The 108968-nt window shown below is 51.6% G+C and overlaps 3 protein-coding genes across 5 annotated transcripts; all 3 read right to left on the bottom strand.

The window, feature by feature from the left end:
* Positions 1 to 11575: 11575 nt before the first annotated feature.
* Positions 11576 to 14287, bottom strand: RPS17 (ribosomal protein S17). Its single transcript, XM_036277955.1, has 5 exons — positions 14188 to 14287; positions 13763 to 13914; positions 13297 to 13402; positions 12707 to 12772; positions 11576 to 11700 (listed from the first exon to the last, which is right to left on the bottom strand). Exons 1-5 carry the CDS (start codon positions 14188 to 14190, stop codon positions 11620 to 11622), a joined length of 408 nt encoding a protein of 135 aa, XP_036133848.1. The 5' UTR covers positions 14191 to 14287; the 3' UTR covers positions 11576 to 11619.
* Positions 14288 to 15948: 1661 nt separating this feature from the next.
* CPEB1 (cytoplasmic polyadenylation element binding protein 1) lies at positions 15949 to 63463 on the bottom strand. 3 transcript variants are annotated; one of them, XM_036277830.1, is made up of 12 exons: positions 63332 to 63463; positions 54403 to 54577; positions 39648 to 39836; positions 29470 to 29696; positions 27055 to 27307; positions 25041 to 25154; positions 24645 to 24734; positions 23609 to 23745; positions 20504 to 20702; positions 19260 to 19354; positions 18635 to 18715; positions 15949 to 17388 (listed from the first exon to the last, which is right to left on the bottom strand). In XM_036277830.1, the coding sequence occupies exons 1-12, from the start codon at positions 63344 to 63346 to the stop codon at positions 17278 to 17280; spliced, it is 1686 nt and encodes a 561-aa protein (XP_036133723.1). In that variant the 5' UTR covers positions 63347 to 63463; the 3' UTR covers positions 15949 to 17277. The 3 variants fall into 3 exon arrangements, with proteins under 3 accessions (XP_036133723.1, XP_036133721.1, XP_036133722.1); XM_036277828.1 differs by having other exon boundaries at positions 16540 to 17388; positions 24630 to 24734; positions 63332 to 63364; XM_036277829.1 differs by having other exon boundaries at positions 16989 to 17388; positions 39648 to 39839; positions 63332 to 63364.
* A 9493-nt stretch (positions 63464 to 72956) lies between these two features.
* On the bottom strand, positions 72957 to 99624 carry AP3B2 (adaptor related protein complex 3 subunit beta 2). The gene is made up of 26 exons (XM_036277899.1): positions 99512 to 99624; positions 93229 to 93304; positions 93015 to 93089; positions 92607 to 92702; positions 88784 to 88944; positions 88441 to 88507; positions 88165 to 88347; positions 87807 to 88090; positions 87525 to 87579; positions 87137 to 87208; positions 85945 to 86007; positions 85468 to 85600; positions 85088 to 85197; positions 84330 to 84506; positions 80418 to 80604; positions 79267 to 79385; positions 78730 to 78838; positions 78239 to 78362; positions 77748 to 77931; positions 77568 to 77628; positions 77163 to 77269; positions 76755 to 76983; positions 76297 to 76381; positions 75961 to 76058; positions 73531 to 73669; positions 72957 to 73340 (listed from the first exon to the last, which is right to left on the bottom strand). The coding sequence occupies exons 1-26, from the start codon at positions 99622 to 99624 to the stop codon at positions 73190 to 73192; spliced, it is 3258 nt and encodes a 1085-aa protein (XP_036133792.1). The 3' UTR covers positions 72957 to 73189.
* Positions 99625 to 108968: the final 9344 nt, after the last annotated feature.

The raw sequence follows: 108968 nt of genomic DNA, 5'->3' as shown, positions 1-108968 counted from the left end.
ATGTTGGACAAAACAGACTTTATGCCAAAACTGTTACCAGAGACAAAAAAAAAGCCACTGTACATTAATAAAAGAGTCAACCCACCAAGAAGATTGAACAATTATATACATATGTACCAAACAACAGAACCCCAAAATGTATGAAGCAAAACTGACAGAATTAAAGGGAGAAACAGACAGTCCTACAATAGCTGTAGACTTCAACACCCTACTTTCAATAATGGATAGAAAATACAGACGGAAGATCTGTAAGAGAGAGAAATTAAACAACAGACATAACCAACATATATACAGAACACCAATAAAAGCAAAATACATTCTTCTCAAGTATACATAGGAACATTCTATTCTCCAGAATAGACTATATATTAGGCTACAAAACAAGTCTCAGTGAACTTAAAAAGACTGAAATCATAGAAAGCATCTGCTCTGACCATAACGGAATGAAGCTAGAGATCAATACTAGAAACAAATCAGGAGAATCCACAAACACGTGGTAATTGAACAATAATTTTTTTTTATCCTCACCTGAGGATATTTTTCTATTTTTTGTTCAAATAGAGTGGGAGGGGGAGAGAGGAAGAGAAAGAGAGAGAGAAACATTGACGTGAAAGGGACACATCGACTAGTTGCCTCCTGCACCACCCTGACCAGGGCTGGGGAAGAACCACAGCCAAGGCATGTGCCCTTGTTTGGAATCAAACCCACGACTCATTGGTCTGAGGGCCGATGCTCTACTGCTGAGCCAAACCAGCCAGGGTTGAACAGTCTAGTCTTAAACAACCAATGAGTTAAAGAAGAAATGAGAAAATACTTAGAGATGAATGCACCTTAAGGAACTAAAAAGAAAAAGCAAACTGCCCGGCCAGTGTGGCTCAGTGGCTGAGCGTCGACCCTGCACCAAGAGGTCGCTGGTTTGATCCTGGTCAGGGCACATGCCCAGGTTGTGAGCCAAATCCTCAGTGGGGGGCATGAAGGAGGTGGCCAATCAATGTTCTCTCTCATTGATGTTTATATCTCTCTCTCCCTTCCTTTTTCTCCAAAATAAGAAAAAAGTCAATAAAAGAAAAAAGAGAGCAAACTAAACTGAAAGCTAAAATAGAAAGGGGAGGAGGGAGAAAGGGAGGGAAGGGAGAATGAAAATAAATACCAAGAATCAACGAAATCAAAAGTTTGTTCTTCACATCATTGCCAATGATATATCAGATAAGGGGTTAATTTCCAATATATATAGAGTACTCATACAACTCAACAAAAGGAAGACAACCCAATTAAAAAATGGGCAGAAGAGCTGAATAGACACCTCTCCAAACAGGACATACAAATGGCCAAGAGACATATGAAGAAACGCTCAACATCACTAATCATCAGAGAGATGCAAATTAAAACAACAATGAGGTATCACCTTACACCTGTCAGAATGGCCGCCATCAACAAATCATCAAACAAGTGTTGGCGAGGGTGTGGAGAAAAGGGGACTCTAGTACAATGCTGGTGGGAATGCAGACTGGTGCAGCCACTATGGAAAACAATATGGTGCTACCTCAAAAAATTAAAAATTGAACTGCCATTTGACCCAGTGATCCCACTGCTGGGAATATACCCTAAGAAGCCTGAAACACCAATCAGGAAGAATATATGTACCCCCATGTTCATAGCAGCACTATTTACAATAGCTAAGATCTCGAAACATCCCAAGTGTCCGCCAGTAGACGAATGGATAAAAAAGCTGTGGTACATATACACAATGGAGTACTATGCAGCGGTAAGAAAGAAAGATCTCTTATCCTTTGAGACGACATGGAGGGACCTGGAAAGTATTATCCTAAGTGAAAGAAGCCAAGCAGAGAAAGACAAATACCACATGATCTCACTTATATACGGAATATAATGAACATAACAGTCTGAGGAATACAGTAGACCCAGACACATGGAAGTAGGGCACAGACTGACATCTGTCAGAAGAGGGGGTGGGGGGTGGGGGGAAGAGATAAACCACAGAAGTTACATGCATGTATGCATGACCAATGGACATGGACAACAAAGCCGGGGACGGGGCGGGTGTGGGGTGGGAAGGGGGGTGCCAATGGGGTAAAAAAGGAGGAGAAACATCTGTAACAAAAAATAAATTAAAAAATTAAAAAAAAAAATCATACTGCCCTAAAACCATTAAAAAAAAAAAAAAAAAAAGTTTGTTCTTCGAAAAGGTCAATGGTTTTTAACCAACCATTTTTTTTTTAAACTAAGCCAAGAAAAGAGAGGATGCAAATAACTAAAATCAAAAATCAGATATTACCACTAAACAGGAATGAAAAGAATAAGAACAATTATATGCCAAAAACTGGATAACATAGGTGAAGTGGACAAATCCTAGAAACAAATTACCTAAATTGACTAAAGAAGAAACAGAAATAATTCACTAGACCTTTAACAGGTAAAAATACTGCCTCAGTATCAAAAGCATGCCAGTAAAGAAAATCTAGGATCACAATGGATTCACTGGTAAATTCTGCCAAACATTTGAAAAATAACAACATTCCTTCTCCAACTCTTCAAAAAAAAAAAAAAAAAAAAAAAAAAAACAGGAGAGGCGCAAACACTTCCTGCCTCATTCAATACCAAAACCATATTAAGACATCACAAAAAACAATTAGACATCAATATCCCTTATAAATATACATGCAAAGATCTTCAACAAAATAAAAGCAAACCAAATTTATCAGCAAATTAAAAGGAATATATACCAGCCCTGGCTGATTTAGCTCAGAGGTTAGAGTGTCGGCCTCAGACCAATGAGTCTCGGGTTCGATTCTGGTCAAGGGCACATACCTCAGTTGCGGTTCGTCCCCGGCCCTGGTTGGGTTGTGAGGGACGCAACCAGTAGCTTTCTCTCTCTCTCTCTCTCTCTCTCTCCCCCCTTCCCGGCTCCCTCCCACTCTATCTGATGATAAACAGAAAAATATCCTCAGGTGAGGATTTAAAAAAAAGGAATATACACCAAAAATACTGAAGAATAAATTTAAACAAGGGAGTGAAAAGACCTGTACTCAGGAAATTATGAGACATCAAAAAAAGACAGTAAAGAAAATACAAATAGCCCTGGCCGGTTTGGCTCAGCGGTTAGAGCATCGGCCTGCGGTCCAGAGAGACCCGGGTTCGGTTCCCGCTAAGGGCATGTGCCTTGGTAGCAGTTTGTCCCCGGCCCTGGTTGGGTTGTGAGGGTGGCAGCCACTTGATGTGTGGCAACCACTCAATGTGTCCCTTTCACGTCCATGTTTCTCTCTCTCTCTCCCCCACTCTAAACAAAATATCAAAAAAAAGAAAATACAAATAAATGGAAGCATATACCATGCTCATGGATAGGAAGAATTAACATTGTTAAAATGGCTTTACTATCCAAAGCAATCTATATTCAATATAATCATTATCAAAATACCAATGGCAATTTTCACAGAACTAGAATAATCCTAAAATTTATATGGAACCACAAAAGAAACCATAGCCATAGCAATCTTAAGAAGGAAGAACAGAGTTGGCGGTTTCATGCTACCTGATATCACACTATACAAGGTTATAGTAATCAAAACAGCATGGTAGTGGCATAAAAACAGACACACACCAATGGAACAAAAAGAGTCCATAAATAAACCCACACCTATATGGTCAGTTAATCTAAGACAAAAAAAAGGCAAGAATATACAATGAGGTTAAAACAGTCTATTCAATAAGTGGTGTTGGAAAAACTGGACAGACACATGCAAAAAAATGAAACTAGACCATTTTCTTATACCACATACAAGAATACACTCAAAATGGATTAAAGACTTAAATATAACTCTGAAACCATAAAACTCCTAGAAGAAAACATAGGCAGTAAATAAACTCTGACATCGCTCTTAGTAATATCTTTTCTGATACACCTCCTCATCCAAGGGGGGTAAAAAAACAATTGGGACTACATAGATCTAAAAAGTTTTTCAGAGCAAAGGAAACCATCAACAAAACAAAAAGACAACCTCTTTAAAGAAAAAAAATATTCACAAATCCAATAAGAGATTAATAATCCAAAATACATAAAGAACTCATACAACTTAACAGAAAAACCAAACAACCCAATTAAAAAATGGGCAAAGAACCTGAATAGACAATTCTCCAAAGAGGACACAGAGGGCCAACAGACATTTTTAAAAATGCTCAGTGTCACTAATCATCAGGGAAATACAAATTCAATCCACAATGAGATATCACCTCATACCTGTCAGTATAGCAATCATCAATAAATCAACAAACAAGTGCTAGCAAAGATGTGGAGAAAAGGGAACCCCTGTGCATTGCTGGGGGGACTGCAAATTGGTACAGTCATTATGGAACACAGTATGGAGGTTTCTCAAAAAATTAAAAATAGCCCTGGCCGGTTCGGCTCAGCGGTTAGAGTGTCAGCCCATGGACCAATGAGTCTTGGGTTCAATTCTGGTCAAGGGTACGTACCTCGGTTGCAGTCCCTCCTGGCCCTGATCGGGGTCATTTGGGAGGCAATCAGTCGATGTGTCCCTTTCACATCAATGTTTCTTTCTCTCTCTCTCTGTCCCTCCCTCCCTCCCACTCTATCTAAAGATAAATAGAAAAATATCCTTGGGTGAGGATTTAAAAAAAATAATTTAAAAAATCAAAATAAATTAAAAGAACTACCATATGACCCAGCAATTCCACTTCTAGGTATTTATCCAGAAAAATCCAAAACACTGACTTGAAAACATTATGCACACCTATGTTCACTGCAGTGTTATTCACAACACCCAAGATATGGGAGCAACTCCAGTGCCCGTCAACAGACAAGTGGATAAAAAAAGGTGGTACATGTATATACAATGGAATATTACTCAATGGTAAAAAAGAATGAAATCTTTTTTTTTTTTTTTTTTTATCCTCACCCGAGGACATTTTTCCATTTTTTGTTCAGGTAGAGTGGGAGGGAGAGAGAGGCAGAGAGAGAGAGAGAAACATCGAAAGGGACACATCGAGTGGCTGCCACCTGCACAACCGACCAGGGCCGGGGACAAACTGCAACCGAGGTACATGCCCTTAGCGGGAACCGAACCCGGGTCTCTCCGGACCGCAGGCCGACGCTCTAACCGCTGAGCCAAACCGGCCAGGGCAAAAGAATGAAATCCTACCATTTCATTTTCAACAACATGGATGGATCAAGAAGGTGTTATGCTAAGTGAAAGACAAATACGATATGATTTCACTTATACATGGAATCTAAAGAGCAAAATAAGTGAATAAAACTGAAACAGACTCATAAATACAGAGAACAAAGTGAGGGTTGCCAAATGGGAAAGGGGTTGGGGGGCTGGGTGAAAAAGGTGGAGAGATTAAGAAGTACATATTAGCAGTTACAACATAGCTATGGGAATGTCAAGTACAGTACAGGAAATATAGTAAATAATATTGTAATAACTGTGTATGGTGCCAGGTAGGTGCTAGACTTATCAAAGGGATCACTTCGTAAATTATATAAATGTCTAACCACCATGCTGTACACCTTATAAAATAATGTCAACTGTAACTGAAAAATAAACTTTTTTTCACTACAAAAGAAGGAACCGAAATCCACCTTCTAAAATATTTTCAAACCACTAAATAATAGACACTATTATAAATATTTCCAGCTATTAAAACGGTCATACAAATATGATTATGCAGCTAGGAATGGTCTGTAAACTAAAGAAATCAAGTATGAGTCTAAAGAAAATCATACAGTAAATTGAAACCCATTTGAAAACAGCACATCATGCTGTTACATCAGTATTTTCTCTTCTTTTAGCCTGAGGCATGATCTCTGTTCACTTGAACACTGTACAAATATTACAATTTCCTTTTGCTCCAAAAAGTATAAAAATAATCATTATATAAGAATCCACTCTTTACTGCAAATCTTTCTAGATCTCTGGAAATGTCTCTAAATGGGGGTTAATGAATAAAAAAGAGAGGGGCTATGGGGCAGTGGGAGGTTGGACCAATCCTCAGGGACTCACCTGCTCAGAATCCTACAGAGACCTCTGTTCCTTCCTGTTAGCACCCCACCATCACCGCCACCTCCAGGTTCTCAGGGCTGAGGGCTGAGGGCCAGGAAGAAGGTGGGCACAGGAGAGGTCCCAGAGGAGCTATAGGGAAGAAGTGAAGAAGGCCAAGGGTGATGCTGGCAAATGCCTAGCTCCACTGGGGGGGGGGGGGGCTGGGGGGGGGGACGGGGCAATGAGGCAGTGGGGTTGGACAAGTCGCCCTATGGGGTGAATTCAAGTCCTGGTTCTGTGACACGGGGTGGCACCTGAACCTGGGTTCAGAGAGGGAACACGGCGGGGGAAGTTTCCAGAAAAGGAAAGGCAAACATGTTGGCTCTACCGTGGAGGGGGCTGAGCCCCTTTCCCCTGCTCCCCAGCACGGCCCAGGTGTCAGAGCAGGAGAGAGAGCTGTGGGCAGAAGTGTGCAATGAGGGCAGGCGGAGGAAGCCAGGAGTCTATGTTTCTCAAGCTGTGTAGGGGCGGGGTGACATTTGGTATTTTTTCAAATGCTAGTTTTATTCAAGAGTCTAAAGCACATTATTACAATCCATAGTGGGAAGGGTTGTGCACTAATTACATTTACTTTTGCAAGAGGAGGAAGAGTGATTTACACTATTTTTTCTACATAAACATCTAGAAAGATCAACTCCACAACACGAAGTTTATTCACTTTTACATACACACACACACACACACCAGTCTATCAGAGTAGGTTGAGTAAGTGGAACATAAGATTTTGAAAGAACACTATTTTATTCATGGCATCAAAAATGCTGATCCTGATGGTCTAGGAATTAATGATTACACCAGAAAGAAAATTGTGTGGAATTCACCCTGCTTTCCCAAAGCTTAAAAATCTGGGCAGCATTATACACCTTGTGCATAAATATAACATTGGACATAAAACTAAGGAGGTGATGCTTGCCAAAAATTTATATAAATGCTTAACTGAACAATAAACTATTGATAACAATCACTTCTTTTCCCCACTCCAAACAGAATGCAGGCTCCTTGAGGGCAGATACTTGGCAGTTCTTAATTAATTGCTCTCTCAGGGACCTAGAAAAGTACCTGGCACATAATAGATACTTAATAAGTATTTCTTAGATAATGTGAACTTCAGAAGTAATCAAGGGGACACTGAACCTCTCCCTGCACATATTTCTGTATCTATTAGGAGGAACAGTGCGACTATCCAACTTCCTCTTCTTAAGATTATCGCTGTCCAGGCCATCACACCCCACTCCCCAGGCAAAAACAAAAACAAAAATTATTTCAGTGTAATCAACATTGTGGGTGGAAAAAAACAAAGTTTTGTGAATTAAAGGGCACTATTAACAGACAGAAAAGGCAACACACAGAATGGGAGAAAATATTTGCAAATCACAGCTGATAAAAAATATACAAAGTACTCCCGTAACACCACCAAAAATACAAACAACCCAATTTGAAAATGGGCAAAGGACTTGAATAGACATTTCTCCAAAGACGACAAATAACTGGCCAATAAACGCATTAAAAGATTCTCAACATCATTAATCATTAAGGTAAAGCAAATCAAAACCACAACATACCACTTCACACCCATGAAGATAGTTATTATTTTAAAAAAACATAAAATAACTGTTGGCAATCATGTGGAGAAATTGGAACTCTTGTGAATTTGTGATGGAGATGTAAAATAGTGCAGCTGCTGTGGAAAATGCATGGCACATCCTCAAAAATGTAAAACAGAATTACCATATGATCTGGCAACCCCACTTCTTGATATAAACGCAAAATAATTGAAAGCAAAGATTAAACAGATAGTTGTACACCCATGTTCATAGTATCATTATTCACAATAACCGAAAGTGGACGCAACCAACCAAAATGTCCACCAACAAATGAATGGATAGATAAAATGTAGTATGTATGTGTGCACATACAGGGTGGGGCGAAAGTAGTTTTACAGTTGTGAGTACAGGAAACAGTTTATCCTTGTATTATTTATTAATTATTGTGTTATTTTCCTACTTTTGCCCCACCTATACACAGATTAGCCATAAAAAGAAATGTAATTTGATATATGCCACAACATAGACCTTGAAAACATGCTTATCGAAATAAGCCATTCACAAAAAGTACCAACACCATATGATTCCTTATACACGGTACCTAAAATAGGCAAATTCTTAGAGGTGGCAGAATAGAGGTTACCAGAGGCTGGGGGGGAAGAGGGAGTTCGGAGTTACTGTTTAATGGGTATAGAGTTCCTGGTGGAATGATGAAAAGTTTTGGATACAGTAAAGATGGTTACCGTAACATTGTAAATGTATTTAGTGCCAATATGTTATTAAATGTTACCACAACTGAAAAAGGAAACCACCATCATTAGTTCCATGCATTTTGGTAAACTCGACAAGAGCGAGTGAGATTCATTCTCAACAGTATCAGTCATAGCTGACAGATTTAGATATTTTCTACAGAACAGCTACTGATGAGTCACGTAATAAAGACCATTGGTTTTAAACACTTCACACTTTTGCAAGGTTCGAAATGTATCCAAATAAGCCTTTTCCTGATCCACACATACTTTTACCACCATCAGCTGTGACATTACCTCAGCCAATTCCCACTTTAAGGAACTAGTGATGGCTCATCTTTAAAAAGAGTCTCACCTGTGGCATTCCAGAAGCCAGTTTCCGGGCCAGTTCTTCAATCTTCAAACCCAACATTGAGCCCTGAATAAACAACCGAGCGGTATAAAGCTAACATTTTTTTTTGACTCAAGTGCCAAGGAAAACTTCCAAAGGCTTTGCCGTTTCTAATGAACTATTCACAGGGCTTCCAATGTCCTCCGCTCTCCAAGCCACCAATCCATCCAAAGGCTAGTTGTCTTAAACAAGCTTATTTTCTCTGGACAGATCTTTTCCCGGAAGATTAACTCCACATCGGTAAATGCTTAGGGAACTGATACCTTAAAAGCACAACATTCAAAGCCCAGTGTTTTTTTTTCTTTCTTTTTGTAACGTTGAGTATATGCACTGATTACTTTTTTAAAGATAAAATGTCACTCGAGACACTTTCTACTTTATTTTTACTTGATTCCAGAGAGAGGAGGAGGGAAGGAACACGGATCCCCCGCAGCCCGCGGGTGTGCCGGGCCGGAACCGAACCCGCGACCCCCTGGGGCGCCGCCCCGAGAAACCGGGCCACGCCGGCCCAGACCAGAAACACCGTATTTTCTTTCGTAGGCGTTTCATGTCGGACACTTCTTTCGAAATGAAAACGTCGCCAAGGGCCAGCGGGACGCCCGCGTCTCTGGCACCCCCTGGCTTCAGCCGTCCCGGCAGGATAGCCCGACAAGCGTGTGTGCGGACACGCGTGGGGACTTCCCGCCCCACAGGCCCGCTCGCCGGCGGCTCTGGAAGCCTTGGGAACGCGAAGCCACCTGGCCCCGGGCGCGCATCCCGGCGGCCGCGGACGGGCCTGCCCGCTCCCCGCGCCCTGGGACCCCGGCCCCCCACTCCTCCGAGCCGCGTTTCTCGGTTCCCTCGTCTGCTGAACGCTCACGGCGTGTTTTCCGCCCGGCCGCGCGCCGCTGCGCCCCGAAAGGCAGCCTGCACGCCGACGAGCAAGGACGGGAAAGAAAACGTACCTCCTCTGGGGCGCGCAGGCGGAAACCCGTCCTCCAGGAGCCCGGAGACGGCCGGGGCGCAGGCAGCCCCGGGCCCAGGTAACCGAGGGCCACCGCGCGGTCTGGCCACTCCCGGGACCGCGGCGCCTTAAGCCCCCGCGCGGCCGCTCCCACAGGTGCGCACGTGCACGCGGACACCTGCGCCGGGCCCGCCCACTCGCCGCACGTGCGCGGCTCCCAGTCCCGGGGGCGGGGCCTGCGCCCTGACAAGCTCCACCGCGGTCAGTGAGCTCGGCCCGCTTCCTCAGGTGAGGGCCGAAGCCTGCGGGCCCCCGACGCCACGCCCACTTTCCCACGCGACGCCGGGCGTGGCCGGTCTCCCCTGCCGCACTCTGCCCCGCCCACCTCCAAGGGGCCTGTGCTCCGGTCCCGACAGGTGAGCCGGCTGTGACCACGCTGCCCCCTGGCGAGGAGTGAGGCAAACGGCCTCGCTACTGGTTTCGGGGTTAATTTCGTTCATCTGGCTCATTTGTCACCTGCACAGCCCGGCCAACCCTTTCGTCACCATTGACACCAAAATGCAAGGGGGAGAGGGAAGGTCTCTTTATGCAAAGCTGTTATTTAGAAGGCAGGAGGATTTCCTAAGAATGCCCGACCCCACACCAACAAATTGGAAACAAGTTTGCTGTAAAAAAGAATGTGCTTCCTTACAAAACTAATAAAGGGAGCAAATGGAGTTAACCTATCGTCCATGAATGGCAAAACCAGTGAGCAAAATGTTGACATTTAGCCTGAAAAAACCTCTTAATGAAATTAAATGGGAACAGTTAACTTCACAGTGGAGACACTTAATACACCATAACCCAACTGCTCAAAGTAAAACATCACTAAAAATGGGACAAGGTGATATTCTGTGCCTCAGTATGATGCCCCAAGAACACAGCATCCTTTCTGTGGTACCCTACAGAAAGCTTTTTTAAAAATCCTCACCCAAGGACATTTTTGCATTTATCTTCAGATAGAGGAGGGAGAAAGAGAAACATGGATGTGAGACACATCGACTGGTCGCCACCCACAACCCAACTGGGGCTGGGGACAAACGGCAACTGAGATGCGTGCCCTTAGGGGAAACTGAACCCAAATCTCTCTGGTCCACGCTCTAACCACTGAGCAAAACCTGCCAGGGCATAGATTGCTACTTTAAATCTGTGAAAAATATCACAGCCAAATTGAAGGACACTCTATAATCAGCCAACACTTCTCAAAAACATCTCTCATGAAAGACAGAAAGGTTAAAGGGACATGAAATCTAGAAGCAGGGATTCTGGGTTGGATCCTGCATCAGGGAGAAAAAAAAACAACTTAAAAAAATAACAAATGTGTATATAAAGAGAGACTGTAAAGCAATTGGGGCAAAATGTGAAGTTGGTGGATCTAGGCAGAATATTTGCAAGTTCCTTTGTACTCTTCTTGCAACTTTTCTCCAATTTGAAATTACAAGATACTGTACTTTTAGAATGTCTTCGAACCTGAAAGAAGCAGATGTACAAGGACCAGTGGACAGCCAGATTGACCTGTGTTTTGCTACTTCCTTGCAGAGACTGACGTGTGTGGCACAAACTCACCATGATCTGCATCAGCAGTAAAAGACAGAGAAGTGTGCAGAACACACAACTGAACAGTTCCTTCTCCCACTACTCAACAAGAGGCACCAGCCCAGCCCAGCCCAGCCCACTCCCCATTCCCCATACACACACAGTTGGACCCACAACCTCAGCAGATCCTAAGCTCAGTCAACTAACCACGTAGGATCCAGCTAGTGAGCTCTTCTTTCCTCGATAAAGAACTGCCCTTAGCTCCACCAGCCCAAACCCACAGATGACACAGGCAAGGTTGTTGATGGTTTATTGATATTATACAGCATAGCAGAAGGATTCAAACGGCTCCACGTGGTGTTTTGAAATTCATCCCAACTGTAGGCTGAGTGACCTGCAGGTTGGACAGGCTGCCAAAGTCCTGGAACAACAAAATGGTTCAGGTATGGCTATACCAGTGAGATCTGTGGTCAGAGCTCCAAGACCACCACCGAGCCTTGCTTGTCAGCCTCCACCAGCTTGGGGTCAAGTGGGCAGGACCCTGAAGAAACCCAACAAAGGGCCTTCTCCTCCCAACCCCAGAGTAATAATCTTACAGGGAGTCTACTCAAGATCTAAATACCCTGCACACTGTAGGATGCTGAGCAGCACCCTTGTCCTCTATCCACTGGTGTCTATTAGGATCCCCCAGCTGTGACAACCAAACAACGTGGTCAGACATTACCAAATGTCCCAGGGTGAGGGTGGGGGTCTCTCTCCCTTTGAGAACCATTGCTCTAGGCCATACACAGTGTCACTTCCTTTCCAGGACCAGCCTCAGGTAGGCTGCCTCACAAATGGCAGGCCCTAGGCAATCAACAAACTGTGTAAAAGTACTAAGATGAGCCACAGAAGAAACACATTACTGCCCAGCTGGTGTGGCTCAGTGGTTGAGCATCAACCCACGCACCAAGAGGTCACAGGTTCAATTCTGGGTCAGAGCACATGCCAAGGTTGTTGGCCAAATCCCCCCGGGGCGGGGGGGGGGGGGTGCAGGAGGTGGTCATTCGATGTTCTCTCTCATTGATGTTTCTGTCTCTCCCTCTCCCTTACTTAATCTCTAAAACCAAGAAAAAAAAACAACACATTAGCAATCTGTAATGATGATAGCTAAACTGTGTAAAGAGTTCCCTGTAATAAACATCTGGAAATGAGACCACAGCTCACTTGAGTGGTTCGTCTGCACTGACAAAGGAAAGAAGTCCCTGAGGGAAACTGCAGAATAGGAAAAATCAGGGCTGGAACCATGGGGGCAAATGTGAGGAACCAGGCATAGAACTGAGGATGAAAGGAAATAACGCATGGAAAACACTGGCAATACTTGGTGTTACTACAGGCAGTAGAAAGCTACTGGGAAGTACTACTTTAGGAATTCGGCAAACACTTACCAAGAGCTTCAGCATTTCCTTTGTGTCAGGATCAACTTCAATGATCTCCTGATCCAGGGCTGAGACCTAGAAGGAACAGGAATGGCCAAAATATCAATCAGTGAGCTATCTTTCACCTTCCCCGCCCTTTCCCCAATACTCTTAAAAAAAAAAAGAGGGGCACTCCCAAAGGAGACAGGATAGGATCCAAAAAGGTGAGCAGTCAAGCTTAAGGATTACAGGTCCCAAAGATCATGTGGTTTTACCTTTGTATGCCCTCATTATTACCTTATCAAGATTCAGAGACCCTTAAGAACCTTAAGACTATTAAAATACTTGTGCTAAGGCAAATACTCAAACCAAAAGACATGGCAGGGCAAACACACATCACAGAGGGCCGTCAAGTGAAAACCAGAAGGGCCTCCAGTGGCCCCGACAGGGCAGACCAGAGACCAGCACCTACAACCGGTTAAGGGTACGTGGATAAGATCCTCCTGCTCCAACTCAGCTGAGGTCCCTTAGAAACCAGGCACCTGGAGGGGTTTCTCAAGCGCCTGCTTTATCCTTCAGGACGAGCCGGGGGGCCCAGAGGACAGACCCAGGGCGTTTACCTCAGGGACATAGTTATCTCTCCGCTCTCTCTCCTCTTCCTGCAGTTTGATGGAGATGCCTCTCACGGGTCCTCGCTGAATCCGCTTCATCAGATGTGTGACGTACCTGCGTGCAGATGCCCGTGAAAACCGGAGAACGCGGCCGTCCCGGGCTGCACGTTGCACCCGGACACACAAGCAGCAGTTACAGTTCACTCCGCAGTGAGCAAGGAGAGCCCCCGCCCCCCCAGGAGCCCCGACTCTGAGAGGTGCACACAGCTCCGCCGCCTAAGCACACCGGCCACAGCCAGCAAATCCTCCCGTGGAACACCACGGCCCCTCCCCGGTCTTCAATCCCAACTCACTGCCCTAACGTCCAGTCCTGCCCACGGCCAAGGGGTCCCTGCCGTGCGGCCCAACGCGGGCGGTCCCCATGAAGACCCTGCAAACGCACGGCGGCAGCATCGACCAGGGCGGCCCCACTCACCCCGCTATCTTGTTCCGGAGCTTCTTACTGGGGATAATGGCGATCTCCTCGCACACGCGCTTGTTGGTGTGGAAGTCGTTGCCCAGGCGCGTGTAGTACTTCTCGATGATGACCCGGGCCGCCTTCTTCACGGTCTTGGTGCGAACGCGCCCCTGCGGGTGGAGAAGACAGGGTCACCGCGAACCAGGACACCCACCTGGCGGCGGCCCGCAGCAGGGTCCGCAGGCTGGGACCGAGCGCGGGGGAGAGGGACGGCGAGGGCCGGCCGGGCGGTGCAGGAGCGCGGGGATCGACTCGGAAGCCAGCGGCCCGCAGAGGCTCCGGCCTGACGCGGCCCGGCGCCCCATCCTGCGGGTTAGAAGCCGCGGAAAGAGGTGGATGGAGGTCGATTGTGGGAAACAACAGCTTCCGAGAAGAACACCTACCATCTTGGCGGGTCCCTGGTGAAAGAGGAAACAGGAAGCACAAGAGAGGCCTATAAAGCGCAGGCTAGAAAGCCGCTTCCGCTTGACCCGGGACGCGCTGAGCCAAGGCGGGAGCGCCGCGGCGACCCCTGGCGGTGCGGGGCGGAAGTGCGGACGGCCAGCCACCCACCGTGAGCGGGTCTCCCGTGTCCAAGCCCCAGCCCGCTTAGCGGTCTTTGGACCAGCTTCTCTACACCGGTGCTTCTGTGACCAGATAGTGCATTTGATTGCTCCAGACCAGGGTGAGGGGAGCAGGCCGAGTCCCTGGGAAGGCCAACTGGGGGCGTGGAAAGGTGGAGTAAGGGATGTCACCCTGCCCAGAACCCCCACCCAGTCCATGGGTCAGAGATTTGTCCTGCTAGCCTGGTGGAAACCCGGGTAAACTGGGAGAAGCTTATCTCATGTTTTCCCCTTGGCTCAAAAACATCACCTTATGGGAGGGGCTTTTCCTCCAACTTACATAGCCATCACTACCCCAAAGCGGCTCTCATTTTTACTACTTGTCACAGTGACGTGCCTTAGTTTTCTCCACTAGGGGGGAGCTCCATGACAACAGGGCCGTTTGGTTTAGCTACTCGGGGTGCCTGGACAGTGCCCAGCCTGAAGCTCTCAAATATGTAAGCCAAGGGCCCCGCTCACCTTGCAGTATTCCCAACAACCGAGACACCTGCAACCACCACTGTCTTCAGGCTGTTTCCGCCATACCCATCCTAAAATCAGGTTCTCTCAAGCCCCCAGCACAGGCCATGCTTGGTGGCCTCATTAGCCCATGGAGTACCCTGCCCCCACCCTTCAACTCTGCAAAAGGAGTCCCTAGGCCCCCACCTGTCGGAAGAAAAGGCTGGGCTGGCCAGGTTGGGTAAGTTAAGGGGCACAGAGTTGTGCCTCATCCCTCAACCTACCTACTCGTCACCTTGGTCAGTCCAGTCTGAACTGAATGGGAATGGAAGGCTGCAGGACAGGAAGCTGCCCTCTGTGGAGAAGGTAAGAGGAGACCAAGAGGGAGGGCAGACTTTCCCGAGTTGCAGGAACTTACTTGACCAGCAAACTTCAAGCCACCGTGCTGCCAGCCAGGCCTCAAACGAAAGGTGGGGTCTCTCTCCTTGGCCGAGGGACTCCCAACCCCCCTGGGTGAGCTCTTGCACCTCTCACAGAAGGGAGAGGGCAGGGTTCCCTGCACCTATTCTCCCAAAGGATCAGCCCAGCAGATGGGCCCAGGTGCAACATACCTGACAAAATCCACAGACCCTCTCACCTCACAAATCCTGGGAATCTGAGAGCATGAGGGCTCTCTGAAGAACAGCCAAAGTACCATGAATGACGCCCTCCCTCTCAGAAATGAACTGGGTCAACACAGGCGAGTCCGAGAGGATGGAAGCTCCTGATGAGACAATGGTGCACAGCGCCTGAGCAGCTGTCCCAGGTCCTCCGAGCTGGCCCTGGGCTAAGAGGAGCCCCTAGAAGCTTAAGTGAGGGCTTTTCACACTTGGACTAGCAGTACCCACCTGCCAGAGAGGCACCTCCAAGGTGCACTTGACCAAGGAAATGACCAAGAAGTACTTACAGGGGCAAGTCTCCCACACGATCCCACCATCCACCTGGGTACAATCTCATCATAGAAAATCCAAGGAAATGTGAGTTTTTACTCTGGAGTCTTACTTATTACCCACCCCTCTGGCCCCAAGCCCCCTCCCCTCAGACACAGAGACAAGAACAGAACTCTGCTGCAACGTGTTTATTATGTGCCAAAAAAAACTACACCACAGCTTACTCCACACATCTGTAGGAGAGTGCAGTCTTGCCTGCATATACTACAATGAGGTAGAGACTTCACACACAGCTTCACAAAACCCACAGAGTAGCTGGGATATGCGACAATGCAACGTCAGCTCAGCGGGGGGTCGGGGGGGATGACACTGGTTCTTTGGCACACAGCTTCCCAAAGAGGGGCAAGTCATTTTTTTTTTTTTTAAATAAAAAGAAAGAGTCAAGTTTTCAAATCCCAGTAGCATTTCCGTCCACTGCAACTGTTGCTCCATACATTTCTCAAATCAAAGAAACAAGGGAAGGGTACTTGTCCCCTCTGAGAGAACGGGCTCCTGTGAGCCTTCGTCTGCCCCCACCAAAAAGCAGCCCTTTTTAGCTCAGTTACAAAAGAAAGAAGTCCTGTAACTTTGTGATTAAAAACTTCTATCAACCCCCCCCCAATAAGTGCAACTTAAGAAGGTGCAATAAACCATTTAAACCTATATACAGCAGCTGCTCAAATACCATTTACCTGGTCCAGTTTGCAATTCAAAAAATTTTTTTTTCTTGGTTGCAAATTTTTTCCCCTTCATTCGCAACTGTAAGAAACAGTGACCAGCAGTCCCCAGACACAAATTTGCTATAATGTTAAAAGCTGCCAGGAAAGAAAAAAAAAATCTCTTGTTCCAAATGACTTAAAAACTATTTTAAGGAGTGTAAAAAGGAACCGGTAAAAACCCTCGAGCATAAAATATGAAATATGATTTTGGTTTAAATGAAGAGCAAAGTCTCCTTGTTGTTTACAGTAAAAAACACCAGCTGAACACTCAGTTTATGCCGTTCAGGTGGGGGTTAAATAAATGGAAAGGCACTGTATGGCAACTGCAAGAATGAAACCAACGAGACCTGCGCATCACCACCATCAGTATTGCAAGGAATGTAAAAAAAGCGCTTTTAATAAATAAACCTAGATGTAGGCATCATGTCAATACCTTCTGGACACGTAGTTCTTTTTTGCTTTTCATAGGCAAAATGAGAAACTAAAATCTGGGAAAACTACAGAGTCGCCTGGAGGGTGAGCCAGAGGGTCCTTGCCCTGGCCCAGCCCCTGAAAACAAACCCGACAAAACTCATTGTGCATTAATTAGTGCAGAAACAAAGACAGACTCAGCAAGTGCAAAGGTGACTAGATCTTCCCTTGTCCTCGGGAAGCCAGCTCCCTGGTCGCCGGTGGCCAGGTGGTGCAGGCTGCTGCCTGACCTGCCAGCCTCGGGCGTTACAGGCCAGCGGGCAAGGCCGGCTCCTCTAGCTGGAATCCCGGCTCTTCTGGTTCCGCATCAGGGGGCTGTGGTGGCGCAGGCCCTCCGTGCTGTGCCGCCAGTGCCAGCAGCTCCGGCAGAAGTACTTGAAGCACACCTGGTGCGGGGGAGAAAAAGGGAGACGGCACCCGTCAGCTCCACTTTCCAGGGAGGGGGGATTCCTGGGGCCTCTGTGGGGCTAGCAGAGAGGGTCTCAGGGAACCCTCTCACCCTGACCAGGCCGGGCTCCCACTGTGTACGGAGACTGCAGCTCTCCTCCCTGGCCCTTCTCCCGCCTACAGAGCCGCTGCATCACTTGCTGCTGATGTGTAAACGTCTGCAGACTGACTCCAGACCCTCACGTAGACGACATGCCTTCCTCTTCACCTACAGGAACAGCACCCCGTCTCTGTTCCACCTCTTGCTCTGAGCTGTGTAACCTCTAAGAAGCCACTGACCTCTGACCAATTACCTGAAAACGAGGGGTCGTCTGTAAAAGATCTGACACCCAAAGCCTGCTATGAAGGCTGATCAGACACATGCTCGTCCTCAGGCTTGACCCAGCAACCCCAACATGCTGCACACCCTCATCTGGGAGCCACCGTTTAACCAGTCTACCCAGGGACTCCAGGCCTGAGTGACAGCGTCACTACACGATGAGGCATGGGGGGACTGCCAGGCCCCAACTCCCCTCCTCACAGTAGTACAGACCAGCAACGCTGGCCCCACTGGACACTTGTCAGATTTTTGGAGTCTCGGGCCCACTCCAAACCCTCTGGATCACAGCCTGCATTTAAACAAGGTCCTCAAGAGATGTGTACGCACTTCAAAGCGTGCAAAGCACTTTTGCCGACAAACGTCCCAGGTCTGTGCGCCACCACCCAGAAACGGCCAAGGGAAGCTGCCATGCTGCTGTCTGCCTGTGTCTGGCAACGGGCACACCAGGGGAGAAGTCAAAGCAGTCCAGAGGTTCAGAAGTGAAAGAGGGGTCCCTGAGCGGGGGAGTCAGCCTCGAGGGCCTAGGAATTCGAACAACCCCGCCTGGCTCACAGGTCCCGCTGAGCATATCCACTCAGGTTCCCGCCATCTTCAGAGCCCACTGATGGGTCAGCAATAAGGCCACACTGTCTGCCAACATCCAGCACAAGGAGAAGGCCAAGTGCCAAGACTCAACTGAGGGAGCTTTCCCAATAGTTTCGGGTCAAACTACCAAAGTGTGCCCCTGGTCTGACGCCAGCACCTCCTCTGTGCTCAGACAACCACAGGGTACCCGAGAACACCCACATTCTGTGACAAGCATGGTGTGACCACTTTTAACTAAGGGTGCGGACATTCTAGACACCTCAAGTGCCCAGGACACTCACCTGATCTCGACAGAAGAAAGGGCCAGGCTGAGAGCTGCAGATATGACACAGAGAATCTTCTAGGTAGGGGTCGATCTGAACCTAAACAAAGCAAAACAGGAGAACCAAGTGGCTCTTCTCGGCAGGAGGCCATGGGCCTGGGGGGAGGGTGCATCACTGTGTCGGCTGTGTGAATGCAGGGTGTCCGGGTCAGAGGGACCTGCGGAGACTACGGGCATTGAGCAGAGACCCTCGAGGACAGGTGAGCACCAGGGCCAGGCTGCCAGCCTCTGCAATTTGGGTGACCACACACATACCTGCTGGTCTTCCCAGCACACTGTACCCCACACTCTACCTCCCAAGCAACAGGGAAGTGTTCAGAGGACACACAAGAGAAGGGAGCCAGGTTCCTAGCTAGGCCACAAATACCACAGCCAGGAAGGCACCCACGAAGCTAGAAGGCTCAACAGTCCCCCTGCCTCCTCCTGAGTCTGCAAGACCAGGCTCAACCCCAGACCCAAACCCCTGTGAGTCCCCAGGGGCTTGGCTCTCTCCCCTGGGCATACCCAGCACAGGTACAGCTCCCGTCTCAGGCCTGTCCTGGGTAGTAACTGGCCCAGAGGAAGGGACAGGCCAGCCTCCTCACCTTCTTGGTGAACTTGGTGGTCTTGATCTCCACGAAAGCAGCACTGACAGCTTTCAGGTAACTGCGTTGGTTATTGAAGGTCACACGGCCAGACCCTTTGCAGAAACACAGCACAAATTGCCCTTTTAGCCGAATTCTCCCAAATGTCGCCTGTCAACGCTCAGGAAACCCTTTGTCTAGACCACTGATGTCCAATACAGATGTAATGTGAGCGACTTATATAATTTTAAGTTTCCTACTAGTCACGTTTAAGTGGGAAATAAAGTGGTGGAATAAATTTTAATAATATATTTCACTTAACCCAATATATCCAAAACCTTATGATTTCAACATGTGGCACTAGCCAGCCACATTACAAGCACTCAGCTGGTGGCTACCATACTGGATGGCATAAACCCAACAGGAATGGGGGAAGGATCTGCTGACCGGCATGGGGAGGGAAGAGAGCCCTTGGGTATAAGCAGATGCACAGGTAAGATTAAAGGGCTCAGAGTAGAAGCCAAGATGCTGATAGAACTTCTCTGAAGGTGGGTCCAGCATCCACACCCTCATCTGAGGTCCTCCAAGGCCTGGCAGGGAGCTGGGACAGCCTCACCCTGCCAGATGCCACCTGAAGTCCCTGCCCTCAGTCTGTGGTGCAGCACCGATGAGCCCCCGGCTCCTTCCTGACCAGACTCAGTGTGGGGAGGCATACCAAGTGTGTGGGGAGGTGGGTTAGCCACGTCTCGCTTAGAAAGTTCAGGCTCGGCTCCACCAAACCCATCACTGAGCTGATTCTGTCATGTCTGGGGAAGTGACCTCCTGTCTGAGGGGCTGGCCGAGACGCCCTGAGCTAGGACAGCAGAGCCCATGACTGCTGTCTGGTTGCCCCGAGTGCTCCTTCAGTCTGACCTGGTCTTTGACCCGACACAAAGGCCACTTTTCAAGAACATTTAATAAAGGAAACCAGGCAAGTTCAGAAAAGTACTGGCCTTTGAGTGAAGTACGACCTGTTGTCTGTCCCAGGAGGTTTGGCGCTGAGCTTCCCACCCAGGTTTCCTGTCTCACTTTCAGCTCCCAGGGCCCCTATCACTGTTTCCCCTTCGTGGGAGACGGGGGGAGGGTGGGTGCAGACAATGCCACTACGCTCTGGTGTGCGTCCACCTGCAGCCCTGGGTCAGGCCTCTCCACTCCCACGGGGAAGTGTCACGATCCTGGCTACCGCCCGGGACCCCAGCTCTTCCACACAGAAGCAGGACGCTCACCGATGGGATACTTGTGCTTGTCCGTGTCGATCCCGGCGTATACCACTCCACCAAACAGGTCGTTCAGGATGGCAGCCAGGGCCTCGGCATTGAGCATCCCATGCAGAGCGCCCACAAACACCGTCCTGCTGGGGTCGAGTCTCTGAGACGGGCTTCGGACAAAGTTGCTGTCAGCCAAGACCCAGGGGATCACTTGCACCTGAAAACCACCCACAGGTGTGTCACTCGGCAGGGAGCCAGGCAGGCTCTTGTCGGGAGAGAAACCAGCTGGGCTGCCGAGGCTAGGGCACGGGTGAGAAGGTGCTATGGCCCAGCACACAGGCCTCCCTCGCCCCAACCCAACTAGAGTTGACTTTTACTGAGTCCAGGTGACGAAATGGTCACAGCAAGTGGTCGAACAGCAGTCACTGATCCTGGAGAGCAAGTGAAATAGTACCAGACTGCCACACCCAGGAACCCAGCACCGTGTCAGAACCGTCAGCTGTGGTTCCAACAAAGGACCGTGGACACTGATGAGCAGAGGCATGGTCCACAGTCCCCTGGCCCGAAAGGGTTCACAGGGACCTCAAGGATAGGAGCTGGAAGGCAGAGGGCGGGACGCGTACGGTATCTGTGAGACAGTCACTGGCCCAGCGCAGGGGCAGTGGGAGTGGCTGGTCACTGAGGGCTCACAGGGCAGGGAAACAGCAGGGCAGGAGCTGACCCTGCCTCTGATTCCCAAGCCTGGAACAAAACCTGGCTGAGCAGGCAGAAGATTCCGCAATGAAGTGCACCAACAGATGACCAGAAAGTGTTCTGGAAGGTCAGTGTGCAAAGATCTAAAGTAAAATGTCTCGGAGCAAGAAGAGTGAGGGAAAACCAGCACAGAGGCAGAAACAGTCGTTCTGAGGCCAGGAGAGGAAGCCCTGAAGAAAGCCAGGGCTCTGGGCACGGAGCAGCCAAGGCACGGCGACGCAAGGGAAGAGTGGGCAGAGCTCCGGCCCCTGGGCCTGCTGGGACAGCCAGGAAGATCAGGACTGGCGGCTGCAGGCCTAGATGCCTGGGGCTGAGAGCCTGCAGAAGTTACTACGGGAGCCTATTCCACCAGGACATGAAAAACCCATTTTGCTTTTTCCATTCCCACAGGGACGCAGCACCATCTGGTCCACATTCAAGGGCCACCAGGCTCTCTGAGCTTTTTCTTACACTAAACAGAAGAGTTTAGGACTGCAGGGCACACCAGAGAAAGGCCCATGGGAGGTGGGGCTCAAGCAGGACATGGGGCTGGAGAGGTGAGTCTGGGTCTTAAGGCAGGAGCAGAGCCACACAGTGAATAATAGACCTGCTCTGGGAAGGAAGAGGGAAGGGAGCCAGACACTGACAACATGGTGGTGGAAAGGGACACGAAGGAAGACAAGGCAGAGAGATGGGACAGCCTACAGTCAGCGCACCAGAGAGATGCTACTCACTACAGGGTGACGAGAGGAAGAAGGGACAGGACGGTGTCGGCAGGGACTGAGGAGGGGGTCTGGGCTGGGCCCACTGTGGGGGCAGGGCAGGGATGGAGGAGCATGCTCACAGGGGTGTGGGCACGAGCTCGGGGGGGGGGGGGGGGGCTATGGTCGTCATGGGCAGCCAGAGGATGAACCTGCCCTGTTACTGAGGCAAAACATAAACTGAAACCAGGAAACATCTAAAAAACAAAGCCAGCCTCGTTCCATGCATTATTTATTTTAATTCTGATGTGAGCATCTCAACAGAATAGACATTTCCCCACTCATCCTACAGACTTGAACAGACTTTACTTTCTAGAGCAGTTTTAGGTTCGCAGCAAAACTAAGCTCCAGCCCCTCATACCTCTGCCCCTCCCCATGCACAGCCACCCCACCATCAACATCCTGCTCCAGAGGGTGCATCTGTTACAATCAACCTCCACGGACACATCATTGTCACCCCAAGTCCACAGATCACAGCAGGGCTCACTCAGCGCATGCCATGGGTTTAGACACACGTGGAAGGACATATATTTGCCATTTTAGGGTCACAGAGTCGTCTCACTGTCCTAAAGACCCTCCAGGCCAAACCGATTCATCCGCCTCTTCCCCCATGACCCCTGGCAACTGCTCATCTTCTTACTAAAATAGGCATTTCAATTCCATTTTACAGGCAAGGAAATGACATTTCAGAGATATTAACTATCTAGTTCAATGTCACAAAGTGACATGCTCTGGGACCAGAATTAAAAAAAAAAAAAACACTGGTCCTAAGTTCAACTACTCCCTGTAAGAGATGTGTGGTGATGATGGTTCCTCATGACCTAAAGGGAGTTCTGGGCTCAGGAGCCAGCACTAGTTCCAAAAATCTTCTCAAACATCATCCGCTAGAACCACGTGGGGAGCTTGGCTGAAGAGGGGGTTCTTAAGCTCTACCCAACCGGGTGCAGTGAGTCTGAAAAGCGGCCCAAACATCCGCAATGAGATGCCAGGTAGGGAACCTGGGCTAGAGACCCAAGGTGCGAAGGGCACCCAAGGCTGACACCAGAGAAGGTGTCAGGAGAGACCACATGTGGAGAGCTACATGTCCAGGACGGGAGGGAAGCAATGACCACAGGTGGCCTGCAGAGTTTACCCGCCAGACTGGAAAGTAGCCGGCAGACAGCGTGATCTCCATGGGCAGGAGCACACACATAGGGCCAACAGGTTTTTTTTTAAATGTGATTGAGCCCTGGCCAGTTTGGCTCAGTGGTTAGAGTGTCGGCCCGCAGACCAGAGAGACCCGGGTTCGGTTCCCACTAAGGGCATGTACCTCGGCTGCAGTTTGTCCCTGCCCCAGTTGGGGTTGTGGGGGTGGCAGCCAGTCGATGTGTCTCTCTCACATAGATGTTTCTCTTTCTCCCTCCCACTATCTGAAGATGAATGTAAAAATGTCCTCAGGTGAGGATAAAAAATATAAATACATTAAATAAAAATGTGATTGAGAGTATTTTGTGTATTTGCTGTGAGGCAGGAGCAGCCGTCTTGCCTCAGTAGGAACTCTCGCCTGCAGCCTGAGTGTCCACCCACCCCAAGAAAATGTGGCCTCACAGGTCAGCCGCCCAGACCTGGAGAGGACATGGCGCTAACTCACCTCTTTGCAGCGCATCCTTCGGCTGGACATCTTGAAGTAATGCTCACTCAGGCCGTCGGGGCTCAGCGCAGCATGAGAACAAGCCTGCAGCAAGGCCCGGACAGACTTCTCCAGTTCGAAGACCAGATACACATACCCTATTCCCAGTGAAAGAAGACACTGCATCAATATCCCTCAAGGCTACTCCTCAGCCTTGGTTTTGCAGCTGGGAGTGTCTTCCAGGAGAGATGACTTCATGTGTAAGACACAATCTCGTCCTACTCCTGAGGTCTTGGTGAATGGAGCACCTGCTCTGCCCGATGCCCAGGCCAAGGCAGGGAGACGTGTCCATGTCCCACCAGAGTAGGGAAGGGACTGGCAAGGCAGGACACAGACCTGTCATACCACACAGCTCTCCACCCAGGACACAGAGCGTGTGCGGGTCAGCTGAGCCGGCTTTCCTGGCTGGAAGGATGGCGGGTCTGCGGCCTACCTGCGGGGGTGGGGTGCTGCTCTACAAGCCTAGTTACCACTGGTCCAGTTCACCGGAACATTTCCAGTGAGATGGGGCAGAGTGAAAATAGCACCTGCTCCTTTCTACAGGGAAGGGATCTCATTTCAGACCAGTGAGGAATCAGATGCTTGGTCCTCATTCCTGCCAACTCCAAAGGGATCTCAGAATTAGGTCAGACAACAACGTAACTGGGGAGGGGAGGCAGGCAAAGGACAGTTTTTCAAACGCCTTGTTTTGAGAGGAAGAAAGCTGCTGGGCCCAGGTCTGGGGGAGTACACAGAAGTTTCACACGGGGGTTTCAGAGGCAGCTCCGACCGCAGGTAAGTTTGGACGGATGGACTGTTAGCGCAGAAGAAACAGAAGGGTGTGCTAGCTGGAGAGCAAGGCCCGGAGAGCAGTGCTGACGACTGAAAGCTGTGTGCTCCCAGTGCCCGAAACCACGGCACCAGCATGCAGCGGTGACATCCCAGCACCCCTCAGTGCAATTATGTGTAGGGAGGAAAAAAGCTCCTACCATGTCTTTATTACCTTTAGGCATATTACCTTTGGGAGGACACCGGGGGTGCTTGCCATCCTTACCAGGCCACTCCACACTCAAAGAGCCAAAAACACGGAAGGTGTTAACCAATCCAGCTGCAAAGAGACGGGAAAGAACGGCGGAGCTGAGGCGCACCCTCCCCAGGGAGGCACGGCACAGGCTCACCAGGACTCTCCCAGGCTCACCGTCCCTGACAACTCAGAATGGACCCTGGTCTCAGGGGCCAATGTAAGCACCAGATACAGAGCACGATGGGCAGCTACGATGTGCACCCTCCCTCCAGGGCTCCTGGAACACCCTTTGCTCAGGCAGAGGTCAGCCTCAGCCTCCAGTCCAAGCTTCGTGCTCCTAAAAGGCCCCACTTTCAACGACTGAGGCAGGAGGTCCCGGAGGCAGCTCACCTTCCGTGATATCCCAAGGAACGCCTCCGAGGAACACTTTGCAAGAGTAGACGGGGTTCTTGTAGCTCCGGGGAGGAAGCTGGCCACTCCAGGTACAGGTAGCTTCATTCACAGCTTTGGTGGAAGAGAAAGAGAGAAACAGGTCAGAGAATCAACAAACTCACCGCCCTTCTCTGGGGTGAAGCTGCCCAGGAGGAACTGGACAGGCCACAGTCGCAGCCGCACTGCCTGGCAGAATGTCCATGACTCTTCTGGAAGGCTGGAGCCTGACTCCTCACCAGTCCTGTCAGCCCAGTAGGGTAACCCTAATTTATTAGTTCTGCCTCTATTAAAACTAATAAACATGTAGGGTGAAAATGGTCAGAACCTAAGCTATTTTCAAACATGTAACGGGTGATTTAACCACAAACCAGTTTTAATCTAATCACTGCTTACAATACTAACTTCATTAAAATTACAATTTTGTATATGGTATCCCGAAGGCTGACTGGTCCAAACGGGCCCTCATCCCCCAACATCCACACAAGAAATGTTCGACTCTGCTTTCCCTGTCTTCGCTCTGAACTCATGAATCAGAGAAGTCAGGACACTGCCAAGAAAACCCACCACCAGCAACCCAGCAAGAGTGTCACACTGTTCCCAAGCCAGAGCCAGGCCCACCGCCAGAGCTGTCCGTCCAGTGCCCGAACAAACACCGGCCTTCTGTAAAAGGATGGATTTCCCACCAACCTCTCAGCATCCGATGTAGACCAAAGACAAGTCTGTCCAAACCCACTGTGAGGTTCCTCTGACTCCAACTCAGAACACCTCATTAAGAAACCCTTGTGGATGTGTAGAGGAGACCACTCTACTGTTCGGCCCTGACAGTTTCTAGAGGACTCTCTGTTCTTGGTGACCAATTCAGCCTTCTGTCCCTCTTTCATCCTGTGCCCACCCAGTCTGTGCCATTCCAGATGAGAGACGGACCTCGTGGCCATGGCCAGGCCTTGCCCACTGCAGTCCCCTCCTCCAGTACTGGGTCAGAGGCCATGAAACCAACCCTCATTTTCACTCAGCACGATGGCATGGAAGCCATTCCCTAAAGGCACAGGCCCAGTGTGTTGCTGCAGCAAGAAATCGGGCACCATCAGCAATATTTTGTGAACAAAAACAGAAGTGGATATAATAATGGCTTCGTCCAAAAGCGTGGTAACGTCGTTTCACAGGAAAACAGTGCACTGGAGAAAGGACAAGGTGGGCTGCCAAAGCCATGATGTGAACAGGCCAGCGGCACTACCAGGGCAGAATGAGATCAGGTCCAGCTCGGTGAGCAGAAAGACAAACACGCTGAAGCCTCTGCAAACATGGAACCGAGACACTGAACGCTGGCCTGGCCATCACTCCAGCACCTCAGACCGTGGTTGGTGGGCGCCTCCCTGAAGCCTTAGTAAACAAACACTTCTGGAACTCGTTTACTTCCAAGTACACGTAGAAGATGAAAAACAGATGTCATACGTGTTTAAGGTCATGTGAATGGCAGAGGGTCTGTGGGAGACCAGGACACTGGGGACATCCCTTACCTTGGAGGCTGCCCACCCCAGTGCACCCGAGGTTACCAGTCAGAGAGCCTCGGGGAAGAAAGCTCCAGCAGGGGTTGTGTCCGACATGTCTCTGAATTAGAAAGGGGAGGGAGACAAAACTCTGAGCATCACGTTCAGGGTTTCCCATGAGAGAATAAAACTGGACAGCTGAGCACGGCCAACCTCCAGGGAAGAGCACAGGTGAGAGGACCCAACCCTCCAGGAACAGCCCTGTGCTCCAGGTCACCGCCTCCTTCCTCTCTGCGAGCCTCAGAGAATCCCGACGTTACCCCCATTAGCACTTACTCCACAGAACAGACCACGCTCTGCAGATCCAGAGACTTCACCATGCAACCAAGTCCTCTTCCAGACAGCGCACCATCCACAACCCACGGCTGCGTACTCCGCTCCCGGGACGAGCCTCGGGCCCCAGTCCTGCACACAGCCGCACTCACCTGCCGCCTGCCGGTGCAGCCTGGCCTCTCTCTCTATGCTGAAGGGGTCTTTGGGAGCTTCCAGGAGGTCCCAGGATGGCCACACAGAGGCCCCGGGCCATCTCTTCGATGCACTGGTTGGGGAGGGAGTGACTGCAGCGAGAGCAGCTTGCTCTTGGTCCATCCGGGACCCAACCCCCATCTTTAAAGAATCTCTGGGGCCACCCCCAGTCAGAGACAGGAAGGGCAGAGGGGGGGAGATGCGAAGGCTTGACTGGGGGAGGAAAAGGGAGATACAGGTTTTTAAAGGATAGTTTTGTAACAAGAGTAATCATCACACTGTAGAAATTATGAAAAATACCATTAAGCATTTGATGTATTTTTTTCTCAGCATTTTTAAGATGTTGTCCTACTATAATTTAAACACATTCTCTTCTCCCAAAGTCAACTTTTTTTCCCCCATATTGCCAGACAGTCTTCAGAAACATTTTTAATTAATTTATGATATTCTATTTAGGGAATAAGCTACATTTCCCTGACCTACTGTTCTACTGGGAAACATTTAGATACTCTGAGTTTTCAGGATTACAAATAAATACTTTAAGATGTAGCTTCATATTTTGTGTTCCCTTTGGTCAGATTCCTAGGTCTAGAACAGTGGTTCTCCACCTTCCTGACGCCACAACCCTTTGATACAGCTCCTCGTGTTGTGGTGACCTCCAACCATAAAATTATTTTCATTGCTACTTCATAACTGTAATTTTGCTACTGTTATGAATCACCATCAGAAATATGCGTTTTCCAATGGTCTCAGGTGACCCCTTTGAAAGAGTCGTTCAACATCCAAAGGGGTCATGACCCACAGGTTGAGAACCGCTAGTCTAGAATCAAAATGTTTCCTATGCAGGGGCGGAGGGCTTTCTATCAGAAATGTGTGAGAACGCGAGTTTCACTCCAGGATTGTACCAAGGCTTTCAATTCTACTGATGTAAGTGGGTACAATGGTATCACATTATCAAACAAACAAACTGGCCCTGGCCTGTTTGGCTCAGTGGTTGAGCGTCGGTCCGCAGACCAAAGAATCTCGAGTTTGATTCCGGTCAAGGGCATATACCTGGGTTGTGGTTCGGTCCCCGGCCCTGGTCGGGGTTGTGTGGGAAGCAACCAGTCGATGTGTCTCTCTCACATCAATGTTTCTCTCTTGCTCTCCCTCCCTCCCACTCTATCTGAAGATAAGAGGAAAAATACCCTCAGGTGAGGATTAAAAAAAAAACTAACTAAAATAATTCCTCAACAGAGTATTTCCCCAAAGTTCAAATACTACCTCTAGTCCCTCTTCTCTGAGTTGTCTGTCCAAATCCCTTCGTCAATTAACCTTTGGGGTGAGGTACCTGAGAAAGTTCAACAAAATCCCAAAATATTAAAGGTACATTTCCAAGACTGAGCCCCATCTAAAGTTACATAACCAGAAGCACCTCATCTCAACCCATTTATAGGGGAGGAAACTATGGCCCAGAGAAGCAAAGGACCCTGCTTGTGGGGACCCCATTGGAAGCCTCAGCCAGGGCGAGGGCTGACCGGAGACAAGGGGGGTGCTCACAGTCGTGCTGTGAATGGGGAACTGTAACCACAACCAGGTCTCCAGTCCTGGATACAGAGGAGAAGAGGGTAGAGAATTAAGGCCTTCCATTCACTGAACAGTCAGCTCAGGGGACTCCACTTTAGGATGATTTCTCACTGCCGTTCCCACACACTTCCTTCTGGTAGCCCCTTTCCTCGTCTAATCCACTTGCCGACTCTGCGTAGCTATAGGTAAGGGGCACAGATACAAAATGAACTTGGAGGCAGTATTTCATTCATAGCAGCCTCGAACTGAGAGTTGGCGTGAATCAGAGAAAAGAATTTGGGAGCCAGAGTCACTCAGGTCTAGATTAAAATCCTGGCCCTGCTAACAACTGGCACACCTCAGAGATTCTGCAGGACTGGTTCCAGACCACCCCAAGAGAGAGAGTCTCACAAGAAGGCAAGTCGTAATCTTTTTGCTGGTGGAGGGTCTTGTCTTAGTTTGTAGAAAATGCAACACCCGGGCACCACAATAAAACAAGGTATGCCTGTAATTTTTTTATATAATCACTTACAAATTTTGAGGCCTCACACAAAGATACATAAATGATACTGTGTAAAGGCTAAAGAAAACCCAGGAAGCAGAACTCTGCTGGGATCCCCCACATTTGCTTGTGAAATAACTGTTACCCAACAGCTCTTAGAGTAACTCACAAAGAGAGTCCTAGGCTCAGGTCCTGAAATGCGTCGCTCAATGGGTGCACAAAGCATCCTCTATTCTGTTCTGTTGAGGTCGACGGCCTCCACCCCTCCCAGCATTCTAGTGGACATGCCAGCACACTGCCCTCCCACCTGTTCCGACGAGCTACATACGATCAAGTCTGAGAGGTGGTCTGATCCGGAGCTGAAGCCACTGGTATCCGAGTCGGAGGGGCTGCTGGAGCGGGAGTCCAGGATGGGCCGCGTGTCCAGGCGGGACCCTCTCACTGAGGGTGCTGGGAACTTGTCCACCACGTCAGATCCAAGGGGGTCCAGCGGCAGGAAGCTCAAGGGAGGCTTCCCCAAGACAGTGCCCAGTGGGTTGTGGAGCATGTTCAGTACTAGGGGAAAAAAGGGGAGTCTTGTGACCTCTTAGTTTTCTTTCCAGCCAACAGCCCTCGCTCTTCTCCCAAAGCCACCCAACGAGATACGCTGAGGACAACCGCTGAAAACACGACAGAACCACAACTCGCATGTAACAAGCTGACACACCTCTGGTACTGATACCGGCCACCCAAGGCCCACAAGAGGCAGTTACAGGACGGCCTTCCAAAGACCACCGACCCTGCTGCAGCAGAAGCAACAAAACTTCAGCTTTCAGACACCTGAGCTGAGGAGGCAGTGCTGGCACTTGGAGAACTGTGCCACCAGGGACCCCGATCATAGCTGCTATTAATGTCTGGGTACACACGCCCACGTTGCCACAGGAGACACCTTCAGCACGAACCATGATCCTTCCTTACTGCCTGCCAAAGCGCTCATTAGAATCCCCACCTTCTAACACTACGCAGCTAAAATAGAGAACTTCGTGCCACACCCTGGAGCCCTGGTGCAGCGTGAGCAAGCTTCTCCTCTGAGAGCCCCTCTATGCAAGGGTCTAGCATATGTGGGCTCTCTTCTACGCACCCCGAATGACACTCATTTGGAATGGAAGCAGAATGATGTTCTGCTTAAGCCCGCTCTGGCTTGAGACAAACCTGGAATGAAGCCTAGGTCTGACCCTCCTCCATGTGGCCGTGTGCTCTGGGGAGCTCGGAGTGTCTCCACTTGGTGGTGGCACCTTGGGTGGAATACAGGCTATTTCACGACACTGTCAGGAAAGCGCTCCACACACAGACAATATTTAAATGTGAAATGTCAAAGTGTGTGAAGTCGAGCCCAGGAGAGACAAAGGAGCATCCACCAGAGAGCAAGGAGATCAAGGGTGGTTTGCACACCTTAGAAAAGGCAGCGGAGTGGGCTCTGGGAGTCACCAAGGGAAGCCCAGCACAAAGCACCAGCCCAAATGGCTCGTGCACAGTCAGCAAGGGCTACAGTTATGTCTTCACCCAAGGTTTAAAAACAAGTGTATCTCAAAGAGTCAAAAAGCAACATGGGTGCCACTTTTCTCATGTATCAATCTGTGTTCACTATGGTCTTGGTACATCTGTTCTACCAGCCTCAAGTCCTTCAACTAACCTGCAAGTTTTTAATTTTTTTGCCATGTCCACAAAGAAATCTTGAGGCTTTGTCAGATTCCTGTGTCAGAGATAAGAATGATCTCTACTGCATCCCCTAATCTGACAAGCCTATCTTAAAACAAAAAGGCAGGACAACCCTGGCCAGTTTGCTCAGCAGTTAGAGCGTTGGCCTGTGGTTCAGAGAGACCTGGGTTCGGTTCCCACCAAGGGCATGTACCTTGGCTGCAGTTTGTCCCCGGCCCTGGTTGGGTCATGCAGGAGGCAGCTACTCGATGTGTCCCTTTCACGTCAATGTTTCTCTCTCTCTCTCCAACTCTATCTGAACAAAATATGGAAAAATGGCCCTGGCCGGTTTGGCTCAGCGGTTAGAGCGTCGGCCTGCGGTCCTGAGAGACCCGGGTTCGGTTCCCGCTAAGGGCATGTACCTCGGTTGCAGTTTGTCCCTGGCCCTGGTTGGGTCGTGTGGGTGGCAACCACTCGATGTGTCCCTTTCACGTCGATGTTTCTCTCTCTCTCTCTTCCTCCCACTCTATCTAAACATAAAATGGAAGAAATGTCCTCGGGTGAGGATAAAAAAAATAAAAAAAAGGACAGCCCACACTGGCCACTAATAAATTCCACGTCCCGAAGTGCTCACAGTTCAGTCACCTGCTCTCCTCTGGACCAGGCTCGATCATGCTCCTACCATCAGAACAGCCACCTCCACTGCTGCACACCTAGACTGCTAGACACCGCTGGAAGCACCTTCGGTAAACAGTCTCCACTAAATCTTAAGAAGTGGGCACTGTTACCCCATCCTAACAAAAGGAAACCAAGGCTCGAGAGGCAAGCATCTAAGTAACAGCTAGTGAGGGACAGAATGGGATCCGACCTTCGGATTCCGAGCTCTAACTTCTGGAATGCACCTTCACTAGTGGCTTTTTTCTTTTTTTAATACCCAGAATTTTACATCTTCTTGTCTTCATGTTGTCGACACCTCTCTTGTTCACATTCTTCTACAACCACACCTACCAGAGGGCAGGACCTTGGGACCTACCTCATCCGGGTCCTGAAACTTCTCCAGGACCCGGCCACGGAGGAACTCATTAAAAATGCATCCTGGGCCCCACTCCAGACCTTCTGGATCAGAACCTGCATTTTAACGAGATCCCCAGGAGATTCGTGCACATTAAAGTCTGAGGAGCATTAATCGAGAAGAACCTGAGGTGTGTGACTTCAAGCCTCTACTCAGTTCCCTTTACCACACCCCAAAAAGCTTTCCTGTCTAATTATTTCCCTTGACTTTAAAACTGTAGGTTATTTAAATACAGCTCTCACAGCACGATGACAACTCATACCCAAGAGAAAAAAGGGAACCCGTGTGGCTGCGTGGGACTTTTCCCAAGGAGTGTGATCTCTGAAAACACGGGGCAGGGCTGTGGGGGGAGAAGAGACAGAGAGAGAGAGACAGTCACCAGGAATAAAGAAAGAATATAAAAAAAAGAGGCATAACTTGTGATAATGATTTCAGGAAAGTGATAGCCAGGACAAGCCGAACATTGCAGAGAACATTCAAGGCAATTGAAAAAAAAAAAACCCTGCCCTGGCCGGTTTGGCTCTGCGGTTAGAGCATTGGACTGCAGTCCAGAGAGGCCCGGGTTCGGTTCCCGCTAAGGGCATGTGCCTCGGTTGCAGTTTGTCCCCAGCCCTGGTTGGGTCGTGCGGGTGGCAGCCACTCGATGTGTCCCTTTCGCATCGATGTTTCTCTCTCTCTCCCTCCCACTCTATCTGAACAAAAAATGGAAAAAAAAAATGTCCTCGGGTGAGGATTTAAAAAAGAAAGAAAGAAAGAAAGAAAAAAAAAACCTGTAAATTTGCAGCGAGCAAAAACCAAGGGAGCTGGGGCCCAGAGCAGGGTCAGACACCTGTACGGAGAAGAGGAAGAGAAACACACTGAGAGGCACTGCTGGTTCCCCAGACAAAACGGGAATGCGAACATCAGTTGAACGAGAGTGTTGTATTCCTTTTACATGGACTAAAGTTGATAACTGTTTTTTGTTGTTGTTACGTATGAATGTAAGAATATCTTTATTCTTAACGTTCAGAAATTACATATACACACAGAGAATGTGTGAGCAATAACGCAAAGGAAGTAAATGTCAGCAACAGGAGAATCTGGGATGAAGGGAAAGACAAGGATCCTCTGCATAAGTTTTGTTTTCTATTTGTAACTTTTGTAAATTTGAAATTATTTCCAAACAAAAAGTTTTTTAAATGACAGGAAGGAAAACTAGTAGATTCTCATTTGACTTTCTTTGCCTTTTTCAAGGCAATTGATCTAACCAGAACGTGAGAGGGACTAGAATCTCCTCTGCCTAGGAGAAATAATCTCCTTTTAAACAAGCTCTTAAACCTTAGCTTATCCCTACCCAGCTCATCACCAAAACAGAGGCTGAGAGAAGTATAGTTACTTGCCACATCAAATTTGTGACAATACTCCTTCCACTAGTTTCAAGTACTTCCTTCAAAGAGGACTAAATACACAGAAAGGCCGGCTGGAGTCCCTGTCCCCTGCCCGACCCTCCCATCTGTCGGGACCCTCACAGCCCCTGCTATGGCTGCTGCGTTCAAGTGCAAGGGGCAGGCTGAGCGCCTTGCTGCACTCCACCCACCACCGAGGGAAACGGGAAATGGCTTCGACTGAGGGCCTAGAAATGGGCAGTGCAGCCTGGCTGGTTTGGCTCAGTGGTTAGAGTTGGCCCTCGGACAGAAGAGTCACAGGTTTGACTCCCAGTCAAGGGCACAGGCCTTGGTTGCAGGTTTGATCCCTGGCTGAGGTCATGCAGAAGGCAATCAGTTGATGTGTCTCTCACCCACTGATGTCTCTCTCTCCCTTCCCTCCTCCTACTCTATCTAAAAAGCAATGGAAAAATATCCTTGGGTGAGGATTGGGAAAGAAAGAAGAAAGAAGAAAGGAGAAGAGAAAAAGAAAAAGAAAGAAGAAAAAGGAAAAGGAAAGAAAAGAAGCAATGCCACTTGGCCAACATGTAAGATTGGTGTGCCCCAGAATTAACACACCTGGGTCATGTTAGCACCTCCGTGCATCAGTTTCCTGCAAATGTTAAACTGGACAGGGCCAAGTTTATAGCAGGGGTGTGACAAGGAAACCTAGGATCAAGATGCCCAAGATTTCCATGTGGTCTGATACTTCCTTCAACCACAGAAGAAGCTGAGTTTTAAGACACTGTCACCCATGGTCAAATGCCCCAGAGTGACCTGACTGTCCCTCTACAAGCCAACAGCACCGGGCATGGCCAGGTGGTCCCTTGAGGAGCTACAAGTCAAAGGGAAAGCAGTAGAGACAGTGGGGTCCCAGGGAGGGACCCTATTTCAAGAGACAGGCCCTGCCTTATCCTCGTGCCTCCCCTCTGTAAGTCTGCTGAGGGGGCAGCACTGATTTCTACCCACTGGGAATCAAGGGGAGAAGCAACGCAGCTGGTGATGGGCGGTTTCCTTTGCCTAAGCTGAAAGAGGGACCACCCGATGCACACGCACTCTCGTTAAAGCCACATAACCTACAGTCCTGTGGAAACACAGGTCCGTACGCTGCAGACCAGTGACCACCTCAAACTCCACTCCCCAGCACAGGGCGCAGAGCTTTGTCAAGGCGAGATGTCAAGCATGAACCTAGACAGCTTGGGGTGGGGGGCAGGGAATGTGGGAGAGAAGTCCCACAGTCACTCTCTGCTCGGCTCCTGTCCCAAAAGTCTGAAGTTTACCAAGTGCCTCCAGCCCTGGTGGCCAAGGGTACAGCGAATCCACATCTTAGGAAAGTGACTGAGAACAGTGTGCTCTTCCTGGGGGCAGAGGCACCCATCCCCCCTCAGGTGCTGGCAAGAAGCAGCATCAGCTACAGAGAGCTCTCGGGGAGTCACCGGGAGGAGAGGACCGGGTAAAAGGTTCAGCTCATTAGTGCTACCTCAGAGGGTACAAGAGACCAAATCAGCAGTAATATTTTTAGACCAATTGCTAACTTTCTCCACTCTCACCCTTCTCTGCCAGCCTTGTGGTTTCACCGCTGAGTCACTGCTGGAATTTTCTGAAACCTTGCCCAAGAGGACAAAGGCACCCCGAGTCTGATGGTGGCAGCAACGATGGCAGCGAGCACCTCGTGCCAACGGAGGCCCGCGTGGAAGACACTGTCTGTGCGTGAGCTCAGCTCAGGAGATGAGGCCCCAGACGCACAGTCCGATGCCTGTTATGTAACAAGAGAAGTCACAGGAGAAACGCAGATGGGAGCTAGCATTCCCACCCTGAGAAAGAAGGCCGCATCCCTGGAACCCTTCCTCCCTCTCCCAGCCCTTGGTTCTAGGCTGTTAGTCCAAAATCGATCAGAAGGCACAGAGGTCGAAGGGGAGGGCAGACTCCCTCCAGGACCCCGCCTGCAACTCCACACCCTCCACTGACGCTGGACCCCACAGGCCCGGGGCGGTGCCTGGCACCGCCATCACCTCAGTCCCTGGAGTGGCTCCACTGACTGCCCCTGCAGCACCCTCACCTAGGAGGGGCCCCCCTGTCATACCACTTCCCAGCAGCCCCTCCTCTCTCTGCCATGAAAGCTGACTCCTCAATAGACTACCTGTCCCCCAGCTGATCAATGTAAGTAGGAGGCAGGAGAATGGGAGAGACTTTCTCTCAACACTGCAGTTCAAAACTAACCAGGATTAGCACAGGGGCTCGGCACTCATCACTCACTCAGTAAGTACTTGTCAAAAAGCCAGGACTGGGCACTGTGCTGTGTGCTGGGAATACAGTGGTGGAGAGCCGGACAGCTGGGGCCCATCTCCAGGAGACATTGGGCCCGAACGTCCACGACGCACAGAGGAGGAGCCCAACCCCACTCTGGATGCTGCCGCAGAGAAGCTGTTTGGAGGCACCGCAGCAGCAGAGCGCAGAGGACGCCCCTCCCAGCCCGGGCCGGCCGGCCTGCACACCAGTGGGGACGGCACAGGGGCCAGCATTCCCCGGTCAGCAGTCAGGGAAGAGAGCAGAGACTGAACAGGCTAGTCCCCCGGGATGTGTACAGGGAGGAAAGGAAACAGGACACGTCCCCTGGCATCACAGCCTGGGCCTGGTCTGCTCCTGGGCTCCTGTACAAGGCATCACCAGGAGTCCTTGTTTCCAAAGTAGACGCTCAGTCACCCCACTTCCTGCTGAGTGATGCTGCATGTGAGAGTCACCTGGGGGAAGGCAGGAAGACAATCCCTCAGGTGACACAGTGGATGAGCTGAGGCCTTGAAGGGCCTGGGCAAGCAACACGCTGCCTCAGGCTCAGCAGCCCCAGAGTCGTATGCAGAGATACCCCAACGTACATGTTCTCGCCAACATGTGAGGGTTCTGCTCGTGGGAACGCAGGTGTGACAGAAAGCAGGAGAGGCTTGGAGCCACAAGCCTGGGCTGGAATTCTGGCAGTTGTGTGGCCCTTGGCACCTGGCAACCTCTGTGCGCCTCCTTCCTCGTCTTCGTGACAGGACGTTGTCAGGGCCATTCCCCAGGGCTGGGAGGCATCATGATCTCATGACGTACTCAGCACAGGAAGCAGACAATGATGCTGGTTATCCGCCCCTGCACCCCACCCCGGACACTGAGGGCGGCTTCCACAGGGCAGCAGTGTCAGGACCCCACGAAGGGCCACACCTTGCGGGCACAAATCTCAGCAGCAGATCCCACCTCAGGGTCCTCCTGTGGGCCTTCCAGCCAATGAAATCCATGCAGCAGAAGGACCCGCCCTAAAGAAAGGCCCCATGTACCCATGTCATGCTGAGAACCCAAGGAGAGGTTGTCCCAAAGCAAAAACAAAAAGCCCTGCACGGCAGTGACCACGCTGTGTTTGGTACACTTGATGGGCGTGGGGATTTTTAAGGGCAACGATTTTATTCACTGAGGCTATCTCAGTGCCCAACACAGTGCGTGGCACACAGCACGCGCTCCGTGTTTGGTGAATGAATTTAGCCAAGATTTCCCAGTCAAGAGCCCTGCCATCCCCAACCCTGCTGCCCCTCACGCTGCTGAACCCTGAAATGGTAGGTGCTCAGAGGCGAAGCCCTGGCTGCCTGGGGCAGCACATCACCACCAGAGCCCGGGAGGGAGACGAGGCAGGGGCAGCAGGTGCCGGCGGCCTGCGAGGACGGCCGGGCCTGCCCAGGGCTGCTGCGAACAGCCCCGAAGGCGCAGAGCTGGCTGGTCTTCGGGCAGAAGGCAGTGTGGGCTGCGTGTTCCAGGCTGCTGGCAAGGCCGCCGCTGCAGCTGGGGTGCGAGGCTGCCTCCCACTTCAGGGGCGGCACCCTCCTGTGGGCTTCCGAAAAGGCCCAGAACACAGGAAAAGAAGACAAGGCCATCTCCAGAGCACTCCAAAACCCAAGGACAACATGGGGTCAGGGACGGGTGTCTTCAACCCTCGGAGAGAAACACATATGCACACTAACCGGCCCACAGCCAGACCAGACCACTGGGGCCACCCCCTGGGCCTGTCTGTGAACGCAAGGGTCACACTGCTGCCCCCCTGATCCACAGAACCATGCAATCTTCATCACTAAAGTGCTGGAGATGGGAGGTGGAGACATAATCCCGTGAGCCCATCCCCACTTCAGAGACAGCGACGGCACAGACCGCTCAAGGGGCTGGGAAAGCTGGGAGTAAGGGCTGGACCCACGCTATTTTCATTTGAGCACAGCTGACACACACGGGTGTGCAGCGCAGCAACCCGACATGTACAGGCCTCACAAAGTGATCACCTTGGTTAGTCTAACCCACCTGTCTCCATCCAGTTACTGCACTACTGCTGACTGTATTCCATGTGCTGTGAATTACATTCCTGTGACTTATTTTGTAACTTCATCTTTTTCACCCACTTCCCAACCCCCACTCCTGCAGCCATCAGTGTGGTCTCTGTATCTAGGAGTCTGTTTGTTTTGTTTTGCGTTTTAGATTCCACATACAAGAGGGATCATACGGTGTTTGTCTTTCTCTGTCTGACTTATTTCACTGAGCCTAATTCTGAGTCCATCCATGTGGTTGCAAATGGCAGGATTTCCCTCTTTTTGTTATTGCTGACTAATATCCCAAGCTATTTTTTACAGCCTAATTTCACAGTAACTTTTAGGCCAAGCTCTCGCAGCCCCAGATGGGCCCCCCTGCACATCTCTGTGCTGTGACTGCGTATCAGGAGAACCCTTGTAGCAAAGACAAACCAGAGCCAAAGAAGGGCCACACCCCAACCTGACACCAGTGAATGACAAGGGCCCTGGTCAGACACGGGCCACCCCAGACAGGTGCCCATTTCCTGGGAGCTCGTCTGTGTTTTGCTCAGATACAGTGGGACAGAGCACAAGGTCAGCTTCACAGGCCACCCAGGGTAGCTTCCGAGTACCATAAACAAGCAGCTACCACAGCCTCCAAGCCAAGATCCACACCAAACAGCCTGCAAGCACAGAACACCAAACAGACATCACACTTCCTTGCCCAGGGCAAGAGGGACTTTACCTACCTTTTGGGAAAACCTGAGTCAGCTGAAGGCCAGTATTTCAAGAAATTCTACCTTGACCCAGAGGTTGTTACTTAAGGCAAAGCTCTTCCCCTCCCACAACCAAAAAACCAAACCAAACCAAACCAAAAAACACCCAAACCTCAATCCTGAACCCAAAAGGATTTTACTAAAATAATGGGCATTATAATGTCAGCAGACACAACAGTCCCAGGTCCTGCAAAGTATTCTAAAAAAACAGCTGCGCCAAACAGGGTGGAGGCCAGAGAGACCCACAAGACATACCTGGCTGCCATGGCGGCCAGTGTCGGGGTGGGGGTGGGGGGGAGGCAGGGAGCACAGCAGCCCAGTGACATCCTCAGCACCAACAGCAAATGGCTGCACCCCCCCCCCCATCCTCCCAAAGTAGCTGCTGCTGGTATTCTTGTTATTAAGGCATAATTCACATAAATCAAAACACATAGATTCTAAGTATACCTACAGTGTTTCTTAAGTTCACCTTTCTTTCTCAACACTCCAAAACCTGCGTCTGGCCAACCCTCCCCGCTCGTACCACAAGAGAAAAATAAATGGGCAACAGGGAAGGTCTGAGCCGAAGCTGTTCCAGGGGTAACCAAAAAGCCCCTTCAAAATCTGTCCCCATCAAATCCCTCCAAGTGACAGGGGACTCTAAGAGGAGTGGCTCTTCCTTCATCCACTTGATTACCCCTAACACAAAGAAAGGAAAAAAAGCCTCCGTAGCTGAGAGTTGCTCTACCCTGCTTACCCTGCCTACCCCCTCCCAGGATCAATGCTCTTAACCTTTGCTAAGCCCACTTCCAACATCCCAGTATCACCCGCCTCACTTGCTCTGACTCAGGGACCACCCATCCTGCAGAGAGCTCCCTGGTCTTCAAAGCCACTGAGAAACAGAATCTGGACATCTAGCAATCAGCCCTGAAGTCCCCTCCCCCACCCAAAGTGTTTTGCTTCATCATCTCTACGACAGGCCTGGGCACTAGGGGGTTCATCTGGATCTTCTCTGCATGAGGCTGTCACCTTGGGGACCTCTCTTAGGGCCACCCCAGGTGCAGACTTAACAACTCCAGGGGATTTGTCAGGGTAAGTGGAGAAGCCGTGCCTGCCTTTACGAGCAACCATCTGTCCTGCACACGCACAGCCAGCATTTCCATCTCTTGCAAAACAGCTCCATGTTTGTGTGTGTGGTGGGGGGAGATGCAAGGGGAATAGAACAACTGTTGCTGTGGGTTTCTCTGCTGGCCACCCACATGCCCCTCCCCTCCCCCAGCCAACTCATGTCTGGCACTCACCCGAGTGTGTGCTGCTCTGGGCTGAGGAATCTGCATCCTGGGTGCTCCAGGGTCGGTCCCAGCCTGTGAGGCTGAGGGACTGCAGGCCAAGGCACAAGTCATTTGCATCTGGGAGGCCCTGGGGAGAATCTTGCGTAGAGGTGGGGAAAAGCATCCTGCTTGTGATTGTTTCTTCAGAGTCCGGGAAGTCTGCTTCGGACAGGAGGACAGCAAAACCCCAGAGTTAAGGGCTGTTCGCCCTGGTATTATCGACAATAAATATTATTAGTAAGAGTTTCCCCAAGCTTAAGGACCAGACATCCAAGCTGTAGCCGCTGCCTCTGTACTTTTGGGGGCGTCAGAGCAAGAGCAGTGGCCATACAGCCCCCTCCCCACACACACCCCTATCCCGTCTGCATTACAGACTGGGCCAGCATGTGATCAGGCTGCTGATGCTTCCCGCTGCCAGTGACATCAGCCGGCGGAGCCGCGCAGTAGAGAGCGGCATCATCCCTCACAGAACAGGGAGGAGCAGGAGGGACGACTGGGAGGAGACTTGCCTCCCAGGGAAAAGGCAGCACAACAGCTACTGGAACAGCCCGGGTGTGGTGCCGGTAAGCCAGGGTTGAGGCAGCGCCCTCCGTCTCCAGCGATGGTGGCCCAGTGGCCCTCAGGCAGGGCTGAGGTCCTCGCTGCTGCTGACAGCAGAGCCAAAGCTGCGACTGCTGGCTTGTGTAGTGCTGCCCTCCTGCCCCTCCCACTCCCTCCCTCTGCTCTCCACCCCCAAACCCAAAAACACTCTAGTCCTGGACTCTTTCCAGCTGCTTGCTCAAGCCCTGGTTTTGCAGCCGAATGCAAAGCTCCGCGATCCTGCTGGCAAAAATCTATGCGCTGCAAGTGGCCCCGGGCAGTGCCCTGACACAGCAGTGCTTCCACTGAGGAATGGGGTAACCTTCAGAAGACACTGCACGTGTGCACCCCGGGCAGCACCTCCTGGAGCTCCTGATGTCTGGAGCAGCTGATCACAGAGAAAGGGGTCAGCGTGGGCAGCAGGAGGGGGAGTCGCCGTGCTGCTGGAGGTATGACCCACAACCCACACGCCACTCCAAGTGAGATCTGACCTGACTAGGATAATTGGTGCCCGGGTCCCCTCGCCGCAAAAGCAGCACATATATCAGGTCCAGTGCCTCCCTCCCTCTGGTAACTGTAGGCCTAGATGGACTAAACACTCCCTAGTGTCTGACAGACCAGAGCATAAGAACAGGCTCAGAAGTGGTCTAATGCCCCACAAGGCCCCATCAGGACCTCGCATCGCCCACGCTGCCCTTCCAGGGGCCTCAGCGCCGCCCTGCCAGCTATGAGCATCACTGAGGCCATCAGCTGCCTGCATCCTCGCGCATCCCCGCGCATCCCCTCATCGGTGCTGCCAGGACCAGGGTCCTATTTCTACGACCACTCACAGCTCCAGCAACAAAGGCCGGCTCTGCCCAGTTTCTGGAACCTGCGCCATCTCGTCCTTGCCGGCTTCCTCTGCATCGGTCTTTTTCCAACGTGCCCCACAGAAAGGAGGGAGGCAGGCAAGCTGCACACCCAAGCTGGCAGTACCCACCCTGCTGGGACCACCTTCCAGGGCAGGGTCTGAGGTGGGCAGAGGGAGGGACAATGCTGTCAGCCACAGGAAAGCTGGCCGTCGCGGCCTGCAACCCTGCCAGCGTGTGTCCGCAGGCAGCAGCCTCAGCCTCAAGGGGAATGGCCGGTCTGTTGAGGGACCCCTCCCTCGGAAGGTTTTTTTTTAGAGCTTTGCTGTGTCATCCGCCCCGTCAGTCCTGCCTGGCTCTCTCTCTGAGTCTGTCAAAACCTCGGTTTACCACTGCACAAGCTGGTGCTGCCCCCACCCCAACATGCTTGCTACATCCACTCTGCCTCGAAGCAAAGGATATACTTTAAAAATAATCTGTATGTATTCATTACAAAACACAATGGTCCCTTTTTTTTTTTTAATCCTCACCTGAGGACATTTTTCCATTTTTTGTTCAGATAGAGTGGGAGGGAGGGAGAGGAAGAGAGAGAGAGAGAGAAACATCAACGTGAAAGGGACACATGGAGTGGCTGCCACCCACACGACCAACCAGGGCTGGGGACAAACTGCAACCGAGGTACACGCCCTCAGTGGGAACCGAACCAGGGTCTCTCTGGACCGCAGGCTGATGCTCTAACCACTGAGCCAAATCGGCCAGGACCACAATGGCCCTTTTAAAAACATCCACATTTAAGTGCCCATTCCCCCCTAAACCAGCAATCGGTATGGTCCCTTCCTTCCACCCCAATGTGAGGTCATCTATGTGCAGAAGGCACCGTTCTCATCTCCCCTCGACCACCAGGGCATCTGTGTACATGGTGACGCCGCACCAGGAAGAGAGAGCCTGCTCAGTGACACCATCCTGCTGCCCAAAGTCCAGTGTGGCAGACCAGCAGTACCAGCATCACTTGGAGCTTTGTAAATACAGAACCTCAGATCCCACCTGACACCTATGGGATGTATCTACATTCCAGCAGATTCCCACTTGACATGTGTGCACATAAAGTGTAAGCAGTACTGACCTACACAACCAACACCACCTTCCCACCCCAACCAGAAAGCCCCCAGGCCAGAGCAGCAGGTCTGCTGAAGGACATTTAGGAACAAATGGCTGCAAGCACCTCGGAGCTTGTGGATCTAAGTACAGCACCCCTCTGCCTTCACTGCAGCACCCCCACTGCAGACGTCACCTTTATGGGTGTCCATTCTCCCTCGCACTATTTCTTTGGGGCTATTTTAGTCTTGACAGCTTTTAATAATCTCCAAATGAGTTCTGTTAATTATTGCAAAGTGATTTCTACGACATTTTTTTTTTAATCCTCACCTGAGGCTATTTTTCCATTGATTTTCAGATATAGGGGAGGGAGGGAGGAAGAGTTTAGAAAAACATTGATGTGAGAGAGACACATTGACTGGCTGTCTCCCACACGACCTCAACCAGGGCCTGGGATTGAATTGCAATCACAGTATGTACCCTTGACTAGAATCGAACCCATGACTCTTGGGTCCACGGGCCCACGCTCTAACCGCTGAGCCAAACCAGTCACTATAATATGTCTCATAATAAATATTACAAATGTTTAGATTTTACAATGTCACATACCATGTTCACATATTGGAAGATTCAATATTGTTGAAAAGCTAATTCTGCCTGGCTGGTGTGGCTCAGTGGTTGGGCGCTGACCCATGCACCAAGAGGTCACCGGTTCAATTCCCAGTCAGGGCACATGCCCAGGTTGTGGGCCAAATCCCCAGTGGGGGACATGCAGGAGGCGGCCAATTGATGTTCTCTCTCATCAATGTTTCTATCTCTCTCCCTCTCCCTTCCTCTCTCTCTAAAATCGATAAACAAAAAAAATTATTTTAAAAAATCTTATTAAAAAAAGCTAATTCCCACCAAATCGATCTATACAGTCAATGCAACCCCAATAAGATACCTGCCTTCAAGCAAGTCAGTGGGGAAGGACCTTCTAGCAGATGGTGCAGGAATAGCCAAACCACCAGAGGGGGAAATGAACCCTGACTCCCTACCTCACACCATATACTAATACTGATTTGGCTGGATCAGAGAGAGACCTGTAAGTAAAAGTTAAAATTATAAAGCTTCTCTAGGAAAACAGAGTATCTTTGTGACCTGGGGTGCAGGGACACAGCAAGCAATGATCACTAAGAAAGAATTGTGATAAACTTGATTATTAGAATTAAAAACTTCTGCTCATCAAGACACCATTAAGAAGATAATGAGCAAGTGGGAGGAAATACCTGTGACCACATCTGACAAGTAACTAGTATCTACAGTACATAGGCAGTCTTAACAGAAGTAAAAGGAAAAAAAAAAAAACACAATTTTTAAAAGGGCACAAAATCTTGAAAAGGCATTTCACAAAGATATATAAATGGCCAAGAAGCACTTGAAAAAGTGCTCAACATCATTAGTCATCAAAGAAAAGCAAAGTAAACCACAATGAGAACCACTACACACTCAGCAGATGCTACAGTTGAAAACACTGTTTGGTGTTGTGAATGAGAACATCACACCAGTGTTAGGGAAAATGAAGTCACTTTTTTTTTCTTCTGATAAAAAGCAAGCCTGACAGAACTAATTGGTTTGACAGTAAGAACTGACTTCATTAAATTAGACTGTATGGCTGACTCTACCACAAGCAGATTAAGTTAAAATCTATAGATCCAAGGTTTTGACAAAACAAAACTTCAAGCAATAGGATAAAGAGCACTTAAAAAATTTTTTATTGATTGATTTGAGAGAGGAAGGGAGAGGGAGAGAGAGATGGAAACAGCGATGAGAGAGAACACCAACTGACCACCTCCTGCTGCCCCACGCAGGATTTGACCCACAACCTGGGCATGTGCCCTGACCGGGAATCGAACTGGTGACCTCTTGGTGTATAGGTCGATGCTCAACCACTGAGCCACACCAGCCAGGCACAAAGGTGTATTTTTAAGTTAACAATACCTCAATTTTCTCAATTCTTCAGGTAAGCTGAGTTCAACAAGGTCTCCAAGTGAAAGAACAGCAGACGCAGGTAGCAGTCACCTACAATCTGTTCTTGGCGGACCTCCCCAAAACTGACAAATTCAATGACAGCTGACTTAGGTAACACAGTGGATGTTTCTAATTCTTCTCAACAAATACGAATGAGAAAAGCGAACTGTCAGCACGTGAATCACTAAAAATAATGATTGATGACTGCTTTTTTTGCACAAAACTCAAGTTCAAACAACTGACATTGCTCTGATGACGCCTTCACGTCCCATGTACTTATTTATGTGAACAAGTTTACTCAGAGCCCAGATCTACAAAGAATAGGAACATATCTGGTGTTGACAATTCTGACTCATTCCAGAAATAAGTGAGTCATCTGATATTAGATGAGTTTTTTTAAATGCCTCATTTATTTCATTAAGAAGCATTTCCAATAAACAATAATTAAATAAAGACTATAACTGTATCAAAACCTGTAGTGTTTAGATTGTCTTAATCAATTGACCTAGCAATCAACGGCCACAACTCAGAACACGTACAGCCTCTAGCCACAAAAGATCATTTAAAATTTCTATTTATGTGCTATTTTTGTTGTAGAGAAGAGTAATGTGATCAACAGAAGACTCAAGTGTAAAATGTTACATTAGGATAAAATTATAATTTATGGGAGCAGACTAGAAATACGAGTGAAAAAAGACAAGGGATAGTAAGAATGTCCTCACTATTAAAGGGCTGGCTCACAATTTTAAGTAGATGACAGGCACCAATCTCTCCACTATTTTGATTCCACCGGATACACTGTCACTTATGAGGAAAATCGGGTATCAGGTTAAATATGCCGGAGTACTTTATACGTTTCAGTGGTTTTTTATTGTGGTAAACACACGTAACAAAGGTTTACCGCTTCCCGTGCACAATTCAGAGGCGCTGAGTTCATGCACATTTCTGTCTCCACTACCCAGTGCCAGAACTTTTTCATCTCAAGTGAAGCCCTGCGCCCATTAAACATAAACGCCCACTACCCTCCAATAATTGCTGTCTCTACAAATCAATTCCAGGTACCTCATTTAAGTGGACTCCTACAATATTCATCCTTTGTGACTGGCTTAGTTCACTGAGCTTAATGGCTTCAAGGTTCATCCAGATTGTGCCATGTGTCAGAATCTCTTTCCCTTTTAAGGCTGAATAATATTCCATTGTTTGGACGGACCACATTCTGTTTATCCATTCACCTGTCCATGGATGTTTGGGTTATTTGTACCTTTTGGCTATGACGACTGGTATGGCTATGACTACTGGTGTACAAATAAGTCTTCTCATCCCTGCATTCAGTTCTTGTCACCTATACCTAGAAGTGGAATTGCTGGATCATAATACTAATCTTATGTTTGACTTTTTTTTAGGAACCACCATGCGCCTACCACTGTGGCTGCTCCACTTACATTCCACAGTGCCCAAGTGTTGCAATTTCCCCACATCCTACCAACACTATTTTGTTTTTGTTTTGTTGGGTCAATGACCATCCTAATGGGTATAAATTGGTATCTGATTGGGGGGTGCACTGTTTTTTAAAAAAACAAGACGTATACAAACAATTGTTTGAAGATGCTGCTGCCTAATTTATGAATCCCCAAGACCATGTTTTTAAAAATCTCCCCACACCAGGTTTTCGATGAACTGTTTCTTCCTATGCCATCCAAGTGGTCCTGAAGGCAAAGGCCATCTTCTTGCAAGATTCTGCTTCAGTGATCACTGTAAAGGTCTGTAGGTCTGACCCAACCTGGACCAGAATAACCATGACTGTGACTGCAGAGACCTGTCCAGCTACGCTCACAATGCAAGCCAAGCTCTCTGGGAGCCCTTCCTTGGGATCTTTCAAATTGGGCTTAGTGGAGGAAGGTCCGTTTCCTGGCTTCATGGCACCAGAGGACGTGTGCACGGTCCAGTCCCTTCCTTAGATAAAAGGAAACTGTGCAAATGACGAACGTGAAACCCACTCTGGGAAAGAGGCAGCAAAGAGGCAGAGTCTTGACAACACTTGAGACCCCAGATTCAGTGGCCTGTTTTTCAGAGTTCCTCCAATCCTGTGACCTATATTTATACACTGAGAGTCCTCCAACACGTCACATTTTGCTAAAGTCAGGTCTGATTAGGTGTTTGATCATTTTCAAGTAAGTGTCTTGTGTGATTTAGGCCCTTCGACAAGGATGGACCAAATGAGGTACAGACAGAACGAGACTCTCAGGGACAGAAGCCCTTGCTGCCCGAGCACTACAGGAGAGAGTCAGCCACAGAGGAAAAGCAGGAAAGGAGCTAAAACGCCAGCTGGTTAAATCTTCTCTTCTTGACTAGAGATCAAACTGACAAAGCTACTAAATGGCAGAGTGGGATCCAAATCCAGGGACCAACCTGGTCTCCTGCCTCCCTCCTGCTCTGGGGTACTTTCTCAGCCCAGGTCTACACTCACATCATCCCAACTCAGACTTGTTTTAATAATTTTATAAGGTTATTGTGTTAATGAATCCTTTCTCCCTTCTCCACTTAGGTGCCCATGGAGCTTTAAACTAAATCCACCCCATCCCACCAGGAATTAATTCACTTTTTAAACCAGCTCCTCCCCAACTCTATTACCTCCACCCCCTGCTTATTTAACAGGATATTCACTTCACATTCTAGTGTTTCCAAGATTCCGCAGCCATGTGCATATACCACTTTGAAAGTGACAATTCAACTTCTTCCCCATGGAGAACAGAGAAGAAGGCTGCTGACCCAAGTGCGGCTCCATCTAATCCATGGCCTCCAGTATGGGAGCTTCTGAAACAGAATGTCTTAAGACTCTGGTTCCAGAATACAGCATGCTGTCCAGGTGGTGTCCCAAAGTTGCATGTAAAACTAGTGTAATCCAAACACGATGAAATGGTACTTTACCTGATGCTAGTATTCAAACGTCAGGTTTGCAGAAGTTCCTTGAACATGACACCAAAATGGAGATCCCTGACAGTGCCAAATCACAATAGGTCTACAGAATATAAAAAGCTAGTGATTTTTAGAAGCACTGGGTTCCTTCATAGACTACAGAAAGAAACTGAATTAGTACATAATTCCTGGAGGGTAATTTAACATGTGCATGAAAAGCTTTAAAAGATAAATCAGCCCTGGCTGGTTTGGCTCAGCGGTTGGAGCGTCGGCCTGCGGACCAGAGAGTCCCGGGTTCGGTTCCCACTAGGAGCTACCAAAAAAGAAAAAAAAAAAAAAAAAAAAGATAAATCAACAAACAACGAGTTCTGGCAAGGGTGTAAAGAAATGGGAACCCTAGTACACTACTGATGGGAATGGAGACTGGTGTAGCCACTGTGGAACACAGTATGGAGTTTCCTCAAAAAATTAAAAATGGAACTGCTATTTGACACAGTAATCCCACTTCTGGGAATATATCATAGAAATCCCAAACACCAATAAGAAAGAATATATGCACCCCTATGTTCATAGCATTATTTATAGTAGCCAAAACCTGGAATCAGCCCAAGTGCCCCTCAATAGATGAGTGGATTAAAACACTGTGGTGTATTTACACACTGGAATACTATGCAGCCATAAAAAAGGAGCTCTTACCCTTTTCAACAGCATGGATGGACCTGGAGATTATTATGCTAAGTGAAATAAGCCAGTTAGAGAAAAACAAGTATCACATGATCCAACATGTGGAATCTAATGAAAGAAATAAACAGACCAATAAAATAGGTCTAGAGACATGGATGCATGTAACAGAATAACAAAGATCTCAGAGGAGAGGAGGGTGGAGGGGATGGAAGAGATTAACCAAAAATATATATATGGATTTATGCAAACCCCATGGACACGGAGAATAGTGTGAGGAAGACCTGGAGTGGGATGGGGGCTGAATGGAGGGGGCAAAGGGAAGAAAGATGGGGGACATCTGGAATACTGTCAAGAATTTAAAAAAAAAAAAGAGCCCTGGCCAATTTGGCTCAACAGTTAGAGTGTCTGCCCACAGACCAAAGGGTTGCAGGTTCAATTTCCTGTCAAGGGAAATTGCCTGGGTTGCAGGTTCAATCACTGGCCCCTGTTGGGGTAATGCAGAAGGCAACCAAGCTCAATGTTTCTCTCTCTCTCCCTCCCCCTCCCTTCCACTCTATCCAAAAAAAACAACAACAATGGAAAAACATCCTCGGGTGAAGATGAACAACAACAAAAAAGATACTTTTTATAATTTTTTAAAAATTGACCTAGAGAGGAAGGGAGGGAGAGGGAGGGAGAAAGAGAGGTAAAGGGAAAGAGAGAGAGAAAGAAACATTGATTTGTTGTTTCACTTATGTATGCATTCTCTAGTTAATTCTTGTATGTGCCCTGACCAGAGATCAAACCTGAAACCTTGACATATCCCTACGATACTCTAACCAACTGAGCTACCTGCCCAGGGCAAAAGATACTTATTTGATGAAACAGTTTTACTTTTAGAGTTTTGTACTATGTCCAAGTAATCACAGCTGCAGCCAAAAGTTTTAACTTCAGGTACTTCTAAGCACTGTTCAATAGACACCTGTCTAACCTATCTCCAATAGTGTGGAATTCTTAACTTCTGGGACATAAGTCTTTCTGGCAGTCCGCTAAAGCCTGTGGATACCTTCTAAGAATAATGTTGCCAAATATGTAAAACAGTAATCATAATTTTGAAGTAGTGATGAGCATAAACATTTCAAGATATATGTGTAATGACTGTAAAGGAATCAGATTCAAAATGTCTCATTAGCCCAGCCGGTGTGGCTCAGTGGCTGAGTGTCAAACCCCTGCACCAAGAGGTTGCCTGTTCAATTCCCGGTCAGGACACATGTCCAGGTTGTTTGCCAAATCCCCAGTGGGGGGCAAGCAGGAGGCGGCCCATCAGTGTTCTCTCTCATCGATGTTTTTATCTCCCTCTTCCTTCCTCTCTCTCTAAAAATCAATAAAGAAAAAATAAATAAGAAAAAGTCTTATAGCCTTGGCCAGGTGGCTCAGTTGGTTGGAGCATAATCCCACACAATAAAAGGCTTCGGGTTCAATCCCAGGTCAGGGTGCACATGGGAGGCAACCAATGGATGGTTCTCACATCTGTTTCTTTTCCTTTCTCTCTCTCTTTCTCTGACTAAAAAAATCAATAAAGAAACATATGTTCGGGTGAGGATTTAAAAAAAAAAAAGTCCACTCATCCTACTAATGATGATTATTATTGCCAAAGGCTAATATTGTGACTTGTTGCCTATATTTATAATAGAAATGCTACATTTCAGTTAAGCATTGGTAAGAAGAAAAAAAAAAATCAGTTTTCACCCGCCCAAGTTACCTGACTTCCTGAATTCTATGCAGGGACCCAGGTTAAGAATCCTATAATGTGCCCAGCCAGTGTGGCTCAGTAGATTGGGCGTTATCCCATGGACTGAAAGGTCCCAGTTCGATTCCCAGTCAAGGCCCAGGCCCAGGCTATGGGCTCGATCCCTAGTGGGGACGTGCAGGAGGCAATCGATGTTTCTCTCACACTGATGTTTCTCTCTCTCTCTCCCTTCCTCTCTCTCTAAAAAAAATCAGTAAAAATGTATTTAAAAAAAAAAAGAATCCTATAATGCGTCTATCTACACAGTAAAATGCTATGTAGCCTTGAAAAAGACAAAATGAATGACGGAAAGAGAAAAGAGAAAGGGGCGAATTATTACAGTGTTCAGAAAGCTTTAACTTTAACGAATGCACATATGTAAGAAAAACACTGAAGAGCTATACAAAAACATTAAAGAATATCTCTCATGGTGGAGTTATATATATTTTTTCCCTCTAATTTGTTTTCTTCAGAATTTTTTACAATGAATATATTACTGTAATAAGAAAAAAAGCAAGATTTAACATCCCCTAAATAAATTTGAAAATTTTATTTTAATTTTTACAAAGAAAAATCATTATTAAAAGATTTTAAATTTGACAAGTTCAATAACAATATAAAATCAGGTTATAATTCTATTTAAAAACAATAAACCACAGAACATTAAAAACAGAAGAAACCTTGGCATCTGCTGAGTCCAAGCCCCTCATTTCACAGCAGAAACGCCCTCGTTAGTACTGATTCTGGAAGCCTTCACCTTTGACCTCTGCAGTGCCCTCCCCCCTGACAAGTGTACTCATTTTTCCTTCAGTCAAAAAGACATAAAACATCTACATTCACAAACTGAACGCACACTCGCGTGGGAGGGATCCTGCCTGTGGCTGAGGGGATGGCACCTCAGGTTTCAGTGGCAGGGCCCCGACATTCCAGCAGGTGGGGTGCTGCGGCGCAGACCAGGCTTAGCAATCGCACACCTCATTCCCTACTTCACAGAGTGGGAACAGGGGCAGTGTGCAGAGGGCTGAACAACAATCTCCCAGTGCGCACTTCTCTTCATGGGTTCGCCCCCCCACCCCCACTCTCCACTGCAGCTCTTCTAGCCCAAATGAGTTCTGTCCCCTCTCTACAGGTGACCTCACCTGGAGGTGGGCTAGAAAGTTAAAGAGCATCAGGTTGGCAGAGTCAGACAGCGTGAGGGCAGACGCAGAGAGACGGGCAGGTCACAGCTGGTGCCTGCTCTCTTCCACTCCACAGCCAGCTCTGCCCTACAGGGGTCCTGAAGACAAGGGCAAGTCCAGACCCACCACCCAGTGCAGCGGCAACCGCCTTCCACAGATTCTCCGCCAGCTCCTTCCTTTACACCTGGCTCTCTAGGGTGCCCTGTAAGTCCCACTGTCCACCAATGCCTCTGGAGGGCTGGTTGGTGGCCTTCTGATTTTTCTACCCCCATTCCTCCCTCAGCTGTGAAATGTCTATGTCCTATAATAAGCCCCTTGGTCCATAACCCTCATCATGGTTCTGCTTCCTGCTCAAACCTGACTGAGAATCTCATAAAAGGACATCATATGGCACAATGGAAGTGATCCCCACGACATCGCACAATAAACATGGCAGCAGGAATTTCTCTTAGAAAGCTGAGGACATAAGTGAACCTGGACTGGCTGCCAGGCTGAAGAGCCCTAAGACCAACAAAAGAGGACTGATGCCACTCACTGGCCTGCCAGACTGTCCCACAGTCCTCTGAACTGTCATGCCCAGTTCAGAGCCCACCACCCACTGGGCACTTTATTTTTTTATCCTCACCCGAGAACATTTTTGCATTTATCTTCAGATGGAGTGGAAAGGAGGGAGGGAGGGAGAGAGAGAAACATCGATGTGAGAGAGACACATCGAGTGGCTGCCACCCACACGACCCCAACCAGGGCCAGGAACAAACTGCAACCGAAGTACATGCCCTTAGTGGGAACCGAACCCGGGACTCTCTGCTCGGCGGGCCGATGCTCTAACCGCTGAGCCAAACTGGCCAGGGCACCACTGGGCAGCTGTTATAACTGGGGAAATACAATTTCAATTTTAATTAACTGAACTAAAAAAAAAAAAAAAAAAGGGAATTCAAGTCTGTTATTAGAAAAGTTGTAAGTATGGTTCAGAACACTTGATTGAACATGTGAATTGACAATTTCAACTTTGGATTTTATGAAACGTAAATACATACCAACTATTTCTGATGGAAATTTATAGTTCAAACAGAGATGGGCTGTGAGTGTAAAATATAATGCAAATAAATAAACTGCAGCTACAGCCGGTGCTGCTCAGTGGTTAGAGCGTCAGCCTGCACACCAAAGGGTTTCAGGTTTGATTCCTGATCAAGGGCATGTACCTGGGTGGCAAGTTTGATACCTGGCCACAGTCGGGGTAAGTGCAGAAGGCAACCAATGGATCTCTCTCTCTCACATTGATGTTTCTGTTTCTCCCTCCTTCCCTCCCTCTCTCTCTCTCTTTCCCTCCCCTCCCTTCTACTCTCTCTAAAAATCAATGGGAAAATATCCTCAGGTGAGTCTTAACAACAACAACAACAAAAATAGCCCAGCCGGTGTTGCTCAGTGGATTGAGTGTTGTCCCATGGACTGAGAGGTCCTAGTTTGATTCCCGGTCAGGGCCCATGCCCTGTTTGTGGGCTTGATCCCCAGTAGGGGGCATGCAGGAGGCAGCCAAATGATGTTTCTAGCTCTCCCTTCCTCTCTCTTTAAAACTCAGTAAAAAACATTTTAGAAATAAATAATAAAAATAAAATGCATATAATTTTGCAGTAAACATATCAAATCATGTTTTACACTTAAAACTAACACAATGTTATATGTCAATTATATATCAATAACAAAATTTTAAATATGTATACTCCAGCTTGAATATTTAGTATGAAAAAAATATCACAAAGTGCCTTATCAATAATTTGTATGTAAATCATATGTTGAAATATTTTAGATTAAAATTAAACAAAACAACCACATGTTAATTCAACCATCAACAAAATAAAAAGGCAACCTAGTGAATGGGAGAAAATATCTGCAAATTATATGTCTGATAAGAAGTTCATATCCAAAATAAAGAATAATACTCAATTAATTTTAATATAGGCAGAGGGCCCTGGCCGATTTGGCTCAGCAGTGAGAGCATCAGCCTGCAGCCTAAAGAGTCATGGGTTTGATTCCAGTCAGGGCATGTACCTCGGTTGCAGTTTGGTCCCAGCCCTGGTTAGGGTCCTGTGGGAGGCAACCAATCAATGTCTCTCTCTCACATTGCTGTTTCTCTCTCTCTCTACTCTCCCTCCCACTCTATCTGAAAATAAATGGAAAAATATCCCCGAGTGATGATTATACAGATGGCCAACAGATATATGAAAAGATGCTCAACATCACTAATCATCAGAACAATAAAAGTGTTTCCCTTAAACATTTAGCTACTTTATGTTCACATACTCCTGCATCTTTGTGGGAATTATTTCCAAGGCCAAGTTAAAAAATAAATAAAAAATGTATTAACTAGCCCTAGCCGGTCTGACTCAGCCGTTGAGCATCAGCCCTTGGACCAAAGAGTCGCAAGTTTGAGTCCAGTCAAGGGCACATAACTTAGTTGCAGTTCAGTCCCTGGTTGGGGTCATGTGGGAGGCAACTAATCAATGTGTCTCTCTCACATTGATGTTTCTCTCCCTCCCTCCCCCTCCCTCCCACTCTATCTGAAGATAAATGGAAAAATATCCTCAGGTGAGGATTGAAAAATAAAGTATAACTAAAAATCAGCAATCACTAGGTCCTTGAGAATCCCTGTTGTGTCACATTTTCTCAAGGTCCATTTAAAAAATTAAAAATACTGCCTGGCTGGTGTGGCTCAGTGGATTGAGTATCATCTCATGTACTGACAGGTCCCGGTTCGACTCCTGGTCAGGGCACATGCCCAGGTTGCAGGCTTGCTACCCAGTGAGGGGCATGCAGGAGGCAGTTGTCAATGTATCTCTCTCTATATTTTTTTCTCTCTTAAAAAAAAATCAATAAAATAATTTTAAATGTTCACTTTCATATAAAATAATTCAAAACACATTCCATCCACATTATTGTAACATGCTGCAACTCCCACCAAAAAAAGATTATGAAACACAATTAGCACATCCAAGCTTCCTTATGAAGCATTATCCTCAGGAGATGCTGAACTAGTCTGTGGAGTAATCCTAAATATCACAAAAACTGAATGCATGTTGACTTGCACTCATGTTTAAAAGCAACTAGAATATTCAAGAGCTGCACTGTCCCATGCTGGAGCCATGGGTCGCATGTGGCTACTGAGCACTTCAGATGTAGGTAGTTCAAACCGAGCTGTGCTGCACAATGTACACTGAATTTTGAAGTCTTAGCATGAACAAAAGAAACAATATGGCGTTAGTGGTTTTATACTGATTATATGTTGTCACAATATTTTGTATGTTGGATTAGATAAAATATTTATTTCACCTTTTTAACTTTAAAATTTTAACTTTTTAACTTTCTGGCTACCAGAAAATCTATACATACATGTGACTCACACTGTAATTCTTTATATAAATAGTCCTTGAACTACCCTTTTTTACTCAATCTTCTTGAATATTATAAAATAGATTTCTATACTGTATTCAAAGGCAGCCTTTGCCCAGAGGGGGACCCACACAAAAAACTACAGGTGGGGCAAGTGTTAGCAGAGATTCAAGGCCAGGCTTCACTGGCTTCACAAGGAGGCCACCTAGAAACAGCTCCCAGCACAGGCCTGGAGGGCCAAGTTTTCAAATCTGCCTCACCTGGCAGATGATCATGAACTTCTCGATTGACGGGTGTGGTGCAGACTCTACTGAAATCCAGAGAATTATCCAATATGGCGTTTATCCTCTGAAAGATGCTGGCGTTGCTGCACGTGGAGAGGGCGTGTGCCTCCTGGCTGTCCCAGCAATCTTTTATCCTTCCCGCTCCCTCCTCCTGGACACAGAACACAGATAATTAGGTTACATTTCGTTCTGACAAATGGAGACCTTGCACCCTTGTTCTCCCAACCTGACACCAGGAGTTAAAGTAATGAGAATTTGGGTTTCCTGACTATATATTAGAATACTTAATGAGTGTTTGCTGTGAGCAAGGTGTCCTGAGAAAAATGCCTCAAGAACCTTTTATGGTAATGGGACATAAACAGTATTTACCTTGGCTAAGTAGTATTGGGTGAGTTTTATTTTAGTTTAGTTTAGTTTAGTTTTCTTGGGATTGGGGGGGGGGGGAGGACAGGAGAGGAGAGGAGAGAGTCCAAAGCACCCTCCCTCTGCAGGAAATCCTCAAGGTGAGTTTTAGAACCAGACATACCTGGTTCAGAGCCTAGGGTATGTCTATATAATAGCATATTATTTACCAGTGAAAAGAAATGAAGTATTGATACAAGCTACTACATGAATAAACCTAAAAAATAGTAGACTAAGTGAAAGAAACTAGTCACGCCCGGCTAATGTGGCTCAGTGGATTGAGCATCACCCCAGGGACTAAGAGGTCCCGGTTCGATTCCCGGCCAGGACACATGGCCGGGTTGCAGGCTCAATCCCCACTGGGGGCATGAAGAAGGTGGCCAATCGAAGTTCTCTCTCACTGTTGTCTCTATCTCTCTCCCTTTCAAATCAATAAAGGAAAAATAAATAAATAAATAAATAAATAAGTAAAACAAACCTTATTAGGCCCTGGCCAGTTTGGTTCAGCAGTTAGAGCACTGGCCTGCGGACCAATCACAGGTTCGAATCCCTGTCAAGGGCACATACCTGCATTGCAGGTTCAATCTCCAGCCCCAGTCAGGGTAGGACGGGAGGCAGCCGACTGATGTCTCTCTCTCACAATGATGTTTCTCTCTCTCTCTCTTCCTCCCTCCCTTCCAACTAAAAAATGTAATGGAAAAATGTCCTCAGGTGAGGATTAACCAATAAAATAAAAACCTAATTAGTAGTATGCCTGGCCAACTCCTGCCCCACTCCCAATCCTGTTAGGAACACACACCTACAATCTCCCAACTCAAAGCAAACGATATCTGGAATGACTCCCTCCCTCTCCTCCCCCTTCCTCTCCTCTCAAGTACACCAAAGCAGAGATGCATAAGACTTCATGAAATTAGAATAAAAGTAAATGAAGTGTTCCATTTATACCCAAATGGCATAATCACATCAGTAAGTACCCAATGGTTTGCCTTGAGTAACTAATTTAGAAGGAAAAAAAAAAAGACCAAAGCCAGCAACATCAGATGGGAACAGACCTGTCAGATGGGAACAGACCTACAATCTCCCGTATGTGTACCACAGGAATAAAAGTAATACCATCTCATAGGGCTTTTGTGAATTAATACACAGAACGTCCTGGGCACAGTACCTGGTACATAATTATGTGCTGAACAAATGAAAGTTGGCTATCAGTAGTGTCATTATTATGACACCAAGGGGTCAGAGGCCACCGTAGGTATCTTTGAAGAAAAGAATCTATTTGCTCATAAAGGAGAAAAATCTACTAAAGACCCAGGCTAACTATTCCTTTGAAGACCGTAAGTCCTTTCATGTCTAATCTTGATAGTCAATTAATTTTAAAAGCTTAATTCAAAGACTAAAAACATACTAGAAATCAGACTACCTAAAACCTAAACCTACTACAGATCACAATGATCCTTTCAAACTCTCCAATTAAATGAATTCAGTTTTTCATTTTCAAAACACATACCTCTATTCACCCCTATACTTACAAACCCATTACTTTGTATATCGTATCTGTGATCGATTTATAGGTCTGAGTTCATACCCATGTTTTACCACAAGTAAAACAGTTTTCTCCCCTTGATAATGTCACCATTGCTTGATAGCTTTCACTGTGATTTTTGGCATATTTTGCCAGAAAGTGAGATCATCTGCAGCTTTTTTTTTTTTTACCTTTACTTGGTCTTTCCCTATCGACGGGAAAAACAGGCTTTAAGACAGATCAAAAACTTAGAAGGCAAACCTTAGTGCTACTGTGAATCATAGATCAGCAGGAAGAAATAATTGGCAATGCTAAAAAAGAAAAACAATGATTCTTACTGTTACTGGCTAAAAATGGCCTCAAGATAAAACTAATTATATCTATTTGTTGTCAGGTAGAATGGTTCACGAGGAATCTCTTAATACAAGCTATTATTTTGAGCAGGTCTCAATTTTCTCCTTATCAACAAGAGTTGACACTCCCATCATGAAACATTGGTTTCCTTTGGTAACAATCCTTGAAGGGGAGGGAAGGAGAGCGGGGACTACCATCTGAAAAAAGCACCCCCCTTTGTCCACAGGGGAAGAATCCTCCCCAAAACTATTATTCGCTGTTTTGCAAAACAGGAAGCACCCAGGCTTTGGCGTACATATACTAGGTTCACCACTAACATATCTTCTCTGAGCCTCAGTTGCCTCAGGTATAGATAGGATGGAGTGCCACCTACTCAGTGCAGATTTTGTACTAATGAGAAACATAAAGCACCTGCATACACTCAATAAATAACTTATTAGTGACAGATGTCCCCCAATTCCACATAGTTGATTAAGTCATTGTTACTCAGAAGCCTGCTTTCAACTAATTCACCCTACTCAAGTTCACCAAGAAATGTATGTACTTGTTCGGCATATAAATGGACAGTTTGCTGGGGTGTTTTTTTGTTTGTTTGTTGTTGTTTGCGTTCGTGGAACATTCAGAAGCTTTAGCAATAAGAGACTTTCCCAAACCCGAGCAAGGCAATATTCCACAGGAAAAGCAACACAAACCTCCTGAGCAGCAGAGCTAAATTCTGCCTCAAGTCCAAAACCCAACGGAAGTTTGGGTTTCATCTTAAAACTGCTGAATTTAATCAAGCAACGCCTCACTAGTCATTCCTGGGTGGAGAAGAGGGTAGGAAAAGGCCCTCTCAGTCACAGTTTACCACTCAGCTTGGGGGATACAAACATCCATTAAGACCTAAGAATCCAGAGTCAGAGGGATGTGTCTGTGAAGTAGCAGGGCCACCAGCATGAAAAGCTCCACACACAGAAAAAGCCCAGCATCTTTCTGTACTGAGGCTTCTGTGTTTAAAAAAAAAACAAAAAACAAAAAAAACCCCAAAACACTCAGACACAGTGCTTTCCCCCACGAGGACACTGGAGTACAGTTGCGGGGAGGGGGGGTACTGATTGGGTAGAGGGGAGAGAATCAGATTAGCCCCAGGAGATGAGGACACAGGACACTGGTTCTACTTTTAGATCTACTGGGTTTACTATGCCTCACATATACATATTCGTTCAGGAACCCAATCAGAATCGGGGGTCTTGGGAACAATCAGAGCTAAGGAGCTCCACCCAAAACCTGGTCACAGAGCGAGAACTGGCACTACGGGAACACACAGGCCCTCTGTGTGAGAGGACAAGAAGGAGCCAACAGGATGAACCACGGGGAATGCGGCATTCAGGGGAGGTGGGAGCTTGCAAGTGTCAGGGCAAGGAAAGGTCTATCAGCCAGAGGGAAAAACAAAAAAAAAGGAAGACACCGAGTCTTATGGACCAAGTGGAGAGTTTGAGTAAAATGAAATAATCAGAGATCAACCTAACAGAGGTCAAGGTGCATGAATTCTAGAAATAATGCTAGTCTGGACATGAAGAGTCCTGGGTTCCAAGTCTGGGTCTGTCATCCATTCACTGTATATAAACTTAAAATAATCGCTTTTCATTCTAAACCTAGTCAGACATTATAATCTGGGCATGGTGTCAACTCCAAGTTATACCTGGGAGACAGGTCTCTAACACCTTCTGAACTTCCAAAATTACAGCTTAAATTTTTTTTTCCCCAAAATTACACCTTTAAAAAAAAAGTCTCAGGAGACAGGGCAAACTCGGGAGACAGATGGTGTCAGAGCCCAAAGCCAGGAGCACAAAACAAGAATGCAGAGAGCACAGGTGGTTAGTAAGAGATTAAGTGTTCTACCAAAGACAAAAAAAAAAAAAGAAAAGAAAAACCCAACCTGCCCTTCCAGGTAACTGCTTTCTTCCAACAGAGAACTACTCTCACACCTTTATCAAGGGAGACCTCAGGCCAAGGTGCTCAGCTGTCAGGATGGTACCTATATCAGTAAATTATGCTGCCTAAGAATAAAGAAACCTTAACACCATTATAGTCAAGTTCCTCTCAGAATCAACAGCTACATGCAACTGTGACCCATTTTAGCACACAAATCAATCTGTAGACCTGCCCTCGGGGATTCTCCAATTACCTCAGGAAAGTCCTCGCAAAATGGGCCTTAAAAAATCAAAACTGGTAACTCACTATAACCGAGAAGGGTGCTCCAACCACACAGGAATCTCAAAAAGCAAAGCAGAATCTAGAGGTTATCCATGCCTGAGTGTTCTGCACAGCTGAAAGCAAAGCCTGTTTAGTCAGGAATGGCTCCCCTCCTCCGGGCCTGTTACTTAAAACAAATTATACATTAAAGAAGCAAGATACTCCCTAATAGGAGCCTTTTTAAATTCGAGTAGCAAAACTCACTAAAAATTATGTCTACAGTGTAAATTTAAGTGAAATTTGGATAGTGACTTTTTATGAGAAGTCAGATAATTTTCCCATGAACTATTACATACATTACGTACTTTTTAGCTCAATCTTTTCAGCCAGTTTATTGTAATTGAGAAATAAAATGCCTTGGGGGGGGGGGTCCTACTGAACATGAAAACCTTCGGCATTTAGGACCTGTGCTTACAGAAGATGACAAGCTCTCGTGAGCAGGTCTAAGAACAGGCTGCACGGTGGCAGGAGGGGAAATGGAAGGCATTTCCAAAGCTGCCCTGCGAGGGGCAAAGGGAGGGACAGGCAAAGGCTTAAGAAACGCTAAAAGGGGCCGTCAATGCTTCCTGGTTTTAACTCAAACAGAGAGCAGCAGAAATTTTTTATGTAACCTCCTCTACTCCAACCTCAAGGTCCAAACCCCTTTCCTACCCCTCACTCCCTACCCCCTTGCCCGCGCCCCCCTCCCCATCCCAAGCTTTCTGGCAAGTTCTCCCCAGAGTCAGTATAGTTTAGATACCGACTAAGGAAAGAAGATTAGCAGAACAGGATGGGTGGGATTAGCACAACTCTTCCATAGGAGAGAAAATAATTTGCTATTTGATCCCATGATTCTTGGACTGCCCCCACCACTAGCTACCGAAGACAACAGTCCAAACCTTAATCTCCAGGTTTGGTATGCATTCCTGTCCCAAACTTCCAGCCAGAACTACAGATTCTCTAATTAATTTGCCCTTTAAACATATACACAATTTAGAAACAGTCCTTACTAAAGGATCTGGAGGCAATGAATGAGAAAGTCAGCACAGATATTACTTAGCTGTAATATAAACACTAAAACATCAGCAGAGTTCTTTGTCACCCTTCTCCTCCACCCCCAAATTCCCAAACACTAAACTCATAGCTGAGGGCTTGGTCTACAGGTTGCTAGAGAAGCAGCTGGGGACAGAAAGTTTCCATCTTTCCCAGAACTTCCCAGCACAGGTAAGAAAGCTATCTAGTTTGTATCTGAGTCTGCATTCTCACAGAGAAATCACTTTGCAAAGGTTCTGAATATGTTCTTTACTGCGTTACGCTTTAACTCCTTCGGGAATAAGATACAGAAATAAAGGTATATATGCCTTTACACGAGCTAGTGGGACACTGCTAGGATTCTAACATTTGCCCGGAATGAAAGTCCAGACCTTCATTCCTGGCTCAAGGCTATTTGATGCCCTGGGAGCTCATCCTACAAGATTTTACTGGGTGCTGCTAAAACCTTTATTAATCTTTCCTAGAAATCTAAGAGACAGAATTATGGGAATGTTTGCTAAGAGAGAAGAGGTGATTTTAATAAGCTTCATTCTACTTTTATAGGTCCTAAAATTATGATATAACTTCAAGTTTGCCTTGTCTCAGAAGGAAAAAGTTATTGCAACTGTTCTGAAAAAGGAAAGTCTTTGGTGCAGAGGCCTGGGAGGCTCACCCCCACAGAGGGAGGAGCCCGACCACTCCAGACCTCTGGTTCTCCCAGGATCAGCTAACTGCTCTCACACATTATGGAATGACAGACACAGCACATTCCTCATGCTGTCAACACTGCCACACTACGGCTCAGAAGACCCACACTGCTTTTCCCGGCAACAGGGTCCCTCCAATGCTGTTAAGGTGACCAGCCCAGAGACCACTGTGTTTTCTACACAAGGTGCTCCGGCAAGTCTGGCCAATAAACCCTGGCCCCTCTAATGTAACAGAAGACAGTGTCCTGGGTTGAGTACCAGAAAGATCTAGGTTTATACCCTGGTTTATCACTTAGTAGCTGTGATGTGATTTCTGAGTCTGTTTCATCATCTGCACAATAGGGGGGACGGAGATCTAAAATAGATGTTTAAAGACAATCCAAATTGGCCCTCAGGTGGAATCCAGTCCTCAGAGACACAGGACCTTTGGTCCACGTAGTGCTTACAGTTTTTTAATGGTCTAAATTTAAAAAAAGAGAAATTGGCAGCTTAACTAGGAAAAAAGCCAAAACTCCATCAATTCTGGGCCCACACGTATGCACGGTGACACCTGCTACTGGCTGCTCCCGTCGGAAATACTCCTCTTTCCTTCCTCTCCCTCCAGTCGTTTAAGCTACCTCAGGCCCCTGAAGGGATTGGGTTTGCAACCCATTTTAAGGATTAAAAACAAAATAAACAGCTTGGTGACCCGTGAAAATACTAAGATAGCTATGTTAGTTAGTTAGTTAGTTTAGTGGTTAGTTAGCTTGTTAGCAAGTCTGGTGTTGAGCCTGGAGTCTTACTACCTTTGTCACCTTCCTCCACACCCTGTGGACACAGGTGTGTGTGCCACAGTGAAAAGGACCACAGAATCGGCCGATATCGAGCATTCCAGTGTTCTGATCATCACAGGAGCAGATGCAGCTGCGCTTCCAGCCAGGGAGCCTGGCCCCGGAGATGGTGACCAGACAATGCGTGGGGACACGAATGGGACTTACACGCCGGGTCCTCCGCACCCCAATCCTAGCTCTATCGCGTGGATATGCACTGCCACCAATGTGACAACAACAAACTCCATGAGCCCTGGAAAGATGACTGAGGAACGACGGGCCAGCGGGGGCCTGCACACCTGACGGCTCCCCTGAGCTCCCGAAGCAGAGCCTCCTTCCAACTACGATAAAGCGAATCGCCTCCAGGTTTTGCTCTGCCGTTCGCAGTACTTTCTCGCACGGTTACCCTGCCTGTGTCCCTGGGCTCCAGGAGGCCCTGAGCCCGAGCGCGAAGCACCCTCAGGAGACGCGGCTGGCCCAGGTCAGCGCGGGCCCTGGGGCACTCCTGAGGCTGGCGCCCACCCCGGCCTTGGAGGGCAGCCCCCACTCGCCTGGCCCAGCAGATCGCGCAGCAGTGGACTCGGGCGCCAGGAGGGAGAGTGAGCGGCTCGGTAGCCAGGGAGACAACGGAGACAGCTGCCAGAGAAATGAGGCCCCACTAGGAACCCAGGCTGCAGGGTGGGGTGCGGCGGGGGTGGGTCCAGGGTGTCCGGTGCCGCAGACCCTTCAGAAGACGCCCCACCACAGGGCGGGGTGCGAAGGCACGTGCCCTGGCCTTTCCCAGCCCCTGGGCAGGTCGGCCCCGCACCAGGGTTTCGGCCTTGTCCGAGCCCTCCCGGGACGAGGCACGGAGGTCCGGGTCCCCCGACCGTGGGGAACACCCACGCACAGCGAAGCCCAGGGAGGGGCCCACCGGGGCAGCCCAAGGTGTGCACCTTTCCTTGGTCCGCGTCCCGGGCGCCGGGCTCAGGATGGGCACAGCCTTCCTCGCCGACGTGCCGGCCAGGCGGGCAACCCGTCGGCCTCCCAGCGCTGCTCCGCAAGCCCGTGGCCTCAGCCGAGTCCGCGCCCACCCGCGCCCGGGCTGAGGCGAGCAGACCGGCCGCCCCTCCCGTGCCGGCGCCGCCCCTCAGCCTGCACGCCCGGCCCCGGGACCCACCTCGGAGCCGCAGGTTCCACCGCGCGAAGCCGAGGCGCACGTGCTCGGCCACCCAGCCGCGCGAGACCCACCTGGCCGCCCGGCTCCGGCGCCGAGCGAACGTGTGAAGCCACGTGACCCCGCGGGCTGGGGCCGCGCGCACCGCACGAGGGCCGATCCCTCCGCCTTAAAGGCGCCGCGCGGCTGCCGTCGTGGCGTTCGCGGGGGCGCCGGCCGCCAGCAGTCCCGCCCCACTGGGCCGCCCGCCCCGCCGCCTGCTGGGTCCGACCGAGACCCGCGGGGGGCGCTGCGAGGCGCGGGCGTCCCGGCGCCTGCCCGGCTTGGGGGCTCACGTGCGACGGCTGCGGAGAGAGCCTTCTCCCGGGGGCGGGGGCTTCCTTCCGGCGCTCGGCGCCCGTCTGGACAGACACTCGAGGCCCCCGGAGTCTGCAGCGCCGCTCGGAGGCCCCGCCGGCCCCCCCCAGAGGGCCGCGGCGCCTTTAAACCCAAAGGCCCTGAGTCACGAGGAGACGCCCTGCCCCCCCTCCCGCCACTCACCCCTCCACCAGGCCCCACGCCCGCGGGCACGTGACCCGCACCCCGCCCGGGACCCAGGCGCACCGGGGCGGGGGCGGGGGCCCCGCGGGCCGGGCGAGGCTGCGCGCGGACCGTTAGCTGCGGCTGCCAGCGCCGCGGCCCCGCCCCGGCGGACGGCGGCGGCTCTTACCAGCGGGAACGCCATGGGGCCGCTGCGGGCCAGCCGGGCGGGCGGGCCGACCGGCGGACGGGTGCGGGCCGGCGCGGCGCGGGGCGCGCAGACACGTGCGCACTATTATTGCAGCGAGCCGCCGACAGCGCCACACCCCGGACCCGCTTATAAAGGCCCGCGGAGCCGCCGCCTCTACCCCCACCCCCGGCTGGAAGCGAAACACCTGTGTCGGCCCCGCCCGGACCCCCGTCCCCGCCCCGCCCGCTCCGCCCCTTCCAGCGCGCCGGGCGGAGGGCTCCACCGCCTCCGCGGGGCCCGGCGCCAGGACGGGGGCGGCCGCGGCCACACCCCCTCGGAGCCGGAGGCCGAGCCGAGCGCGCCCCGCACCGAGTGGCCCCGGGCGAGTCCCTCCGCTGGCCGGGCCTCAGTTTACCCCTTCCGAATAGGGCGTGTTTTCCAAGCCGGCGACGCGGCGGCGAGGCTGGCGGTCCGCGAAGCCGCCTTCGCGGTGTCCCCGCTCCGCTCCTTCCAAGGAGCCCTCCGGGGCGAGCGCCGGCCCCGCGCGTCCCCGGCCGAGTGCGGGACCGGGGCGCAGGCGTCTGGGGATTCCGGAAACTTCCAGAGACGCCAGGGGTCGTCTCGGCCCGCAGTTCCCTGGGGAGCCCGCTTCCGACGCTGCTGCCGGACTGCGACGGGAAGGCTCACGGCGAAGGTACAGGGCGGGGGCCCGGGCTGTCGTCAGGAAAGGCGGCCGGGCTGGGGCGGACCGGAAGCCCCGGGCCGGCGCAGAGGTGGAGGTGGCATTCCAGGCGGGGACACCAGGCGAAGGCGCAGGGGGGACTGCACCGGCGGCCGCATCTGACCCCGACCCAGGGTGATGCGTGCTGCTGCCGCGGGAGGGGAGCCTGGGCCCAGTGTGAGGAGCAAGGGCCTTATTTTGCAGACAGCGGGAGACCCGTAAGAATTGTCAACAGGAGAAGGGCCGTCTCGTGTTTGTTATTTTTTTCAAGATGATACTGGAGACTTGACTTAAGAGGTTGGACAGAAAAAGGGGAGAAACAAAGATCTGGAAGGAGGAGGAACGAGCCCAGCGTTTGTTGAGCATTTCTGAGTGTTTTCCATGTTACCCCATCGTCGTAATATATTTAGAAAGCACTTTCTGCGCTCCGGGCTCCGCCTGGCAGTTGGGGAGAAGGGGCTGCTGCCTTCCTGGCAGGCTGGTGAGGCTCACCTGGATCTGATGGCTAAGGGGTGGGGGCCAGTAACTAGGTTTCTGTCTGGGGAAGGAAGGAAGTCAGTGGTCTGCCTAGTGTCCCAGGAGGATTAAGGGGGGAAGATGGTGAGGGTAAGAACCAAGCTGGATTAGTCCCCAGGACTCAGGGACAGTGAGAGCTGGCCGGTCTCCATCCAGAGAAGATCCCCACATGGGACTTGTTTGGGTTGCTGAGGTCATGGGCAGAGAGGGAGGTGGCTGCAGGGGCAGGTCAGCAGGGGGCCCCTGACACCCCTGAGCCATGGACTGTTCTACCCTGTCTTCTCCTGCAGAGTTGCTTAGGCATCTGGCCTTCTTCCACCTGGCCCATTCCAGGGGCCCAGGAGTCCACTCCTCTGGTTCAGCCTCACTGGGGCCCTTGCCTCTCTAGGAGCAGCCAGCTCCCAAGTCTCAGCCTGGCCCACAAACAGCACTGCTGCTCCAGAGTGGTGCTGCTGCTCACCTGCTTTTCCTCACAGGGGTGCCACACCCAGATACCCATAGCAAAGGAGCCACCTGAGGGTGGGCAAGAGCACCTAGAAGGTGCATCTGAAAGAGCAGCGAGCTGATGGATACTGTGTAGGAGTGAGGTCTCAACCCAGCCAGATCTTTCAAGACAAGCTGGAAATAGTTTGGTGTCTCTTTTCATGTTAAATCTTTTTCATTTTAAATTTGATCACTAACTCAGATTAAGAGCCAAGCCCAGCAAGTCCAGGGGCCCATGCAGCTCACTGGCTGCCAGCCTGCGATCCTTTCCATCCTTTCCTCCTCCCTGACCCAAAGCTGAAGATAAGAACCTGAAGCCGGGAACAGCACCCAGGGGAACAGGCACCTGGGAGCTCTTTCATATTTTAAAACTCCCACCCTTAAGGAAAGGAAGGCACCTCTCAGGTGACTTGGGAAAAATGTCTGTTGGCACAGTTACAAGTGTCTTATCTGTGTCCATTTTGCAGATGAGGAAAGTGAACCTCAGAGAAGGTAAGTAACTAGCCCAAAAACTCCCAGCTAGAAGTAGAAGAAGCCAGGCAGGCTCTTGGCTTCAGAGATTGAAGTCGTAACCAGGTAAGAAAAAACTCACAGCATCCTTGTGTGTACACTTTCTGCTGCCTGACCCCAGAGCTCACTGCAGATAGTGAAGGAAGGGGTGGCTGAGTTCACATACAACCATGGCCTCATGTGTGGGTGAGTCCTTGCTCCCCGCCCATAGTGGCCAGACCTGCAGGGTATACGGTACCTCTGACTAGAAGGTTTACACAATCCATAGGGCAGGCTGTGCAAAGTGGCAGAGGTGCAGATATTAAATGACTTGGTCAAGTCCCCACAGCTGGTCACTGGCAGAAGTAGCAGGAACAAACAGGCAGCATTATTCATTCTCCCAGTCAACAAACAGCCTTTGAGCCCAGCTATGCCTGGCACCGTCTCTGCAGTCAAGCCCAGATTTACAATACAGGTTTTAAGTGTAACTAATTGGCTGGACCAAGTTTTAAATGCATGTACTAGGGTGACAGGAGGGACCCTGCAGTCTTTTATTTGCTCAGGTGTTCAGTGTGCATCAGCAGCAGGCAGAGAGCTGAAAGAAGAAAAGAGACTGCTGGGAGAAATCATTTTCTTGGTTGAAAAACATCAGAAAGGGCATTCACTTAGGAACTCAAGACCACAAGGTAAAGTGAGCTCACAGTCTCTGCTCAACTTTTGCCAAGCTGTATGCAGAAGAAACACCAAGTTCATTATGGGTTTTTTTCATGTCGTTTTAAGGGGGCGGATCAACTCTACCTTTCATCATACACAAATGTAAATTTAAAGTGAGTTGAAGATATAAATGTGAAAAGCATTACTTGGACATTTTTTAGAAGAAAATAATTAGCAGAGTATTTTTATTACCTCAGAATGTGGATGGAGTTTGTAAACATGGAACAAAAAGCATAGTATATAGCTCTGGCCAGTTTGGCTCAGCAGTTAGAGTATCGGCTGGCAGACCAGAGAATTCCGGGTTTGGTTCTCGCCAGGGGCATGTACCTGGGTTGCAGTTCGTCCCCAGCCCCTGTTGGGGTCATGTGGGTGGCAACCAGTTGATGTGTCTCTCTTACATGGATGTTTCTCTCTCTCCTTCCCTCTCTCCCTCCCGCTCTGTCTGGAGATAAATGCAAAAATGTCCTCAGGTGAGGATAAGAAAAAAAAAAAGCTTAGGCTATAAACTAAAATTGATAAATTTGACCACATTGGAATTTAAAATATTGGTTTATCAAAAGATACTTAAAACTTGAAAACACAAGCCATAGACAGAAAAATGGTATTTACAATATGCGATCTATAAAGGTCTAAGTTTCCAGAATATACAAGAACTTCTACAATGAGGAAAAAAGACAAACCTGTAGAAAAAGGGGCAAAAGATGGGGACAAGCAATTGACAGGAGCGGAAACCCAAATTGCCAACAAACATGTCATTAGACGCCTACCCTCACCACCAACCAGGGAATGCCAGTGAAATGCTAATAGGATCCATTTCACCCGTCTCAGACAAAATGAAATCTCACCAGGCAATGGTTTGTGCTTTCATTTTCTACATTTTTTTGAATTGAGGGACAACACACAGTCAGTGGAGTGCACAAATCTTAAGTGTATGGCTTGATTTTTTTACCTGCTTGATTTTTTACCTACCTATATACCCAGGTTACTACCGCCCATAGGATTCCCTCATGCCTCTTCCCACTTTACATCCTCTCCTTAAGGTAACTATGATGCTTACTGCTCTCCTCACAGATTCTTTCTGCCTGGTCTAGAACTCATATAAGCACTTGGTTTCTCTGAGAGAGTATCCATGTTGTCACATGTAGCAGTAGTCCAGTCCTTTTTTATTGCTAAGTATTAGTCCATTGTATGGATATACCATAATTTCCTTCTCCAGTCTCCTGTTGATTGTTTCCAGTTAGGAGATTATCATGAATAAAGGTGCTTCAAACATTGTTGATGTTCAGCTCACAGCTACTCTAGTAAGCAATTTGGTGATGTTGTCAAGTTGCAGATGTATATACTCCATGACCCAGCAACTCCACTCCTGGGAAACAAGTTACAGAAGCTTTCATACATATTAAAAAAGGTATGAGTAGCCCTGGTTGGTTTTGCTCAGTGGTTAGAGCATCACCCTGCAGACCAGAGAGACCCGGGTTCGGTTCCCGCTAAGGGCACGTACCTCAGTTGCAGTTTGTCCCCAGCCCCAGTTGGGGGTGTGTGGGTGGCAACTACTCAGTGTGTCTCTCTCACATTGATGTTTCTCTCCCTCTCTCCCTTCTGCTCTATCTCAAGATAAATGAAAAAATGTCCAAGGGTAAGGATTAAAAAAAAAAAAAAAGGTATGACTGAAAATGCTGATAACTATGTTACTCATAATGCACAAATACAAACTAACCTGAAATGCCCACCAACAGGAGAGTGGGTCAGTAAATCGTGGTATAGTATATAATGTAATACTATATGTAAATAAACAACATGAGTCTCGGCCAGTTTAGCTCAGCAGTTAGAGCGTTGGCCCACGGACCAAAGAGTGGCAGGTTCGATTCCAGTCAAGGGCACGTACCTTGGTTGTGGTTCGTCCCCGGCTCTGGTCGGGGTCATGCAGGCGGCAACCAGTCGATGTAACCCTCTCACATGGATGTTTCTCTCCCTCCCTCCCTCCCACTGAAGATAAATAGAAAAATATCCCAGGTGAGGATTAAAAAAAAAATTAAATGACATAAAGCGGATCGCATCATCATGGACGACTGGGAAGTAATACTGCACGAGGAAAGCAGGGTCTGGAAGCACACGTACTCTGCAGTGCCACTCATACCCCATCCTAAAGCAGGCAGCACGCTGTCCCTCAGTGCAGTGCTACATACTGGCTAGTGACACATCCGTATGTAATAAAAGCACGAAAAGTACATGGCGTTGACAAAGTTGAGTAGTGATTTCCTTCTGGTGGGGAGGAAGGAGCTTGTGAAATGAGTACAGAAGGATCGACTGAATTCATAAGTACATGGGTGGTTGGTATTTTATCCTTAAACTTGGCGTATGTTGTCATAATTTTTAAAGAGACAAAGGGAGGGCCGTAAGGACTCTGGTAAGGGAAGCGGTGTTCTGGTACGAGTTTGACAGTAGGCTGTGGGGAGGGGAGTGTTCGTGGTCTTCACCTATTTCTGTGGCATCAGTACTCCGGCTACGGCTGATTTGGGACTGCCAACCTAACGCCAGCTGGCTGAACTGAAGTTCAGAAGAGAATTCCTGAGAGTCACAGCGCTCCAGAGCCAGCCTGAGCCGGCCGCAGCTCGCCACCCACTGAAGTGGTAGGGAGGTGCTCTGAAGGCCAGAGCCAGGCGTCCACGCCCTCCCTGAGGGCTTTTCCAACAGCCTCGGAGGGTTGAGGGTTGGACTGCCTTCATTTATTGCTGGTACGTTAGTCCCAAACTAAGCAGGTTAAAACAACAATCAGTGTTTGTTACCTGACACAGTTTCTGAGTCAGGAATCCAAGAATGACTTAGCTGGGTGGCTCTGGCCTAGGATCTCGGCCAGAGACGCAGTCACGCTGTCAGCCAGAGCTGTGGTCACTGGACGCTCAGCCTGGAACTGGAGGATTTGCTTCTCAGCTCACTCCAGTGACTGCCAGCCAAGGTCTCGCTCAGTCCCTCCTCCTGTGGACTTCTCCATAGGACTGCTGGCTTTAGCTCAAGACATAGCAGCTGGCTTTCTCCCCAGCAGATGACGAGAGACAGAGACATGCAGTGGCCCTCTGCAGATCCTGTGGCTCGCACACACCACCCCTGCCCGTGTGGGAGGGGATGGCTAGGCTGGGGCTGTCTTGGAGGTTGGCTCCCACACAGCACAGTCAGGGGTGAGCGCCGGATGCCCTGAGGTGCTGTAAACGGGTAGGAGGGTGCCTAGAGTCTCGCACAAGAACGGAACCTGAGAGGCCAACCCTCTGTTTGCAGCCGAGGACACAGAGAAAGAAGTTCAGGGACTAACTGGAGAGGGTTTGTCTTCCCCTGGTGCTGGAGAGAAGGACCGCGCTCCACCTCTCCGGGCCCTCTCCTCCCAGCCTTTCCTCTGCAGGTGCAGGTGCTGGGGCCTGGCACAGCAAGGCCTGGACCAAGGTCACCTTGCCCAAGCCCGAAAAAGTTCCTTCTTCCCTCACATTCACATCCCTCCCTCAGTCAAAACAAGACAACCCGCTCCACCCCTCCATGGGTGGTTGGGAACATGTCCCCAGCAGCCCCACAGAGCAGCATGCGCCACCATGTCACAAGCCAGGCGTCCTCCTGGCCTCTGGGGCCCCACTGCTGTCCAGGGTCCGGTGTGGAATGGTTTCAGAGCTCTGTGATCCAAGTGAAACAGAGCACTGCCCCAAACCGGAAGGGGCACGGGGCAGGCGTGTGCCACGCTCTGTTTACACGGTTGTTCATTCTATGAAAACTCGTCCAATTGCACACTTGCGACCTGTAAAATTGTCTACGTGAATATTGCACTTAAAAGCTTTTTTGAATAGTCCCAAAGTTGGGGACTTAAGTGTCTGGGAAGATTCCAGGCAGACGAGGACTCTTTCTGAGCAACTGCCCACCTCTGTCCTCCAGGTACCCCAGGGGAGCTGAGGGGCAGCTCCATTCAGGCGGAATCCTGGGGTGGAAGGTTTGAAAGGGGCTAAAATTGGAGGGTCCTTGGCACCAGGATAAGAAGTGACTAGTGGGACTTTCAGGGGGTGTGGATACCCCCAGCCCTGCTCACCCTGCACAGCACTGTTCCAGGCCCAGCTACAAGGCCTTGGAGACTCCAAAGCACAGTCTGCACTAAGGGGGCCACAAAGACAGGGTTTCCCAATGGTCAGGATGAAACAGTGCAGCCCTAAGTGCTCACTCTTGGTGGCCAGGCCCGCGGGATGGGGACAGGGAGAGAGGAGGGGTCGGGCCAGCACCACCAACTGGACGGGCAGGAAGGTGCACCTGGCTTCTCCGGCTTTGGGCATGCCCCACTTTACCCAGTTCGTCCTCCACACTTCCTCCTGGGCATCACCCTTCCCGGCACCATCTGCCATCTTCCTCTTGACCCTGGAAGACAAAACTGACCAGGCTCTGTCAGCACAACTCCTGGCACACACTGGCTGCTCAGTGATGCTGGATGAGGAAGGAGGGACCTAAAGCAGGCTTTTCTCCACCCCCATGTCATGTGGCGCTCTAGTATAAATGGGGTGACTAAACAGGGACACAACTGTGGCTGGGGAGTCAGGGAAGTAATTGATGGTGAGGATCCTGGCTGTCCACAGGCCAAGCCTCCCGGTGGGTCAGAATCTCCCTGTTTCCCTTTCCTTGTCCAGTCAGGCTGGCGAAGTCCTGTCACACACACATCCATCCCTCTGATCTGCAGGCTATGCTGGAGGTGACCCTCAAGATGCCCAGTACAAGGTGCTGACTAGCACAGAGGTGGGATGGGGGTTCCACTCTGGGCACAGCTAACCCCACCCCTGGGCTCCTTCTAGCCTCCTTGCTGTCCCTAGATGGATCTGTTCCCCAGCCACCGCACCTAGCCAGTTGCTATGGAAACTGAAGCCATTTCTCTTACCCGTTTGCCAGGCACCACCATGAAGCTGTCCTGGACTGGGCTCCTGTCCCCAGCCCCTCACCGAGTTCATTGTCCTCTGACTTGCCCGGGCCTGCGGTCAGGCTCAGACCACACTCAGACCTCCTGGGGCCACATTAATGCTCTACCCCACCCTTGCTTGGGGCTCTTGCTGCCTCTGTGCCTGTTCCTGTGCAGCCATCCACTTCCACCCCCCCAAACCCTGCTTGTGCAGTTGTGTTCCTTAGACAATCGCCGCCACCTTCTCTCTCACGCACAGGTGGTGCTGATTCACAGACAGACGTGGGGTCCACTGTGCAGGAGCCCGGCGGCGGATCAGTTCTGTCTCGGGATCTGCAGTGACAACAGTGACCCCAGGGAGGCTCTTGGGCCCCCAGGCCCTCAAGGAGCAATGGTGCCAGCTGCTCCCTAGTGCCACGGAGCCCAGCAACTCCCCGGAGCCAGAGGCAGGGTGTCCCCTGGCACTGCTTTCACACCTGCCTCACCCTGTCTCTCCCCTGAACACACTTGCTCCGGGCTGTGGCCAAAGAACGAGAGACCTGGTCGTGGAGGGTCAGAGATGGGGGCCCCACATCTCCAACTATCACTGAGTATGTTCCTTGTAACCCAGTCCATGAGGATGTCCTGGGGCAACAGCATTCCAAGATCCAAGCCTAGTGGGGTAACACTGAGCTCTAACCCCTCTTGGGGAAGGGGGTGTCACAGTGCACATTAGCATAGTAAAGGCTCTGAGAAGGCCTGTGGGAAATACATTTATTTAAATCCATGATTCCTAAACTTATTTGATCACAGATTTTTTTTTTAAAGAACGCATGTCCTGGCCAGTTTGGCTCGGTGGTTAGAGCATTGGCCCGTAGACCAAAGAGTCAGGGGTTCGATTCTGGTCAAGGCCACGTACCTCGGTAGCAATTCGATCTCTGGCCCTGGTTGGGGTTGTGCGGGAGGCAACCAATCAGTGTGTCTTTATCACACTGATGTTTCTCTCTCTCTCTCCCTCCCTCCCACTCTATCTGAACAAAAAACAAAAAAAGGAAAAATGTCCTCAGGTGAAAATAAAAAAAAATCACCACGAAAGGCATCCGCCAGGGCCCTGCCCTCACTGCCACCCCCAGAGGGCGGCCCCCAGTGTGGAGGGCTCTGCACTGTCCCTACTGGGTGTCCATGGGCAGCAGGGTCAGTGGCTGGGACCCTGTTAGAAGTGCTGGGCCGCAGATCCCACCCCGGCCTCCTGCCGCATCTGCAGGTTAACACCATCCCCAGGGGGCCAATGCACAAGTGTGAAAAGCCCTACACCTGCCATTCTTCCCCCTCGACGACGACGGCTAGTTGGGTTACTGGGTCACCTCCCCAGCCAAGTCGGGGCTCTAGGCCCGGTATCCAGATGCAGTTGGCATATTTTGAGCCTCACAGCTGATTGGGGAATTCCCCGCATTATGAATCCTCCTTCCCAAGGGCCCATGAAGGGAACCAAGAGGGATGCCAGCCATCAAAGAGACCTCGCTTTTGCAGAGGCTGACAGAAAGGATCAGGGAGTTCTCCCAGCTTAGCCTTTCATCCCTGCTCAGATGTCTCCTCCACAGAGACGCCTGGAGACTCGGAGACGGTCATCTTGGGTGGGGGGCACCAACCAGGGTCACCTCTGAGAGTCACAGCCTCCCTAGCAGGTCAGCGGTGGTCATTCACAAGGGTCTAACACAGAACCCTTAGCGACCCTCCCCCAGCCCCTTAGAACCCAGAAGAAAGGAAAGGTGAGCCAGCATCTAGGGAGAAGATATTTATTGAGAACTTGCTACATAAAGAGCTATAGAGAGCTGGGGACCAGGGAGCAGTGCTGTCTCCCCCTGCACACTGAAGTCACCGAGGAGCCCACAGGGAGGCCCTGGGAGGGACCTGGTGACGACGGAGGGAGGGAGGAGCCCTGCGTGCTGTCTGGCATGAGGAATCCTCGAGGGGGGTCTCTAATAGCCCAGACGTCATGAGGGAGGAACAAGGGGGGGGTCAAAGAAGTCAGAGCACTTGGGAGTCACTGGGTCAGAGCCTGTACCACATCCTTCACCAGCATGGTGCCGATCACCATCTTTTCGCTGTTGACTGTCAGCTGGGCAGGTCCAGTGGGCCGCGCATCCAGGGTCAGCAGGACCAAGCTCCCACTGGTCAGGGTCCTCCCTGCAAACCTGAGGTGGACATTTACCCTCCGGTCATCACCAGGTTCCCTCCCAGACCCTCCCCGTGGGCTCCTCAGTGACTTTCGTGTGCAGAGGGAGACAGCAGCTGCTCCCTAACCCTAGCTCCCCAGCTTTCTAGGGGCCCTCCTTCAAACCAGGCCCAACAGCCCATCTCTTCTCCTCTGTGAGGGCCCAGTACCTGTACTCATCAGGCGTCCCACAAGGGACACGACCCAGGTTGGCAGTGGCGGTCACTTTCTGCACCACAGTGTGGTCACTCCGGCTGGTGTCGGGCAGCGTGAGCTTCTCTGTGATCTCATTCATGCCCGTCAGCTTTCCTGGGGGCGGACCAGGATGAGGGCAGAGGCCGTGGTGGGTTCACCTGGGTCTGCCCATGGAGCTTCCTCACCAAGTTCTCCGGCTGGGCAGGTCTGCATCTCCCTCAGCCGTCTTGGGGACGGGGTACATCCCTTTCGGGCCTGGCTCTCCCTCAGGAAGCCTTTGTCGGTCTTCCCAACCAACCAAGGGCTCCATCCATGTTACTGACCAAAGACTTTGTGGCCAGTCACTTCTTAGAGGTTTCCCCCACCCTGGACCCCACACCCTCTAGTTTTTCCCGGTTGGCTCCCAACCAATTCAAATCCCTCCCAGCTCCTGAGACGAGTCCTCGAGGGCTGGTGGCCGCTGCCTCCTGGCCAAGGCCTGGTCCTCGTCAGACAGGCAAGAGCCCAGGAGGCCACGCAGCCTCACAGGTGGGCCCTACCTTCACCCGGGGCAGCAGCTCCGGGCTCGGCCAGCTCTCACGTGCCCCAGGAACACCCACTGCAGCCCTGTGGGCTCCTCGTCTGCCCTCCCCCCACCCTCTCCCAGCCTCTCTCCTCCCTCTGAGAACTGGCCCCTCCCAGCTGCTCCCACCCCTCCATTCCTGATGAGCGATGTTTCCTTGCCCCTGTACTTTTACTCCATGTCTGTCTCCTTGCTCCTGAGAGGGCCTCTCCAGAAGCAAGACTGCTGTGTCTCCCTCCCCGTTCACCACCCAAGTCCTCCGCAGAGTGCTCCCTTCCCCAGCGGGCCCCTTCGACCCACTGCAGGTGGCTCAGCTCCCTTTCGCGGTGACCTGCTCTCTCATGCTAGCAGCAGCCTCCTATCTGCTGGCTCTGAAGTCTCACCCTCCGGGCCTGCAGACCCCAAGGCCCTGGCTCTCCCCCAACTTCTTGCTCTGTGCCTTCTCTTACCACCACCCCCTTTCTCCTGAAGGAAGGTCCTGGCTGTCATCTCCCCAGCTGCCTCCCAGGGTGACCTCACTACATTCACAGCTTCAGTTATCACCTCTGTGCGCATGACGCCAGCCTAGAAGTGTCTCCCGGGCACAGGCCCACATTCTCAGTTGCACACTCAACACTTCCTCCTCATTTTCCCAAACGCCCTGCAAAACCAGCTTATCCAAACCCACCATGATCCCCCCCCACTGCCTAAACCCATCTTCCTACCAGATCAGGACTTTGGCAGATTACAGCCTGCAGGCCAAATCCAGCCCACCACCAGGTGGCCGGAAATGTTGTTTATATTTTTAAATGTTGGGGGATCAAAAGATTAATAGCTCACGACACATGAAGATCATATGAAATTCCAATTAAAGTGTCCATAAATAGATTTTACATGCACACAGCCACACCTGTTTGTTTACGTGTTATCTGTGGCTGGCGGTTACAACGGCAGGGTTGACTGACTGCAGCGGAGGCCCACAAAGCCTAAAATACTGGCCTTGTGGCACATGACAGAAAAAGCATGCTGACCCCTGGTCTGGGTGAAGGGCAGTCGTTCTCCCTACTATCCGAGTCTGAAATTCTAGGACAGCTTCTCTGCCTCTCTCCTCCTCCTCAGGAGACATGCCTGTGGCTTTCCTCTTCCCAAGGCCACCCCTGCCCAGACCCTCGCCGCCTTTGTCACGACCGTAATCCTGGGCCTCACCAGCTCTCAGCAAACCTGTTGCATCAGCTGTACAGCTGGCCGCAGAATTCGGCCGCAGCCTCACACAAGGTGAATGCAGGTTCAGAACCCAAGCCGGGCTCATGCAGCCCCAGGCTTCCCCCAGGAGGCCGTCCTGCTGCTGCTGCTGCTGCAGGTTCTGTTCGTCCTCGCTGTGAATGCTGCCAGGTCCTCTCGGTGAAGCAGAGGTCTGGACCCGGCCCTGTCCTCACTCACACACTGTCACTGACTCCTCCACTGCCGGGACAGCGGACCTCAGGCCCTCCTCCCTCTGACAACGGCGGCGGCCCCTCCAGCTCTGAAAGTCTAGGGCTGAAACCCTTTAGCACGGCATTCGAGGCTTCCAGAAACCAGACGTGTTTTCAGCTTTGTTCTCACTACTCCCCTATGTTAGGGACTCCTGTGTCCCAAACCAAACTGCTCCCTCTCTTCTTCCTGTCACCTCTCACCAACACTCACTGGTGGCGCTGAACTCCCGGCCGGGCCGAGTCCCAGCTCGCCACAGCCGCACCGAGGTGCGCGGCCTCTGCAAAGCCTTTGCTGGAGCCCGAGCTGCGAGGCCTCCCCGTCTGAGGGTCCTTCAGCATGGCTGTGCTGGAGCTTACTGAGCCCCTCCCTGCCCACCCCACGGAGCACTCACCCTGCTCCTTCTTGAACTCATTCTCACTCATGAACACAGGGGCCATCAGCTCCCCAACAGGTGGCTGAATGGAGACGTAGAACTGTCGAGTCTGGGTGCTGGGATGGGGGAGAAGACAGAGGAACAGAGAGTGAGGCCCCATCTCTCCCCTCACCTCCCACTTTGTCTAGATACAGGGTTTGGAGGCAGGAGGAGAGTGAGGTAAGAGGGCTTGGGGTGGCTTCCAGACCCTCCACATCATGATGTCCCCCGTCCACCACCACCTCCAGCTCCTCTTCGTTGTGACCCCACCTCTCTCCAGCCCACCCTCCCACCCCGCCCGGGATGGACACACACCACAGCTGGAAGTTGGCCGCCTGGGTCGAGTCACAGAAATCAATGCCCATGATAGCAGTGGCAGACTCTCCGGGTGCCAAGGACTCTTCAGTGGGGTGAGACAGGGAGGGGGAGGGAGAGACACCATCACCCGACAGGGCCGAGTCCCAGACTCATTCTCCCCTCCAATGCCAGAGCTGACCAGTGCCAGCGTCCTGGGCCCCTGGAGACTAACCCTGATTTTCTCCTGAAATCTGAGCACCCCCCGCCACTCTCACGCATTTACGTCAGTCTTGAATCAGCCAAGCCTCAAGCACTCCCTGGCCTGATCGGGACTCGCTCATTTCCTCGTCCGCCTCGTCCACCAGGGCACGGGCCATGCTACATGCCCTCTCCGTGTCCCCAGAGCCTGGCCCCTGGTCCGGCACAGAGAGGGCATCAGCAGCCACAGAGAAGGTGACTCTGCCCAGGAACCGCACCGATTTCAGGGAATTCCTGGATGCTGATGCCAGCAGGCAGTTTGGGGGTGCCCACACGCAGGCCCTTGATGGGGGTCTCAGAGCTGTTGGAGAAGTGGATGTGCAGAGACACCATGTGGGGGTCCCCGGAGAACGGCTGGCGGCTGAAGGTGTAGTCCACGGCCAGCCCCTCACCCGCTACACGGTGCAGGAGCTCCTGCCTCCCAACCCCCGACACTGGGCTCAGCAGCTAGAGGAAGGGAGAAAGATGAGGGGGAGTGTGGAAAGGAGCAAGAAGAAGCCTGCCCCAGCCACCTGGGGTCATCTAGCGCCGGGGCCTCAAAGCGTTCCCCTCCATCACGGCCCCTACGCACAGGTCCACACCACAGGATGCGGCACAGAGCGGTGTCCCTGTCCCAGGCCACTCACCGAGGGCACCAGTGGGGAGTCAGTGAGTGTCAGGCCCTCCAGGTCTGCGGCCAGACTAGTGGACACAGCCGCGGCGGGAGACACCGGCTGGATGCTGGGAGGGTTGACTGTGGGGGAAGAAGAAGAAGACGATGATGGGCAGAGGCAAAGTGGACTTGGCCTGAAGTGGGCAGGGCTCAGGAAGCAGACGGTTCAGCACCACGGACAGCGGAGGCACTGTCGGGCTGGTGTCTGTGCGCACCCTTGACCCCAGCCCCATACTTGGTGCCCTCTCAGGTCTGAAGATGTGTTCTGTCTGCTCACCCCACGCCCGAGCCCTGAGGAGCCTAACCCAGAGCTCCCTCGGGCCTTCCTCAGCCACACCCCCAGGCCTCCTTCCCCATGACCTCTGCTGCCCAAACTCACAGTCCTCTAGATCCAGCAGGGACACCTCCTTGGCGGCAGGGGCGCTTTTGCTGCTGGAAGGCTGAGAGAGAAAACAGGGTGTGGGTGTGGGAGGCAGTGCTCAGGCACAAGGCCCCATGGTGCGTTCTGATGGTGCAGGGTTCCTCCCTGAGCCCAGCCCCGCTGCCCCAAGGCCCTCACTGCCTTTTTCCTCCAGGACACAGGTTCCGCCTGCTCCTCCTCAGTCTCGGATGACATCTCCGACTCTGACGAGGGACTGCTGGAATCGCTGCCCTCGTCCGAGGACGAGCCTTCGGCTTGTCCCTTCGTCACCTTCTTTCTCTTCTTCATCTTGCTCTTCTCACCTTCTTCCTCACTCTGCTCACTGGGGGACAGGGGCAAGCGGCACTCAGGCCCAGACTGGACCCCCGCTCCTTGCTCACAGAAGAGCGGGGAAGCCCTGAGGAGTGGGGAACCTGGGCCAGTGGGTCCTGTGGCAGCTCAGGCCTGATGGCCTCTCCAGGCTGCCACCTCGAGACCTCCTGCGGCCACGGCAGCGGCCACGGCAGCAGCTGACCAGGGTGTGGGCAGGCCCCACCAGCTCATGAGGCTCCCGGGCTCCCAGGAGTTGGCCTAGGCTACGTGCTGGCCCTTCTTTCCCAGGGAGATCTCCAGCCCCGCCCACCTCTCACCTCTCACTGCCCCGCCCCTTCTCCTCGTCCTCATCCTGATCTTCATTGTCGGACTCGCTGCTCGACTCCCCAGAGCCGCTCTCGCTGCTGCTCTTACTGTCCGATTCGCTCTCGGACTCTGGGTCTGCAGAAGAACCGTCTCAGGCTCCCCTCCCTGGGTGCAGGCCTCCCGGGTCCAGAGCAGGCGGCCTGGGCTCGCAGTTTCAGACTCAGCACTGAGGCTGCAACCCTCCCCCCCAAACCCGCCCCTGCTTCCAGATGCCGACTAGAGCACCTGGGGGACAGACGGACCTGCACGAGCACACACACCCCGGGACCTGCAAGCCCTCCGGAGAGTAAACACAAAGACAGGGACACACAGGTACACACCCCCTTGGACACATGACCATGTAACACACACACACACACACACACATACACACACACACACACGGGCTTCAGACAGCACACCCGTGGGCAGCAGCACAGGGCCCAGCTCTCAATTTCCTCACCGCTGTCTGCAGACTCCGTGGGGCCCGACTCCCCCTCAGAGTCTGAGTAAAAGGGTTTCTCCTTCTCCTTCCTCTTCTCCCGATTTGAGCACTTGGTCCATTCAGGTACCTGGAGATGGGGGGTGGTGGGAGGGTTCCTGAGTCACGGTTGGGGAGGGGGAACGGAAGCACAGAGCCTTCTTATCCTTCACCCCACTGCTTCCGGCCCGAGGTCCTGTCCCAGGAGGAAACGGTGGGGGAGGGAGGTACCCTGTCCAGGAGGGGAAGGCTGCTGCGCGCAGAGGGCACTGCTGAACCAAGGGGACAGAGGGGAGGGAGCACGGGGGAAGCAGGGACGGGGAGGGGAGGGAAGCACTGCACGCTGAGCAGAGAGCACACGGCACACGGGTGCGGGGACCTCGGTGTACTCGCCCAGGAGGCCCACGTGCGTCTCAATAAGGGAGAGGTCTTCTTCCTGCACGTAGGGAGGGTGTCAGGAGGGCCAGGCGCCACCTGAGACACCAGGGCTCCCTGCGTCTGTCTCCCACCCCTGCTGACCTCCACGTTGCGCACGGACGGGTCCGGGGCTTCCTCTGGCCAGTCTGGCAGCTCCTGGTAGCCTGTGGCCTTGGCATTGAGCAGGTGGGACAGTGAGCCCAGCTGGAAGTGGTCCCGGTCTGGAGACAGGGTGAGAGGTCAGGCCAGGGTGCCAGTGAGGCATTGCCCTGGGAGTAGTTTCCTGGGGGCCGGTGATGATTCGGGGGGGGTGCCCTAGGTGGGTAAACGAAAGGATGGATGTGCCCCTCAACGGTCCTCCCACCATGACTGCACCTTCAGGCCCACATGCTGGAAGAAAGGTTGTCTGGCCTGCCCAGAGCAGGAGGCAGGAGGGATGGCAGGAAAGGGCAGTGGGCAGCTTCTCTCCCAGGGCAGCGGGGGCTGTGTGGTCTGGCACCGCCAGCTCGGGAAGGAGGGGAAGGAGGCCCAGCTGCGAGGAGCATAGCAACTGGGAACGAGGGGCCGGCCAGGCTGGGTCAGGGGCCCAGAGGGCTGAGAGTGAGTCCCCATGGGGGTGGGAGGACGTCAGGGCCGGGGGAGCGCAGCACAGAGACTTGCAAGTGGGGACCATGTTGGGAGGAGAGAGGGACGGCTTCCCTTCTTCCCAGATGTTCAAATCTGCCCCTTCCCTCAGATGGGAGTCCAGGGAAGAGAAAAAGCAAAAGATTCCAGGAGAACCAAGCTTTGTGGAGGAGGCTCCCCTCCTGTGCGGGCTCTTGGGTCCAGAGATGAGCTGAGACAGGCCAGGTGAGGGTCTGGGCCCCAGGTTGGATCTTCGGAGGCAGCCCGAACTGTTAGGACCCTTGCCAACATGCACCTCTCCCGGTGTGTTTGCTCTCTGCCTTCCTGGACCCTTGCACTTAAACTCTTGCTGCATAGAGCTGCTCAGGGAGACAGCCGGAGAGGAGCCGAGGAGCCCACCAGGCTGGGAGAGCACACTGGGCTTCACGGATGCTGGCGCTGGTTGTGGGTGGGTAGAGAGTAGCCCTGGGTGCGGCAGGACGGGCACAGGGGTGGGCTGCGGGGATTGGCTTTTCTCCAGGAGTCCTGCCCACAAAGCCTTGAGCGTGGCTGAGACAGAGACCTCAGGGGAAGCTCTGGGACCAGGGTCCTGCCCCCGCCCCAGGAAGGTGCCCTGATTTTAGCCCCACCTTTGAAGGACGACTCCAGGACGGGAGCCGGCTTGGGTGCCAGGAAGAGCTTCTTGGCGTGGCGGCTGAGGGCCCCGCCCTGCTCCGAAGGGACGATGAGCTGCCGGGTGAAGCGTGCGCGGTCGCGGATGTCATAGTTCTGGTCGTACTTGGCCAGACTCAGCACATACTGGGTCAGCAGCTTGGTCTGGGGGACAAAACGGGGTCAGCAGTGGGCAGGGAGCGGGGGCCACAGGAGGTCTCAGCACCAGACTCTGAGCCACCTCCACACCGTGCTTCCCTCCCCTCAGACCCGCTGCCCCACTCCCATCCCCCCACCACCACCGCAGACTTTGTCTTCCCTCCCCTCCTGACTCCTGACCCCTGCTCTGACAGCCACCTTTGGGCTCCCCTCCTCTTGACCATGGACTCCATTCCGTCTTCAGGTTTGTGCTCCCCATGACCCCAGTCCCAGCTCCTTCCCCACCTTGTCCAGGCCAGGTCAACCTCTACTCCGAGGTGCCAGGGTGAGTGGAGGTCTGGAACAGTCTGAGGCCTCAGAGTTTCCAGGTGCCATCACCCAGGGGAAGCTGGATGACAAAAACTGTGGCAGGGGCTGCCCCCACGCCCCTGGACCCATGGGGCAGATTCTGAGCCGCCCTGGGGTCTCAGCGCCACGGTCCTGCCCCGACAGGCTCTATTGAGATCAGAGCCAACGGCAGTGCCTATGGGGTTGCTGAAGCCACATGGGGTGCACACTCTGCACTCAAGGCAGCCATATCCCACGACCCCAAACCTCTCGATTTCTGCCCTGACCCCAGCCTCGTCTAACCCGTCTTTACAAAACGACCATGGTAGCCACCGTTTATAGAGTGCCTTCCAGGACCAAGCGCTGGGCCAGTGCTCCACACTATCCCGTCACCCCACAACCCTCAGAGGGAGCGGCGTTACCCCGTGTACAGAGCAGCAGCAGCATCCAGGCCTGGACCCTCCAGAGCCTGCACTCTAGGGGCTCCCCTCACGCCCACCTGTTGACTGGAGGGGGCTGCCCTCATCCGGGTCTCTGTCTCTTACGACCAAGACAGTCAAAAACCACCAAGTACACATGCCCCGAGTCACCACAGCCAGAGTGGCCGGGCCAGCAGGGGCCAGCAGAGACAGCCTGGAACTGACTCTGAACTTCCTGACGTTGTGGCTACATGCAGCCTGGGACGTGGCTGACCCAGATGAAGTGCCAGGGCCATCAGGAAGAGGTCCACGAGGTGCAGAGTCCCGAGGTGCTGGCCCAGAATCAGAGCTGCTGCGTGGCAGAACTCCAGGGAGCTGCTGTGATTACACTCGTACCCCTAACACAGCCCGCGGGACTCCGGGCACTTCGGGGCCTCATGTCAGCTCGGTCCCTTCCAGCATCAAGCCGCCTGCAGCGCTGTTCCCTTCAGACAAGCCCTCCGAACCCCACACTCCCCTAGGATGCCACCGCTGTGGACTTCGGCACAGACCTGCGGCTCCCTTGGCCGCACCACCTCAGCGGCCAAGGCTACTGATGCCCTGAGCAACATGGTCCATTTTAAGATGCTGCTGATCCCTCTTCCGGTTGGACAGTGTCTCCCTCCAGACTTCCTGGCTGGCTGATCACAGACCGCCCCTGCCCCCACGTCTTTGCCTAGGTCTGGAAAGACATGTTCAGGATCTGCATCTATCTGTCCACAGCCTCAACTGCACATCAACAGCCAACATGAGAACAGCCTGGTCCGCCGGCCTTTGTACCACAGATTTGCCTGTAACACTCCATTACCCTTCTCCACTCCAAGTGTCCTCCCCCAGGACTACGGCGTCCATTCTTCCCCACCAGGACCCCCCCCCCCCTTGGCCTAGCAGACCCTGCAGGAATCACAGGCTGCTCATGAGGGCCCACCAGACGCACTTCTATACACCAAGAACGGAACAAGCCTCCCTCTGGCCAGCGGGCTCCGGCTGCCAGGCAGAACTGTGAGGGGGAACAGGGACACCTCCCGAGAACCTGCCGATAGACCTGCCGTCCACAAACACCTGTTAAATCATGCCAGGGAATCTGGCTATTCAAAAAAAACAAAAGGCCCTGGCCGGTTTGGCTCAGTGGTTAGAGCGTCGGCCTGCGGTCCGGAGAGACCCGGGTTCAGTTCCCGCTAAGGGCATGTACTTCGGTTGCAGTTTGTCCCCGACCCTGGTTGGTCGTGCGGTGGCAGCCACTCGATGTGTCCCTTTCACATCGATGTTTCTCTCTCTCTCTCTCTCTTCCTCTCTCCCTCCCACTCTATCTGTACAAAAAAATGGAAAAATGTCCTCGGGTGAGGATAAAATAAATAAATAAATAAATAAATAAAAGAATGGAAGTACCTCCTCACTTCACACAGTACATGAAAGTCCGCTCCAGATGGGTGTGGCATCTGGGCCTCCCCCATTCCTGCCTTCTCATGCCTTTGTAACCACCTCCCCTGGAGAGCGGGGTCAGTAATTTGGGAGGGGTGGCTGGGACTGCTGTGGCCTGTGGCGCTCCCAGAGTGTCCCCCCATGGCACCGGAATGGGGGGCGCATCACTGCTGTTATGTAAGCATGGCCATGCAGATGTCCAAACCACCTCTCTCCCAGCACACCAAGGACGCCCTTTCTCCACCAGCAGCAGAACAGGGTGGGCAGGGAGGAAGCAGGGAGGAGGGGGTAGGAGGCAGAAGAAAAGTTCTTTTTTTTTTTTTTTTATCCTCACCCAAGGATATTTTTCCATTTTTTGTACAGATAGAGTGGGAGGGAGAGAGAGGAACAGAGAGAGAGAGAGAGAGAGAGAGAGAGAGAGAGAGAGAGAGAGAGAAACATCGATGTGAAAGGGACACATCGAGTGGCTGCCACCCGCACGACCAACCAGGGCCGGGGACAAACTGCAACCGAAGTTCGTGCCCTTAGCGGGAACCGAACCCGGGTCTCTCCAGACCGCAGGCCGACGCTCTAACCGCTGAGCCAAACCGGCCAGGGCAAGTTCTTGATATTTATTGAGTCAGACCATCCTAAGGGGCCTGCGCGGGGAGGCCTCCGCTTTGGGTGAGGGGTGCCCGCGGCTCTGCGCCACCCCGACTGCAGCACTCACTGCTCTGAGCTCTGCGCTGTTTCCCTACGTGCTGTGAGCACTTGGAGGCCAGCAGCCAGGGCTTGCTCGCTGCCATTTCCCCAGGACACAGCTCAGTGACAGGCATGGCCGGCACTCAGGAAACTTATTCTAGAGCAGTCAATCAACAATAACGCACGCAGCCAACACACGTGGCCAACAGCGACCACTTGGGAAATGCCACGTGGACACGCCCAGGCTTGTGAAAACGCCAACGACACTGTCTGGGGCTCAGTCCTGAGCCTATCGGCACGGGCCTGCGTGGCTCCCCACCCGCACTGCTTCGTCTCCTCCTGTGTTCCTCCCACCTGCTCCTTGCTCCCCTCTGAACAAGAGCCACACTAACACCTGTTCAAGGACGGGGTGCTCCCCAGGGTGCTCCCTCCGCCTTCTCCTTTCCAAGCTGCTTCTCCCACAATCCCGACACCCACACCCAGGGCCCACTGCCTCCACACGTGGCCGCTGTCCTTTGCAGCTCCTCACATGAGGGCCCTGCCTCTCCAACCCGCGTCCCTGGGGCCCGCTCTGGCCACCATGGATCAAAGGAGCCATGGGAGAAACACAGCGCCACCACCCAAAGACTGCCATGGGATGCCACCTTCCGCCCTACCAGGCCCTGGTCCCCAGAGTAACTATGGACACTGGGGGACACTAGCTACTCGGGAATACCAGCCACCTGCCCTGAACTCTCTTCAGAAAGAGGTGCTGGAGTTCACGCCTACCTGGTGAAGGCGCAGAGTGCTGCCCGGGCTGTTTCTGGGGACCCGAGTGTTTTAGGGGCATCTCTCAATCTTTACCTGCTTGGAGTTGGTCAGGTAGAGCTTGGCCGCCAGGTTGATGACCTGCAGCTTGACAATGTCTTCCTCTGCTGTGAAGGACTTGGCCATCTTTCTCAGGACGTCGGGGGCAATCTTGGGGACGTGCTCACAGTACTCACCGATGAGCCACAGGATGCTGGCTCGGGCCATGGGCACCTGTGGGCGTGGGAGGCGTCAGGACTGGAGTGAACGTGCGTGTGGGCGCGCACGGGGCCTGCCAGGGAGACGGCACTCCTCCCGTCTGCGCTGGCCTGCTGTATTGTGGGTCAGTGGGGTGGTGGGAGAGACTGAAGGGTGGGCATTTCCTGGGCTGCATCTCCCTTCTTCCGGGGGGTTTCACTGGCTTCTTCAAGCCCCAAAGTCAGTCATGGTTTTAAAGACTGATGTCCGGGATCCCGTGTCCTCAACGCTTCACTCCCTGCTCTCTTCCTGAATCTTCAGGAACACCTTGTTTGAAAGTTTCAATTTGGCAGGAAAACACAGGGTTTTTCAACCGGCCATCCTTGGCAGGAGCATTGGAGAAAACTAGAGTGGGGGGCTCTGTGAGGGACCCCCACAGGGAAGGCGAATCTTGGGCGACACCACCAGGGTCGCATGGCCCTGTCTTACCCGTCCTTCCACCAGAAGACCTTTCAGAGCGAGTATGGAAGGTCCGGAGGCTGACTTTGCTAATTACAGGGACTCAGAGTCACGGGGAGGACGCTGGGACGGAGAGGGGCGCGGGGCCACTCCCTCACCTGGATGTTGTCCGTGAGCTTCGCCAAGTGCTTGATGATCTCTCCGTGCTGGGCCGGCTGCATCTGCAGCAGCTTCTTGATGACCACCACTGACTCTGCGACCACCAGCTCTGTGGACGGAGAAGGTGGACCCCGCGGGGGCAGATGGCCACATGCAGGCAGACAGACACTACAATGCCCCTAGACCTGGCTCTCTTCCCCATCCCCCTGCACCCCTCCAGTGGCCCTTGAAGATGCAGGAACACCTGGACACTAATGGAGGCAGACAGACTGATGGACACACATTGAGCCTGGACAGACAGATGGATACCCACTGGCCGTCTGACACGCAGGCAGACACCCACTGGTCATCCAAGCTGGACACTCAGACACACACTGACCATCGCGGTTGGACAGCAGCTGCACCAGGCCGTTGAGGCAGGTGTCACGGACTCGGCCTATGTTAGTAGCACAGCGTCCAATGGCCTGGATCGTGGCTGCCACAAAGTCCTTGTCCATGCTTCGGATGTAGGTCTGCGGGACACCACAACAGAGTGACCCCCCCACACCCCGCAGGCAGTGACCCCTCAGTGACTCTGCAGGCTTGTGGGTGACCTTCTGGAAAATTGTCACCCCTCACTCAATGACTCATCATGCCAGAGACTAGATTCTGGGAGAGGGAGTGACACCCTCATCTGTCGCCCAATGACTCCCTGGCCCAAGGCCAGCAGAGGCATTGGGAGAGGATCCAAGATAACTGTTTCTCCACTGTGGACCCTTAGGAGAAGTCTCAACCCACAGGACAGTTCTTGCTGTGCACAAGGAGCTGCAGGCAGCTCCCCTGGGCCCCTCTGGATGGGAGCTGCCCCGGCCCATACCTGGAATTCCCGCAGGACCGTCGGGATGTTGGTCTCATTGGCCAGGTTGGTCAGCACTTCCAGCTGCAGGGAGGCAGAAAGGGGGCATTCTGTGCTTTCACAACCCATCATTCCAATCACCTTCCGCAGCCCAGCAAACCACCCTCAGGGCAGCCCTGCAGCATCCTCACTCTGATAAACTTGTCCACAATGCAGAGGACCGTTTACCTCTGAAATGGATTCCCGGACAGCACTTACAGCATGACCAGGTCACCTCTCCACCTCCACTGACAACGTAAAGCCTTCCACACTGCTTTTAGGATAATGACGAATGTCCTTCCCTCGGTCTGTAAGTCCCTGAATGACATGACCACTGTCTACCTCGGATCTCCCACCACTCCCCCTTGCCCTCAAGGCAAGTCACACAGGCCTGCCTGTCAGACTCCTGCCTGCCTCAGGGCCTTTGCATGTGCCGTTCTGATATAGATAATTCACGTTTCTCAGGCCTCAGTGCAAGCCTCCACCTGAAGGAACATTTCCCTGGCGCCAGACTAGATCAGGTCCTCCGACTTTACACTCTTACAGCTCTTTGCACTGTTCTTTCACACCGTATCTCGAAAATGGGTTTTTCCATTTGTTTTGTGATTAGCTGCTGCATGCCCCCTCCTCAAGTAGACTCTAAGCTCCACCAGGGCAGGGGGCCTGGTTAGTCCGCTTTCTCTGAACTGTTTAAATTACTCAGTGGGGTAACAGAGCAGGAATGACTCCTGCCAATTTTCCCGTGGGCATGTGTTTGCATGAGAGCCTGAGGGGGTGGTTGTGTGGGGTGATAACACCATGGGTGGAAGACAGAGAACTGCACTGGGAAAGTGTGAATTTTCAACTCAGCAGAACTGACCTAGGGGTAGTTACCTCAGCTCCCCGGGTCCACATTTTAATAGAATGGAGAAAATGTACACTTCCTGAGGTTATTATGAAAAACAAATTGCTTCATGTGAAAAGTGGCAGGTGTGTAACGGGTCTAGGCAAAGGGCAGTCCCGTGCCGTCCCCCTACCCTCATCAGCCCGGCTTCCTGAGCAAACCTTCGGCCGGGGCGGCCATGGGCTCAGCCCCAGAAACAGGCAGGCACCAGGTGGCCCCTGTGGGTACCTGAGTGGGTCTGTGGTGTGGGCAGTGGGACAAAAGGCCATACCACTTCTCTCCGCCACTCACCTTCAGGATCTTGATCTGGGTGGGGTCGGTGGACCTGATGTAGAAGCTCTTCAGGTAGGGCTCGAACATGCCCTGCACAGGAGAGGCAGCCGGAGTTCCCTCACAGCCTCTCTCCAGGGCCCCCCTCCTCCTGGCCCAGGGCCCAGGACCCTCCCTGCCCATCACTGTCCTCCACTCCTCATTCTTCCCCTCCTCCCTCCTAGAGCTGATGGGGGTCTTTCTTCACTGGGTTTTCTTCCCCGATTGGCCCTCAGGATCCTGCATTTGGGGTCTCCCATCCCCCATGCCGCCCTGCCAAGCCACTCTCCCAGCCAGCCTTGCCCTGGTGCCCCTGACGCCACAGAAGCCACCCACAGAATGGGAGGACGGGCCTTGGCCGCTTGCTCACCCGGCGCTTGATGGACATGGTGGCCACATTCTGGAGCACCACGTACTGCACCTCACTGCAGAGAGGACGGTCAGAGGTTACATGGACCCCTGGTCAGGGCCAGGGCCGCAGGCAGAGTGAAGAAAAGGGGACCGAGGAGAAGGGAGGAGCGGCCGGTGTGGGCCGGGCACCAGTGGGAGGAGGGCGGAGCCGGGGTCAGCCGGCGGGCAGGTGGGGGCAGGACGAGCGAGGGTCCAGGAGTGGGGCGGGGCCGAGCAGGGTGTGGGCGGGGCGGGCCCCCACCTGTGGCTGCGCAGCAGGCGCACCAGCGCCTTGGCGATGACGCCCACCTCGGCCTTGGGCGCCAGGTGGAAGTAGAGCTGCGCCACCGCCATGACCACCGCGGCGCTGCGGCTCTGCAGCAGTGGCTTCGTGTTGCGCAGCAGCAGCCGGTGGTCGGGGTCCATCACGTAGGGCTTCCTGGCGGGCAGCGTCGCGGTGGCCGCCTCCTCCGACCCTGGGCCCTTGGCCTCGTCCTCCTCTGAGCCGTAGAAGGCTTTCTCGGGGTTCTCCTCCAGAAGGGACTCCTGTTGGGGAGACAGGTGGGGCAGCGGGGGGCTCCTCCCGCGACCCTCCTCCCCCTCGGGCCAGGCGCGCTCACGTTCTGGGTGGGGCTCAGGAACTGCGTGCGCGCGTAGCGGGTGAGCATGCTGATGATGACCACCTGGCCCCACTCCTCCACGTCGATGAGCAGGTTGCAGAGCTTCCGGTAGTTCTTGTGAATCAGGTCGATGCGCTCCGGGCACACCTCCTCGAAGGCCATCACCACGCTGCCCGCCACGAGCTGGGAACCGACAGAGAGAGAGGGTCCATGGAAGGGCAGGAGGGCCTCTGTCCAGCACCCTCCCACCACCCACCCTGTGTACCCTATACACACCGTGGTCTTGTCGGCCAGGAGCTTCTCAATGACCTCTATCAGCTGGTCCTTCTGGTCAGAGTCCAGACTGCGGGACACACTGTTGAGAGGGACTTGCCCCCCCATCTCCATCTTCCCAGTGTCCGCCCAAGCGATGCTCCCCCCCTCCCCCCTGTATTCATAGAGAGGTGTGAGCCGCCACCCCCACGGTCCTCCATCTGTCAGTTCCCACAACTGTCTTAAACCACCTGAAGGGCAAAACAAAAGCAGGGCAGTCTGCAAGACCTGACCTGAGACAGGCCAGGGTGGCCAGGGGACTTGGGAACCGCCCCCCAGAGGAATGACGGGCAGCACCGGGTCACACCTGTAGAGTTTAGGGATGGCGTGGGCAGCGGTTTTCCGCACGTAGGGCGACATGTCCGAGGCAGCTTCCTTGATGGCCAGCATCATGATGGGCACTATGATGGGCACGCGGATGCTGGAGAGGACCCGCAGGGCACTGGCACGAATCAGCTGGTTGGGGTCCTAAGGGCAGAAGTGGAGGCAGACTCATGAGAGGCCGCACCTGTGGAACCACCAGCTCCTGTTTCCCTGCCCCTCCTGCCCCTGGATGATGTGCCCGTGTTGGGTTCCTGGGACCACTGCCTGAGGACACTGACTTTTGGCCCTGGCTGCACAACTTGGACACCTGAACAGGCGTGGCCATGGGCTGCTTGTTTTAGAAAGAACGGGAAGCTTTCAGAACTCGAAAGTTCCTTTGTTCATGCCGGAGGTGACTACCAGCAAACGCAAGCTGGTCTCCCTTCCCGAGAGTTCCCCTCACATTCCTCTCCCCAGTGATCCTCCCCAGCTGCTCCCCTCCTCTCCTCCCACAGAACTTAAAAGAGAAGAGTGTGTGGGCCCTTCCTCCTTGCTCCTATAGCTTCCTGAGAAGGACCTCAGACAGTGTACTGCAGCCATGGGACAGCAACAGAAACAGCTGTAAATGACAGTCCCTCTGGGAGGAGGCTGGGCAATGGCAGGGGCTGTACATGCAAGAGAGATGCCACCCTGGTTTTCTACAACGGAGAAAGATCCACAACAGTACTGACAAAAATGATGGTAATTCCTGTCAAAACTCTGGAATTGATTTTAAAACAGATGGTTTAAAAGCACTTATTTAAAAAGCAGGAGTCTGTATTTTCTTAGAGTAAAATCATATCACAATCACCACTAAAATGTATTTTCCATTTTTTAGAAACATTTTATTTGAAAATGATTATGGATTCACAGGAAGTTACCCCTCAAAAATTCTTTTTCCTTTCTGACAGGGTAACTAGGCTGGTAGGTATTAACACCGCGCATCCTGACTTCAGCAAGGCTGTGGTGGGAATCTCTCACAGACTTCCAGGATGGTCATTTGTGGTGCAGGCCTTTTGTTTCACTGAATATATAAGCATTTTAAGAGCAGAATTCATGTTTATTTTATCTCTGAGTCATCACAGCACAACCCTCTGCACATGAAAGGTGTTAAGAAATGTTTTTGCTATTGAATAAGATCCTTCCCAATAAGATAGGAAATTCAGGCTGACTGCAGGTAGGTAGGCGCACGACTTGGTAAAAAGTTATACACAGAGAAGGCCAGTGTCAACCTGGAAACGTGACACTGTATGCCCAGGACCCAGTCGGCTGCCCTGGTGCACAGAGCTTATCAACATCTCGGAGGAAGACACACAGTCAGAAGCACCCCGTGCTAAACCACTAAAATTAAATTCGGGAGATTCGTAGGAGATTCAAGGGACCGACTGCATGAAGACAGGATGGAGGGAGGCCTCGCTTATCTGCTTGCCAACTGGACGTTTGTCTGAATGGAACCAACCACATTAGGGGGCTGCTGAGAAGCCTGATAAAAAGAAGGGGGACCCCAGGTAGAGATGACTGGTACGAATGTACAACAGAGACAAAAACAAAAAACCACAAACAGTAACAATAACAAAAAGAAAGTGAGTTTTAGAGAAACACATATATGATACCATTTGCAAGACAGCATTATACATGATTTAGGAATAGGTAAATAAGCAGTAGCAGGATAAATATATACATACATACATACGAATGATACACAGGGGAAGAGGCAGAGGGGGCTTTGGCTGTTTGAAATTTTGTTTCTCCTTTTTTTTTAAATTTTTTTTTTATCCTCACCCGAGGATATTTTAACATTTTTTGTACAGATAGAGTGGGAGGGAGAGAGAGGAAGGGAGAGAGAGAGAGAAACATCGACGTGAAGGGACACATCGAGTGGCTGCCACCCGCACGACCAACCAGGGCCGGGGACAAACTGCAACCGAAGTACGTGCCCTTAGCGGGAACCGAACCCGGGTCTCTCCGGACCGCAGGCCGATGCTCTAACCGCTGAGCCAAACCGGCCAGGGCGATATTTTGTTTCTTATGTTGGGTATACAGCTATTCATTGCATTGTTCTTTATGCCTTTGGTGAGTCTGAAAACTTGACAAATTATAGCTATGGAAGTTTCAACACAATATAACAATTTTAAAAATAGCAATTGTCTTAAAATGGAGCTTGTTGCCTAGGAAGAAGTGAGTTCTCAGTCATTGGCGAGATGGTCTAGAGCAAAGGTCAGCACTGAAGCCCTCAGGCCAAGTCCGTCTTCTGCCTTTTTCACAAATTAAAATGTACTGGAACGCGGCCATGCCCACGCATTTATGGCTGCTTTCACACTACAGGGGCAAAGTTGAGTAGTTGCACAGTTGACACTGTATGACTTGCAAAGCCTAAATGACTGTCTGGCCGGAACCAGAATAAGTTTGCTGGCCACTGTTCTAGAGAAATCACTGAACTGAGCTGGACTCGATGAGCTCTGGTTTTCTAAAAGGGAAGCAAAGGCCAGACTGTAGAAACTACAGGTATGTGTAAAAACCTGTCCTTGCAAAAATTCCAGAATGATTCTTATAAGATGATTTAACCCTGATTCAAACTAAAAGATTACTCACCAATCTGAGATAGATCCTTTGGTTCAGACTTTTAAAAATAACCTAGCACAATGTGTGGCATAGATACCCGAATACTTTGCTGAGTGAGTGAGTGAACATATATGCAAGTGTCCTGCTTTCCGCCCATCAGGGAACACCTTGTCAGCCCCTCCCGCTGGCCGCAGCAGATTGAACCGGGCAGGATTTGGGTGGTCCATTCTCATGAATGCATTTCATATACAAAACAAAAGGTGCGAACATTCAGTTTAAATGTTCAGTTTAAATTGTCCTGTGCACCAGAAGGTGGTGGGTTTGATTCCTAGTCAGGGCATATACCCAGGTTGTGGGTTTGATCCCTGGTCGGATGGGTACAGGAGACAACCAATTGATGTTTCTCTCTCTCTCTCTCTCAAATCAATTAAAATATATTTTAAAAATTTTTTTAATAAATAAATAGTGTGGGGGAATTCAGCCTCCACTCCAGTGTAAAGGACTTGACTCCCCCCACGTCCCTTCCTGTAGGGGATTTCAGTTCCCACCTGCCTCAAAGAGCGTTTCACCACCTTAGATGAAATCCAGGTCGTTAAAGGCGGCTGTTTTGCATACACCAGGCATCTGAGATAAGGCTAAACAGAATACGGAGTTTGTTCCAACCCTGCAGGAATAACTGGCTGTGCTGAACGTACAGAAAATAGGTCATGTGTCACGTCCTCTGCGCTCACCCTTGAATTCAGCCTGTGTGTCTGAGGCAGCCCTGCTGCATGGCCAACTGCACTGTTTTCCTCTGTGGGACTCATTTGTTGTCGGTAAATCCTTCTATCCTCCTTACACAGTTCTAGGTGAAAAGATCCCAAAGTCATTGTTCTCTAGATACCTAGACTAGGTGAGGCTCTCACACCCACAGGTCAGCGGCTCCCGTGTCTTAAGGAGCCTGACTTCTGTCTGCCAGGCTGCGGACAACAGTTCCTTTGCAGCAATGGGGTCAGGGCCAGTGGGGTCCACTGTCAGGGGCCAAGGGGTGCATATCTGAGGCCGCCATTCACACCGGCTTGTCAGGGGAGAACGGTCTCTGGACACGCCCGTCATCTTTCCTCTGAGTCACTCCCCCAAGCTCAGGCAGGTGGGAAAGGGCCTCGGAACGCAGGCCCCTCCCTGGGCCCACTCTTCCAATCCAGCACCAGTGAGACCAGGCCCACGGAGGCGCTGAGACCACTGACCTTTAGGCCGCGCTGGAAGGTGGAAATGGACAGCAGGGCCAAGTCTTGCTGCTCCTCAGCGTAGCGCACCAGGTACACGTAGACGAGCTTCTTCACCTGGGGGAGAGCAGGTTTCCCCAAAGGGATGGTGCCCCCACCTCATGCAATGTCATCACCCCGTCATCCCCTGACTGTGGTCCACGGGGACACATTTCTTCAGTGGGGAAGAGCACCCCTAGTATACCCTGCCTTGTCTCTGACCCACATCTAGATCAGGGACATGTGGACAGGGTCTCTTCCTGGACCAGGGACATGTCTGGGCAGGTCGGGCCACCAGGGGCTGGATGGTTCCCTTCCTCATCTCTGACCAGCTGCAGTTTATTCCTGGTGGAGGGGGGCATGAGGCACACCTCACTGGGGAGGGCTCACCTCTATGTTCTTACAGGCCACATTCTTCACCACAGCGGGAAACAGGTCTGAGGCGTTCTTTCCCCGGGCGATCATCTGGGTGGTAAGGTCAAGGTCAGGGGAGAAGGAGTAGGGAGGAGGCCAGCGCTTCATAGGGGATGGTCCGCGAAGGGACAAGGAGAGCTGCTGTTTGACCCCTTCCCCAAGGAAATTCTCCTTCTTCCCTCCCCCTTACCGCCACAATCCTCTTCATGGCCTCCAGCTTGAGGGAATCCTTGTTGGTGTCCAGCATCTCCTTCAGGTCATCATGCCTGGTGGAGGCACAAGAGGTCAGTTGAGGGCACAGGGTGGAGGGGGGGCGATCAATCAGGAGGATCCAGGCAGGAAGAAGGGACGTGGGTGGGGACGGCTCGGGCAGGACCTCATCAGAGGGGAAGGAACTAAAAAGTACAGATCAGGGGACTGGGGGTCGGGAGAAACATGTGGGTCAGACAGAGTTGTGGGTTGAACTGTGTCCCCCTCAAAAAAGATATGTTGAAGTCCAGCGAGGACTGGAGTGATCCATCTACAAGTCAAGGGACACCAAAGACGGCCAGGAAACTACAAGAGTCTAGAAAGAGGCAAAGTGGCCCTGCTGACACCTTGACTTGGGACTTCTGGCTTCCTGAACTACGAGACGATCCATTTGTGTTGCTCCCCATTCAGCGACTAGACCACGGATGGTTCCCTGGCCAGGTGCCCGTGTGCAGCGATTAGCCTGCCCAACCATACTCAGAGGTCCTGGCGCTGGTGGTCAAAAAAGTGAGCAGAGACCTGAATGAACCCCTGGGAAAATGTGCCTCCACACAGCTGCCAGAGTTGAGGGACACCTGACGCACTCATCCACTGCCAAGACAGCTCCAAAATGTGGTGAGCAGCAGCGTGCGGAGACCTGCGCACTCTCTCACCTCCCGGATGACACTCCGACGACCCGCAGCTTTTGACCAGGCAGGAGAACCCCGCCTGGAGAATTGTCAGCGATGGCAGAAATTAAAGAGCAGCGTGTGCAGCGCTAGTCACGGAAGTGGAACACTCAGGGTAACAGAAAGCCAGAAATTGGGAGCGGCGCTATTCGGAGAGGGAAGAGCGTGACAGCAGTCATCGAGAGGCCAACGCGACTGCTGCGGGTGCTGAGCAGTGAGGAAGGGACGGATGCTAAGGGGAGGAGGAGAGCCCGACAGCACACACCCCTAGCCATGGGGCTGCAGTTTGTAGCAGTGCGTGAGTGCTTCACAGATAAAAGCGGAACAAGACAGGAAGGGTGCGAAGAAATTCACGTTCCGAAGAATTTTAGCAAGTGTTCCTGCTGAAGACATTTTTTATGGAAAGCAGAACAGAAAGATGACGCCTTCCAGAACGCAGAGGTCTTGCTAGCGGTCAGAGGAAGGCAGAATATACCCAGCCCCAGTCATGTCAACCTAAAACTCCACTACTTTGGGGGATGCCCCCTCCAAGCGGGAAGACACGTCTCCTCTCCTCAGGCCAAGCCAGGTGCAGAAGGCAGCCACCTTGTCACTCTCCCAAACACAGCTGGGGGGCTGAGCCCACAACAGGGGTATAGACAGAAGTACGGACCGTTCAGCCAGGCCTGGGCAGCACGGAGGAGCTGCATACCACTTCCTCCAATATACAAATGCAACCCACTGCACCCCCGGGATCTTCCATAGATGCCCCACAGTCAGCTCCCACCCCATAGACACCTACATACTCCAGCATCTCCACCAAATGCCGGTACCACCCACATGTACCAGACACTCCTATATGCCTCCCAGACACACCTACACCCCCTAGACACACCTATACCACTAGACACACCTACAGGCCCCAGACACATATACAGTCCATACATAAACCCACACACACCCATGACCTCCACTGAAACACAGTCATAGGCTCACCACACCACACAGGCACTTTCCACAGAAACATGTTCTCCACACATAAACTCCCACACCTATAAACACACACGCCTCACCTCCATACCCCTACGGACACCCACAAACCCATACACACATCCCGACAGACACATACCCACCACAAGACCTCTCCACGCTCCCCCGACACCCTCATATAGACATACACACCCCACACATACACACCCGCTACACACGCAGATACTTTTTTAACAAAATTCGGTCATTCCAGGATCATTCACCAAAATGGCCACTGGCCTCCTGTTGAGATTCTTGACGCTATAACTAGGCTTCTAAGGTCAGATACATCAGCCTCAGGGATCCTGTGCCCTCCTGAGGCGCCAGGTGGGTGTCCTCACCTGTCACCCTGGGGTGCCTTTCCTGGGAGCAGTGGTTGGTCTCTTTAAATTCTGGGTGTTCTCTAAAGCAGAGTTCCTCACACCCGGGTGTCCTCACCACACCCACAAATGCCACAGTTGCTTGTCAAATGCACATACCCCAGGGCCTGCGCTGGGGCACCCACACCACTCCCACCCACCCAGCCTGGTACACACATTCCAGGCCCCTGGAGGCTCCAGGCCCCGGGCCAAGAACTGAGGGAGGGTATAGGGCAGAAGTACAGGCAGGACTGTCAGATGCCCACTAACACAGACAGACCACCTGGAGCCCCTCGTCCTCACTCCCACCAGTATGTTCTCCAGAGCGAGCGGAAGGGAGACGCACAGCAACACCCTGCGGTCGTGAAACCTTACTCTCCATAGTCAGATCCCCTTACACCACTCGCTCTGACCTGACCCCTCACCTGGCTTGAGGACCTCTGGGGGTTAAACATGGCATCTGAGGCCAGTCATGCTCACCACCTCTCACAACACACGCTCCAGTTCCAATTCACAGCCGGGAGAGGCTGGCCAAACCCTGTTGGAGCTTTATCCTGTCCCCAAACCTCACCTAGAGCCTATTCTGGCCTGGGCCTGGGGAAGGAAAAGGTCATTGTGGGACCTCAAACTTCCAACACTTGACAATCCTCCTCCCCTCAGAATTCTGGGGAGTTAACACTTCTCATCATCCCCACTCACTCTCAGTCCCCATACTGTGACCCCACCTGCCCCACCTGGACCTAAATGCCAGCCCAGTCCTCTTTCTCCGGAGCGGTGGGACCGAAGGTCTGGCCTTCCCGGCTATCTGGGTGGGGTCTCCAGGGCTCCTCTGTACCGTAGTGGCTGGCTCTGACTCTGGCCTTGGCCAGGCTCTGGGCAGGCTCCTTCCAGGGATGCTTCTGGAGTTGTGTCTTCCTCCGGAGCCTGGAGCCACCGAAGCTCCTCGGGCTGCAGGGCCTGGTACCAGGGTGGGGGCCCGCCTTCGGGGGCCAGCACGGGGCTAGAAGCCTCCTGGTCAGCCCCGCTGACCCCTCTGGCCCCTGTCCTCACCACGGCCCCCGGGAGCTGCAGGAATCGCTGCATCGCACAACAGGTCCTGCTCTGGGACGGGACTGAGCTGACCAGGGAGCTGAGGACTCTGTCACTGTCACCAGATGGCCCGCCCCCGAAACTCAGAAACTGGACACTGGCAGGGAGAGCGGCTCTGGTTTCCTCCTTACTGCTCAGAGACAAGGACTCAGGAGGGGAGGAGACTGGGCACTAAGCCAAGCCTCAATCTCTGAGCAGGGAGCTCGGGGGTCAGGGGAGCCGATCCAGACAGAGGGAGGGGTGCCCTCCTTACTTCTAGTCACACCAAAGCTGGACCTCTGCCTCCCTAGAACCACTCTTCAGAAACCCTGCACACTCCTTTCTGCTCTGACCCTGACCTTCTTGCCTCTTCTTATCTCACCTTCCTCCCTGCCTGGCCTGGGCCTCCAGGTCATCCCTCCACCTGCTCACTCACACCCTTGGCCCTCTGGTCCTCACTCCCTTTCTCTGCCAGTAGTGGTTGATTTTATTCACTGGATTCCAAACCCCCTCAACCCTCCTCAAGTTCCCACGCTCAGCTTTGCCTTAGATAAAATCCCTCCCAAACATCTGTGCTCTCCTCTCTTCCTGCTCTCCTTTCTCTGGGCAGAGCTGGTCCTCCCCAAAGCCAGGCCAGTCCGGCCACTCAGCTCTGTGAGCCCCTGCCCCCCATCACTCTGGGTCTGTGCCTCCTTCTATTCCCTTCGGTCCCTCCCACCCTCCTGGCTGCTTCCCATCAGCAGTGAAAGTTGCTCTAAGCGCTCCCATCCTAATAAACAAAAACGACAAACTTAAAACAGACAAACTTCCTTGAATCTGTGTGCTCCTCCAGCGACCCCTTCTCTCTTTGCCCTTTACACTCAACTTCTTTTTTTTTTTTAATCCTCACCTGAGGATATTTTTCCTTTTTTTTTTTTTTTTTTTTGTACAGATAGAGTGGGAGGGAGAGAGAGGAAGGGGGAGAGAGAGAGAAACATCGATGTGAAGGGACACATCGAGTGGCTGCCACCCGCACGACCAACCAGGGCCAGGGACAAACTGCAACCGAAGTACGTGCCCTTAGCGGGAACTGAACCCGGGTCTCTCCGGACCGCAGGCCGACGCTCTAACCGCTGAGCCAAACCGGCCAGGGCTACACTCAACTTCTTGAAAGCAAGATTCTCATTCACCGTGTTTTACTTATTCAGCTCCTATCCACCTCTCTGTTCACTTTAATCTGGCTTTAGATGTTGATTAGAATTTAGGGCTGAGGGGGTCATGATGTCTGCAACTTACATGATTCAGCTAAAAATAAGCATGACTAGATGGCTTGATAAAGCAAATGTGGCACAATGTCAACCATGGTTGAATCCAGGTGAAGGATGTACATATTACCGTATTGCTCATTCAACTTTTCTGTTTGTTTGTAATGTTCACAATAGGATATTGGGGAAAATGATCCAGCTTCTCCTCTGACTTTGCCAGAACGGGTCTCCCAGGGCAGGAGGTAGGGAACAGGACAAGGAGGGGTTGACCTGCTCTTTGTCAAACCAATGGTCACAAATGTCTTTCCTTGTTCGACTTGACCGCGAATCCATGTTTTATTTGCCTCCTGTTTTTTGGGTTACTTTCTGTTACCTTGAAACACTTTCCCCCTGCACTCTGGTCACCCATAATATTGGTGTCTTCAGGGCTTATACCTGTGCCCTGGATGAACTCATATACTCTCCTTGGGTTAATCTTCACTTCCTTCTGTGGCCTTACACACACAAACACACACACACACACACACACACACACACACACCCCTCCTGGAATCCAGAACCTAATGTTCAACTACTAGATTATAATCTCAGAATGTCCAAAGCTGGACTCGACACTGTTTTCCACAAATCTGCTTGTAACATCTTTACATCCAACCATACTGAAGAGCACCGCCATCTATCTAGCTGCAGTCACTAGGAACCTCAGTATCAACCTTGTCTTTTCCTAGCCCGGTCCTCTTACCTCTTTCCTAATTAATCATCAGGTCCTGGCTTCCACCTCGAGAGCCCTCAAATCCTCTGCCCCTTCCCTGTTCTAGGCCATCACCATATCCTCCCCCGCCTACTTCAACCCTGCTGTCCCCCCCCACACACACACACCTCTGGCTCAATCCAGCACACCCTCTAATTTCTTCTCCATGATTCAGCCTGCGATTCTTCTAAAATGCAAATCTGGTAAGAGCAGTACCCCCAAAACTTTGGCCTCTCCCACCCTCATTTCTGGTCACTTCCGTGGTGTGCATGGTGATTATGGCCCTACTGTACCTGCACCTACAAAACCTGTGATCTGGCTTTCCTTCACCTCCCCGTCTTCCTACACGCTCTCTGGTCTGCCTGAAACACCCCTCACTCTCCACTCTCCAGGGCCAGGGCCCAGCTCCCCTAGTCCTTCCCACCGTCCCCACTACACCGCATTGTCACCAGCAGACTCTTTCTCTGTGCTCCCCACTCCAGAGCAACTTGAGGACAAGGACCATTTCATGTTCATGGCTGTATTCACAGTGACTAGGACTAGACTCCACAACGTAGGCCCTTACATATGCTTGTTTCAGAATTTACCAATGAACGAAGGAATAAGGCAGAGGTGGGGAGGGCAGAGGGAAGTTAGGGTGGAGTTGAACTACTGGAGCAATGCACCAGGTAAGTGATGGGGATGAGAACGTGGGGACCAGAACGAGGGGAAGCGGATCTGGAGGAGGAGCCACGCCCGGGAAGCTGGAACCTAACTCCGGGTGGGCCTTCCTCGCCAACTCTGACCCCTCCCCAAGTTCTTCTGCAATCAATTGGCCTTGTGGGGGAAAGGCGGGGAACCGCATCCAAACACGCAGAAACCCCGAGGGCGGAAGGGTGTATCCTCCAGGAACAGAGGGGGCTGGCCCTTCCCCTCCAGCCTCCAAGCCCCTTCTCGGGGCCCAGGTCCCTCCCTGTTGGGAAGCTGTGTGGGGACCTGTGGGTGGCACAGGGCTGTGGGTTTCAGTGCGGCCGGGGCGGCCTGGCGGCCGGGCGCTGTCCATGGTGCCGGCGCCGCTGCGAGGCCGGGCGCAGGCGCGGGACGGGGAGGCCCCAGCCCCTGCCCACCCTCTGCTCGCCTCCCTCACCGCTTGTAGTCCGAGGAGAAGATGCCGCCGCTGGCCGGGTCGTGGCCGTATTCGGGCTCCCCTGGGCCCGCAGAGCCTCCCTTATCCTCATTGTAGGCGGGGGCGGTCGACATGGGTGGCCGGGGTGCAGCGGCGGCGGGCCGGGGAGGGGGCGCAGTCAGGCGGGCGGGTCTGCGCCGGCGGCGAGGTGCGGGGCGCTCTGCAAGGGCCGCAGTCCGCGGAGGCGCAGGCAGCGCGCCGATTTATCAATCAGGGCGGCGCGCCGAGGTTCTTAAAGGCACCGAGGCACCGAGGCACCGGTGCCCAGTCGCGGGAGGCGTGTCCACGGGAAGTCTACTCCGCCCCAACCCCTCGCAAACCCCTCCCCCTCAAGGACTGTGCGAGCCCTCAGGGGATGCACCTCCAGGTCTGCCTGACCTGAGGATGGGACCACCTTCCAGGGATGCAGACCGCCTTCGCCAGCCCTCGCCCACCTGGCCCCAGGGAAGGGCCTCTAGGGAAGGGGCTGATCCCAGACACAAGCACCTCACTCAGTTGGGGATCCTGGACCACTGTCCCAAAGGCTGACCACAGAGACCAAAGACAAAACAGGGACAAAACAGAAGGGCGGTGAACCCCCACTTCACCTTTGGAAAATAGTTTACTGACCATTTTTTCAGCCTCCATACACACCCTGGAGGGCCTGAGATCAGCCTAGTTCGTTGTCAACTCCGTGTCCACTGACACCCAGGAAGGAAGGAAAAGAGGAGAGGCTGGGACAGGGTTTGGTGCGATCATATGAAGCCTCCAGCTCAGCGGCCAAGGTCAGAGGCACCCCAAGGAAAGACGACCTGGATCTAGAAGGAAAGCAGTGATCAGGCAGAGGAAAGGGATGGGATCCAGTTGGATCTGAGTTTGGGGCATCGAGTTAGATAGCAGGGGTCTCCTGGCTGGGTTTGGGGGAGGAGGTCAGGAGGGCTGGACTTTGGAGAGCAGAAGAATCTGTGGAACTGAGTCTTCATCTATAGACTAGGATCCGTATCTCCAAGGCCAGAATCGGTGGGCCTGGGTGGAAATGGGGGGGCCCAGAAAGGTGGAGCTGGGCTCCAAAGGTAGGTTCCCTTAGAGGAACAGCAATGGGATTGACCAGGACCAGAGCAGTGCCTGGAATTAGAGGCTCGTAGGCTGAAGTAGAGATGTGGCCAGGATCTGAGCAAGGGCTCTGATGGAGTGCGCCGCGCCCAATGGATTTCAGAGGAGGGGAACCAAAATGAGTGGGCAGGCCTAGTTTGCTTCTGGGGGCTTTGATTCTGCCAGAATAAAGTCACCCTTGAGTCTGAGGCAAGTAGGTGAGGGTGGGTGCAAGGGTGTGAATTTTGCAGGTACACACTGGTGAACTGCAGTTGTTAATGGGTTCTGGAGGTGAGTGAGGTCCTGTGTGGGTAGCTAGGTGGGCTCACCAAGCTAATGAGACTTAGATCTGTTTGTAGGGTGTCCAGGCTGGGCCCCAGCCCAAGCAGGTACAGCTTGAAGTGCACACACACAGTTGCTGCGTGTAGGGTGATAGGGAGGTGGGTCCGCGTCCACGGCTTCCCCCACCCAGCACTCTCGTGAGGTGCAGTCCACACCACCGCATGCATGCAGCACATGCTGCAGAGAGCGGGAACATAGCAGTGGGCATTACCCGTTTGGATACAACGCCCTCACAGGAGCCCAGAAACATGTGCAGCCAGTGCCCACCGGGATTTTTACCTGAGGGGATCGTCATAGGGGTACAGATCACAGCCCAGCTTAGGTCCTGTGACCCCAGACCCATAATCTTACACACCCACCTCCCAGGACCCAGAGGTCCTGAGCTCCAGAGCCTGGTGCCAAAGTGCCTATCTTCAGAGACCTGCAGCCCCAGCTCTGTTCCTTCCCTGTGGCCCTCCCACTGGTGGAGCGGGACGTGGGATGGGCAGCCTTCTTTGCAGACTAGGGCCTGTTTCAGCTGGAAATGCTTACCCTGGAAGCGGATGATCTCTCCATGGCTGCAGTACACACCCACATGGGCCCCACACCAGTATCCAGTGGGGGACATCAGCCTGAACAGGAAGAGGTCTCCAGGCTCAGGCTCTCTGCCCTACAATTCCACGGTCTTGAAGTGCTGACCCAGCAAGAATTTCACGATGCTGACTGCCCCAGCCAGGGCCTGTGAGGAGAAAGGGACCAGACATTCGCACAGGCCAAGATGGAGAAGCCACCTCCTTTCACTGGGCGTCGGGTCAGATGGTGTGCCCAGGGCGAGGGAGACCTGGCTTGGGGCTAGGCCCAAGGTGAATGTCTTCACTACCCCACTCCTGCCTGCCTGTCCTGAGGACCTTCCGAAGGTTGGACATCAGATAAATCCTGCCCTGAGCCTCCCCTGAGAACCCGTTTCCAGCAATTGGGACCTCCTCCTCATCCAAGTTTCCTTCTCATCTCCAATTCCAGCTACTCCATTATCCTTCCCTCCCCTCTTCTAGGATCCCCTTCCCCAACCATCTCCCATCTTGCTACTCCCTAGAGGCGATACCATAGATAGTATGTCACTGGTACCTGGGCTGAGCAGAAATCCTGAAGACACAGAAACTACAGTGAGACCTGGACCCAAGACAGGCGTTCCTCCCAAGCTTGAGTGGAGAAAGCCTCCTCAAACAATCTTAGCAGCAAATGTCTACTGAGCAGTTGTTCGTTGATCCTTAATATAATCCATTTAGTAGCTCTTTCAGAATAAGGAAACTGAGGTTCAGAGGTTGCCAGAGGGCACACAGCAATGACTGTGTCTTGTGCCCTTTACACTAAACATTCGTCACCTCTCTTACCTCCTCTTCCTCTACAAGGAAATGAGAATGCATTTAGTTCACATTTACTGGGAACAGAGGGCTTCTGGGACTTGGGAGGATGGCCTCACCCCCTGGGCTGTGCCAGAGCTTTGCTCTCAGCCTGGGAGAGGGTGAAAGAATGACCTGTTGGGCATGAGCTCTCCTGGGCTGGCAGAGGAGCTGAGAGAAGGAAGTGACCCGCACTCCTAGGTCTCTGGGTATCTTTGTTGGAAAGGAGTGGGCTGACTCCAGCCGATTTGACTTGATTGGGAAGGACCCATATAGAATGAGGAGCAAGGGCTGCCCAGGCCCACACTGTAGAGTGCCAACCACTGTTTCTGCCATCCCCGAGCCTTCTTTTCCTCTGGCCCGTCCGTAGTATCCTCTACTAATTTTCCCAGACTGAGAGCCCTGGAAGGTTCAGGTGATCAACTCTTCCCAGCTTGCCTGGGACTTTCCAGGTTTTAAAATAGAAAGTCCTACATCCTGGGGACCCAGGCAAAACTGGACTCAGGTTTCCCCACTTCCATCTTCTTTGACCTCAGGAGACCACAGGGAGGACCCAGTCTGTAGGCCATGCTCTTCTGCCGTCCACCCTAGTTCCTGTTCCCTGCCCTCCTGTACCCACTGAGCCAAGCAGCAGTCAGAGCTGTGGAAGAGGGTGAATTGTCCTGGCACCTGTGGGGGCAGCAGGCACCCTACCTGGGGAGAAGACAAGCTGAGGACATCTGTTCCAGTTACCTGGGATGTGAAGCTCATCTAGGGAGGGAAAAACCAGCTGTCACCACATGGCTGCTCAGGAGTGAGGGTCCAGGCTGCCACCCCTCCTGCCTCTCCCCTCAAGCTGTGCTCTCTGCATGTGGGGCTGCCTGTATGAGATGCATGGCTGTGCACATGGTATGCCCATGAGTCTGCGTTACAACACTGGACACAGGACTGGTAGACCTGGTCCTGGCTGTACCACTTTTCTAAACAGTACATCAAATAAGCCACTTGTTCTCTCTGGGCCTCAACTTCCTCATCTGTGAACTGGGGACAATAAACTAGAAAGGCTGGGCACCTCAGGATTTTTGTGAGGCACTGAGAACCCTTTGTGAGCTGGACAAGGGGAATTGGTCAAGGTTTGTGTACCTTTGGTTTGCTCCTGAGTGTGCAGCTAGGCGTCAGGGGAGGAAGGGTGGAGAGAAGGCATCTTCTCAGCTCAGAGGAGAACAATAGACCCTCAGAGGTTGGCTGCCTCCCTGTGACCCATGCCCCAGAGCTCTCAGGGACTCACCCAGCTGGAAAGGCCCCTCCCTGACTCTCCCTCTGAAAGTTCCCCAGTAGGGCGGGGTGATAAGGAACTCTGGCCACCATTAGCAGGGTCCCTGGACTGAGTCAGGGTCTGGATAAGATGCCCATTCAGATAGGAGATCAGGTCCACATGTGATGCTCTATCCATAATGATGACATTTGTTTCTAGATACTGTGCCACCCTATTTAACCCTAACAACGTCATGAAAGATACTGTTGTTGTTATTCCCATTTTACAGACGGGGAAAATGAGACTGGGAGAGACTGCCAAAGTTACACACTAGTAAATGAAGGAACCAGGATTCAAGTCCAGGCAGTCTGGCTCCAGTGCCCATGGCCTTAACCAATGTACAGTACTGCCTCTTCCTACAGCCAGCAAACGAGCTCTCCTCTTCCTGACTCCACCACCAGGAAACAGTGACCCCCAGTATCCTTCTTGACCTGGAGAAACCCTTTGCCCTGGCTTTCAGTGAGCCCAGGCAGGAAAAGGAGCAAGACCCCAGGGAACAGACATCCCAATCTCTAGGCACCCGGCCTGATGATGCTGCCCACCTTATCAGGGCTTCTTGCTGGAGGCCTGGGCTCTTTCTCCTCTCACCCTGTGCTCTCAGAACAGAGTAGTTAGGGTGGCCCTGAGATTGGGTGTGGGGGTGACAGGCAGTCTCTCTGGGGCCCAGGGCTCTGTCCAGGGGCCCCTGGAGGACCTCAATCCAGTAGTCCTGTTGCTAAGCACAGGCCTTGTGCGGCTATTGTGGCAGCCCTTGGCTTTGTGGCTGTGATCTGACCCGAATTTCCAGCTCCTCCTATCCCTTCAGTCTTGTCCTGGACAAAGGATTCCTCTGTGAGGCAAGGTTTTGGGGTCAGTGCTCCCTGCTGGCCACCTTCAGCTAGAACAAGGGCCGAGGCTCCCTGCTGGGGCAGAACAGGTTTGTTCTTCCCTTGAGCCCCTAGCACATCTTATTGTGACCCTTCCTTCCCTTACACAGCCTCTGGTCACCCCCTGTATCTTTTTTTTTTATCCTCACCCGAGGACATTTTTGCATTTATCTTCAGATAGAACAGGAGGGAGAGAGGGAGAGAGAAACATCAATGTGAGAGAGACCCATCGAGTGGTTACCACTCACATGATCCCGGTTCCCAACCGGGGCCAGGGACAAACTGCAACCAAGGCACGTGCCCTTAGCAGGAACCGAACCTGGGACTCTCTGGTCCGCAGGCCAACACTCTAACCACTGAGCAAAACAGGCCAGGGCACCCCCTGTATCTTGACACAGAGAGATGCCACCTGAAGCCCAGCTCCAGCCAATGCAGCTCACCTTGCAGCAGGCACGCTCCACACCTTTTGCTGTGCTCTCCTTCTGTGGCCTGAGCAGGGTGGACAAGTGGTCCACCCTTCAGGCAGGTAAAAGGAGCCAAGCCAGAAGCCCTGGGTCCCTGTTCTGAGCATCAATGGATAGGCCAGTCTGATGACAGCACTTCCTCCTCCTGGAAGCTTTGGGGGCAGGTGGCAGCCACACACTGTGAGGCTAGGGTTTGGGATAGGTAACTGGTACCCTCACCCATGCTCTCTTCCCTCCTTCTGGCGTTCAGCCCCAACCCCACGCTTGCTTGTGGCAGCCTTGCCACTTGTGCCTGCTCTCTGAAGGGTTCCTTCTCCCCTCACTGGCCTCCCCAGGGCACCCAAATGCCCCATCCACCATATAATACCACATCATATAATATAGTTCTCATCATATAACTTTCTATTCAGTCTTAAAAGAGCATATAATTGCCCTGCCCGGTTTGGCTCCACGGTTAGAGCATTGGCTCGTGGACCAGAGAGTCCCGGGTTCGGTTCCCGCTAAGGGCACGTACCTCAGTTGCAGTTTGTCCCCAGCCCTGGTTGGGGTCATGTGGGTGGCAACCAGTCGATGTGTCTCTCTCACATCAATGTTTCGCTCTCTCTCTCTTCCTCCTGTTCTCCTTCTGGCTCTATCTGAAGATAAATGCAAAAAAGTCCTCAGGTGAGGATAAAAAAAAAAAGAGCATATAATTGTAAATTTAAATTATTTCAAACTACAGAAAAAATGAAAATAGTCCGATTTAAGGAATCTAGTACAATTTTAAATACCAATATCTGATTAACATAGTACCAAAAAACCTTTACATACCAGTCTCACTCATAAGAGATGTAAACATTCCAAATAAAATACCAATAAATGGCACCCAAGAGTGTATCAAAATAATAATACTTTGACCAAATAGAGTTATTTGGAGATGCTATCGGTATTTTAATAGGTACCATATCAAAACGCTTTTATTAATCTGTGATAAAGTGCTAGCTTTAAAATACTGGATTTTCCCTCGGAAACAAATCTACATTTACTTGAATTTTTAATATCTTTCAGTATTTCATGTTTCCCATAAAAGTATTGTACATCTTTTGTATAGTATATTCATTTCTGCCTTTTATCAAGTTATTATTTATTCCTGTTTTACTGTTTTCTTTTAAATGAAAGTAGATACTGAATTTTTTTTTCAGAAAATATTTTATTAGTTGAGATGATCATTTGGTTTAAAATCTCTAAACTACTAATACAATGATTTATAGCAACAAATTTCTAATGTAAAATCATTGCTGGACTCAATGCTTTCTTGTCCCAATGGAATGCAGGGTTGAATTTAATATTTTATTTTAGAGCCTTGTATTTATGTGTTTTGTATGTAGTTTTTACTGTGGTATTTTTGTTAGATGTGGGTATTAAGGGGATGTTAATATTATAAAACAAGTTGAACAACACTCCCTTACACCCCATGCTGTATGTAGTACAACCTCCGTGACAGAAAAATTGACAAGTCAAAATTACATGGCTTGATGGCAGCATTCTAGGAATAAGGGAGAGCATGAGCAGAAACACCACAGGATTTAAGATTTCTTAAATAAAATAAACAATGCAAAGTAGGTTTGGCTCAAGCTGCTAATTAATCTTCAAAGCACAACTCCACTGCCCAAACACTGATCTACTCATTTTTTTTTTTTTTTTTTTTTTTATCCTCACCCGAGGATATTTTTCCATTTTTTGTACAGATAGAGTGGGAGGGAGAGAGAGGAAGGGAGAGAGAGTGAGAAACATCGACGTGAAAGGGACACATCGAGTGGCTGCCACCCGCACGACCAACCAGGGCCGGGGACAAACTGCAACCGAGGTACATGCCCTTAGCGGGAACCGAACCCGGGTCTCTCCGGACCGCAGGCCAACGCTCTAACCGCTGAGCCAAACCGGCCAGGGCTCTACTCATTTTATATACAGAATAGACACCAAACTTTTCAGCGTGCACTCAAGATCTTTCCTGCTTTAACTCATTTTGCATTGCAACCTGAGCTTCCTTGTCTGTGATGTTTGTTTGCCTGGAATGCTATAGTGGCAGATCCAAAACCCTACCCACCTATCAAGGGAATAGCCCCAATGTCCACAAAAACGTCTCAGATCCAACTGAATTACGTTTGAATTCCTTTGCACGACCACTATTTATTTACTTATTTTTATCCTCACCTGAGGACATTTTTCCATTTTTCTGTTCAGATAGAGTGGGAGGGAGAGAGAGGAACAGAGAGAGAGAGAAACATCGACGTGAGAGGGACACATCGAGTGGCTGCCACCTGCACAACCCAACCAGGGCCGGGACAAACTGCAACCGACGTACGTGCCTTTAGCGGGAACCAAACCCGGGTCTCTCTGGACCGCAGACTGAGGCTCTAACTGCTGAGCCAAACCGGCCAGGGCAAACGACAACTATTTTTTGTCGGCTGTTGTCTCGCCTACTTCTTAAGCTCTTGACAGCTGTACTGGGTTGGGCAGTGTCATCCCCAAAATTCATGTCCTTCTAGGAACCTCCGGATGTGACTTGATCTGGAAATAGGGTCACTGCAGATGAACTTAGATAAGACCAGGTCACACTGGAGTAGAGGGGGCCCTTGCTCCAAGAGGACTAGTGTCCTTTTTTTTTTTTAAATCCTCACCCGAGGACATTTTTCCATTTTTTGTTCAGATAGAGTGGAAGGGAGAGAGAGAGAGAGAGAGAGAGAGAGAGAGAGAGAAACACTGATGTGAAAGGGACACATCGAGTGGCTGCCACCTGCAAGACCCAACCAGGGCCGGGGACAAACTGCAACCGAGGTACGTGGTGCCCTTAGCGGGAACTGAACTCAGGTCTCTCTGGACCGCAGGCCGACGCTCCAACCGCTGAGCCAAACCGGCCAGGGCCTGGTGTCCTTTTAAGAGAAAAGACTGAGACGGGGAGACACAGAGTACGAGCCCAGGATTACGAGGCCTGCGTGGAGTAGCTGTAAGCCAAGGGCTGCTGGACACCACCAGAAACTAGCAGGGGGCAAGGAGGAAATGTACCCCGTTTCAGAGGAAGCATGGTCCTGCTGACACCTTCTTTCCAGATTTCTAGCCCCCAGACCTATGAGAGAACAGAGGTCTGTTGTTCAGGCCCCCCGGCCTGTGGGACTTAGTAACGGCAGCCTTAGTTGACAAAAACGAGGGCTGTGGCCGTTTCTAATGCGTCTTCCTACGCCCGCCATCCCTGGGAACGGGAGGGAGCCCCGGCGGGGTCCAGAATAACCCGGCTCGCAGGAGCGCCTGCGCAGCCAGTGCTCGGCGAGGGGTGGGCGTTCGCACCGCAAGACGTGGGGCCACGCGGATAAACAAGAGAAACTACACACAAGTGGCGGGCGGAGCAAAGAAGAAACAAGGGCAGCGGACGGGAGGGAGGTCGCCCTGAGAGGAGGGAGTTTTTGAGGCGCTGGAGCCCCGAGCCGCTCCAGGCCCTCGCCCCACGCCTCCCACCCAGCAACAACGACCTCCAGTCCAGCTGCCCCTCCGCTCGACCCCCGTGGGTCTTCCTGGCGCGCCTCAGTGTCGGCGACACCTGCCTCATCCCTTCTGAGCCGGCGCGCGGCGCCGTGTCGCGTCTATTACGTCACGCGGCCGCGGGGGGCGGGACTTCCTCCTCAGGCCCCGGAAACCGGAAGGAGCTTTTTCCGCCGGGAGAAAACAGGAATTGCGATGGCGGTGAGACAATGAGGGCCAGGCTGCGTCTGTCGCGTAGAGTAAGGCCGCTCGGCGGGACGGGGGACAGCGCGTCCTCGGACACAGGCAGGCTGGCGGGTCGGGCGTCCGGGGATGCGGCGGGGAACCGGAGTTCAGGGCAGCGGTTGGCGCCACCAGCGATGGAGGATCACATCCTAACTCGTTACGCTCAGCTTTCTCGAGCTGGTCTGAAAAGCGAGCACGGAGCAGCGGTGGGGATAGGTGTGGAAGGGAGGAATTCACCGAGAAAGTTTACAATTTTAAAAA

Source organism: Molossus molossus, unplaced genomic scaffold, assembly GCF_014108415.1.
Source record: "Molossus molossus isolate mMolMol1 unplaced genomic scaffold, mMolMol1.p scaffold_m16_p_24, whole genome shotgun sequence".
Classification (NCBI taxonomy): Eukaryota; Metazoa; Chordata; class Mammalia; order Chiroptera; family Molossidae; genus Molossus; species Molossus molossus.
Note: the sequence above shows the minus strand (reverse complement) of the source record. Positions and strands in the feature narration are given on the sequence as shown.

Coding starts and splice junctions, on each gene's coding strand:
- RPS17 (XM_036277955.1), bottom strand. Junction 13,403..13,762: donor CTCCGGAACAAGATAGCGGG/GTGAGTGGGGCC, acceptor ATCTGCACGCAG/GTACGTCACACATCTGATGA. Junction 11,701..12,706: donor AGGAAATGCTGAAGCTCTTG/GTAAGTGTTTGC, acceptor TTGTTGTTCCAG/GACTTTGGCAGCCTGTCCAA.
- CPEB1 (XM_036277828.1), bottom strand. Junction 24,735..25,040: donor TCCTTGGGATATCACGGAAG/GTGAGCTGCCTC, acceptor GTCTCTTTGCAG/CTGGATTGGTTAACACCTTC. Junction 18,716..19,259: donor CCACCAAGTTCACCAAGAAG/GTGAGGAGGCTG, acceptor TGCTTTGTTTAG/GTTCAGATCGACCCCTACCT.
- AP3B2 (XM_036277899.1), bottom strand. CDS start 99,624: ATGTCGACCGCCCCCGCCTACAATGAGGATAAGGGAGGCTCTGCGGGC. Junction 85,601..85,944: donor CGGTCCTGCGGGAATTCCAG/GTATGGGCCGGG, acceptor GGTGTCCCGCAG/ACCTACATCCGAAGCATGGA. Junction 77,629..77,747: donor TGTCCTGGAGGAAAAAGGCA/GTGAGGGCCTTG, acceptor TTTCTCTCTCAG/CCTTCCAGCAGCAAAAGCGC.